The sequence below is a fragment of the Motacilla alba genome, chromosome 6 (genome assembly GCF_015832195.1).
Source record: "Motacilla alba alba isolate MOTALB_02 chromosome 6, Motacilla_alba_V1.0_pri, whole genome shotgun sequence".
Classification (NCBI taxonomy): domain Eukaryota; kingdom Metazoa; phylum Chordata; class Aves; order Passeriformes; family Motacillidae; genus Motacilla; species Motacilla alba.
The window spans coordinates 5,983,727-6,086,171 of record NC_052021.1 but is presented as its reverse complement, the minus strand read 5'-3'; the positions used below and the strand labels follow the sequence as shown (position 1 = coordinate 6,086,171).

At 41.8% G+C, this 102,445-nt stretch overlaps 4 protein-coding genes and 1 long non-coding RNA gene across 9 annotated transcripts; 3 read left to right on the top strand and 2 right to left on the bottom strand.

The window, feature by feature from the left end:
- Positions 1-10,915: 10,915 nt before the first annotated feature.
- REEP3 (receptor accessory protein 3) lies at positions 10,916-47,606 on the top strand. Its single transcript, XM_038140533.1, has 8 exons — positions 10,916-11,034; positions 27,246-27,318; positions 30,955-31,031; positions 31,512-31,632; positions 32,934-33,047; positions 40,218-40,365; positions 42,777-42,928; positions 43,682-47,606. Exons 1-8 carry the CDS (start codon positions 10,916-10,918, stop codon positions 43,736-43,738), a joined length of 861 nt encoding a protein of 286 aa, XP_037996461.1. The 3' UTR covers positions 43,739-47,606.
- An 8,057-nt stretch (positions 47,607-55,663) lies between these two features.
- Positions 55,664-63,269, bottom strand: TFAM (transcription factor A, mitochondrial). The gene is made up of 6 exons (XM_038140532.1): positions 62,976-63,269; positions 61,754-61,824; positions 59,856-60,005; positions 58,421-58,516; positions 57,538-57,594; positions 55,664-56,560 (listed from the first exon to the last, which is right to left on the bottom strand). The coding sequence occupies exons 1-6, from the start codon at positions 63,256-63,258 to the stop codon at positions 56,342-56,344; spliced, it is 876 nt and encodes a 291-aa protein (XP_037996460.1). The 5' UTR covers positions 63,259-63,269; the 3' UTR covers positions 55,664-56,341.
- Positions 63,270-63,503: 234 nt separating this feature from the next.
- Positions 63,504-71,626, top strand: LOC119702440. The gene is made up of 2 exons (XR_005257354.1): positions 63,504-64,207; positions 71,263-71,626. It is a non-coding gene; the product is annotated as an uncharacterized LOC119702440 (long non-coding RNA).
- On the bottom strand, positions 65,368-79,716 carry UBE2D1 (ubiquitin conjugating enzyme E2 D1). Of its 2 annotated transcripts, none has more exons than XM_038140547.1 (7): positions 79,580-79,716; positions 71,697-71,760; positions 71,574-71,605; positions 70,541-70,618; positions 70,192-70,297; positions 67,905-67,998; positions 65,368-66,247 (listed from the first exon to the last, which is right to left on the bottom strand). In XM_038140547.1, exons 1-7 carry the CDS (start codon positions 79,601-79,603, stop codon positions 66,202-66,204), a joined length of 444 nt encoding a protein of 147 aa, XP_037996475.1. In that variant the 5' UTR covers positions 79,604-79,716; the 3' UTR covers positions 65,368-66,201. The 2 variants fall into 2 exon arrangements, with proteins under 2 accessions (XP_037996475.1, XP_037996476.1); XM_038140548.1 differs by lacking the exon at positions 79,580-79,716 and adding an exon at positions 75,310-75,817.
- A 1,108-nt stretch (positions 79,717-80,824) lies between these two features.
- CISD1 (CDGSH iron sulfur domain 1) lies at positions 80,825-94,340 on the top strand. Of its 4 annotated transcripts, none has more exons than XM_038140552.1 (4): positions 80,825-81,001; positions 86,652-86,857; positions 91,477-91,594; positions 93,490-94,340. In XM_038140552.1, the coding sequence occupies exons 1-3, from the start codon at positions 80,971-80,973 to the stop codon at positions 91,564-91,566; spliced, it is 327 nt and encodes a 108-aa protein (XP_037996480.1). In that variant the 5' UTR covers positions 80,825-80,970; the 3' UTR covers positions 91,567-91,594; positions 93,490-94,340. The 4 variants fall into 4 exon arrangements, with proteins under 4 accessions (XP_037996480.1, XP_037996479.1, XP_037996478.1 ...); XM_038140550.1 differs by lacking the exon at positions 80,825-81,001 and adding an exon at positions 85,728-85,919; XM_038140551.1 differs by lacking the exon at positions 93,490-94,340 and having other exon boundaries at positions 80,831-81,001; positions 91,477-93,437.
- Positions 94,341-102,445: the final 8,105 nt, after the last annotated feature.

The window sequence follows — 102,445 nt, the reverse complement described above, 5'->3', positions numbered from 1 at the left end:
ACAAACCTACATAAGCATAGAGATGAGAAGGAACTTGCATGTCTTCTTGGATTTAAGAGCAGTAGATTGTGTTTGGCTGTTGCTGTGTCATTTAATTGAATGAGAAGGTTGTCTTGGAGTCATGAACTAGCTGGGGCTGGAAGGAACCTCTGGACATTGTCTAGTCTGACCCCTCCCTGCTCAGAGCAGGGCTACCTACAGCAGGCTCCTTGGGGCCATGTCCAGCCAAGCTTTAAATATTTCTTCAAGACTGGAGACATGAGTCTCCCTGTGCAATCTATCATAGTGGAAAAAGTATTTTCTTAAGTTCAAATGGAATTTCCTGTATTTCAGCCTGTGCTCATTGCCTCTTGCCCTTTCCCTGGGCACCACTGTGAAAAGGTGGCTCCTCTATTTTGTCTTTGAAAAAAGATTCCAGCAGCCATTTGCATAAATGGCAGCTATTTATTTTATATAAATTCCAGCTATTTATATAAATAACACCCTGATTAGTACCAAGTACTAATTCATTATTGATTCATTATTCATTATTGATTTTGTGGCACCAAAGGAATCCAATTCTCTGTCCTCCCTCTCCCTAAGTTACCTTCCACAGATTCCCAACCTAGAAGTGCTGGGACATGCTTCCTACATTTGTATCCTTGCTGTTGCTCCTGTGGTGCCTACTGGAAAAGGTAGAAGCAGAAATCGGCTCTTCTTGCCCAGTTGGCTGAAGTTCAGCCAGCAGAAAATGTTTGTCTTCAGGAAGTAAACTCTGAATGCAAGCACCAGCTACTCTAGGGTACCAACCAGGGAGATGTTTTTCTTACTGAGGTAAGTCCCAATTGCAGGTAAAATTTAGAAAAGCATGTACTCTGTAGCTGAAGCACCACTGACAGTAAACATGACTGAACTGGGAAAAACAATTTTGGAAGGGATTAGTGGAGAAAGATGTGCTTAGTCCAGTAGTTGCACGTATCTGCATTGCTGTTGTTCCCGGGGTAACTGATGCTCTATCACATATTGTATTATTTTCCTGTTGTATGTGACTTTTGAACATGAAGCTTCTATTCAGAGAAATTAGTATTTTTGAATTTTTATCTATACAGAAACTTATCTGGTCCCGTCTCATTCTATTTTGTAGGATGATATGCAGGAATACAAAGGAATAATCTACGTTAGCACGTGCAGATTTTTAATATTAAAAAATGCTCATAATAACCTGCTGAAGAAATTTTAGTAAGGTATGTGCAGGTGGTTCCATGCGCTATGAACACAGCGTACAGGTCTGCAGAAGACCTGCCTCCTTTCAGTGAGTGGTCTGACATGGGCTTGCTTTTGCTGTTGAGTCCTAAACCAAAAACCTACTGGGTCCCAGCAGGAGTACTGTGCCACCCTTTCTATGTTTAGATACTGATCCTACTTTCAGAGTATGAGACCAAAGTACTTCTTATCTTAAATATTAGAAGTAGCTTAAGTGAGGCAAAATTAAAGGTGAAATTAAACAAACTGAAGATACACCTTCTTCTCTTGGGGCTCTATTCCCCCCCTCCCTTTCTTCTTTTCACTTTTCATCAAAATGATGTTCCCAGAACTTTGTTTTGGTTTTACGAAGTTGCAGCAGCAGGTACCTGTAAATATTCATTATTTGACCATATCTTAAAAAGATGACCCCAAATTACAAGACATCAAGTTGCAATTGTAATTGTAATGAGATTACGCAGAATATTGCCCAGCATGGTCCGGTCTGTATTTAAAAGCACAGCATTAACATGGACTTGAGAAAAGGCCATCAAGCCATGTCTGATGGCTCTGTAATACCAGTGGTTATTTACCTGAAGCGGACTTGACTGCACACAGCACTGACATGATTCAGAAAGGTCAAGGTCCAAGGCAGGTGATGAGCCAGCCTGCATGGCTGGGCTGGGGAGAGATGTTCCCTTTCCAGGAGGAGGCCTTAAATGACTCTTATTAAATCTGTAATTTGTGACTCTCATATGCCCAAATGTAATGCAAATCCACTGTCTTTCTTGTTTGCAATTAATGTCAATGGAAAGATGAAATGGAAGTTCAAGGAAATGGTTGCAATAAGCACCACCTCAGAGCCTTGTGTTGACTCCAATTTTCTTGCATCATAAACTGCTTGAAGTCCTCTAAGTTACAACCCAGCAAAGTGACACTTGTGTTTCATGTTGCTTAAGTTAATTTTCTGTAGACAAAAAAGGGGTCTGAAAGCACATGCTTGATCACTGCTGAACTGATTGATCACTGAACTAATTGATACAAGAGAAATTTAGTGGTGCTCACAGTTGTGATGCAGCTCATCTTCAGGGAAATAAAGTGAGGGAAGGCATTCATGTCTTCCTTCCAGCATTTGCATGAGCTACAGGACTTGTTCCATACTAAGGATGGTGAAACTTGAGTACTTGTTTTATGCTTATGAACCCAGTGGATCAACCATAAACATTAAAGCCACTCAAAACCATAAAGGTGACTTTGTTTTTTAATTCAGCTGTCAACAATTGGTGCTCATTTAATTGAGGAGCATCCATCATTTGTATAATTTGTGGTCCTAAGTATTCCAGAGATCGGCTGCTGAAGTTCCTGAATTTTAGGTTGCACTTCAGTTTTGTCAGGGCTTTTTTAATTCAGGTTTCATGTATCTTGATGGATTAATTTCCAAAATGTGTGGGAGAGGATGAAAAAATCGTATGTGGAAGAACTGTGTCTGTACATTAATACTGTGTGAAAGGAAGCCAAAACAAAGCAGCTATTGATTCTCATTTTTGAGTTGCTGGAGAGTGCCTTTTGTGTAAATTTTGATGTCTAACAGTTATTTCTAGCAAATTCTGGGAGACAAGGGGTATGCAAAAAAGGTGAAGCTCAGATTTGTCTAGACAGAGTGTGTTTGACATGGGGAGGATGATTTTTTCCTAGCCTCCTGCAGGCTACCAGCTCAGAGCAGCTACAGACACAGTGCATTTATGCCTGTTAAACCAGAAGTTCTGCCTATTGTTTTTCCTGCCTTCATCACTTTCTGCTGCTGTAGTCCAACTATGCTACACCAGGCTATTAAACATTCAGCATGCAGAATGTCTAGACAGGCTGAAAGACTGTCTGTGCTCCTTTTCTCAGAGTCAACTTTCCCCAGAACTAAAAGGCTAGCTGGAAAGCAAAGGTGGCAGAGTTCTGAGTATGAGAGGCACTTCAGGCTGCCTTCTGAGTGCGTAGTAATACACCCTGATAGGGATTTCTGGCAGTGCACAAAATCCATGAGCAAACCTCCTGCTCCTCCCCAGAGAGGCTTCAAACCTTTGACAATTACTGCTAATGTATTAAACAGCTTGCACTCGTATTCCAAGGATACCAGACTACACAGAAATGTATTCTGTTGGCTGGCAATGTTCTACTCAAATAACACAGGAGAAAACTCAAGGGTGACTTCCTTGCCACAGAAGATGGGAAACATCTTTTTGAGGCAGAAACAAATGGTTCCTGTGTAGGGACCTGTGGATCAAGAGAGACATTTTGCTGTGTATATCTGCTGGTTTTGGCAATGTTGAACAAGAAAGCAAACGGAAGTGCCAACTTATTTTTTTGCTATGCAATCTTTATTTTCTTCAGCGCTGACTTGAGTCACTCTGTACAGCAAGAAGCAAGTACTTGTTTCTTGCAGGGTGGAAAGGAATGCTGCCTCTAGAAGCTTTGCAAATTGAAAGTTAGACACCATATAAGGGCTGTTGATCCTGTTTTGCTGTTGATCTACTGCACACTCTGTATGATTGTGATATACACTATAGAAACATGCTTTGATTTTGCACCTCAGGACAAGCCTGGGAGGCTTTTTCAAAGGTGGGGAGGAAGGGAGGGCAGTCAGCTGGCACAGCAGGAGTTGTGCTTGCAGTAGTGAGGAGACAGGGGTGCTCCTATCCAGCCATGCCTTTGGGGTCCATCCCGTTTCCTCTTCGCCTGAAGAATCTTGGGAAACCTTATGCTAACTCTCTTAACTTCCAGTAAGGGAGAACAGCATCTTAGTGGAAGTGTTCAATAACCTGAGCTCTGAAAGGAAAGTAGTTTTTCCTGTGTTAGGTGAGCCCTCCAAAAACAGACATCAACAAAACATTCAGACCGGTAGCCAGGAGTTTGAGAAGCAGCATGCAAGGCAGGTGCCTGGATCAGAGGACAAACAACTGAATATGAGCACCCAAGAACATTCTGTTTTGTCTATTAATGAGAACAGAAGAGGGTGGCAGATTTATTATCTTATGCCACTTGAACAGAAAGTTTGTAAAGGGAACAGAAATCTGGTTACAAAGTTCAGTATATGAAAATGCTGGGAAAATTTGGGGTTAGAGCTAGAAATCTACCATAAGGCGTTTAGGGACTTAAAAAAAAAAAAATCAAAGAAACTTGCAGTTTAATTTATCAAGAGACTGAAATGTGACTTATGCATGCATTAATCCTTGTGGAGACCTAATAAGTGAGAAAGACATCTTTAATCTATCATTTAAAGCATAGCAGGAAGCTGAACTGGAAACTAAAGGCAAATTCAAAATTTAAAAGCATGGGCCTAGTTTTCCAGAGGAAAAAAAAATTAAAAAAATTCAATGTTCTGATGCCTTCAAATCAATATCCTTTGTCAGCAGCACTGCTTCTAGGAAACAAAGGTTATCTGACATGACACATGAATTAATGATTCTGTGTCTTGGGTTTAAGTTGGATGAAATGATTTGATATTCCCTTCCAGTTTTAAAATCTAGAGAGACCTTTTAGGGGAGAATGCAGAGAGATGACATTTCTTGGGGGAAAAGGAACCCAAATAATGAGAAGACAGAAAGCATAGCTCCAAGGGAAAACCAAATCAGGATGTTGTTTGATAAAACAGCTTCCTTAAATGCTGGTCAGCAGTTCTGAGTAGACCTGTCTTGGAATGGGAAAGCAAGGCAGAGTGGGGTCAGCTGGCTAAAGGCTTACTTGGGGTTGTACACAGGAATTGCCATCCTGCCTCACAGCAGAGGCTCCCCTGAGTATCTGTCCCAGCTAATCATGCTGTGCTGCCCTGAGAGTGTGGGAAAGAAGCAAAGGGAAACCTGATAGCCCAGTGTCCTTTGCTGGCAGCCTTTTGAGTTGCTGGATAATGTACGAGGTAGTCCTTCAGCTCTTGCTGCTGATTATTCTCCTCTTAAACTCTGTGTATGGGTTTGGGCTTTGCATTTCAAGAAAGTTTGGTTAGAAAAGGAATCAAAAGGACAAAAAATATCCCATAAGGAATTCTTTATTCAAAGGAAGATTTGATACATAAGTATTTGGTTTAATTTTTTAAGTTGCTGCAGAGGAAATTAACACTTTTCCTTCCATACTTGGGGGAGGCAGGATAAAAAGTGCTGAATACTCCTTGACTCAGCTTAACTTTGATACAAGGAATAGCTTCCCAGTAGGATAATGACGGACTAGTAAACATAGTTAAGAAAAGGCATGTGATTGCTGTTGAAAGGCTTCAGGAACAAATGACATGGGGTGATCCTTGTTTTCTTGTGCAGCAGAAAAATTTGGGGTACTTTCTGTTTCTAAGATGTGTTTTTTCCACCTCTTTTGGGCTGGTGGCAATGTTGAACAAGCACTGTTTAGCTGGAGACTATGACATTCTGCAAATAGATGTTGTGCTGAACACCATTGTAAGTGTTGCCAAAGAAGGTGTATCTCCTCTTCATTTTAAGTTAAATCCATCAGCTGGTTCAAAAGGCAATCATTGTTCCCTGATAAAATGCAGCTGGTGTGCACATGAGCTTAGTCAGCAGACTATAAAATAACATAAGCTTTCCACAGGGATCAGAAACATCAAAAGCAGAAGGTGTGTTTAGAAACAATCTCCAACAGATTGCTATCATTATTAAATGTGATGCATCACAAGTAGTGATGGAATATAGCTGAGATTATACTACCCAGACAGGAAGGAATAGCATGGCTTTGGTATCTGTCTCTGTATACAGAGTTCAAATTCCAAAGACTGGATCATCAGATGCCAGACTATGTGCAGCTCATCATTTAAAAAGGGTCTGCTCTCGTGAGGGAGGTGCGTATCTACTGAAACAGTCAGGTGCAGCTTTTGAACAAGTTAACAGCTTCAATGCCACTCCACTTGGGAACATGGGAGAAATAACTATCCACTGGACTGCCCCAGTGGGACGCACTGGTATGGTTACACTTACCCACAGGGGAATGTTTGAAGCTCCACATGCAACACATGGCAGACATTTCTGTCTACAGCTTACCAACACAGAAGCAGGGAAGTGACAGGTACAGCAGAGTGGCTTTGTGAGAGCCTCCTGGGCTGGGAACGAGCTCCTCTGTTGTTTAGCTTGCCCTTGTGGGGGCCACATTTTATATGCTTTCAACTGCAAATGGAAGCAATAAGGTAGGATGGACATATGACTGCTGCCAGGAGAAAGGCTCAGATGGAGCTGTTCTGAACTTTCCCCTTCCGCTTTAGATCACATTTCCCTTAAGGAAAAAAAAAATCCTAATGGGTTGCTTTTATGTTTCTGGTAAGAAAGAACTGGAGGCACTTAACCCATTGCAACCCATTAAAAATTGATAAAACCAATCAGCAGTTGCGTGATAAACCTTTTCACAGCATGGTAAATTTTCTTTAAAATAGTAAGTAGAGTACCCTTTTAATATTTGTACTTATAAGATTAATTGGATTCTGTCTGAATTGACTGCTGCAGTCAAAACAGGCTGGTTTGGCTTTATGTTGACAGGGCTGTTTTGAATTGCTTTCAGTGCTCTGTCTCAGCCTTATCTGCTTTTCCTGACCTACAACTCACGGAATTAACAGTGCTAGACACCATTCTTTCATAGTCTTGAAAAAAAGTCTCTGGGCCTGCTGCATTTGCTAACTCCTCTGCTTGCAAGGATTCCCCTCTACTACACAGTGCAGTCATCCTACAACTCTAGCTAGATGCCTTTTTAATTTCAAATTCTATTTTGCTTAAAATTCAGTACTAACTGGAATTGTCAGGGCTCTGAAAGTCAGGAAACTGCCATCAAGAAATGCCTTAAAGCATGAATTTCACATCATGTTGAAGTTTGTGTGTTTTCAGGTTTTGCACTTGCAGGTGTATCTGTGAACATGAGGGAAAGAAATTATTCAAAACCTAAGGTTTCTACTTATTCATATTGAAGTGAGAGCTTTAATAGGGTTGTCAGACTGTAACAAAGCTGAGAACGATAGTGGTTAAACCTACCAAATGAAAAAAAAAGGTAGAAACATCAATTCAAAACTTTGTTTTTTCATTAAGTTGGGCGCTTTACATTCCTAATTTGGAATGTTTATAAATTTCACACAAACATTTCTGAAAGAAATAAACTTATGGCCTGTTAGCATTCTGTCTGTGTGCTGGAATAAAAAAAAAACTTAAAACACCAATATTAGACACCAACTGGCTCTGCCATGTTCCTCAGCAAGATGCTGTGCCGGGAGGCTGAAATACGTGTGAGCAAGAAGTGGCACATCCAGAATTCCGAGCAAAAGCTGCAGCTGCTTTGATTTCCTAAAACATCCATAGCATTGCCCAACACTCACTTTCAAATTAAAGCCCATTAGGGCAGAAGGGCTTTTTATCTAGAGATCAGAGCTTACCTTTGCTGTTGCTTCATGCATAGGAAAGGTAATGAAGAGTTAAATACTTGAAGGTAGCATAAACTATACATTTCAACCATATTAGTTAATAATCAGTTATGGTAATAATATCAGCTTAGAGTGGTGTCAGAAATAGTCATCTTCACCCATTCTGTACTGCTGTTTTAACAGATAAACTGGCATAATCTGTTCTGTGTTCTGATCCCAACATTACAAACATATGTGGTATGATTCAGGACTGAAAGAAATCTCTATTTTTTTCAAATCATTCTAGATTTGAGGCTCATCTAGGAGAGATGAATATAAAGCAGTGAAGCCATGAAAAAACCCATCCCTGTGATTAACCTGTGTGATGCAAGCGGTGCTGTCTTTGGAGAGCATATCCTTGTAATGCAGGGAACCGAATCCCTCTGTCACAGGCCAGCTTGTGTCTTCCTAAATGTTGCTCATTCACGGATTGCACAGCTGCAATGTAATTGAAATGTTTGTTTACCTGCAAAAGAGGTGAAAGCTAAACATTGATGTTTGTATACGTACATTGTATTGCATCAGAGAAGTTAGCTGGCCTTTACAAATGATTTTCCAACCACTGTTAACACTATTTAAAGCAACTTTTAACTATATGAAGTGTCTTTTGGAAGGGGTGTTAAAAATATCCCATAATGAGATACCTGTAAGCCTCCTCCTTAGACAGAAATAGACAGACATATGAGTAAGACACGCCAGGTTTGCCTAAGTACATGGCATGGATTTAATTGCTGTGCTGCTCCCTGTGTTTCTGCCATGCAGGAGCATGGATTAGCATTACGTGTGACCTGGAATACAGGGAAGTTCATGGGGCATCCCTGTGCCTGTCTGCTGAGGGCTCAGCAACCACCACCCAGCTTGTTGCACTGAATTAAGTCTCGAAACATTCTGTGAAATTAATTGTAATTTTCTGAGCTAGATAAATTACTCTTAGGAGCCATGTGCCTTTACCCTTTTAAAAAAATGTCTCTTTAAATGTAAATTTAGCTTTCCAACAGAGACGGTATCACCATGGTAACAAACACAAGAACACAAGAAAAATAAATGTCTCTTAGAGGAAAACCACTTTTTATTTTGTGTAAACATATTCCACATAAAATAAATTATGCAGCTACGGAATTATTGTATATACAATCTGAGACAGTAAAAGAGAGTGTAAGTCTTTTCCTGGAATGGTTCTCTGAGCTAGTACCAAACATAATTGCTTGCAGTAAAGAAATGTATTGTATACTTAATTTCATATGCTGTGAACTGGGGCTCTCATCTTTCAGTTTGCTCTAAATGGACTGGAATGCTACAAACTTCAGTGGAGCGTCAGGCAGGCAGCAGGAGTTTACAGAACTGGAGCCTAAAATGTAATCTCTGCCAGGTAATTTATATTACAAATGCTCTGCTGTGTGAATTTCCTCTGCCCAGTCTACCACTGGAGAGGTTTGTTATTCAGAGAGCACAGGAAAAAAAGCAGTGGTTCGGATTTCTCCCTTCATTGAATGAAAGGAAGAATGCTTTCAGGTTAGGCCTGTTTCAAAAATAAGATTGATGAGTGCTGTACTTCAAATTGTTCACAAACAAATTCCTCTCTACCTCTCCCTGCATCAGTAACCCCCTACAAAGGTCAGTGTGAGGAGACACCCAAGATGGGCAGTATCATTGTTTGCAAGAATTTCTGCATGGTTAAAAATAATTTCTTTTTACGTTGTCTGCTTTTTCATTTCAGGTTTCCAATTTCACAGTATACAACTATAACAGTTTTCAAACACTGTCTTTGTTGAAACATTCCACAATTGTTTATTTACCCTCTTTCTTTCCCTCCTTTTGGCTGTGTGTGGTGTGTTTGAAGGCTGCAGGGGAATGAAGATGCCCATGGCTGGGTTTTAGTGGTGAGAGGAGGAGAATTCTGGTGGAACAAAAACCATCCTGCATTTACCTGGCACCTCTAATCTGAATAAGACAGTAGCTTACACAGATTAAGCTCTTTATTCTTTCTGTATGGCAGGCAGGGAAACTGTATTATCTGCACTTCAAGATATATTAAAGAACGAATTCCTTCTAGAGAGTCTGACACTGACTTTGGCATGTCATTTACTGTGAGAGGCAGCAGGAATGGTGCTGAAACTGTAATCTTCTCTTTCCCTACCTTAGCTCTGAGTGGCATGTTCAGTAGCATCGACATCTATCACTTTGGATACTGCTCCATTACACTTCTTGAAATCAGAAGAGTAAAACGGAATGTTTTCAGCGATGGCTTGGGCAGGACTTCATACAACCTAGTCTTCTGAGAAAAGATAAAGCAGTCAGTTTCAGGAAAACATTGTTCTTTTATGTGTGCAAACAGTTCAGCAGGAAGTGTAAAACTAATATGCAGAGATGGATTAACTAAGGTTTCAGGAAGCAATCAGCTTCTCCTGCATGTCTCAGTCTGCCAGACCATGACCTTGGCAAGAGTACCTGGACTGGGTTACACTGTGGATTGTCTTGCTTGCTGTCGGGCCTTGGGCAGCAGCTGGTAAAAGAGATGTGTAATGAAAGAAACAAAAGTAACAAGGCAGACAAGCACTAATCCTTCCATGTGTATCTTCCCGGTCATCTGCATTTATGGATTAACCGCACGTAGCAGCCTGTGTGGCCCACCTAAGGACGTGACCTTAAAGAGTCTTTGGTTCTGAGTGCTTGTCAGCAAGCATAGAGGAGAAGCACCTTCTCGTAGCGCTGCAGGGGGTGCAGGAGCCCAGCAGCGGGCTGGCCCCGCACTCTGCTCAAGGCAGGGCTCCAGCCGGTGTCCCGGGGTGACACAGCGGCCTTAGCCAAGCCCTGCAGCGCACGAGTGGCTCGGCACGCTCCGGGGCAGCAGGCCAAGCTGAGGCGACTTCAATATACCACACGGATGTTTCGGCTTACAAAACATCCTCTACAGCATTGCGAGCGCATGGGCAAAGACCAAGGCAAGGGGCGAGCATCCCACAACTCTTATTGCTAGAGTTGGTCACCGGGTTTCAAATAGAGGCGGTGAGACGGGGAGAAAGGTGCCTTACTGCAATCTTAACGACTTTTATCTGTTTCTTTCTCTTCCGGGCGCTCTGCAAAGGCTGTATCCGTGTGGCGGTCTAGGATGGACGCCGCTGCAGCTCAGACGGGTCCTGGATGAAGAGGCAGGAGCAGACAGACGCCTTGCCCCGGCTGCCGGCCGCGATCCCCTCACGGCCCGCCGCGCTCCGCCGCCGCCCCGCCCGCGCGGCCGCAGGGCGCAGGCGCGCAGCCCCCGGGCCAATGGGGCGGGCGGGGCGGGGCGCGGCAGCGCTGCGGCCATTGCGGCCCGGCCGGCTGAGGGGACGCGTCGCTGCCGCCGCCGCCGCGATGGTGTCCTGGATGATCTCCCGAGCGGTCGTGTGAGTGCCGGGCTGGGGCTGCGGGAGGCGGCTTATTTCCCGGGGTGGGGGTGGTCCCGATGAGCGGCGGGCGAGGGGCGGCGTCCCTTTTCTCCTTCCCCCAGCCTCCTGAGCCGGGTGCTCTGCGCTCCCCGCTCCCCTTGGGGGTCTGTGTGCCTCAGAGTTCCTGTGCGCCCAGAAACTCCCGCAAGACCAGCACCGGGGCTATGGTTGCCCATAATGTGTGTCTGCTGCTCTCAGTGCATGTTTCCCGGGGCTGCGGAGCCAGCCAACTCGCGCTGCTTGTGCCTGTCACGCACAAATTGCAGCCGTTGCTTGTAAATTGATCCAAAGTAACCTATAAAATCTCGTAACTTTCCCTTTTTAACTTATAGCAGAGTTGAGAGGACTGGAAGAATGCGTGCGCGTGTGAGATGGCGGTCTGAGTGTAGGTTATCAGCTGAAGAGATAGATTGGCAGTGTTGTTGTGTACTGCACTTCATAAACTCGAGTTGTTGAAAGCCAAAGAGGCAAGCATTCTCAGGAGAGGCTTCCTGTTACCTGTTGTGTAAGTTCTGCTTGAGAAAGAGTGAACTGCAGTGACACCTCTGATTTCTTTCATAGGCATTGTACTGTTCCTTCCTGAAACGATGAGTTGTTGTGTTAATTTTGAATTATAGTCCCTCATAAAGGTTGAGTAATATTTGGGTAGCAGAGTCTTCCTCATGCTCCTTGCTGGACAGCAAGGGTAGTGACTCCGGGGTCCCCAGTGCTTATTTGGGTCGTTTGAGCTGAGCTTTGCTCTGTGTGATTTTTTGCCAGGCAAATGAAGTGAATCTGCTCACAAAGCAGTCTAGCAAACATCCGAATTAGCATAAAGTATGTAGCAGCAGTGCGTGACCCACTGCAGGGTATAAGAGGATTGTCCTGTTTTGTTGGTGACAGATATCCCCCTTAAGCTGTCTGGTGTAATTTCATCTGAAAACTTGGTCAGGTTTTCTCATACTTTCTCATACTGCCACGTATATTTTCCTGCTGCAGTCCAGCCACCTAGATAAGGAGCGGTCCTTCTCCCTCTTCCTGCCGTCCCTGAGACTTGTCACATAATTGCAACTTGCAAAGTAGAACATCACGTTCCAGAATTGGCAGAGGACGACAGAGGTTTGGAAGAGAGTCTGTGGGAGGAATTGCTGTTGGTGCACTTTGCCCGTGTGGTCTTCCCATAGGCTTTACACGGTGCTGTAGGCAAGAGGCATACTCTTGCTTTTCTGTACATCAGATGGAGCTGCTCAACCTGTTTCTGCTTTATTACATAAGAGCACCAACCAGAGAATTCTCATTTTTACTACTTAGACTGTGTTGGTTTGGAGGGAAATGGCAGCAATGCTGAGTACCTTCATTTCTGATGACCAGATTCTTCTGGAGTTATTTGGGTTTTCCCCTCTGAATTCCTAAGGCTTGTATTTGCATAAGTTCAAGTCCTCTACGAGCCTAACCCAATAGCACGGGGAATGAGGAGAACAGCTACTGTTCTCCACAGATTTATTGCAAAAGGCAATAAAGGATAATGTCCTGTGCAGTTCTGTGGAGTTTGGTTTCCTTGTTTCCATTGGTCACTCATCTGTGTGCCCTAATTATTTTTGCTAAAAAGGGAGTCCTAAATATTATAAATAAGTCGTTTCTACCTTCTTGTGTCCTTGTTTCCTAGATGTGGGATTTAAATAGTTTGCCAGTGTTCAATTTCTCAGGAAGGTGAAAATGTTCAATGAGAACTTGGACAGCTTTGAGATTATTGTTTAACTTTGCTAATAAAGCAAAATTCTTGTGGAAACAGAAGGTGAGCAGTAGCACAGAAGTAGATGTGGTATGACATGAGAGGTATTAATTTCAATAGTATTGAGAATGTCCTCCTTGTCCTGTTTTCTCAGTGTCCATTATCTTCCTTGTTTTGATCTGTTTTCCTCTGGTTTCTTCCCAGCTGTACCTATTTCAGTGACTTTGAGTCTCTGAATCATGTGTTTGGAGATTGGAAGGTGTGTCCTATCTTTCCCGTAGAAGCCATAAGAAACAGATTTTTAAATACTGTGTAGCTGTGAAGACCTGAGGCTCTTTCTTATGTACCATTTGGATTCTGGTGTGGTGACTTCTGGTGCATAAGTCCATAGCAGCCTGTCATCTTGACTGGTGATGGAAAGGAGCAGCAGTTTTTCTCTCTGTGGCAGAGCTCTCCACTCCTGACTGACCTCTTATGTTTCAGGGCCAAAAGAGCAGCAAAAATATTAATTTGTAGGTGTGTCGCAGTGCCCTCTGCTGACTTCTGACACGGTGGGCTTGTCCTGACATGTGTGTCCCAAGCAAACTGCCTTCTGATTCAGTTTGAGACTTTGCAATTTGGAATTCATTAACTCCACTAAAATACTTTGGTTAATGCTCTAAGGACCTAGGGAATGGAGCTAGTAGGGAATTTGAATTCTTAATTGCGTGTGAATTGTCTGGAGGAGTCATGCTCGGGAAACAGGGAGTGGTTCAAATTCGCTGTTTCACATAATAATCTTCAGCAGAACTTTGTTTTAATGAAATCTTTTCCCTTTGCTCCATCAATGCTATTATTCTTGAGTATTTAAACTTGTCAAATACTTTGTATTAATTGCGTGTCTTTACGTCAAGAAGCAGAAGACTTGAGGTGCACAATTAAAAAACATCTTTCCATTTTCCAATTCTGTGTCAGTTGGGTGCTGTTGTAGTAAGTATAGCTTGTTATTATTTCTAAAACACACTGGCTGTTGCAACAATTTTTGGAATGTTTACTGCGGGGTTTTTCCTTTTTTTCACGTAACAAAGCCAACAAAAAGATAAATTATTTCATTCAGAGTCTCAGAAAACTTCTCAGAGTGGCACATCTTGTTCTTAGTCTTTAATGGTGGAAATAATTTTTTAGATTTGTGACTGCCCATCTTGTTAACTTCAAATAGAGCTTGTGCCTGACTTTTCATCCGCTTGGATTGCTCATTCTTCTCATTTGTAAGGTCTGAGTGCTTGTGTACACATCAGTTGCTGAGACAGTATTTAATAGTAAACACACTGAGTACTTGTCAGTCACAGCCTGGTATGGATGAGATCAGACCATCCTCTTGTGCCAAGCAAAGATGTGAAAGCATCCTAAATACAAAGTAGATGGCCATTTTGTTCTTGCAATCTGTTAAAGCAGACTGTCTGCTGTAATCTGTTAACTTTTTCCCTCCTCACTTCAAAATGAAAGTTCCCCCATCTGTGGTGCTTTGCAGAACGCTCTCTCCCTTCATGTTTAAGTGCATGGTTTGTTTCCAGTTAAGTAGGTCAGCAGTCATGAATGTTGGAAGGAAAAGTTGCGGTGCTCCACAGAAGGATGTTTTTGTGCTGGGTACTAGTAGTTAGCTTTCTGTTTGCTTGTATTTGTAATGTCTGTCTTCTCCACCCTAAGCTTAGAGCCTTGCAAATGTTCCTTGAATCTGATATTAGATTATACTAAGTGCTTTAAGCTGGACAAAGACTGTCTGGGGGACACAGGCGGTGACCTGAAGCTAGGTAGTAGTATTAGTCTCTTTCAGCCTTTGCTGCTTTACAGATTGCTGCTGTTTCTTTAATGGCATTATCTTACCCTACTTTTGTTGCTTCTGTTGTTGTTTGACATTTCCAGATGTCCAGCTGCCCCTAAAATGACTGTATATCTGAGAATGGGTGGCTGAAGCCATAGCTTCAATGTTGATTGTATTCTTGTCAGGAATACCTGGCTTAGCATGTAGATCATATTTCATGTAACTGTCTATGCTTTGGCAATAAACCTAGATCGTGTCTTGTTCTTGGAATACATTTTTTTTTTTAATTAAAAGCATAAACTACAAAAATATTTACCTCTTGTTTGCTAATCAACATGCTGTCAAACATGTCTTGGAGTGATCACAGCGCATAGGATGGAGTCAAGTAACACTAACACCATGTGTGTGGAAGGAGTAGCTACAGCTTAACAGCCTGGGCACAAGAGCCATTTGTGGCAGAGTTTCTGTGACTGTTTGTAGCCTGCTCTCTGGCACAGTGGTTGCAGCTGAAGTGTGAAGGATGTTGACTGCTGTTGGATGCTGAATTTCTGACGGTATTCTTCAGTTTACAGGCCTATAAATTACTGCTGCACCTGTGGGGAAAAAAAGAGTTGCTGTCATAGTGAGTGAGATGTGCTGCAATGTCTGTCTCATCACAGAACTGGAATGAATCAGTGACTGTATCAGTTATCCTTGGCATTTCATTGCTAAATAGATCTCACTGCCCTTTTGCTGGGAGTGGCTATCCTGTCCTTCATCCTCTCCTCATTCACTTTCCATAGGATCCAAACTCTGTGACCACTGTGTGAATCTGATTGTTTTGTCAACTAGAAAGAAAATTAGTGTTGATAGAAGTTGATCTTTTGTAAGTTGCAATGAACTTCAGCAGCTCACGCTGCTGTTGTGTAGTTGCTAGGTAAGTGCTGTGTTGAGAATGAAAGGTTGCAGGACAAAACCAGCATTATTTTAGGCTTTAGGGTATGGTTAAAGCGTGCTCTGAACCTGCATTCTTTGCTTTCACATTGCTGCTTATTCTTTCTTCTCATGAATCTAGTTCCAGTAATAACAGTGCAGCTGTTCTTAATCAAACAAGGTGTCAGATTTTTTAAAGGGTTTTCAGTTTCATGGGTTGAAATCTGTAAGCATATGTAAGTCTAGGGATTAAGTGTATTGTCCTGACAGTGTGAAAGTTTAAAATCATTTGCATAATTAAGCAGTGAAATCATCAGAACTCTTCTCTCCAATAGTTTGGCTTCTCTGTGAGGTAATCCTAATATATACAATGAGAAGTTTCTGCTCACTCGTGTATGACTTGTAACCCCTCTTAAGTTAGAACAATGCAAAATTTCTATCTCTGACAGCTTGTGAGAAAGAAGTGTCCCTACTGCTTGTCTGGCACGCCTTGCCTTTCATCAACATTTGCTCTGCAGCCTAGCTGCTCTTTTCCCTTCCTTGTTTACAGGGTGGTGTGAGTGCAGAGCCCGCCTGCCTGGGGCAGGCAGCTGGACTGAGGCTTGCTCAAAACACACGGAGCACGTCTAGAGGTGTCCTGTGGAGTGTGACATTCTTGCTTCATGGTCTTGGCATGTAGCGTGTTACAAAATGTGCTGAACCCCACACGTGTGTCCTCTGCATTGTAGATAAAGAAATACCAAGAACTGCATGATCTGGCACAAAAGGATGTTTCTAATTAAAACAACCAAACTCCACTCTCGCAGTGTTCCACAAACCCATGTCTGCTTTGAGCCAGCACGTTGTAGGCTATTGAGCACTTCTGCACCTGGACAGAACAGCTTGTCTTTCCTAGGTTTGTACTGGGAGGCAGCTCCCTGTATGCTTGTGTAAGGCTGAGGAAGATCCTGAGCCAAATTCTGATTTAAAAAAAAAAAAAAAAAGTTGCTTTGGCTCAATAATTTTAATATTTGATAGAAATCATCTCCAAAATGCGTGTAAAAACATGTCTGGCAAAGCCCTCTGTTCCAGTGTTCCATGTGCAAAGGAGGTTTCTCTGAGCTTTTTGGTCCTTTTTATTCTGCTTTTGAAATTCCAAGATTTTGAAACCTGTGAAAGTACTAGGTTTATGTAGAAGAAAATATTACATCTGCCAACAGTACAAATTCCTCTTGTATTGTCAAGACCTGCCAGACTAGATGGTAACAATTTACTCCAGGACGAATGAGATGAGGTGTGGAGGGTCTAGGCAGAAAAGGTGATTGCAGGTTTTTTGCTGACCAGTATGATTTCAAGCACGACTGGCCTCAGTGGCACAGAACAACCAATCTGACAAGAAGGTTTTTTTATATGAGGGAAATAAAACACCCCACAGAGGCTATCTCTGCACTAAGCTTCTTGTCAGCCATCTCTGTTGCTTTACTGCTCGGTTTATCACTGACAAAATAGTAGGGCGTTACTTCTATTTCTCTTGTGTTTCCTAGCAGTCTGCAAGCATCAACATGGAGGTGGGTTTAACTAGATGAATGTTTGCCCTGTGTTTATCATCTTTGGAACATTACTCATGCATCCCGAAGACAGTTGGAGCTTGTGTTTGATGTTGAAAACTAGGTGCAGTTTATTTCAAAAGCCTGCAACCTGGCTTTAAGTGCAAGGATTTCCCAAGCAGGATTTTTCCTGATAGGAGAAGCCTGACATAATGCTGTACTTTTTTGTGTTAAAGCTGTTGGAACTTCCAGTGCTCAAACGGGAAAATCAGAAAACAGTTTGTGCTTGTGCCTTCCTACCACTGTCTGGTTTTGTTATTTCCTCCCCCCACCCTGTTTTGTAACTCATTGATCAAAATTGGAAAGGAGAGTCAGGAAGATGGTCACTAGCTTAAAGAGATCCTGATTAGTTTTTAAGTGTGGTAACATTACCTTAAACTAATACAAAAACCCCAAAGAATTATCTGCTAAAATATTTTTTTTCCCCCAGATTAGGATTTTGTTCTGGAAGGCATCATTGCCTTCATAGATGTCTAAAGGCACGTCTAGGATTACTCAGTTGCAGTGTATTTAGTATTAGAATGTTTTAGAAGCTGACCTATTCAAAATTTTCAGCTTATGATTCACTTGGAAGACACTATATCCACAGAAACATAAAATATATGTTTTACATGACTGCTTTGGCAGTCGTTAATTTGCTGTAGTTGCAATGTAAGCAGTGTTGGTTTTACTATTCTACTTACAGAACTTTGAGGGCTAGTTTTTCTTGCCTAAAAGTTACCCTTGAATGGCTGAGACAAAATGAAATTTACATTTGTATTGAGAGCATAATGTGAATTGGGCAAATTATCTTACATTTGCATTTGGAAAATAACATTTCTGCAAAGGCACACATTTCTTTTGTATCTTCTGTTTTCTTAGCCCATTTACATATAACCAGTGGAACATGACTGTGTTAACAGAATTCTTCTCTCAGAAATTTTTTTTTTGTTAATCAGCATAGTGTGCTTTATTTGTTTTTGACAGCAAACCCTCAAACCTAACCCTTAAACTAATTAATGCACGAGTCTAAAAAAAAACCCCGTAAATTACTTGGGTTCAAAAGGGAGGATATTAAGATTCTTTTAGCACTGTATTTTTGTTACTAATTGAACTGCATGAATAAGGTTGATAGAGATTCTGCTTGTCAGCCTTAACTTGGTGTCCAGCAGAATCTTCAGGGTTCTCTATGTACCAGGTATAATTGAGGAAACACGTTACTTGGGAATCACAAGTCCAGATGCTGCTTCAACAGCATCTGCCAAATACAAAGTTCATAGAAGCCTTTTCCTGTGTGCAATGGAAAGGCTCATTCTTTGAATGCTCTAAGAGGCTTCAGAAGTACATTTCTGGCTTATAAGATTAACAGAATTGTTTGGAAATCAAGGACCTTTCGGCAAAAAATTAAAATGTCCGTAACTTTGGATGATTAAAAACTAAACCACCAGCTGTCTGGGGTAGAGATAAGACATGCTTGCTTTCACTTCGAGAGTTGGTGTTATATGGTTCCACTTACCGCTTGGCTCAGATTGAGGTATTTTTGTAGCATTTTTTTGGGAGAGGCAGGACATTGAGGCTGGTCTCTGATGACACCCTTGGGTTCAAGAATGTGTAATGATTAAGTAGGACCTTTCTGAGCCTTTGGGTTATGAAGTTCACTTTTCTCTCTGGAGACACCCAGACAGATTAATATTCCCCACAGTGTGACCTATAGCAGCGTGGACACTTTTTTTTTTTAAATGCTACCCATATGAATGGGTGGTTACATGCAGTGTGGTTTGCCTTACACTAACAGACGGCTCAAAAATAAAATGTGGATTCCCTTGGAAAAAGCAGAAGTAATTTTTATTTGGGACTACTCCTATTTTAAATGCTAGCTCCCTACCCTATAGCCAGTTATTTTGATGGTGATTAATATTTCCAAAAATAGAGAAGATACTCTTAGAACAGCAAACAATGACTGTGGATTTTAACTTGTGAAATTAGCTCAAGTCTCTAGCAGACTTGATGTAGAGTGAAAACCAAAGCTGAAAAGGTAAGAATCCAAGTGGAAATCCATTTTTTTTGACTATGGCATTTGGAGGTGGTAGAGGGAATGAGCCTAGGCCATAAGTGATGGCCAAGCCTGGAAAAGGAGCTCCAGTGGATTAGCTAGCTTTGAAGCCACTTGTCAAAGCTGAATAAAGCTTTAGATTTGAAAAATAGTTGAGCATGGGCATGACTTCAGAGTCTTGAGAGAATCTAAACTCAGTTTCCTCTAATATTGGAGATAATATTAAAGTACTGATTTCCTGAACCTACAGTTTAAGGATGGGGTTCAAGCATCAAGAAACTTTCTCCTTAGGCAGCCGCTGAGACAATAGAGAAAATAAACACTTTATTGCAAAGATTTGTTCCCATGTCCTGCAGTTGAGACTTATGTCTGTCGTGTGTGATTATACATGGTCTTCCCATTGTGTCTTCTATAGCTGGATGAAGGTGATATAACTCAGGGTAAATATGCCCAAAATAACTTCAATAAATAAAAAGCTGGCCTTGAATCCTTTTGGGCAATCAAATTTTTTGTTCTTCCCACAGCAGCAAAAGAAATTACTGCCACTTAAAATAGTGAGTTATCTTGTCTTGGGACTTGCATACCTTAAATGAGTGAGGCTGCTTTAAAAATTAAGTACAGTTGCTGTAATGAGAATGTATTCTGCTGGGCTTTTTTGACTTTTATTCTAGGGTGATGTTCATGTACTTTTGGCAGAGTTTTTTTTTAGTTTACCATCACCTGCAGAACTTCTGTCACTTAATTAGTATTGCTGCTCTTCAGCTGTGCTGCGTTACTGCTCCTGTTCCAAATTTGTGCTGGATAAAATATTATCTTTGTATGCAAATCTGATTGTTCCCTGGCCGTTTCACCAGGACTGAGACCTCTGAGGCTTCCAAGAGCTGAAGCTTTAAGACTGTTAAACATGTTTTAAAATGTGCAGGACTTGGCAGTACCAAGATGAGTCTTTGCTTTGTTTTCTTTATGCTAGCTTTGGTTCTCCAAACATCCATCTAACTTTCCTTGCTTCAAAATGTGGCACAGAGCAGAGAAACCTTTGAGAAGAAGTGGCTGCTGGCTTGACACAAGTTACTGAAGTTACTGTACTGAACAATTCTCCAATATACCATATAGATTGCAATGGAAGGTGTTTTAAAGTGTCTTCTGGATTCTTCTCCTTGATATGAAGGTTGTCATGTTCTTACAGAGAAATAAAGACCTAAACATTTGTAGAAGCTTCCAACATAATTTTGAAGGCACTAGGCACAAAACGAAGTAGTATAAATAAGAGAGCTGGTAGTTTTTAAAATTAAATTTATGGAAGCCAAGAAACTACCAAGTGTATTTGTAACTTTAAACCTCATAACAAAACGAAACACTTCATTCTAGATCTGTAATGTTCCTGTTAATCTTGTTCAGCACATCATCTGCATTGAATTACCCGTGTCTTTTAGGAGCTCTCAGAAGCATCCTAAATGGAGAGGATCGTGTTGCTCATGAAAACTGCATGTGTAGGTAGTAGTACCTCCAAGAGCAGTAAGTGTGAAGAACTTTCTCCAAAGCAGGGAAGCTCATAAGTGTGTTTCTCTGTCATCTGTCAATTACCTTTATTATGTAAACTCTTGATGTGACAGTTTCTTTGAACATGCATGTAGGTATCAGCTTTCATCGTTACACTTATAATTAAGACTACAATTTTTAAAACCTTGTTTACCTGCTTTATGAAATAAGTTTATTCGTGCATATACTAAATGAAAATAGAAATTATCTCGTGAAAACTAGGCTTGGTTTGATGTTTTTTAAAAAATGAAAAATAGCAAATTAGTCAATTTGTTTCTTCTGACATCTTTAATCTAGCTGTCAGTCCCTGCCAGATTGTTAGAAGAAAAGCACAGTTCAGTACAAGGACACATCTTTTTCTTTGATCAAAGTCATGTGCAAGGCTGTCTTAAAAGCTGAGAAGTCCCTATAATTGTTCCTAATTGTTGGCTATTTCTCAGTGTTCAGTTGTGCTCCTGCCTGATACCACAGCTGGCTGACATGGGGCCACAAATGCTTTGCTTCCAGTGGTAAGAAGTCTTAGCAACAGGGAAATCAGAGATGATTTCATGTATTTGAAGAAAATTACTTACTTGAGATTTAAGTAAGTGTGAGCAGCTTTGAAAATGAATACTTCTCCAGCAGGGATGAAATTTTGCTATTGAGTTTGAGGTAAGAGGTGGGAGATTTAAGTTCTCTTGCAAGGGTTGTTCTATGTTTGAAGGCATTCAATGTTTGCTCTTTATCTCGAGGAAGTGCTGCAGCTGGTCTGGTTGCAGTTCCTCGTGTGAGTGCTTGGAAGGTGTGAGCTCACCTGGGTGCCTGCCCGTGGTGAAGGCTGTAAACAGGAAGGAGTGCCGGCATGGGCAGGGCGCTATTACAGCAGGAGTCAAACATGTATCATGAAAGCAAGGGGTGAATAGGTGGGCATGCACAGAAGTGACTAAGGGTTTTATAACAATTTCTATTTGCCTTCCACTACTAGCTTTTTGGAATTTTCTGTACAGCTGGGTTTGTTGGACCTTTTGACTGTGTTTTGAGCAGGATTTGTTATCTGTTTGGCATTTTTTGTTGGTTTTTTATGACATGGTGATGGTATCTCCAGATTTATGCCCTTCTGTTAAAATATACCTAGGCTATCCAGCAGCACAAGAAAAAACTGCTCAGTTGTGGACACAAGTTTTGGCACTGTCTCCAGGCACAGGTGCAGATTCTTTGAGTTAGAATGATACCCAAATGGCTTCTCCTCAAGTACTTCTGCCCTGTACAGGATCTATGTGTGAACAGGAGGTGAGTTGATTCACAGGTTTTGTGTACCAGTAATGCCCTGTCAACTCGTGAGAAGGGTGACTGGGAGAACTATGTTAAAACTCTGATGCAACGTGACCATGTGAAAGAGTTTCCAGGCTGACTCATTGGAGAGGGTAGCCTGGATTTTGCTTCAGGAGTTGTTTTTTAGCTGTCCCTTGCTCCAGACTGCCCCCCCCTTGAGGGGGCTGTTAGAGCCCATAAGTACATCAGCACTTGCACACACACTCCGGTGCAGAACATCCCTTACAGAAGAGAATTTTTTCTAATTTTTTGTTGTGCTCTTTTTAGACTTCTTGCAAGGTTCAGACAGGGATATCTCCATGTGGAGACAACTTGAAGGGTTATCTGGCAACCCTAATTAGGGGTAGATCAATGATTAGTCCATAAACATGAGTGGATAGGGTACTTGTAACCTAGAGCTCTGCATTGGAAGAAAGGCTTAATTGTACCCTATCAGACTGCTTGCAATTGTTATACTTGGGACCCATTAAATAAAAGTTCCTGGCATAGAAAAGTCCCACGTTTTTGAGGAATCAGTAGGGATGTCACTTTTCCTGTTAAAATTCTAGGGTGGTTTCTGACTGTTTGAGTAATTGCCTTACTATTGGTTATGCTGTGCTTTGGAAGAATCTGGCAGTTGCTTTGGAGAATTCCAGCTTTCTAAGTTGGAAAGTTAATAGCTGCCTTGCTCTGTTCAAGAATGTGCTTTATTCAGGTCTGTCAGTGCTTCTGGGTATATTCTTTAACTGTTAAGGCATTTCTGTTCTCTGGCTTTTATATTCTGGTCATGAGAATGCTATGAAGATTTTAACAGACCTGTTTCTGATTGCATTCCTGCATTTTGGTAACTGCAATCTGCTAAAGGAGTTGCTGAATTTAAAGTTCACTACTGTTGGCAGACATGTTCTTTTAATAGGATTTACATGATTTTCCCTGCTCCTTGCCCAAGGCAGGGCGGTTGGAAGAACCTTGAGGGATTCAGGAGCTGATCCTTGTGCTGCCCTGTCCCTGTAGCAGCCTGGTCAAAGTGTAGTTTTTGTAGTTACTAGAATATGTAGTGTTTTACTGTAGATTGTGTGGTTATTGTGTATCTGAATAGCAGAATGGAAGTAAACTCTGTCAGGTGCTGGACAGAATGACTTTGTTTAGTGTAGTGCTTTTCAAAAACGTCCAGGACAAAAATGCCAGGGCAAGCTTTTGTTTGTCTGGACATGTGAACTGTAGCTGGTTGCTGGCTTAGTCTAGAAGTCAGTACCTAGCTGTAACACTCAGGGGGAGGGGTAGGGCATGATTTGAGAGTCTTGCTTTTTTGGCAGCGTGTTGTGTTTGTGTGTCAAGGTTTTACTCGTATTTCTCATTTTCCTGCTCTGATTTGATTTGTAATCGATTAACAATCAAACTACCCAAACCGGGTTGGCAATTGCCCATGACAGGAACTGGTGAGTGATCTCTGTCCTTATCTCCCCACAGCCTTTGACCTTTTTGTTGTATTTTCTCTCCCCTGCCCAGCTGACGAGAGGAGTGACAAAATGGCTTTGGTGGGCACCTGGTGTCCACCTGGTGTTGGGTCAACCCAACACATGCAGGGTTTTTGGTTTTTCCCCCTGAATAGGATTCTTCCACGTACTCCTTGTGCCTTATTTCAAGCTTGAGAGTGCCACAGAGGTGCATAGCTGGTCAAACTTAATCCATAACTATAGCCTCATCGCTTGGTAGCCAAAACAAAAGGAGAGCAAAGTCCAAACCGCTGATCTTTGATGGGAGTGGCTTGGAAGTATATGGGCAGTCTAAGCAAAAATGCTTCTGCTTTTCCAGTGTGTGCTGACTGAAATCCCATTGGTAAGGCATATGGCTCTATTTGCCTTTTTTACAGCCAAGAACAGCCAGCCAAAGATTCAAGCGTTGTTCTTTAGATTTTTATTCTGCTGTTTAGTTTTCATTAGCAGACTTCTTTCAGATGAAATCTTGCTTAGGCTGAACTTGCTAACCATATGTGGAATAGTAATTATAGTTCATCCAGAAGGAAAACTCTATTACCACCACCAGACCATGTTTCTGCATAGATAGTACAGTGTCATCTACATTACTTCTGGTATTTCCTTGTTGTCTGACCAGCTCTTAGAAAAAACTTGGGGATGTTTATGACAGGAATGGAAGCCGCTCCTAATGTAACTGGGAAACATTTAGTATTGAGAAGGGGAACTGGGCATGGTCAGCAAAGCAAGGCAGTGTATCAGGTGCATGGTTTTGTGGAGGCATGGACGATTCTTTTATTCTCCAGCCTGCCACTCAGGGGTGCAGGTACATATTCCTGCTGTAGATGGACACAGTGTCTGGCTCTGTATCAATCTGTGGAGATCCTCAGCCTTTAAGTGAGTGGACAAATGGATGTCATGTCTACTACAAAATTTTTAGGCAAAGGGAATTCAGTGAATGGTGCTGTCTCCAAAGCATTTCATACTAAAAGAGTTTCCTGGATTGCTTTAACTGTTAGGTAAGGAACAGAGAGTGTTCCCTTTTTGCGTTTTGCAGGAACGAAAGAATAAAGTGTCAAACACTATTCCATGCTTTGGGCAATACTTAGACAATATGAACAGACTGACCCCCTAAATGCATTGTTGTTAATGCCGTAGTGTTTGAGGAGTCTGGATGCAAATAGTACTTTTGAGTGGCTTTTATTTGTGTCTTAGTTTCTTTTCTTTTTAGTATTTTTTTTTTAGAACTGTGGCTTTAGAGTTGTTTACTGTCCAGGTGTAATATGTTCAGTGCCAGAGCAACATGTATACAGATGACTGATATTTCAGTTTTCAGTCAGATGCAAACTTGGTTGCTTTGCTCCATAAATGAGCCTTCCAAGCAATTATTCACTTTGAAGCTATTAAAACTGTAACACCATAGATTTTGTGGTAATAAAGGCAGTAGGTTGGGTTTTTTAAAAATACAGCTATATGGATATGCAAATTCATTGTTTTATTCAGATTTAAAGGCTCTTTGATACTTTTTTCTTTGTATTTTTATTTTAATCTCCTAATATATTTGAGAAACATTTCTCTTTACATGAGCAAAATGTTTGTAGAGGAGGTGTCTGTACCAAAAATGGAATGCTGTGGTAGCTACTGAGTCCAGCTAAAACCTGAAATAGCTGGGCTTACAACTGGCAGTGAAATTACATTGGTAAGCAGGATTATCCATGTATCTACTAATAATATAAAGTTAATGACGTCACACTCAGCTGAAATCTGTTCCCATCTGTGGAAACTGCCTTTGTTTTTGTCTGCTCCATTCGTGCAGTGTGCTGATACTCAGTGTGAAACGCAAACCACACTTTGAAAAATAACACTCGAGCTTTTCAGTTTGAAAAGCCATAGAATAATTGGGAACATCCTTAAAGCAGTTGTACGGTTTCTGTAGAACTATCAGAGGATGGATGGGCTTCTCATGTGTAGCAGTAGGTGTTGCTGACATCTTGGAGCTCTTTGGAGGTGTGGACCCAAAGAGGAAAAGGATGAGAACATGTGGGGGTTTTGTAGCCATCAGTGCCCAGGCTTCCTGCTGTTCCTGCCTCAGTCAGCTGCAGTGATCTCTTTTGCCAATGTAGTGATCCATCGTGCATAGATGGAAGGTAAAAGGGAATTTGCTGGCCTTCAACTCACTGTTGACAAGCTGGCTTTTGGCCTGTAAAATTGCCTGGTAGGTTTTAACTCAAGTCAGAGGAGTTTGCCTGTGTGAAGAAGATCGTGGTGCCAGAGCTGGCAGCAGCATCGTGCCACACTTTCAATGTCAGCTCTGGCTGTAAGGAGATAAAAAATTTATGGTACTGGTTCCTCTTATTACTGGCTAAATGTGCTGATGTTTTGTTTTAATCCTATCTACCCACTTCTAGTGAATGAACAGAAGTTTTTCTAGCACTTCCACTTTACAGCAGTATTGAAAGCACTAGTAAATTATTATATATTGGTGTATGTTTAATAAAATAGTAACAATATTATAGAATAATATAATAATGATATGTTGTGTTAACCACTGCACTCTGTAGTTTTAAAGTGATTTCTAGAAAAATTCTTTAAAAGAAAATGTGGTTACTAAAATAGGTATTTTTTAAACTCCTAATTTGTCTAGTATTGAGTAACAGATTTCTCTAGATGGGAAAAACTAGCTACCTATCTTGTGTTTCATATGCTAGTGTTCTTATTTAACTTGAGGTCATCTTTAGTTTTATGATAGCCTTACTGCAGTAAGATTTCTGCTTAAGATCAGTTGTTTCTGAAGAAGTGTTCTTAAAATTCTGTTTTGTCCCAGTTCATGTTTATAGCAGCTTGAGAGTGATATGTTCAGAGGATAAATTGCTATTTAAATTTAAAAATACTTTTTTTTTTTTCCTTATAGAAGTGATGCTACCTGACAGTAGAGTGAGTGGAAAGGTGTAGCTGAAAAATCTGTAAGGTGAAAGACTCAGGCTGTTTCCCTTTCATATGCTTCATTGCAAGGCACATGAGCAGGCTACTAATAGTTATTTAAATAACTTTGGAGTGCTGTTTTTAGAATTAGAGAGAGGTGCATAGATTACCAGTAAGTTGGTAGTGGTTATGTTGTTCAGGAACCTCTTCTGTATCTTCTCTTTGAACAAATCATTTCCACCCTTATAAAGTCTATTTTATGGGTTAAAGGATGAACAAAGGCTTTTCTTATCTCTGATACTTAAGGGAAGGTGAGAGACATTAGAGCTGGTGTGTTACTGAACAGAGTTTTCCACAGGGACAAAAATCAATTCAATTAATTCCCGCTTTTCCTCCATTTCTGAATATTGCTGTTGCAGAGTTCTAGCAAAAGGAGATGAAGTTTTGCAAGTCAGCGTTGTCTTAAAATTCTTTTGGAAAGAAACTTCTGATAATCTGATAAAAGGAGATGATTGTGATTAACTACTGATAGGTTCAGAGGCCTTTCAAGTGTGATAGCACTGCCAGCACTGTCTTCTGATGTGGACAGGCTACAGGACTGGCTTTACTTGTAAAAGAACCAGAACAACTGGTTTTACATTACCTATTAGAAACAGCCTTACAAAACACTTTGTTGTCTTTAGGGCATACACCCTTTTCTGTTCATGTTGTTCTAGTTTTGCCTATCATGGAACTTCCTCCAAGGAACATATAACACTGATTTTTTTTTAATTTTTTTTTTTTTAATGCTAGAGAGCAGGATTTTTTATTTTAGTTGGCTGCATTGTTCTACTGATGTATTGTCACTGTTTTGTCATATACTGTGTAACAGATCCTGAAGGCTCTTTCTGCTTTCCAATAGGCTGGTGTTTGGGATGCTGTACCCTGCATACTACTCATACAAAGCTGTGAAGACAAAAAATGTGAAGGAATATGTAAGTCTCATTCCTTTTAATTGTTTAATTACACGCCTCTGCTGATAGAGATCTGTGACATTTTCATTGTGTAATAAATCATGTGAAAGCTTGAATTGACTGCCTTACTGTTAGATACAACACCTGTGGGACCCTAGTGGTAACGCTCTGATTTTGTTTGGAGGGCTAAAGTTGAGGTATCTCATACTTTACATAGTTTTATGCTGAAACATGTTAAACACACTATGCTGTATATAGGTTTTTTTTAAAGAGTATTTTTAATGTAAACCTTGAAGTCTTGGTTTCTATTTCAGCAAAGTACAAGAAATAATGCACTTTTAGGCAGGGGTAGAATGAAAGTTTCCTAATTCTGCCAACACCTCAAGTATAAATATTGACAAACTGATTCACAGTGACCACTAGAAGAGCAGCAGCAGCTTAATATCATTGTATGGAGCTCAGTAGGGGACTCAGAATCTACCTGACAAAAGGTTAGTTCTTGTTAATCTATTTTTCCTAAAAGAGGAGAAAAAATGTAACCAGGGAAGGAAAAAACTTGGTTAAGGTGGTGTGGAGGAAAGAACCAGAACAGACAGAAGAGAGAGGTGGAGAAAAACGCAATTATAGTTACTTCAGTTTTTAATTAAGCTATTAAATTATTGACTTGTCACTGTGAGCAATGATGATAATCATGAGAATGTTAACCAGTTGCAGTCACAAGGAGCTTTAGTCACTGTGCTGCTTCCCTGTTTTAAGAGACAGCCTGGCTTGATTTCAGCAAACAACCTGTCCTGAATCCTGGCTTTAACTTGGCTGCTGACTCAGGGCGGGGTCAGGGCCATCAGTTACTCTGAACTTGGCAGCAGGAGCTGTGACCTAGGGCTGTTGTCTGATGTGTGATGTCTCCACTTTGTACCTGGTTGTAGTTGTAGACTGTGGTAGCTGTTGTTCCTCCCCTTGAATGTCTTAATTTAGTCTGATCACCCTATCAAGGCCTCAAACGGCATCATATTTGTACTTCTTATTTCTGTGTACGAGCTGATGGGAGCTTATTTGTGAGATAGAGCTGGTGCCTGCCAGAGCTAAACTCATGGGAGAAAAAAAATCACCAAAACTAAGAGGAGAATTTTCTCTGTCTCATGCTCGTATTACTCTGTCAGAAAAGTCCATAATGCAAAGAATTTATAATCTGCTTTTCCTCCCTGCTTCTTCAAAACTGATTCACTGGCTAAGTAGGGCATAGCAGTTTCCAACCAAAATAAAGGAAATCACTCTAAGAGGTTACCATTGCCTCTTGCACTGTGTTTTCTAGAAAAAGAGAAGTAATATTTTAGAATGCTGAGATATTTTTCTCACCTCAGTTGTCCAGTTAGCCATGACCTGTCTTTCTTGGGCATCCTTACACAGGATCCCTGCTAGTAGGGCCTGGAGTTATATTTTTTTTCAGTTCTTTTAGTGTAAACCTGTGGTCTTTGAACTGTCTCAGAACTTGCAGTCACATACAAAATATTCATGGGACCAAGATGAGTAAGAGCCATCTCAGTGACTTTTTCATTAGCAAGGCATGACAGTGATTCATCAGTGAATTATCACTCCATTGCTGGTTGGGTTCACTGTCCAGATAGGTCTTAGGGATGATCCATGGCTGTCATTTTCCCAGCTGGGTCATTTTCTTTCACAGGAAAGGGTTTAGATTTAAGTGCAGCTTTCCAAATGGCACAGGTCTGCTGCCATTCACATTATGGCCCAAGCACAACTTCCTTTCCAGGGTTTTGTGTGGCTCAGGAGCCATCTATGTTGCTGAATTGATAAGAGCTTTGTAACAGTAAAATATTTTACCCAGCCACTACTTCCTCCACTAAAAATCAACCGAAAAAAAAAAAAAAAGAACAGACATCTTGACTTCTTGTGTAGGTCATGATGCAGTAAATTGGTCAAAGATTATTTCTGGGGGAAAAAATGTTGAGCTGACGATGGTAATTTAAAAGACTTATGGAATTCAGTGCTAAAAATTAGAATCTGCTTTTGAGGAGATTTATTTGTTCTTGTAATTACCCTGGTTTAATGGAGTTGACTAAGATATTTGAGGCCTCTTTTTTTCACTGTATTGCACCAAAGTACTTGAAATAAGCATCTGAAATGTAGTTTATAAGTCTGAACAGACTAGCCTTTTCAAATCCTGGCTTCAAAATCCTAACCTGAAAGAATGTGCTTCAGACAGAGCCAACAAAGATGAGCTTAACACTTGGATGCTGGGAAAAAAAACCCCTCAATGAAACAAATGTGTAATCACTCTTTTAACGTGAAAAATAAAACTCAATCAAAGCTTCTGTTACTTGAAGTAGAGGACAGTGTTCTGGGTGGTGTGAAATCTGACCTCCCATTTTTCATGTCCTTTTTTCCTGTTTCCCTGGTATGAAAACCCCTCTGAGTCACTCAGGTTCATTTGTCAAGGATACTTGTGGTACCTACTGCATTAGTTGTACTAGAATATTATTTGTGTTTTATAGGATCTTTGCCCAGTCCTCAGCAGGACTCCTGGCAGATCTCATGTGCCCTTCTGCAGGGCTTTTGTCACTGTTCCTAGCAGCCCAGGAGAAATTCCATTTCCACTGTTGTTCTTGATTGGGTAAATAGGTGTTGATTAAAGAAAAAACAGCCTGGATAAGTCATTTTGGGGAAAAATACAGTCTTGTGTGGCATCTTAAAAATTGCATTGCATTATGCTTAAGTTGATGGGGCAAGGTTGGATTTAATTTTGTTTTCATTCAGGTGTTGACTCAGGTTCATGGAAGGGTCACCAGTCTAAATGTCACATGGCCTGTCAGCAGTGACTTCAGCTGTTGTGTACATTTGTCTTCGTTTATTCAAGCCTAAAATATCTAAATCCTCTGAGAGACTGAAGTGAAGAATGTTATCACATGACTGAGTTTCTTTTCAAATTGAAGCACAGAAAAGCATTTAAGATAAATGGGTCTCAGGTTCTGACAGAGGAAGTGCTTTTAAACTATAATACACATCCATGAAATAGGCAGCAGTGTATCATTAGGTTTTGAGTAGTTATTTAAATCCACTTCAAAAAAGATTGTTTTAAAAGTGAAGATTAAATCTGAGCCACATCCTCTGTGGGAAGGTGTGTGTGTATATATATCCTCCCTTCGAAAGAGAGTACCATGAATTTAGGGCTCAAACTAGTCTCTAACAATTGTGGTGGTTTTGTTTTATTCTTTGCTTGTTTGGTTTTTTTGTTGTTTTTGTTTGGTTTGTTTTTAAATGGTTTTGTGTTGTTGCAGTTTTGTTTTTTTTTTTTTTTTCTAGGAATTTAAAGAGCATGTGGATGTTCAGTTTGAACAAATAACCAGTGGTGGTTTGCAGTGACCCATTTTGGAAATACAGTGCATTTGGCATCTGATAGCTTAGGGAAGACAAATGCATGGGAGCTATTTCTGTAGTATTTGTTCTGAAAGATGTAATCAGCTTAGGCAACCAAATTTGAGCAAATGCTCAAGAAAAATGAGTGAGTCTCTGAACTGTTATAAAACAAGCTACTGTTGAATGTCTTGCTTTGACAACTCTGAACAAACTGTACAGTGTATAGTATATTATGTGCAAAGGTGAAATCCAAGCTCTTAGTGAAGGTGGTATTTTGATTTCCAGGTTCGCTGGATGATGTACTGGATTGTGTTTGCTCTTTATACAGTGACTGAAACAATAACTGACCTAACAGTCTCTTGGTAAGACCCTGCCTTTTATGAACTCTAGAGGAAACTATGTGTGTTTCTGATGGTTTTTGATTTGTACTGATTTATTTTGTATAAAGAAGTTGTGTTTGAGGAATAGCCCTTTTTACAGGAAAATATCTTGGTGCATAGATGAACTGCATCTGTTTTCAGGTTTGCTGTACACTGTCACTTGAAGTAGGGACTATAACATCTCCAGCTTCACTGTAGAACTGAACAGGGGAATGGAACTCTTAAAAGGATGGCCTAGAATTTCATCTAGAATAAAGTATATTATCTGTTGTCATTTCTTAAATGACAGTAGCCCATAAATCCATAACTCATTTAATTTTTGTCTAGTGTAACTTCTTGTCTTTGAATAATCCTATATGCTAATAGAATTGTGGTTTTTTTAAACTCTCTTCATAATGACTAATTACTGTGCATTTTCTTACTGCAGTTGTTGATTTTGTGCAACCTTTAACTTGTCTGTAGGTTTCCACTGTACTATGAACTGAAGATAGCTTTTGTTATCTGGCTTCTTTCCCCATATACTAGAGGGGCAAGTTTAATCTACAGAAAATTCCTCCACCCACTGCTTTCTTCTAAAGAAAGGGTAAGAAATTACTTCTCAGATTTTTAATGCCTAATATGGAAACACCATATGCTGAAATAAAAGCTGTTGCTAGATACACTATAAAAGCAGAGCAGCTTGTTACTGTCTTGCCTGGCAGCATGAATTTGGACTAGCAGAGGCAAGTGCACATGACTGTCCATGTCTGTGCTTCTGTTCAACTTGTCTCAGCAGACAAGGTCCTGCTTCCTCCTGCCGTGAGAGCTTGGTGTTCCCTGCTCTGCTTGAGGCACTCAGGATCCCAGTGCAGTGGAAGTGATGCAGCTTGACTTTCTGCTGCCAACACGTGTGCAGTACTCTCTGCACAGAAGTATCAACGCAGCTTTACTAAAAGCTGTTAATGTTACCAGTTTTTTCTAGCATAAACTAGTAATAACACTTCTCAGAATGACTGACATCGATGACTTTTTTTTGGTTTGCAAACTGACAAGATAAGAGGAGAGACTTGTTACTGAGTTTTAAGATCAGTCTGCAACAGTAAATACCCAAACATAAAAACAGCTAGAAGACGGTTAGCTTTAGTCCAAGTATGCCAGGGACACAGCTCTGCTTAGCTCTTTTTCAGCATCTTGTTTGGATGTGTGGAAAGAGCAATTAGCAAAGGTGTGAAGACAAGCACTGAGAAACCTCACACTACAGAAAATAGCATTTCTAAAGGTCACTTCATAAGGCTAGACTTGGCCTTTATTAGGCAAAGCAAGTAGCTGACAAGATTGCCGCTGATAGGAACAGTAAGGTCATCTTGACCTTCTGAAGGTTGTGCTAGAAACGATTTGCAACTTTGTAAGGTGAGGGGATACTTCCCTGTAGTCTGCAAACTGCTGGGGAGTAGCTTACAGACTTTTATGTTCAACTCCAGGCATTTACCAGAGCTGGAGATAAATGCCATGACTGATTGTCCTTGGTACTTAACTGTTTCAAAGCTGTGGCTTTGGAAGTTCTTTGTAAGTGGGCTCTACCTTTCCAGGGAGCTCATGTTAGATGATGTTATTTCTTGAAAAGCTTCTGTCCCGCAAGTTAAGCTTACTCTCTGTAAGGAGCTTGTTGCAATGTTTCTGAGCTGTACAAAAGTGATCTACTTTACCTTCTTGTTTGACCACATATCATCCTTTTTTTAAATGAGAGAATTGTAATGAGCAAAACATCTGAATACAAACATATCCCATTAAATATTTTCTTAAATATTTCTTCTGTCTTCCTTTACTGATGGAAAAATAATACTGTGGAGTAATTTTGCTCTCTTATGAACAGCCTTCTAAAATTTAAATATGTTTTGCTTTTAGGAGATTGATGAATACATTGTCCAAGCCAAAGAAAGAGGCTATGAGACCATGGTGAATTTTGGAAGGCAAGGATTGAATTTGGCAGCAACTGCTGCAGTGACAGCAGCTGTAAAGGTAAGTTTCTGCTTGCATTAATTGCTTTGGAGTTTGATCTAGAACAGTGCAGTGGTACTGAGGATCTATCACTCTTACGTAAAAAAGGTAAATTCTGCAAGTGTACTGAAAACCTGGGACACAATTAAAGGCTTGCAGCCCTGTCCTCCTCACACTATGTTTGTTGGTTTGTTTGTTGAAGATGGCTTGCAGTTATTTCTGGGATGATCAGATCAGTTTACTCTAATTCAAAAGGTACCATTCAGTTTTCTGTGCAGGCTTTTAATAAAGATGATCATTGTTTCTTTTCTGTCTCTGTTGTGCTTTCTTGTTGATAAACAAACTTTTTAAAGGATTTCTGGCTTTTCTGCTGTTTTTCTCCAATCAACCTGAGGTAATGCCACAAATGAATTAAGGCATGAAAGACTACTACCATGGTTAAAAATTCTCTTGACACAATTAACCTGTTTGCAACTTGTTGGGTGAATTATTAAATTAATATACTAAGCATAAGCCTGCCTACTGGTGTTTAGCATACACTTGCTTTGTCATGTGTTTTCCATTAAATTATGGAGAAATCTGCTGTTTTTCCCAGATTACCTTCCTACAAAAACTCATCACATTCAGTATTTCAGAGAGCTCTCGGTTTAGGAGGACAAAATACTAGTTTATATGTAAGATTCTAAGCAATTTGTGCACCACTGAAAGGAATATACTTCAGACAATGTGTATCCTACCTAATAGTAATTTAAACCAAACCAAAAAACAAAACAAACAAACCAACCAAAAAACAAACCAAACCAAAAACCCCACCAAAAAAAGAAAATAAAAAAGGTGTATATCCAAGTGAAATCACGGGTTTAAGGCAATCAGGATTAATTTCTTCCTGGAATAAATGGAGGCATTGTGCTCATAGTAACAGCACCGAAAACCTGAACATTGTCAGTAGATAACAGAAGACAGTGTAGAGATCCCTGGCTGTCAAAGCTGAGTATGTACAGCTGACATTTAGCTTAAATGTCTGGACTGCTATGTGAACTTCCTGCATTATAAATAAAAGACATTCCTAAAACCTACATTTTCACATACTACCTCAAAAAGCTTTGGAAAAGTAGTCATGCATATCTTGTTTGTTCATTTTCTCTCTTTTTAAAGATACATGTGGGTGGTAGCATTATAACTTTTTGTTTTTAAATATGGTCATAATGAGCCTAAAATACTGAGAAAGTGATTAAATTTGATCACTGTAGGGGTTTTATTGTTATTCAAATTCTTAATATTGCCTTAAGACATGAAATAATTTAGAATGCAATAAAGTGCACCTCCAAAGGAATGAAAGTATCCAAAATGAAAATAGGTTATTTAAATAAACCAAATAAACCCAACAAACAAACACCCAAAGTGCTCTACCAGGAGAAAAAGTTTAATTGCTAAATGCTAAAATGCAAATTCTTTGTATTACAAATTTATTACAATAAGCACCTGTAAATATCTTTATGCTTTGTGTGTGCTCCTTATGTTTGGCTGTGGTTGGATATTTCCTTGTTAATTTTTAGGGTGTGACAGTAATATTGTAAAATAAGTAACCACCAGTATCTCCTCCCACTTTCTTCTGAAATAATGAATAACTTTTTCTGAAATGTCTGTGTTTAGATTTCATTGCTATTCAGCTGTGACTGGCAAGATGCCTGCTCCATTTGTTAAAACTTGTTAAACATGCTCATGAATATTTGTACGGAATTAGTTCAGTGCAGATCAGATGCTTGGGAAAAACAACCACCACAATACCGTAGGCCTAAAATAGGCATGATTTTTAAACAGTATGAAAGAGGAGACTCGCTGACAAAAATCTTTATTTTGGCACGTTAAGCCTCTTGGGTTTGTCATTCCAAAATGCTGAGCGTGCCTGCTCCATGCAAGCAAATGGACACAATGCATGTGTTCTTGATTTTGTTCCCTGTTTTTCAAGAGCTGACTGCTGCCTCCAGCAGGTGAAAAGATTATCCCTTCACCAGGAGCTGGTCAAGCATGCTATAGGATTTCAGGAACAGAACTGTAGTAGTGGGATCAGTCTTGATGGGAAAGAGGGCACATTGTCATCACTGTTTTTTTCCCCTTTTTTTAAATAGAGCACACATGCTTATTCTGACATAGCAGATCTCAAATTGGGAGAGGGGGAGAGGCTAAACATGCGTGCAAGGTTAAACCTATGTCAAAAGACACTAAAATGTCCAAGAAAACTGCTTATGCTGCCTTTAGGAGGGTGTTAAAAGTGGCTTGAAAACTTGCTGAAATAGTTTGAACATCAAATGTGGGAGAGAATGATTTTCTTCAAGGGTTGTCAAAGGAATAGAGAATTACCATTAAAAGGCTTCTTGGCTCTGTTAGGGAGGTTGGAGCAGCCAGCCAGGTCAGTCTACTGAAATTTGACATAGATTTAAAGCTGCTCCCTTAAAGTTAAATTTAAATGTATTTGGCAGGAGTAGTGGCTTATAGCTTACATTCTCATACTGATATTTTTAGCTGGTAGTAGTTAGCCACTGTTCATATAAAATGTAGTGTTTTCAAAACCTGCTAAATAGCATACATCAGCAAAATAAATTGTGTTAAATTAGCATGCCAGAAAACAAATCTTTGTAAAATCCTGATTGTGGGAGATTTAGAGATGAAAGATAGTATGTGTTAATTTTTTCTTTATACTGAACAAAATTTTTATTAGTAAAAGAATCAGAAACAGGATGCCTCAATAGCTCAGTGGTTTATGGAATCTGGGGAAGTTATATCCACAACACTTAAGTTCCAATGATATATCTCATACTTTGATGTATCTGCTTTTGAGGCCTTCTGAGATGATGGTTACCTCTCTGTTTCAATTTCTGCCAATCCACAAATTCAGATTTCTTGAGCTGCTAGTGAAAACTGGTGTCTTTATCACTGTGAGCAGGGGGACTGCTACTTCAGCTGTGAAATACTCTGTCCCTCTTTATGAGGTCACACCAATAATGTTAATTTGTAAAGTGGTGGTGATAATGTATTTTGAGGGCTGTGTTTTCTGAATGCCTGCTGGGCATCCTGAATCTGCTGCCTTTTTGCTGATTATTATTCTCCTGGCCTTGCTCACCCTTCCCCTTATCCCCACTCAGGGCATGGCAGAGGAAGGAGCTATCTTGCAGCCAGCTGTGGCACACAGCCAGTATCACTCTGGGGAGCAGTACTGCTTTCATCCTCCTCCCTGCTGGGGCTGCCTGGCATGCTGCAGAGGTCATTCACGGGACAGCAGTCCCTGGCCAGGCTGAGAGGGAACAGGAGTCATTCCCTGTCAGCTTGGATGGGATCAGGGAGAGAACAGCTGAGAATGTGGCTGCTGCATGCTGCCCAGTCCATTGGGAACTTGTCCAAGGAAGGCAGGCAGCTCCAGTCAGTGATCCTGGCCACTGAGGGGTGCAAGTCCCATTGAACAGCAGAGAGTCCCCGAGGCAGACATTGTGGTGTTTGTTTACAGCAGCTTCCCTGGAGACCATAAAAGTACATGCTCAATAACAGAATAGAAAATGGTGTTTCATGTATGGGGGTCAGCTGATGAGACTGCATACTAATAGCTTACTAGAGGCTGAGTAGTCTTGAAAGGAGACCCTTAAATGGGCTATATTTATTTTAAAGAATTGATTTAGAAACATATTACGACTTTAATTGGTGTTTCACATTGATCGCTGCTAATGAATGTGGGCTCCAAAAAATGTTTAGTATGTTTCAGGAAATGCTATTGAATAATGAAGAAAAATCATTCTTTAAGACTTGCATTTTGTTTAAGACGACACGCAGACTTCACAGTTCATCTCTCTTCAGTGTTTGCCTACATAGAAATTGTAGTGCTGAAGTTATGTGATTTATTTTCTTTTTCCCTGGCACTGTCATTGTAAATGTATGTGTCTCAATCTTTTGGATGTAATTTAGTTACCAGCCTCTGGGCTGAGTGCAGCCTGGTGTATTCCTTCCTTACTGGCAGGGGCTGTTGATGTAATGGGCCACCAGTGGTAACTGCTCTGCCATCTTCTCCTGAGCAGCATCTTGGGGTGTGTGTATCTGGGGAGAGGTGATGGCTGCTGCCACGTCCATGGCATGGGAGTGGAAGCAGGAGCTCCTCTTCAGCTCCACCTACAACTGAATTACTTGGCTTTTAGGGCAAACATGTTGCTTTCAAGCTGTAACTCTTTGACCTTTCAAACAAAATAATAAAGCTCTTAAAGCATTATTATTCTAAATGTGAATGTTGCTCTCACATTTCCTGCTGTAAAGGGTATTTAATCTCACATTTCCTGCACTAGGAAGGAATTTAATATTTTTCAGCCAGACTTTCATCCTGAGCTGATGGTAATCCAGATCTACACAGAATGCTTTGTTTCAGCAAAATGCAATGAACTGCTGCTTTTGGGCATGGGGGTGGGAGAATCTTCTTAAGTCTTAAATCCAGTGTGAGCACAGTGATATGCACACTCCCACAGAACACCTTGAAATTTGTCCTTCAGTCTATGCAGTGGAGTTAAAGTAGAAATCAATCTTGATTTGGCTAGACTGGGTGTTCCCAGGGCTGGGATAGGGACTGGGGGCGCTGTAGGGAGTAGCTGCCCAGGATTAGGATAATGTGTGATGGGGACTGTCCAGCACAGCAGTGGTTTTGCAGCTCCCATTCCTACTGTGACTCTCGGGCATGTGTGTGCTGCATCTTTATTTGTGTATATATCCTTTCAAACTTCTCAGTGTTTTCTGTGTGTTACTTGAGTAAAACTTTCCATCTTGGCAAGTAGTTTTGGAATGAAGGGCCCATTGTATAAATCCCTTACGTCCTCCCTGAATGAGGCAGTGCTCCACAGGAGCTCCAGCTCAACCGTGCAGTTTGGTTAGGGGCACAATGTTATTTTATGGCACATACTTGACTTTTTTTTCCTCCTTTGAAAAACAAAATTCTGTATCCAAAAGCTGCACTGGAAAACAGGGCTGAATGTTCCTAGCTTGGATCTAGTCCTCTATTTACAGTGGAATAAGAAATACAGGCTTGTAATGTGGATTCTTGATATGTTAGTTGTTATAGCTTAATTGCATTATTCTATACAATTTCCAAATGTCTTTTTGGTAGTATATCACATGGTGAATGAACTTGCTGGGCAACTGTTAAACAGCGTGTCTTTCTGTGCTTCTGCTGCTGGCCAAAACCAGCTTCTGACACTATTTTAAGTAGTCTCTGTTCACTCTTGGTGAGTGGAATTGTGCTGGATTTGTATGGATTCTGCTGAGAACCGACTAGGTCCGTTTTACATACTCACCAGTGTTCAGTGACTGGGACTTGAGTCCTGTTCAGCCTCTTTAAGCTCTGGACACAGACTGATGAACAGTCTTGTATGTTGTAGCAGAGTAATGTATTTGCTGTAAGCTCTTACTTGTCAAAAGAAGCAGATCTTCCTGCAGTTCTCCATGGCCTAGCAGCTGATAAAGTTCTCGGGCATAACTGGTTCCCGATGTAGTTTATTTGAAATGCTTTTCTGTGCAAGAAGTGGAGTAGTGGCAGGGCAGGGTTTTTCCTGCCTTAGGAGGAACTTTAGGAGACTGCCTCAAATGAGCCATTTTGGGGAATGAATTTGATTTCAGGATTCCTGCAGTCTTTAATACAGACACTGAGTGTTCATAGTGCATTTTAACTCAAAGGCAAGCTGCACTTCAGTTTTTTAGAACTGAGTCGTCCTACAAGTATGTAGGAAGAGATAGAATAAGTTAAGGCTTCTACTTCTCTCACAAGAAACCTTTTCTTTGTTATTGATTGGTGACAATGTATGAATGGTGGGGTAAGAATTAGAATAGGTTTGTCGTGCTTCAGTAGCACACTGTCCACTGTCTTAATTTTATATGCTGTACTAATAACTAGTCATTAGAAAATTAATATTAGATTTCAGCCACTTTTCCCCCTGCCCTTTGATACCCACACAAACGTAAGGAGATTTAATTCAACTGTCTCTTCACTTTACATGGCTATTTTTAACGTGGACTAATTCAGTGTCTGGTCTACCAATTGCAAAAACAGTTGTTGTCATGAGAGTGGGAACAAATGGCTGTGGCCAGCAGTGCCAGAATTGCCTTCTGCTGGTGCTGTTGCAGGGAAAGGTGTATGGAATGGTGTCTGCTCCTGCTAGCTAAGTGCTGGTCAAATGAAGAATTTTACTTAAAAGCTTCATTTGTAAGAATGAAACAAAGTCTTTAACACTTGCTTGAAGTGGAATTCATGCATGGGCTTGTCAACCTTTCCCTGAAATGGTTATTGTTTGCCTTATGCCAGAGATGGAAGAATTAAATGTTATTTTAACATGACTTTGAGTACTTTTTCTCGTGGTCTTATTCTTTTAGTTGCTTATACAATAAATTAATCTTTAATGCTTTAATAGTAGCATCATCTGATGTAAGATGAAAGAGCTGCTGGATGACCTTTCTTTACAACAGGGAAATTTCCATATGTTCCATATGGAAAAAAAGTGAGGACAATTGGAGAAGGAATACTTGATGTTCATATGTGATTAACTATTCCCCTGTGCAGCATTAGATTTTGGGTTGGTATTCTGTCAGTAAAGCTATATTAGTGAGAGGACCTGCTAGCCTGGAGTCCAGGCAGGACCTCTTTGGTTTGTGGTTTCAAGTTTCTGTCAACTGGAGCTGCTTTTATAGTGCTGCCAGTTTCTCAGTTATTTGAGTTAATGTTACAGAGTGCATTTTTAACACTTTCCTCCTCAACCTTATTCAGATTTGTGGAGGATAAAATATAAAGAAACAGAAAACTATCTTCAACCATACTCTTTAAAGTGGAAGTGTTACTGTCATGCTACCTTGAACTGCTGTGTTTGAAGTGAACATTCCTGATGTGCGTTTCTTTTAAACACTTACCCTCAGTCTTTATTTGCTCAGATTAAAGGAGTGAAACGCAGCATTTGTAATTAAGCTGCCAGTTTGTGTAACTTTATCATCTGGGAGCAACGCACAGTTAAACGTGGGTAAAAGCAATACCTAAATGAAACGTAAAGCAACTGCATGTGTATGTTCAATGGGTTTTGTTGTGCAGCAAGGAAGCATGAGCTTAAACATCTTAACCCAAGCTGAGCAGCAAAGTTAAACCTCTGCCTGGTTTCTAAAGATACTGTTGTTGTATTTCAGAGCCAAGGTGCAATAACTGAGAAACTGAGAAGTTTCAGTATGCATGATTTGACTACTATACAAGGAGATGAGCCTGTTGGACAGAGACCTTATCAGACATTGCCAGAAGCTAAAAAGAAAACCAGAGCCTCTACAAGTGAATCCTCAGGTGTGTATGTTTTTTTCTTCCCTACCTAAAAGAACAATTCACCCAAAGCAAAAGTGGAAGAGCAGAAATACATTCACCCCATTTCTAAATGGAAAAGGCCTCAAAGAATTCCAGTACACTTAAACAGAATGCCCTCAAGCAAAGTAAATTATGACAGTTAAGAAATCCTTCCTGAATTACTTTCTTCTCACATCCACTCTCAGTGTAATCATACTGTATTCATTACTCCTGTCCTTGCCAATTGGCAACAAGAATTTATTACCAAAGTGAAACTTAATTGGAAGTCAAACGTTACGTGATTAAGTGGAGTTTCTGTGACAAATGTACAAGAAGTTAAATGTGAAAACATATGGAAGCTTGGTAAATAGAAGAGAAAATGAATAGAAATTAATTCACCAGGCTTGTAGTAATAGATCAAAATATAAAATTGTATATGGTGATAGGAATAATAAAGGCATCAAGTTTTCGGATGATGTGTGGTGACCAATATATGGTTTTGTTCAGAGATACTATTGTTTCATTATTTTACATGTGCTCTTATTGTCATGATCACTTTGCTCTTGAGCTTGTAATGCTTGAAGGAAGATTTTGCTGAAAGTCTGGTAACTACACCTTTTTAAATGGCAAGGCTATGATGTAAAGGAGCTGATATTTCCCACAAAAGAAGTAGGTCTGGGCTATTCATTTTCACCTAAGCCTGTCACTCCTTCTTATCTTTCCGTTTTGGGGAGGAGTAGTGTTTGTGGGGTCCCAGGAATTCCAGGAATAGAGTGGTAGCCCATGATGTTTCTAAGGAGTAGATGGCCAGCTGAAGAGACCTCAGCTGAATTGCACATTGTTTCCAGAAGGTATCCTGTGCAGGGCAGTGTGAACTGGAGCTTCTGGCTGGAGAGAAAGCCAAGAATTCATGAAGAGCTGCACTAGAGATGATGTCACTGCAGCTGTTGTGCAGGGTCTGTTCCTCAGTAAGAGCATTACTTACCTAGCTGAAATAGCTTGAAAACGCTCTGAATTTAATTTTTTTAAAAAATGCTTCAGTTTATACTATATAAATGATCACTGATTGTGAGATTCAATCTCAAATGTCAAAAAGATTTCTTATAGCTAGTTGAATTTAATTAATTGTTTCTGCTCCTGGTCTGATACCTGGCATATACCTCTCATGTTTTGTTTGAATTTTCTGCAGCGTTAGGAACTTAAAAAAGACCAAAAGTACACATAGATTTAGGAACACTGTGTAGCAATATTCTGCTGTGCTTAGCAGGATCTTATTTTTTGTGGTCTGAGCTGGGAGTTCTCTGCAAATTGGTTGAAAAGGCCTAGTTGTAGGACATGGATCATAGGTTGGTGCTGAGCTGGCATTGAAAAAGGGAGTGCTGTGAAAAAGGTTGATGGGATGCTGATGCATCACGTGTTACAGAGATAAGAGGTATTGGTGTCACTGCAAACACTGCTAGTCTGAAACAGAGGAACAGATGTGATCAAAATCTTTTGTGTTGAAAAAGATGAATTGAAACTCTACTGGAAGCAGAGATGTGTTGCCTCTAAAATGGCAGAAGAGAACGACAGAATGTCTGCCTCAAGTAGCTCTGGAATGGATTATTTGATTCTAATTTCTAGGGAAAAAAACATTGAGGAAAAAAATCAGCTAAGCCTAAATAAAACATTGGCCTAAGATGAAATGTACACAGGTCATTAATAAAGTTTGCTTTGGAGCCCAAAAGGTGTTCCTGAGTGTTACAGCCTGTAGATTCTGGGATAAAAGGAGAGCGTGGCAGAGGAAGGAACCAGAGTGGATTTGGGAGCTTTGTGATGGGTCTGTGATGGGGATTCGGGGCTGTTGGACCCCAAGGAGCTTTTGGGGTGTGTTTTTAAGCAGTTTGTGCCCTCTAGTGTAAGTCTTAGGTAATGATCGTGGTCCTGGTTTTGCAGGATGTTAAAAACCCTTAACAGTACTTGGGTGTGTTACCGATCTGAAAGGAGCTTTGGTGTTAAAAATGCAGGAGGATGAGATTATGAAGAAGGATCCTATGAATGAGAGTCATGGAATGGTTTGTGTTAGAAGGGGCCTTTAAAGGTTCATGTAAGTGTAACCTCCCTCTCATGTGGATTACATCCAAAAATCTTAAGTACTTCTTAAGATGACCACTGAGGTTTTTGCAGTTCAGTGCAAAGCAAAAGATGTCAGCAGACTTGTGGTTTCAGTTTTGACAACTGAAGAATCACTGCATTTCATACCTGTGGAACCAAGTGGCAGGATTAGAAGTACCAAACTCATGGCAGAGTCGATGTTTCTGTTTTGAAATGAGTGCTTCATTTAAAAGGATAAATCACGTGTGGTAAAGGTGAAAATCACAGCTTTCTTAGAAATCAAAACGTTGCAGCTATTTTTTTAAATAATTTTTTTAAAGGTTACAAAACTGCGCTGGAAAAAAATCCTGGAGATGATAAAACAGATGAAGAGATGGAGGGAACACATTCAGAGGATGAAATGTTTGCTCAGAGAGGCCTTCGGAGAACTCAGAGTATGAAATCTGTGAAAACTATTAAAGGCCGTAAAGAGGCAAGTATAGTCCTGCTTAATTGAGTTTGTTTCTTCAGTGTATATTGGCATTTTTCATAGTGCAGAAATTGATTTTTATTTTTAATCTTGGAGAAGTTGTCAACAATAACTGGGTTCTGAAATGCTAAATGGGCAAGGAAGTATGTGATAACAGTATCTAAGTTTGGAGCTTTTGTGGTTTGCAATGTTTAGGGGAAATCCATGGATGACATGAACTAAGCAAGGAGCAAGGGAGAGGAGATGAAACAGACTCTGTGCTTGCAATGCTAATTCTGGCACCACCGAGCCCAGTTTCAGGAACTGCTTTCCTTGGAAGGGTTATGGATAGGAATTCTACCATCTGCATGTTGTGCACACTTAAACATCTCCTGTTTAACAGAGAAAGAATATTCGGAATTTTTTAGTTCCCATAGACACACAGACGGACTCTGTGATGTACAAAGAGAAGATCCTAGTTAGCATTCAATGCACTTTATATGTGCATGCATCACAAAATTTAAAGACACTTCAGGATAAATCTCTGTGGAGTCTCATAGCAGCTTTTGGGTCATTGCAGGAAAACAGATGTTACTTATTCTTCTTGTGCAGTTCTGTTGAAGCTTTGTTATTCAGTCATAGGCAGATTATCCTAGTGAAACTGGGGTGACCAAAGCACATTGAAAGACATTTGCAAAATAAAAGTAGTGGGCAGATGAATCATATTTCTGCTTGGTGTGACTCAACTCCTTGTTATAATTTTATTTTTCCCCTCAGATACGATATGGATCACTGAAATACAGAGTAAAGAAGAGACCTGCTGTATACTTCTAAGTGTACTGCACAATGCCTGCAAGAGAAACTGCTGTACTATAATAACTTGAATTCAAGTGTTAAAGATCTGTGTCCAATTCCTAAAATGAGTCTGTATGAACAGATTTGGTAGGACTTGTTTCTGTGAACCCAAATGATCAGATAAAGTATTACTCTGTTTTTCTATAATTGTTTAGATTTAAATCTGGACAAGTTACAGCATGAATTTCAGCACTCCTTAAATAGGAGTTAAATGAGGAACAGGAAATACTCTTTTGCCAGAGGTATTGAACACATTGAAATAATTACAACTCCAGTTGAATTAGCAGAAGATGTAAGTATCTAGAACTTGTGAGAATTGAACCCTAGTGTCCCCAAGTTTACATTGAAAGACAGATATACTTGAAATATTTTTTCTGAACTGCAATTCCTGAAAAGGCCTTTGTGTAATTTTTAAATGTACAGTTTAAAGGACAGTAGATGATGGTGGGAAAGAAAAAGGAAAGGTGAGGTAGGTAGGACACATCCTTAACATCATCATCTTGCATCATATTGCCAAGCTTAGCAAACTGGGGGTACATATAGCACTTTATGCAAAACTGTATAGTTTTGCACACTCTTAATGATTTACAACTGCACATGTCATTTTACTGACTTGCTAGATAGGTTAGAGTTACATTTTGAATGCCAGCAATTCTTGTATTTTATGATCTTTTTAAAATGTATCTTGATTCCTTAAGTACACTTTAGGATGCTGTAGATATTTGCTACTAACAATATTATCAGGTGCCTTTCTATGTATTATAGGGCTGTGTGGGTTTTGTCTGTGTGTGTGGCTTTTTGGGAGGGTTTTGGGTTTTTTTTTGTTTTGTTTGTGGGATTGTTTTGTTTGTGTCTGTCTTCCTCCATCTAAAGAGATGTAACATGACTTAAGTCAGTTTTTGGTTAAAATTGTGGTTAAGTAAAATTTGTAGCAATTCCAGTGATACGCCTCAGGGATCTGATCAGCCCATGAGCTGTGTGTTAAAGTCATGCTGCCATAAAGGTATGTATGATAGCTTAGTCAGGCCCTGGGTTAGTTTTGCTCTACATTGCTTTAAGAACAAATATATTTATATACATAAATGTACTTCAGAACATGTATATTTCATACCATATGTGGATTCTAAAACGGCCTGTGTAGTACTTTTTTTTTATTGCTGAAGTTATTACTAAAATATTTGCATATAAATAGCCTTTTCTAAAAGTCTAGTTGATTTAGTCAGTCATTTTATAACCTAGAGTCCCATGGCATATCTGCACAGAGATTAATTTTGAAATGTCTTTCAACGCAGTGACTTGTCAAAATTACTTTTTTAGGTCACCTTTGGTACTGTTTTCTGCAGTTCTGAGTATCAGGCTGGTTTTAGTTTGCTGTGTGACTGTTTCTACTGTGGATTCAGGGAGAAACCACCCACTTTTTGCAGCTAGTACTTCATTATGTATCTTTGGGACAGACCTTGTTACTTCCCTCAAAGAGGAAATGGCACGGATTCCTCTTATCCTGGGATCTCTGACTTCAATCCTTAGGCCTTTCCCCAGGTATTGACAGTCATCTGCAAGTCTCCAGCAGAGATTTAAAATATATTCCTGAGGCTTGGGCCTGCTGCAGTTCTTTTTCTGTTACAGCCATAGCAATTCCCTGCTGGTCTGCAGCATAGCCTGGCATTCAGAGCAGTCTTCTGCACATTTCAGCCAGGGTTTGAATTCTGTGGGCACAAATGCAGCTGCTCTGTGTTGGTGTTGTTCCTCCCTGGCTGTGGGAAGTGTCTGCAAGCCCTGTGCAAAGCTGTGCTCAAATACAGCAGCACTTCAGCATCTCTGAGGAACCTCAGTGCTTTAGGGAGCAGTCCCAGCAGGCCACGTGTGATTAAAAGGCTAAAACCTGTAATACTTAACTGAGAAACACAGTTTGATACCAGAAGACAGGAAGGCTGCTCTCTCCCAAATGTGCAAAAATCCCATCCCCTGACCAAAACTGTACCTTGTTATCCAGCTTTGCACAGGAGCTGTGGGCAAGGAGTGATCACAAAAGCAACCTCCCCGAGAGCATGGGACTTCTGCCCCAGGAAGTTTGTGCTTCTCCCCTGTTTCCCTGAGGCTTGTCTGTGTGTTAAGGTGATAAGACACTAAGGAACCCTAAGTTCGTGTATTTGCATCTCACCCCTCTCTGAATAGTAGACTAACCTGGGCCTGGGATGGAATCTCTTAACTCTTACTGCAGAGTTGAGCACTTGCTGACACACTTTGCTGTAACTAATCATGCTTGTGTTACCAGCAAGCATGGCAAAAAAACGATCATCTTTGTACAACTCATAATCCTGCATGAAGGAGTAGAGTAAGCCATTTTTTCAGAATTACAGTTCCTGTTACAGGTTCATGTAGATCCTGTTGTGGGGGTTGTGTTTTTAACACATTTCTAGGGCTAGAGATCATTGAAGTGTTTCAGGGTCTACCACTCTCCTGTCAGGAAGTTGCTCGATGTGTCTCTATGTACCTGAGGCTGTAACTTCTGGCAGACTTAACTTGCTAACTCAGTAGTGATAAAGGCTAAAAAAATCCTCCTCTTCCTGGAACTTGCATGGAATTAGGGAAGCTGGCAGTATTATTCCTATTCATTACTGTTTGCATATAAATGCACTTCTGTTCTTTCAGGTAACTCTCTTACATGATCAAACCTTCAGTGTTTTCCTAGCTGTTTTCTTCAGTCTAATAGCCAACTATAAAATTATTTTCTTGCCAGCCTGATTTTGATCTTTGAATTCATCCTCAAACTGGTTCACTGGATTATCTTCATTTTTTCTTCTTCGTGTTCATTGTTAGGTGATGCTTGTCAGGCACAATGGCATGATTAGCTTTCATCCCAGTGCTACATAGTCCTCTCTCCTTGTTGAATTTAGTTTACTTTGGTTTTGAAACACTACAGTCTTTTAACTTTGGTTACAGGGAATTTTCAAACTTTTTTTGCCTTAGCAACTGCAGAAGTCATCTGTCTAGCTCTTGCCAGGAAACTTCTTGAAAAAAAATGTTAAAAATCCATGTTCAGCATTCTTTTTGGATTTGGAATGTAAAATGTAGTTGATGTCAAATTATCTAATCTTCTGAACAAAGGGTTTCCTGAGAACTGACTGACTGCCACCAACAGGACTGCTAATTTGACTGTAGTCAAACAAAGACTTGGCGTTTAAAAGTGCTTTGAAAGAGAGTATGTATTTCTGTTTAAATTATATCAAGGTTTCAAGCCTTTCCAAAATACATCTGAACTGACTCAGCTCTCTTAACAAGAGCCTGCTGTACTTGTTAAAATACCCAGTCTGAGATGAGGATTAAATTGGTGGCCTCAGCTGCAAATGAGCTTAGGCTGGACTTTGATTGCAATGTAATTGCCAATATTGCTAATTCCTTTGGTGTGTGAAAGTAACTGAATAATATCCAACATACATTTTGCAAACTAGAATGAATTTTAAAATAGAAGATAACTTGGTAAAAGAGAATGGTGAAGTAAATGCTGGACACGTTCAATATGCTGTTCATGACAAAAATGTGTTTTATATTTGGTGTTGCTTTTATAAATGAGAAGGTGGTATTTTTAAGTACTTTTTCTACAAAAATGTATGTGCAAAGGCAATACTTTAACATTTTTCAAGAACTTGTGTTTTTAAATGCTACAAACCAGAGAATATACATTTGGACTGACAATAGTAGCTTTACAAAAATGCAATGTAAGCTTTAATTTTTATATTGTAATAATAACTTGCTGTCAACTTGTTTACATATTTGTAGGATGGAAACTTCATTATGCATTGACTTATCTTGATGCTATCTTTAATAAATGCTGCTTTGAGCAAGATGCAGTGGATATTTTATTACCTGGATTACTATTATCAAACTAGTCACTGTGTAATCTGTATTCTGTTACTTATTGTAATGGTTCAAGCACCAAAAACAACCTAGCTGAACTTAGGAGAGACTTGAAAAACTCTTTAAAGCATGACTAAGCTGCCCTTGAGGTTCTGCCGTGAAGTCTGAAATGAAATGTACCCTGCTAAAGGCAACTTGAACACGCTCTAGTGTCACCTGGTTTGATTAGATGTACGGTTCAGAGTAAATGAAAATTAAAATGTTCAGTGTCCCAAAAGAGTGTAACTTCCTGGGGAGCTGCTGGACATCAATGTGATTTTGTTTTGTATTCCCTTGTCAGAGTTCTTCTGATAATCTAGAGGAGGAGATGCATAGATGAATTCGGCCCTTTCCATTTTCAAACCTCCTTTTGAGTCATCTGTTAACACCCCTACCAAAACCCAAGCAAAATCCTCAGTAACCACATTTTCTGGGCCTTGTTTGCAAGGCTTCCTGGCTTACTTCCTCAAATAAAAGAATTTCTTGATATGGCTAACTGAGGGGAAAGATTTAAAAGACAATAGCAATAAATAGGTTTTAAGCACGATGAAAATCCATCCCAGAAGCACAGACTGACTCTTAAGGGACCTTGCAGTGATTCAGTTTCTGATGTCAGAAAAGTTCATGCAGTACAAGCACCCTGCCAAGAAATTGTGACTGTCAGAAAGCAATGCTGACTTTTTTCCTTTATTTCTTCAGCTGACATTTAGCAGGTAGTGGGAGCACTCCTGAAAGTGGGCTAAAAGCTGCCTTCCTGCTTTTTAACGTGATGCTGGTAAGACCCTCTCAGGGAATAATCTGATTATTCAAAACTAGTGGTGGTATGTACATCTTAGGTTAAAATGTTAACTTTTCAGCAGCAGCAATGGTGACAGGTTTTTGAGGGGGTTTTGTTGTTGTTGTTGTTTGGTATTTTGGTTTTGGTGGTTTTTTAAGTTCTGAGGCATTGTGTATTTTCCCCACTAGTATGGGATAAAAAATTCGGCAATATGAGGGGAAATCTAATACATACTGTAAAGTCAGTAGACTTCCAAAATTATTTTCCTCCTTTCTGTAGATGTATTCAGAGTGAGAGCCTGTCTTGTGTCTGCCTGCCTTTGCCAACGTTCAGCAACAGATTGCTGTGTTTGCCTTAGGATGGGAATTATGAAAGCAGCTGGAGCAGAGACTACAAGGAATTCAGAACATGGGATTTCAGAGCTGTCTGCTAATGCACAGTGACTACATGGATGGGGAAGCTAAGAAATTATTTAGAAAGTTCATTTTTTCCAGGCTGTAGCAGTTCCAAGGTAAGCAGCACTTTGACCCTCTCTTAGCTTTTTCTGTGTACCACGCTCACTGTGTTGTGTGGCACTCACTGCTTCCTCAGGGAGCTGCACCACCCCAGCCAATCTTTCTACTAATTTTAGTAAAAATGAACTAAGAATACTGAGGGAAAGTCATCCTACCTTACTGCCTTAAACAATAGAATTTCTTTATATGGCTGAGGAGAAAGACTTTTTAAAAAAGCCCCAAAGCAAACCTAGAACCCTGTATAAAATCAGTGTGATTGTAAACAATTGTAATGCTAGGAAAAATGCAGCCATAACCATGTGTGTTAGTCTTGAAGGAACTGTACCAAGGGCCACCATTTTTGCAGGTTTAATTAATGATGGGTAATGTCTCTATTCTTGCTAACTTGAAGGGAGTTTCTTATGCTCTTCATAGGATGGGGAGCTTTTATGTGTTACTCTGCAATCCCCTGGGTGCAGAGAGCATTTATAGTAGTTCAGATTGATCACTGAATTGGCAGGACAGTCTCCTGGCCTTTACCGAAGGCTGCTGAGCAAAATAAATCTTTGGTAGAGGCCTGCAATTATCTAGCCTAGATTAAATCTTGATAAAAAGCAATGCTTCTCTTAAAATCGAGGCCATGACAGAAGGAAAGCTGCTCCCTTGTGATTGTTCAAATCACAATTGAACAACTGCCAAGCTGTTCTGCTCTTCTCTGGGGTGTCTCTTGCAGCTCCCCTTTGAGTGCTTGTTGGCTGGAGAGATGTGGCTGGATCCCCATGTGTCCTGCCTGGACCAGCCTCCTCTCTTGGCAGCCCCTTCTCTCCTTGGCAACATTTTTGTTGGCAAGCCACAGTGAATTTTGAAGAATATTTAACCAGCTCCCTTTTTGCAAATAAAGTAGATAGCTGCATTCTTTCAGAAGTTATATTCTTCACAGATCACTATATCAGACTTGCTAAAATACAAACATGCAGCCACTAACCAGCAAAAGTACCAGTTTGTAAAAGCAATCTTTTCTTTTGTTCTGCCCTGCAAAGGCTGCTTCTGTAGAGTTTATTTCCTTTATTTTGTTGATGGAGATTAAACTTAATGGAACTTTAATATTCTCAGTTCTGTTCTGGTTTTGCAGGGAGTGTTCTCATAAAAACTCCAGAGTGGCTCTTAACGTTCTGCTTTGGGAGCTAATTGCTGAACAAGCTGTCTGTGTGCCTTGCCCCGTTGGGAAATAGTATTTTTAATGCACTCTCAGTTAATTTTCTTCTCTTTGATGATTTGTGATTGTGCTGCCTCAGTTTAGATTTTGGATGAGGTAGAAAATATATTTTATAAAGAAACCTATAATTTATTTGTAATTTTTTTTTTATTATGAATGCATGTGCACAATAAGATACTGAAATGCCAGTGAGTAGCCCGTAACTAGTTCTGAGCATTTTCATGAACCAAGACATTTTGCTGTAATCCTTTTCTGGTTCTCTTCAGGAGTTCAACGTGTGTGTGGTGAGGGAAGGCACCAGGGATCACTATTGTTCAGAAAGCACAGCAGTACCTCTCTAAGTACTGCAGTAGTGAATGTGCATTGTACTTCTTAATGAAGACATTTTAATTCCTGCTCACTGAAATAACAGTGCTGGTTCAGTGGTGAAATAGCTGTGCTTTTCACAGGTCTTTGTTTTAATAGCCCAAGATTAGCTGCCTTGCCAAAGCTGGGGAATTGGGGTGCAGCTAATGCTGCTTATCACGTGGGACAATTTTAATTTGTTACAATGAAATTTCCAGGAGGAGACATGTTAGAATCTGTTATGGAGGAATGAATATGACTGCTGTTGGCTTACCTATCAAACTTTGAATAAAACTTTAATGGGAAATAAAACAAGAAGTGGGAAATAAGAGAATAATTTTGATATTTTTATTATTGGAGGAAGGGCATACTTTTAATAAGATTTTTTTTTTTTAGTAGTGGTACCTAATTGAACAAGAAGCCTACAAAGTAAGCCTTGCCATCATCATTCTTGTTTTTTGCTGGAATGCTCATTGGAAATATCACATTTGGCCCTTTGTCAGATAAACTGGGCAGGAAAGCAGTGTATATCTCAGGTAGGATTGTTAAAAGGTTTTTCTTAAGTATTCTACATGGAAAACTTCTCTTTCTTGCCTGCCCCTGGGCCACCCTGCTCAAACGCCGCTGATGTCAATGACCTGTATGAGCATTTCACTGGGAGTGGAGCAGCACTGAAAGTGGTTAGTGGCAGTGTGCTGAGCAGCTCAGAGGCCATGGAGGATTAGTGGGAGGTGAAAAAACCTGGTTTTGCCATGGCTGTCTCTATTGGAGCATGGTATTCCACACATTACCTATCTATATTGTTCAAATAAAAAATATTTTGCTTTTTTTTTCAGGGGGTAGGGGAGACCACTTTACCTAAGCATCTTCAGGACTGGGTTACTCCTGTCCTGGTGTTTTGTTTTCCAGCTGTGTTTGCAAACAAAGGATCTTGTTAAATGAGAATGCTGTCTCAAGGAAATGCCAGGAGTCTTCTTCTTCCTCCTCCTCCTTTCTTTGTAAGTGGTTCACATGCACTATAATGATAAGAAAAAATATGCAGTAATTAAGTTACTTTTCCTTATCATTGCTTGAGTGAGTGGCAAAAATGAGGATGACATTTTTCTGTATGGGTTTGTGAACCCAGCAAGATTAAAATTATATTGTGCAGGAAGAAGGAGTGTTAAATGAAGCAGCAAGTCAGGGTTACCCAAAAGACAAGCTTGTGTTTCTGAATGCTGTTACAGCTGTGGTGGCCAGCTGTGTGCCAGCTGCCCAAGGAAACTTGATTACAAATCTGCTTGGGGAAGGGAAGGAAAGCCTGCCAGAGGCTGTGAGCTGGAGCATCTGCCAGTAGCCCTGCCTCTTGCCAAGGCAGGGCTTCAGCACTCCAGAACTTCTGGAAGTCATCCTGGAGGGATTTTAGAGATTCTTTCCATGAGATGCATGCAAAGGGAAATAAGTGGGAGCACTTGGAATTACCTTTTTAGCATGTTCTGCTGTGTATCTGCTTGCTTTTGAGGTTCCTTGTGCCTGTTCCTAGTGCTGGGTGCTCCTGGTTAAAATTCTTACATGGCACTATCATAGTAATGATTATAAACTCCTTCAGTGTGTAAGGAATTAAGTGCTAGCTTTGTCTGGCCTGTGTTCTCAGAGAATGTTCTTTTTATTTTGAAAGTTACACACCTCGTATGTTCCTGATGACTAGTTAAAGCTGCAGAAGAAATAAAAGAATTAGTGTTGTAGGCTCCCTGCACATTTATGCATTAATGGGTCTGGCACACAGCCCCCATTGAACAAAGCCCTTCTGATGTAGTTTTTTTAGATAGATCTGCTCTTGAAAGAAGTTCTGTTAAAGACTACACTACAATACCCACCTCTCTTCCTGTAGTCAGAGAATACAAAGCCTGAGGGTATCATAAAGAAGTTCTGCATTATATACTTTCCTCTATGGTGTTCTGTTTCTGATGAAGTAGAATTACTTCCCCAAATGCTAAAAATACTGGGATCTTTCGAAGTAATGAAGGTTTAGTTGGTAGGATGTATAATCTCTGTTAAGAGTGCCAGAGACAATAAATGTTCAGTTCAAAATATCCCATTCCTTATTTTATAGCTCATATAAAAGCTGCAACAGGGGGAAATAGTTGACAAATATTCATCTCTGGGGAATGGAAGTGTGGTAAAATAGGCCATGAGTGAAGCCACACAAGCACCATGCTTGTGAGCAGTGTTCCAGGCTGCAAGAGGAGCGTGGCTGCCCCACACTTGCTTGCCCAACTCACGTTAGCAGTCAGAAGGAGCAAGTTCAGCAAGAGCTGCTTGTGCTGCTACCCATTCCCCTTCCAGCCCCCTGTGGAAAAAATTGCACTCACCTCTAGGAGTGGAGATGTAGAGAACACATCTCGATGGGTGTGGTTGTGATATTTTGTGAAAATCCCTTTGCTAGGATTTTCTTCTCCTGAGAAGCTGAAGGGCCTCAGCTTCAAGTGTAAACAATTTGTTATCTGCTGCTGTGGGATGCAGCAGGTGCTTCCTCGATTGGTCAGTGTGGGATGTTTCTACTTGGTGGCCAATCCAGGAGGCAGCAGCTCTCGGACTCTCTGGGAGTCACAGAACTTTGTTATTCATTCCTTTCTATTCCTGTCTCGCCTTCTGATGAATCTTTCTCTCTGTTCTTTGTAGTATAGTTATAGTGTGGTTTTTTTAATGTAATATATATCATAATATAATAAGCCAGCCTTCTGAAATGGAGTCAAGATCTCTCCTTCCTTTCAGCAAGTCCTGACTGCCCAGAAGACCCACAGTAATAGATGGGTGATGCAGCAGGGAGGGGAAGCACAGAGAGAAGCAGGGAGTTTGTGTGATTTACATGTGGCAAGGGGAAGGTGCAGCCCAACATTGGCTTTGACTTGTACAGCCTGTTCGATGGGGCAGCTGCTCACTGTTTGCAGCCCAACCATGAGAGTTAAAAATGAGCCCCTTCCTATATGCTAGAAGGAAAGTGAGTATTCCAAATATGCTGTGTGCAATTTCAATGGTGCTGGAAGAAATGGCTGCCTTAGGAACCTCTTCTGTCCTGACATTTCCCTCTTCGTGAGGTACAGCTGCTTGGACTGTGGACCATGTTGAAGCTGTGTGAAAATAATTGCACTGGAAATCCGGTTTTACAGGGTAGAGGGAAGGTCAGCAAATGTGTTTTTTCCTGGCACAGATGGAATTGCTTCACTCTGACGATGGACTCTGCCACCTTGAGAATGTGAGGATGCTCTATATATTGTTGAGCAGGAATGTGTGGATCACTAATGTGATTTGTCTGGTTTACAGACTGCAAAGGGGCTAGGAAGGCCAGAAAAGGCTTTTTGCTCTGGAACTTTTTCTTTGGGAGTAGTTGCTGGACGTTAGCTGCTGCAAGAGGGAAAGCACGGATCTCCAGGGAGTTTGATGGAGTTCAGTGGGTTTGTGTTACGTGTTGCGTACAGAAAGGGTTCTAAAAGGAAGAGGCCATGCTGGAATTGCCTTTTCTTTTGCAGCCTATAAAATGCAAAGCCAGCATTGTGTCTCCAGGAGCTCTGCCCTGAACTGCTCCCACCGGAGCGGGGCCCGGCCGGCAAGCGCTCGGCTTTGTCCTGGCAGTGTCAGCGCTCACCAGAACACCCCACGGTGGCGCTGCCGACGCGCAAAGCAAGGACACGCAGCGAGCCGCCTGGAAACCGGCCCGGGACAGAGCCAAGGGGGAAACGTCCCTGCTCTCAAATCAGCTGTGCCGGGACAAAACGATTTCCCAGTCTGCCCCTTCCTAGTGCACAGCCTTCTCTGCACCACACTCAAAGAGCAACACCAACTCTTTGCCCTAACAAAGCTTTTCGCTCTTACAGAGTCTGGCCACGACATCTGGCAAAACCAGAGCCTACTGAGAAAGCTTTTGCTGCCTACAACTCAATTGCACCCATCGATTTACCAGGTCACACCCTGCTATCAGCACTTCCCTTCTCAGCTCCAGGTACCATCCTAAGCCCTCAGTCTCCCAGCGTCAGGATCCAAACAGAATGGCACCAGGGACTGCTCACACTGAAGGTCCCAGGAAAAAAAGCTCAGCAGAAGCACCTGGGTCTGATGGCACGCTTCTCATCCAGCAGGGGCCAGGGTTTGGCCACAGCCCAGGCCTCAGCTGGGAGGATTTCCCCTAAAATATCCTACAAGCACGCCTATTCACGTCAGTTGTGCAAATTTTCTTAGAATACCTACACAAGGTTACGTGAAAGTTTCTAAAGCAGCCAGTTTGGTGTGAAACAGCTGGCAGAAGTGTCTCAGTCATGTAATTTTAGCTAAATAATACTGATGGTGTCAGTCACATAATGCCCAGCTTTCATCTTGTAAGTCAGCTCTGGCTGAGGCCTGAGCATCAGCACATCTGAGTCGCTTGGTTTGTTCAGCCTGGAAAACTGGAGATTGGAGGGGAGACCTCATTGAGGTCTTCAGTATCCTCTTGAGGGGCACTGGAGGGGCAGGATCTGATCTGTCCACTCTCACAAGCAGTAACAAGGCCCAGGGGACTGCCTGGAGCTGTGTCAAGGAGGATTAGGCTGGGTATCAGGAGAAGGTTCTTACCCCAAAGGCTCTCCAGGGCAGTGGTCACAGTACCAAGCCAGTATTGAAAAAGTGTTTGGACAACACTCAGACACAGGGGGGATTCCTGGGGTGTCCTCTACAGGGCCAGCCAGGAGTTGCACTTCATGATCCTGATGGGTCCTTCAGCTCGGGATAGTCTCTGATTCTGCGTGCACGGAATGATTGTCTCAAGCTGGTTTGCACTGGCACACAGAGCTTGTCTGTCATTGCTTCCAATTTATTTCTGCAGTCAACCCCAGGGCACGGACAGACTGATCAAACACAGAGGCTTTGAGGAAAATGCCCTTTTTTAGGGGACAGTGTCCAAGGCCAGGCTGGATGGGGCCCTGAGCAACCTGGCTTAGTGAGTGGCATCCCTTCCTCTGGGAGGGATGTGGGAACCATCTGATCTTGAAGGACCCTTCCAACCAAAGCCTTCCTGGAATTCCATGATTACTCTGTGGCTCACTCAGAACAGATGAGCTCCACTAAACACTGAAAAAGGCAGCCTGCATTCCAAAAACAGATTGCTCAAAATACCTATGAGACTTAAAGATGGAGAAACCTCAGGAAAGAAACCAACCACCTCTTCAAAATAGCTGTATTTATTACACCAAAACTCAAACAGTTCACATACTTCTTTTCCTTCTAGGTCATCCCAAATGTGACAACAGCAAGACAAAAATGTTTGTACGTATCCAAACAAAACTACAAAATCAAAGTCCAATAAAGGTACAAAACACATGGTCTTTAAATGCAACAGAAATGGCATACACAGATTAACAGGTACAAAAAGACAGATGCATAAAATAAAAGCTAGCATTTTGTGTTTCTTGTGCCTGATGAAATGTAGAACATCTCACTAGCAATAACATGGAGGGAATAAAACACAGCAGTGTTAACTCTGATTTCAGCTCTTATTTACAGAATTTTGATGGTAACATTGCAGAATATTCTTTCTTTCATAAAGAATATTTTTTATTTTTTCATTAAAAAATACCTTATAAAAGCTGGGTATGATCAACCGTTACTGGAGAGCACTGCTGCTGTCAGTGGGTATCAGTATTCACAGCTTGATTAATTGCTACTCTACAGTTCAGGCTACACCTGCAGTGATTGTTTCAGTCACTTCTGAGAGACAGTAACTCCTCTCTTACCTGATCACCTTTCCCAAGGGCCCTTCACGGGTTTCCCACATTTCAGTGCTAATGCTGACTGCAGCATGAACACAGCAGGACAGAAATAAGACAACCACAGGGGATGTTTTATTCTTCAGATTTTTTCAATTTTGCCTTTTTTCCACTTGAGGAAGCTTTGGCTTTGGCTGTTTCAGTTTGCTTTGCAGTTTCAGCAGGTTTCTTTTTTAACCTTTGCTTTTTGGCACGCACCAGGTCTTCACGTCCCAGCTCAATCATTTTTGCTTCCCATGATTTCATTTCATTCTCATACCGAACCTTGTCGTCCTCAGCAAGCTGCAAGTATGGCTGTAAGAAAATAAGGTATCAAGAAGTTACAGCAAGGGCTTTCTCTGCAAAACTGCCACTTAGAACAACTCCTGTGCAGTGAACAGCCCAGGCATTTGCTTTCTACCCCAGCTAATTGAAAAAAATAACCAAAAAAAAATCAAACTTGCAGAAAAATACAAAGCTTTAGCACTAAATTGCAGTTATGTCAGCAGCTGGCCATTCCCAAAGAGGAAATGTATCCAATTCTGCTACTAACAGTTAAGGCTTTTTTATGTGAGCACTAGTTTGAGACAGCTAGACTAAGTGAGGCACAGGAATAGATATTGGAATTATTTCAAATTCTTTTTCTACAGTGAGAACATGAACCTAGGGTATGTTCTAAGCACACACTAAAAGCCACCTGGAAGAAGGGCATTCAGGAGGAAGGGCAGCAGGGTACAGAATGCCTGAAAATGTCAAGGTTTAGTTTAGATTTCAGTACAGCACCCCTCCACTTCTTATTTGCCCATCTACAGGTTCATAGTTCAATACACTCAGAAAGCTGGCAGATAATTATCCCCCAGACAACCAAAGTTAATAAATTACCCTGTGCACACACTTGTGGGTTTCTGTTATTTTCCCTTGTAAGAAGTGCTTCCATGAGCAGCAAATTCTTATGCTGGTGTTTAAAGATATTATGGATGATTATAAAAAAAATCAAATTGTTGCACATTATTCCACCTGCTTTTCTAGATGTTGTTTAGCATCCACATTAAGGCACACCCAGCTTCCATCCTATCCCACTGACTCACATTTCAACAACACTATGAACTAAATGGTCACTACTGGAATAAAGGTAATGACAATCTTTTTCGAGACGCATGAAGACCTTGGAGTATTTTTCTCAGTGTTATAATCTGAGCAATTGATTTCAAGATTTTGTACGAATATATCAATTTGAACTCAAGTTTTTAATTCTGATTAGATCAGAGCCTCATTCAAGTCCTCTGACATACCTGCTTTTGGGAAGCAGACATTTTTTGCCACGTATCAAAGAGTTTCTTCAGCTTTGCCTAGGGGATACAGAACATGCAATACACGAGTTATTTTAGGACCAGAGTGACTTCAGGGAGCTACAGATAAATATTGCACGAGCCAAAGTCAAGCATAAACCAATGCAAAAAAGCACAAAAGCTTGCTTCCCCTTCCCCTTGCCACCCTTTTAATGTAGGTAAGTAAGAAACTATATGGTTCGAATCAAGCTTCTGGGCATCATCTGAGCCACATTCACAGTGCAGGCCTCAGCTGACTGGAGAAACCTGCCTTGTACACGGAAAACTGAGGAACAAACTATGTCCACCATCCTGATTTTCCCTTTCACCACTGCTAAATGTGTAGGGTGAGGAACACACGAGGCACACAGGGTGTGCCTGCAGCACCTCAAGTGCTACAATCCACCCCAAAGCACAGTTCAGTGCAGAACTCGTGAGTTTGCTGAGGATCTCTTGTATTTCCATAACGCCAGCTGAACTGCAGGAGGTACAATAAACTGCTACTGCCAGAACAGGAGCAACCACCAGAGCTCTTTGAAAAACTCTATTTCTACATCAAAACAAAGGGAACAATAATTCTCTCCTCACAAAAGGAACAGATAAAGTCTGTAACACTGAAGTGCAAAAAACAGCACAAATGTTTCAAGTGTGTATACCTAGACAGAACTTTTTTTTTTACAGGCCTTGCTAGCAGTATAGCCAGATGGCCACAGCTTAAAAAAAACAACCTAAGCAATGCAGCATCCAGTGAACTACTGAACAGTATCTCTGAAAATGACAGACTCTAAACTAGATTTTTTCTGAATACAATGGATATATTTTAGAAAAAGAATCTTTCCTGGCTTACCACAGGTGAATTTCCTTCACTTTCTTGAAAATTTTCTGACAGGAAGATGTTAAAGCCGCTACGAGCTCTTTTAGGTTTTCCAAGGAGATTCAATTCCTTTAAAAACAACAAGAGAAGTTACTCCATCTACCAAGCAAGCATTTGTTCCAAAACCAAACTCAGTGTTGATCTTTATATTTTATGCAAAAATCAAACACAAATTCTTTGGTGTTTTATTCTGTAATCTGGACTGTATGTGAAGATGCTCTTAGTGCTTTTCAAGACTAATGTTAAACTACAAAAAGCTAACAACCTGAGTTTTCACAAGTTGTTGAAAAAGCATTTAAAACTGATTCTTACTTCAGCTAAGTCTTCCAGAAACCAGAGAGTGCTACTAAATTCAACTCTGTAAGGAAGTCATGATGACAGATTTTCTATTATTCTTCAGTAAGGTTTCAGTTCTGGTGTGAAATACTGCCTGTGTGTGGAGAAGAGGGCACACACTTGTCTGTGGGAGCTGAGGGGGTGGAAGAGAACTGCGTTTCTGCTATCAGAGTGCTTTGCCTAAAGGATGATGGCTGGAGAATGAAAGTACAGCAAGTTATAGATGCAATTACAGTTCCTGTTTTCTCCAGTCCTGACATTCCCACTGGAGCCCAGGTGCTCTAAGTTAACATCTGCTTAGGTATTACATATGCCAACTGAATTCCTTGTGGTGCCATACTCTAAAAGGATCAGCACAATCATTAAGATTACAAACTCCCTCTAAGTAGGGGTCTTTTAAACCAAACTTGTTTTGCTTTTGCCAATGAGGGCAATGTCACAGTTTAATTCACAGAAATAAACAAACAATATGTAACCCCTTTGATCTTTGCAGACCATAATATTGTGCTGTTACAGATGGTTTTGTCTCTGAGGATTTATACATAAACCAGCCAAAAAGGAATAGGGAAGACGGTCCCTATGAATATGCTAGTAAAGGACACAAACAGATGTCACAGCAGCAGCTACACAGTGGCAGAGCCCAAAAAAGCAAGGTACAAAGGCTACTTCAAACAGCTGCTACCTTGTAGGGCACAATGAGGCAACAGATACAAGGTCTCTGTGAAAAGCCATTTCTGGATGGCTTCCCACCAGAAGAAAGTGTTGCTAGTCCAAATGTCTTTTAGTGCCTATGCTTTCTCTGGTAGCTCTAGAAATGGAGAAGCTACCTCTAAGCACAGAGATCCATGCTAGCTCTATGCTCTTCAAGCATGGCAAAGCCACTAAACTAGTTGCTAACACCAGTAATTATCTCAGTCCATGGCATTTTGGGGGGTTTGTGTATGTTGGGTGGTTCTTTCTATCCTGACTTGCTTTAGTATTTCTAAAACATGCTTCAACTCTGCTTTGTATACTAGACAAACAGACTTCAGGTGCCTTGAGAGAAAAGAAACCTGAACTTCAGAATACTTACTCTTTTTGCCCTGATTGATCTTCTCTTAGCCAGCTGTTTTCTCCTTTCCTCTTTCAGAGCCGCAGCCTGGGCTGGAGTCAGCTGGGCTTTATAAGCAGCCATCTGCTCTCCGTATCTTTTCCAGTCTGTCTTCTTTGCTTCCTCGTAAACCTACAGCACAAACCACCAGCAGCCTTGAAGTTCAGCTAGATGCTTTCAGTCAGAAGCACTAGACAAGCTAACACTTCTAACCTAGGAGCACAAAGATTACAGACTGAAAATCTCACACCAGAACATCACATTTTCATCTGTTTGATTTCCCTGTCCACATTTAGGAGAAGGGAAAGGTACACAGAGAGAGAAGTCCAAAAGGGATGTGAGAGCACCTCAAGTCTACTAAATATCTCCTTTAGGAAATGGAATTTAGCTCCTAACTGCCTCTAACTGCTAACTGCAGTCAAGGAAGAATAATCATTACTTGGCTATAAATGGCATTTAAATCCATCAGCAAGTCCTAGAGCTGCTTTACGTTGTCCCTTGAAAGTGCCACTCGGAGAAACTTCACTGCTTACGACTTAATATGATGACTCTGTAAGAAATTTACATGAAGCAAAAGAAGTTGGTCCCTTCATCAAAAATATCTGAGGTTTCACCTCCCTTATACGTGAGAGCAGAACAACTTTACAAAACTTGCATTGTGCATGTAATGGAATACTGCCATTCAAAAAGGAGAAAATCGGTTTGCAGCTCACAGCCACATGGAGGGAGAGCTGTGTGTGTCATTTCTCTGGCAACAGATTAAAACTGAGCCAAGGTCACATCCAAGTACAAATAGCAAAGTGTCCTCCTGTGCTGGGTTTGCACAGCCAGATTCTGGTGGCCAGGGGGGTACAGGGATGGCTCCTGTGAGAAGCCTGATGGAGCCAAGGCCAGCCAGCTCCAAGTGGCACCTGCTATTGGCCATCAGCGACAGTGGTGGCACCTCGGGGGTAACAGAGTTAGGAAGGTGAGAAAGAAAACTGCACAACTTCAGCCAGAGAAAGGAGGCAGACTGTGTCAGAAGAACACTTCCACTGATCCTAAGGTCAGGGAAGGAGAGGCAGGAGATACTCCAGGCACCAGAGCTTCCCCTTCAGCCTGGGGTGCAGCCCATGGGGAGGCAGCTGTGCCCCTGCAGCCCAGGGGGGAGCAGAGATCACCTGCAGCCCTGGGGGAGACCCCACGGGAGCAGGGCCATGCCCAAAGGGGACTGTGACCCCGTGTGAAGCCTGTTCCTGAAGGACACGTGCTGGAGCAGCTCCTGAAGAACTGCAGCCCATGGGAAAGACTCACACTGTGAGCAGTTCATGGAGGCTGTCCCCTGAGGAAGGGAGCCCAAGTTCTCTCACACATGATGCACTGAGCTCAGCCCCCATTCCCTGTGCTCCTGCACTGCTGTCAGGAGGAAGCAGAGAAACTGGGAGTGATGCTGAGCCTGGGGAGAGTAGGAGGAAAGGTGTCTTAGGATAGGAGTTTTTATTTCTCATTATCCTTCTCTGATTTCCCCAAGTGCAGTTTGTTCTGCCCTGACAGTAGCGGGTGAGGGACCTCTCCCTGCTTTATTCAGACCCACAAATGTTTTGCTGTATTTTCTCTCCCCTGCCCAGCTGAGGAGAGCAGCTGAGAGTGGCTTTGGTGGGCACCTGGCATTCAGCCAGGGTCACCCCACCACACCTCCCCTGAGTTACTCAAAGCTCCCAATTCTCCCAGTTGTTTTGATGTCTGAACCTTTGTACACACATGCTTTTCCAAGCCCATTAAAAACATACCAACTAACCAAAAAAACCGCACCAGAGTGAATAAAAAAACAAGACACCAAACCAAATAAAACCCCACCACCTGCAGAGTTCCAAGTACTCAGGGAAAGGATACAACCTTACCTGTTTCTGTGATGCTGGTAACTCCTTCCACGCACCTGCCAATTTTTTAATCAGTTCCGTGTTGCTCGCTCCTGTATGTTACAAGAGAAAGCCGGGAAATGAAGATCAACATTGTATCTTTAGTAAGCTTCTTCAGCTTTTCCCAGGTGTCACCGTCCTGTACAAATGCATTTTTGTCCTTTCATAAAACGAACTCACCGTGGCAGTTAAATGGCACTGGGGATGGGGAGGAGTCACTGCTCACCTGGACACAGCACGCAGTAATAAACTGAAGCACCATTTCAAGGCAGCTGTTATTACTCTACAACAATTTCATAGTTTTGCTTTTCCAGCTGGATCCTTTTCTACACAATGCAAGATGGGCTGAATTTGGAGGGGGGAGCAGGGAAGAAACCAAAAGCAAAGTTTCCAGTTCTATATGAGAGTGTGGAACGCTTTAACAGGTGAGCTAAACAGGGTATCAAATGGTTTTCCCGACTTAAATCTTCCTCAGGATTTGCCCAATATGACCATAGGTCTTCAAACATTTTTACCTTTAACAGTATTTCAAACCCAGCTTTTTCTATCCTGCAGCTCTCTGGCAAGAGCCACTGCATTGCCTGTAAGTGAAGTTTTTGATAGCACATCAAACATATTCGCAGGAAACCCTTTTCCTCTAAATGCACTTACTTTTGCTCCTATATACAGTGCAATATATGCAATACAAAATATATGCAATCCAGTACCTGCAATTTTTCAATTGCTAAGCCTCAAAATAAAATCACACACCGCTCATAACATCAGCAAAAATGGACTTCAAATCCATAGAGTCAAAAATAATTGATAATCATAACTCACTGCTCACATCTACTACCTAGGCGAGGTATTTCATCAAGCATTTTTAAAGTTACATGCTCATGTTCATTTTTTTGACTTATGAAGGAAGCATGGAAGAGCGAGCGGACACGTGCGGGTAACGAGCACGACCATGCTGGATTCCCCTGGGGAGCGGCACGGATGAACAGACGGGCTGGGTCCCGGAGATCACGATTTTATCTGGTTCCCGAGGCTCGGCTTTACAAAGGGATGGCTGTCCGGCTGTCCGGCTGTCCGGCTGTCCGGCTGCTCCGCCTCACCCCGCTCCGGGGGCCGCAGGCCACGGCCCCGCTCCGGGGGCGGCGGCAGCGGAGCCCCGGCTCCCAACAGCACCAACCGCGGGCTCGCCTCCCCTCCAACCTCGTACCTGGGTTTTTCTCCCTGAAGGCCGGGCGGTTGTCCATCACGAAGCGAAAATAGGCGGTGAGAGGCCGCTTCGGGCGCTGACTCCAGCCGGTGCCCCGAGACAGGCAGCGCTCCGCCGCGCCCCCGGCCCTGCACACGAGGGCACCGTCGAGGAGGGTCCCCGCGCCCCGCTCGCGCAGCCCCGCTCCCGTCCCGCACCGGAGGAGCCGCCGCCCGCCCGCGGCCGCGACCAGGCCCAGGCCCAGCCCCGCGGCCCGGCCCAGCAAGGCCGCTGCCGCCGCCATGCCGGCCCGCCGCGCCTGCGCGCCTGCGCGCGCCACCCTGCGGCGGCGGCGTGAGGGGCGGGGCCAGCAAGGCCCCACACGGCGACACCGGCACCGGGCGACACCGGCACACGGCGACACCGGCACCGGGCGACACCGGCACCGGGTGAACCTTGGCACCAGGCGACAGTGGCACCAGGCGACACCGGCAAGAGGTGAACCTTGGCACCGGGTGACACCGGCACCGGGTGACCCCGCGGCCCCGAAGGTTGCGCAGCGCGGGCGGGCTCGCTGTGCGCGCCCACCGGAGCAGGCAGAGGCAGAAACGGCACCGGAGATGAGAACCCAGCCGGGCAGCAAGCACCCGCTCTGAGGGGAGCTGAGCCCAAAACCAAGGCCCGCGGCTTCGCTGTTCCCTTGGCAATGGCGAGCTTTGGGCGCAGCTGTGTCTGACACAGCAGCAGCCACTGCTCCCACCAGCTCTCGGGGAAAAAGGAAGATTCACTTTCTTTTTTGGTTTTTTGTGGTTTTTTTGGTTTGTTTTTTTTTTTTTTTTTTCCCCCATCGTAGTAAACAGCACAGAATAAAGTAAGCTTTCCAGCCCTGGAAATAGGATTTGTATAGAAAGCATTAACCGAGGAGCTCTGAAGGTGCAGCAGTGGAGGTGTCTCTCTCCACAGATCGAACCCGGCCACTTCATAGCATGGGTGAAGTTTTACAGAATGTATTTATCAGTTCAGTCTGATCATTTCAAAAGCAGAAAAGCTGAACTGCTTGGAGTAGCGTAAGAATCAAAGACTTAGCTTCACACCTCTCAACCAGCATGATCATAAGACAAGTTCCTTTTTCACTATTTACATATGCTTGATCTGTCCTACAGATGGGCGTTGGTTGGTTTGGAATCCTCCTGCTGGTTTCAGACTGTGGTGGAAAGCCATTCATGCATGGCACAAAGCAGAAACATTACCAGGTAAAGTATGAATGTTTTCAAACTATCCCTAACACAAACTGATAAACCACAAGAAACCAAGGCACACTTCTGATTTCACACAGTTCTGTACAGATATTCCAAAAATGTAAATAACTTTTAGTACAAAGAGATTGCTATTTTACCTAGAAAAAATAAAAACTGAACATATTCTGATGGTCCGTTTCTACAATCATTTGAGCAAGTATAAATGATGTCTTTGCCTTCCTAGCTACATTGCCCTAGTTCAAATATAAGGAAGCACTCAGTAACAAAAACAAATCCTTTTATTCAGCTTGCAAAATGTAGTGAACAGGGATATTTTAAGATTATTAGAACCAATCTCAATCAAGCTGCTGTTTCAAATGTCACCATTACATCACAGATAAAACTGGCACAGAGATGACATTTTCCCCTATGTGACCAGCCTAAGGTGAATAAATCAGGAAAGAGGAAGTTAATATCCCACTGGTAGGAATAAAAGCTCCGACTGTGTAACCCATACTCCAGATTGATGCATATTCAAATAAAAAACAACAATCAAAAAAACCACAAACAACCAAACCCAAATCATATGTATCTGTCATGTTAAAAATGTATTTTATGATGACAAATTTCCCAACTGAAAATCATTTTTATTTCACGTACAAGATTCAAAGAAAAACATTTTGTCACCTTTTTTTTTTTTATTTTCAAGTATCGAAAAAGAACGAATGGTAGGAAATCAAGAGTTTTTCTGCTTTTGATCTATGTTTTGAGAACAGATTGCCCCTCTCCAGCACTACTGGTTTTTCACATGCATAGTCTGAAGCAACTCAAGTGCAAGTTAATGGAACAGTTACTTTCAAGTGTGAGTTTACTGTAACGTTCTGGTATTGCAAATACTCCACCTTCCAGACCCTTGTGATATCTCCTCTCTAGATGAACACTGCTGTGGCAAGGCATTAACCTATTTGAAATCCTCTGTCCAACCACGGGCTAAATCCACCAGGCTAGAACTAGCACAAAAATTCACTTAGAGCCCAGTTCTGAGCAGTTCATGAAGCATGGCTTTATTGGACACCGCCTACAGCACACATACACGCTGCTGGCAGTTCTGTTAGAATGTTTCAACAAGTACTTTAAGGATATGCATGAGTTAAGATTAAAAAAAAATAGCCAAGGAAAGTAGAAAATGTATTTTATTTATATGGAAAAGGCTACATCTGGATTGGTAAAAGGTCTGTGATAGTATGATGTTGCCCACACATCACAGATCAGTTGTGATTAGCAACAAAATAGTTACGTATCTTTCTACATACCAGTGCAATTAGTTCACATTGCAATAAAATTAAGTCAAGTATGCAACAGAATCAAAACCAAGTGTTTCTCCATAATCAGCATACAAAGATTTACAGTGCAAAGATCATTGTAGGTTTTCAGAAGTCTGCAGTCAGTCTTCAGAATATTCCAATGGGTGAGATACTTCAATTATTTTCACTATTAGCAGTTGTATCTTGTCAATACTGTGCACAAGCAAGTCTAAACTGAAATGACTTACATTGTAAATAAAATAGTCTATACAGTAAAAAAATACAAATTATATAAGAGAACTAACAAAAAGAAACTTGAACACACTTATGAAACAGACAACGTACTTCAATGACACACATACAGTATTCATCACATGAGAACAGCTACTTTTTCCAGCAAAAATAGTTTCATTGATTTACAACTGAATTATAGGTCTTGTAGTCTGAAGATGCAGGTGTCCAACTCTTAAAAACTATAATAAATGTCTTCTGCAAAGCATACAAAGAGGATAAATATTCTTATCAAAGTCATAAGGTTATTTTTGGAAGTTTGTTCTCTCTTGCTCCAGAAACACACTTACATGGGTGAAAAAAAATTCAAGGGGCGTCACATTGAAACCATAAACTGTGCTCCAATTCCTTCTAATTTTGAAAAAAGCCTAGAATTTACAGTACTCTGTGGTATATGAAAATGTCTTCAAAAGTTTACATTGCATATTTCTGAGTCCATTCTCTCGCATGTCTGTTGTATCTGTACGTGCAGAAAGAAGGCATTACAGTGAAGAGCTGTTAGTGATGCATTGACAATGGCCACCCATTTACTTAACACAGGCGTTACTGAGCTTCTCACCTCTGAGCAAAGAGCACTAAAACAGTCTAAAAGCCAAGAAGCACACACCCACTACACGTTCAGCTTCTAAAGTTATGTACCAGAGCTGCCAGACTCAAACCCAGCTGCACAGGTTTGCATGAAATTGTGCAGCCTTCATTTGTATTTCATCACTGGTTCCCTTATTTGCACCTTAACAGGAATTTGTTGTCAATTACTCCTAAAGGCATATGCTAGTAAGAGTCTAACAAAGTTTACATATTTTACTTCCACAGAATTCAGTATAATTAACTGGGATTTTATTCTCCCTTCTGCACTGCCAGCTGCATTTCAGAACTTAAAAAGAGAATTTTCTGAAAAGCATTTTTTACTGGGTTTTAAGTCTTGGGTCTTTTCCTTCTGGTATGAAGCTGATTATCTTATAATTCCATAATCCCAAGGGTAAGTGTCCTTAGAGAGTTGATAGTTTCCACTCTGGTCCTTACATTTGCTACATTCTACTTCAGACTGGATTCACTTTCTTGAGTCAACCAGAGAAAAATGCTGACAAGTTTTTACCTCTTAAGATCAGTATAGCAACTCATTTACTAATTGGTTTTTTTTCTTAAGAATATGCTACCATACAAGTCTTTGGATTTTAACTTATAATAAAATACTCAGGGGTAACCAGCCATATCTTTCATTTCCTAAATCCAAGGTAAAACAAAAAAATATAAATTAATAAGTGATCATTTTAAGAAGATAAAGCTACAGTCAAGACTACAGATTTTCTCACTTCCCCTAGCAATGATTAAATTTTGAGATTTGGAGATAGAAAACCATCCCTCATTCACTTCCTTCACAAACAGGAGGCACAACAGCTGAAATCACTAATAAGTAAGTAGGTGGAAAAAAAGTTGAGCCTCAAATGGGGAGAAGCTGATGCACAACATCCTCGATTTGAACACTGTCTACTTTGCAGAATGAGCTACAGCATTCAGGCACTTCAGAAGTTACATGATTTGACTGTTCCAGACATTGAACTGTGAGAAAAAGGCCTTTTTAATAATTCTTAGTCTGGGCAGAGAAGTACTAGACCATGGCTGTCCATGTAACTTCTCCATCACTCCTTTGCTGTCTACTGCTCAAGGTACAAGCAATACTCAGATCTTCCTGAATCTGGGACATGTGTTGAGCCACAGGCCCCTGCATACACTGCAGGAAGTCTTCAGTGGCTCAACACTGAAAAATAGGCACCAAATAACTCAGCCAGTTAAAGAGAAGGTCAAAAATTCTTCTGTACAGGTTTTACAACCAGAGGATTGCAGTAGTGACAAATAACTCGTATTTGGGAAAGCAATTTTCATGCAATAAATCTGTTACACAAAAGCACGAAGGTTTTATGTAATTAAGTACAAAAAAATTAGTTCCCAACAGCTGTGTGTGCCTACAGTTTTCTACCTGCCATAGCTGTTCTCAGTATTTAAAGAGCTAATCTGTGGAAATCTAGGAAAAGAGTATTGCTAAAGTTAAAACTGAAGGTGCACAGCAGATAGCCATCTGCAAGTACCACACACACAATTAGGAATGTTATACTCACTTTTCCTTGTCTGACTTGTAGATCTGTGCAATATCTGGTACTAAAGGATCATCTGGATTAGGATCACAAAGTAAGGAGCATATGGACAATAAAACTAAATAAAAGAGACACTAGATTAAACAAGTTAGTTTGCTTTATTTCTACAATCCTTTAATATATTTCAGTATACTGAAGGAGGTGGTAGGAGGGTTTAGGAAAAAGAATGCATATCACTATTAAGCTGTCATTTAACAGTTCTGTCCAGAAATGTTTGTACAGCATCATTTTTCTAGGGCCTAAGTAAACAGCTGACACAAGCCCAGGGAATTTGCAGCCATGAACCTGTACCTTTTGCAGTGATCCATCTCCCACATCCTAGCCTAGGAATGTTACCCAACTACAGACTACAGTTACATACAGATATTGCTCAAACTAAGCTTTCCTCCTCCAGTTAAGGTAACTAATATTACAAATATTACACTGCCGTGTAGTACTCTACTTGTGCGTATCCTTTTCCACTTCTGTGCTGACAGTTATTCTCTCAACCATAAGAACATTTTACCTAAGTGTGACTTCCATTTTGGGAAATACTTGATCAGCATTAAATCATTAAATACAGGTATTCACTTATCATTTCATATTAATTTCCTGGTATTGAACCAAGGAGGTTTCATTTTTTTTTGCCTAACAGTTTCAGGCAATTTCTATTTTTATGGTCAGAGCTAATATGGATACAAGAGTGCACAGTTAAATAATTCTAATTATGTCGTGAAAGGGAACTTCATGCTGCCATAAGAATCAGCTTAGAATACCTTTTTCCCCCCTGCTTTATCTTGTTATCCAAGAGCTCACACCTGTTTTCAGGAGTAGAAAGTTCAGCCACTTCAATACTGACTTGTTTTAAGTGCCAGTAATATCAGAAAATCAGGTTAGACTACACGGTCACACAGATGGTCAGAGGGGCTGTAATATGCTGCAAACTTTTGATTCATTCAAACAAAGACTAGAAAGGAGAAACTTCCCTGAGTCACTGAGCTAATTCCCAGTTTATGAAATACATAATATCTGAACATGAGACCAGCAGACTGCTCCACTTTATAACCTAAGAAGTGCTCAGCAAGTAAAGAGATAGAAAAATGCTGAAGATGTAAAAGTTTTATGGCTTTTCAGTTGTAGATGCCAAGTGTTAAACCTAAGTGCCAATTTTCATTTGCTTAATAACTAGATAATTTTTGAATAGCTATAAAACAACTCATTTATGTGGACAAAAATAACACCAATTACACAGAAGAGTAATTAATGTCTTTAGGAATGACTTCAGGAAACAGAATATTAGACTTAGATATATATGGCTTGTGGATTACTGCACAGGCCTGGAAGCAAGAGGAGTTGTTTTTCCAAGGAGGTACAGCAACTGGACTTGCACAGAGCAATTTCCATTGGACAAAGACCCACAATTTGTTCTCTGCTTGTACACCCAGTGCAATGACACTTGGGCACATAGCTCCCAAGCACATGAGATGTGATACGGCTCCTTGACCTTTGGAGTCACATGAGAAATTTCTGTAATATGACTAAGTGTGCCCTAGCAATTTGAAGATGGGTGAGGAGAAAAAACAGCACCCACATTTTAAGCAGCTTTTTAAGCGACACAAAACGCCTGCTGCAGCAAAAGAACTGCTTAACTGTTAACTCAATGTTCCAGAAATCTACAGTGTTCAAGTTCTGAGAAAGCTTAACTACAGGATGAGAATATTTTAATAAAACTTCTACTGATGACTGTGAAAGGAGCTACATTTTGAAATACTCATCTTACAAAGGAATGCAAACCAGAACAAATTACCTCATTTTTCAAGGAAGTGTAATTAAGACCTTAGTCCACACAAGGATGCTCAGGCAGCCCAAAGAGTCATCAACAGGCAATCACGTAAGCTCACACAACATCAGTATCAGGGTTTCCTATTTACTTCCAAGTTGTGATTTTCAAGCCCTGCTCATCAGTTTCTGCTCCTTTCAGCATGCACAGTCAGCCATCACATTTCAGGCTAAGTGTACATTATTATCTCACCCAACTTGGTTTAGAATATTTCTTTGCTGTGCACGCATTTTTTTTTGTAATGTGACACTCCCAATAAACTGCACAAGATCTTGGATCATAATAAGAATTCCAATGGAATTTGCCTCTTCTTAAACATGCAGGATAAATGAGTTCCTGCTGCTTACCTTTAAGACAGTGCAATAATACACAAAAAAGTGCCATGGCAGTGTATGCAGCTTCACACATGCATTATCAAATCAGTGAGTTTACCTTTAGAAACAGTCAGAGCTGGTGACCATTGTGATCTCAAGATATCAAGACAAATACTCCCATTACTGTTTATGTTTGGGTGATATATTTTTGTTGTAAAAGCAATCTGTAATAAAAATAAATAAAAACCAAATAATATCAGATGAGGGTTATTACATTTATTTGTAATCCTTAACATCATCCTTTCCAGTCATATCTGATCTGCCAACACAATTTTTTGACAGTCTTATCTGCATCCATTAAGAACATGTATACTATGGCTCACCTTTCTGGTTTAACTTCCAAAATTAAGCCTCAAAGAATAAACTTTGACCTAAAAACTTTCTTTTCCTTAAAAGAAAGGACTTACCTTTGGTGGTTTGAAAGGATAGTCTGTTGGGAAGTGTACTGTGAGAAAGAATACTCCCCCTTGATATGCACTATCAGGCTGAGAAAAAAAACAAAAGAGATAAAACAGATTAATATAGTTCAGCTGTTTTGGAGCTTTCCTTCTCCTAGAGAAAATCTATTATTTTCCCAGTACGTAGCTCACTATGGGCCATGAACTGGGAAGGCACAGAGGGAACTGAACCCTCCCACTGGCCTGCAGAGTTACAGCAGAGCCAAGTGTGGCTACTCCTGCAGCAGCACAACACAGTTACCCAGCACTGCCCTTCTGGGGAGAAAAAGAGAGGGAGCTCAGTCGCTTCACTGCACTGAAGGGAATACAAAAACCAGAGCAGGCCCTCCAAGTCCTGACTCTGTGCAAGACCACAGCTGCTCTGATCTTCCTCCGTTCTTAAGCTACAAACATACTTACCCTAAGAAGTGGCTTCTCTTTGCAGGTGCAAAGAGTGGGATTTTCCAATATAATTAATTTCATTGTGATATCAGGAAGTTTTAAAACACACAACATCTTTGTGACCTGCACAAATCTGTGCACATGCGTTTGGTTAGAAACGTGTGCACAGGTTTACGTCCAGGTCGCACATTATCAAATAAAATAAGCTCCATCTAAAAGCCCTCTGCAACTCCACTCTTGTTTAGTTACCAACTTCAATATTAGATTTCACCCACTCTTCCTCCTTTCAGATGGATGAATCTTCCAGAATTGATCATCTACGAGAAGCAAGCTCTTTGCTTTGCAGCCCATATCACCAACTCAAACACAAACAGCTGACTAATGAAGCACCTCTAACTTCCTGAAGAGGAGGGGTTTTTGAGGAGCTACAGAAAGCAACTGGTACCAGACTAATAAGAACAACAACGTCACCCTCAAGTTTTAAGGTATTCACAGCTCAGCTGAATGTGGCTGCTGTGTTTACAGAAACCCAAAAGAGTCCTTCCGTAACAAAAAGAGAAGCAAGATCTTACATTTTAAGGGGCACGATTCCTATACTTACAGGTCCCATAATAGTTGCTTGCCAATGAAACACTGAAAGGCAAAAAAAAAAAACAACAAAAATTAGAGATTTTCTGAGCTTTTCCAGAACTGAAATGTACTGAATGTTCTAGGAAGAGCTTACAGTCATCTCCAACAGGTCCAGCAGAACAGTGGGCTGGTGGATCTCGCTGCAGATCACTTAGCTCCTGCAAGAAACACAGAAGTATTTCAAAGACGTGAAAATCCACACCACTTGGCAGCATCCCTTCAAAAGTGGGAACACAAACGAATTTTATTAAACCCGTGGGCATTTTTTGTGGTATTTTGATAAAACAGTCAACACTTGAAATGTCCATTGAAACTGAAAAAGTTTGTTTAGCTAGACAGCCTGCAGCTAACACTGTGCTAGAAATTAATATCTGAAAGAATTTTAGAGTTGCAACCAAGTTCATAGTGAGTTCAGCCTTGAAGGAGACAAAACAAATAAGAAAGGTTTCTTGATTAGTCTGTAAACTCACAGTTCAATTTAGTTAGGTGCTAATCTGATCATTCCCTCAGCTTTTGATTTTACAAAAGGTTCTGTATTGTCCTAGTCTATGGACATCAGCTGAGCTAAACTGGCTCATAAAATGTTTGCAGCCTGCCTGGAGATGATGTATGAACATAATGTAAAGGGTCCTAACTAAATTGGAAGCTAAAGGAAAAATATTAGCTCTACACCTTATGTACCCTGATTCAATTCCCTGCATGCTTGCTTTTTTTTTTTTTTTTAAACGACTACTAAAAAACTCCCAAGTTGAAACTTAAGCACTCAGAGGAGCTTCTGATGGCCAACTGATTTATTTCTCTTGCAGGAGTCCACACAGTCCCAAATAATTTTAAATTGTTATGTGATTTCACAAAACCAGCACTGTTTTTCATCTGATTTATCATCACTATTTCAAACAAGGCAGGCAGTAATGTTAGTTCATTTTCCTCATTTAATTCAACACACTCCTTTTGATGTCTGAACTTTTACTGTACTAAGGAAAACTTTTTCCAATTCTAAGCTGATAGAAACTGTGCTGTAGGAACTTTAATGACTACATGCAAGTACTTCCTTTGAAATAAATTAAAAAGTGTGTGTTTCTGAGTAACTCAATTCCTTACTCAAAACACACACATTTATGTTGACAATAGACATAAGCAGGTCTGTGAGTTTACCTTAATGAGCAACACCAGAAACATTTCTACTCAAAATACATTGTCAAGGCAACTACTCACAAAATCAAGGTTTAAATTGGAGCTGAGTTTAACTCAAATGCAGAATTGGTGTATTTTGTGTGATCAGGCCTTACACATAATTTGAAGGGTTAAAAAATTGCATTTCTCAACTGCTGTGATGTATTGTTCCATTTATGACATCCAGTAAATATTTCAACTCAATTTACCGTGGACCTGACACCTAAATTCAGCCAGACTTACAGCTCCACTCCTGGCCCTGAAATCAAAGAAAAGCACTGCACCATATCTTACTACTGCTCTGAAGTGACTTCTCACAATCTTGTGATTTAAAACAGGACAGACACTTTCTCCTATACTGAAATAGCACAGGTTGTCAATTGGCATTTCTGCACTTTATTCTGTTGCTGACACTGTATGGTGATCCAGAAAGAACACTCTGGGCTAGACTTTAACTAATAAAGGCACTTTAGAAATGCAGTTCCTATTTTAATCAGAGGATTCAAATTTCATTTAAGGAGTGATTCAGAGCACTAGCTATTTATGCCAAGCCAGTACACACAGGGAGTCAACAAATCTCAGGTTTCCAGCAGTCACCAGAGACAAACATGACCAGCAGCAGGGCTGTTACAGGCACTGTCCTCTCTAACTTGCAACTCAAGATCCAACCTAACAAGAGAAGATGAAGTCTTGTACAGCACCAAAACAACCCAACCAAAACCAAACAGCTGCACTGCAGCGCCGAAACAGAGAACTCAGACCAACAATCATGCATTTTGCAACAGTCATTATGGACTACTAGATTCAAGGCAGTAACTGGAAAAATATGTAGCTTAAACTTTTCAGAAAGTCTCTGAAGTATATGCAAACATTCCATAAGCACATAGGAACTACCAGTCAACTACGTAGAGTCACAGGTCTGTAACAGTGCTTTTGTTGCTAGATGGATTCATCAAGATCTTTACATACCCCAAAACCACACAAATTTGTTTTCTTTCATATATACACATGTATTTAAGAATGAACAGAACTGGGGAATGCTCCTCGGGTATACACTTCAGTTTGTTCAGGCTAAAAAGGCACGGACATCTGTTCATGATTAGAAAAAAAGGCAAATATTTTTCATCATACATTGACGAGACCCACGACTATAAACCCCTGTTATTAATATTTCCTAACAACAATGAAGAAAAGGTTCTCTTCAATCCACTTCACCAAATGAGAGCAATGTTCACAAATACATTCTGACACCTTCTGCAGCTACGAAACATAAAGCCAGACCAAACTTCAGAATCAGCAGAGCAAATTCAAGCTGCATTTTGCACCCATATGTGAAGCTAATGTGGTTTAAAAATACAAGTGGTAACACGATCCAACAGTATGAACAGTTTGAATCTTCAGATAAAGAAATTCAGATCAAGCTGTGATAAAAAGGAAGAACTATTCAGATTTACATTGTTGATTATGCTGTTTAAGCTTTAGGTTCAAAGCAAGAGCTGTAAGAGTTAGGATTCAAGCTTTCCTACACCTTTTGAAATGCAGCAAGGAGATACTCAGATGTCCCTGAATCAGACTGATACATGGAGAAAAACTTCTTCATGACTTTACATATTCACAAAAGAACGAGAATACAAGAATTCTTTATACAAAGCACAGATGCTCTTTAGAAGAAGGCCAAAACTTTGCTTTGTTAAGGGACAAGGCTGAAGATTCCCAAAGTTTAATGTGCTGAAACCTCATCAAGAAGCACAAGATAACTGCATGTGAGGCACTACAGTCAACACTAGAGATTGCCCTCTAGTTTTAACTTAACTTCAAGTTAAGCAGCTTTGTCCAAGCTTTATGGATTATTAGCATGCAGCTGCATGATGCAGGTCTGGTCTCTTCAAGGGTCTGCACGAACACTTTTATTCACTGGTATAGAAAACGTTGGTGCAAAATGTACATATGCTGACAAACAGGATCTATAGCTCCAAGCAGTGCAGATTCATTTTAAAAAGAGAAAGTCACCACTACAAATTACAGTGTACACTGGTGCAACATCTTTTACGAGAATACACAAACCCGAGGTTCTGTCTGCAAGAGATGCATCAGAAGGATGAGTTATTTCAAGCACTGGTGAATGTGGCAGCATAAAAGCACCTCTCAAGAGCTCCAACACATGCCACACGATCCCAGCAGAGCCAGGATAAACATGCACAGAGAAAAGTACCTAAGCTGGGGACAGTGGTAGGAATAAATCCTCTAATCCTCTCATACAAAACATTTCCGGGTAGAATAAAATACTAATGGTTAACATACTACTGGAGATGGCAAAGCCTCCAAATGATCACCTTCCCATGCTCCCGAACAGCCCTGTAGACAGCATGAAGCAAAAATTCAAGTTTAACAGGTGTAAAAAACAGGCTGTGGTAAGCTATAAACATTGGAGACATTTCTGAATGTGTGGACTAATACCCACAGTCAAAGAATAGTACAGGATGTATTTCATAAAAGTATGAAATTGAAGACTGCAAGGCAAATTTAACACTTACATGCTTGATTAGCATCCAGGCTTTTATCCCACAAAGCTATTGGAACAACATTGGAAAGGATGCTTTGGTGATAAGGAAACAAATGTTCTCAGCATAGAAGTCCTAAACATGTCTTTTTTCAGTCTAAAAAAGATGCAGAAAAAAAGACTGCAGATTATCTGAAGATCAAAATAAACTGCAGACAGGATCACTAAAAGCTATTTTCATTCTCCATACACCACAAAACCACAACCTTTCTCCACACTTTTATTTAAAATATAGATTTATATTTGCCAGTTGTGTTCTTAATTTCTTCCACAAAATGCACTGTGGACCACAGATTTATTTCCTACCCATTCCATGCATACACTGCTGCTTGGAACCATTTGTCATAAAACCCCACAGTGATCATACTTAAGACCAGTTAAAGAATTCTCTGGTTCTTCACAAATTTGGTAAACATAAAGCACATATTTATAATAATGGTTAGTCAGTAATAAATATTCTATTTCCATACATTGGAAATGGTAGTCAGTAATAAATATAATTTATTACTATAATAAATTGTATATACGCTATAATGGTTAGTCAGTAATAAATATTCTATTTCCATACATTGTGCTAATGCAAAAAAAAAAAAAAAAAAAAAAAAAAAAAAAGCTAAAATATGTAGTATCCCAGCAGAGGTTTTGAAAGTAAATTCAAACATTTTATGTTAGAGCCAAAAAGTTTCCTCGTTATGTTAATTACGAGGCTGAAGGTTTAAGGCTGCAGGTTTAAGGTCAAAATCTAAACCACAAATATCATTAATTTTTATTTGAGTCAATTTACAGTAACAAAAGTTATTTTCAACATAACTTTAAGCTAGTATATCCTGTTAGTCTATGCACATATGAAACACATACTGAACCACAGAGACATACAGTTCATTGAAACAACTCAATGTTTGAATGCTTCTATTCTTACTGAGTTGTAGGAGAAAACCAATCAAGCACTATGTATCAGTAAGATAAGAACAACAGCTATTCTTAAAGCAGTGTTCAAATCTATCTCCTCCTTCCTGCTTTCTAAATGTCTGCTAAAATCTCTTGAAGTCCTATTTTTTTATGCCTGAACAAAAGTATCTATGAGACAGCCTGAGCATTAACAAGCACATCAACCTGCCACTAACACTGGAGGAGCACCCAGGTACAGGACTTATGATGAAAACAATCTCAGCTGCAATATGGAACTAACAGGATGGCAAATTAGATATGTGAACCAAGAATTTGGAACAGGAACCCCAGAAGAATGGTTCTGCATAAGACAGATGGGCAGAACTGACACCTACACACTATTTTGCAGAACCTGACAGCCTGAATTATTTTCCACCTTTCACAAAAGTCACGGTATCTCACTTTCCAGAGGTGGCAAGAATAAGGGCTTCTTTGCACAATATTTCTTCTCGACTAAAAAACCTAGACTGTTTGTTTCGCTTTCATCATTTGCAACATCTGGAATTTACAATGCCCACAAAAATGTGTTGTTCTTTCACTGCCCCAAGGAACATCACAGGCAGTGTAACTGAACTTTTCTGACAGTGTAGAAATTCAGTGCCTCTCTCATACAACGGCAAAGCAAAGCACTCACAAGGCAAACGAACACAGGATCCTCAGCTTATGATGAGCAAGAATCCCCCGACCCCAAACTCTCTGAGGAGCTCCGAGATGAGTTTGTCATGGAGACACTGCTGGCAGCTCTGCCTGCAGAGCAGGGCTTCATATCCTCACTGCTCTTCCACCTACAGCGCTAGGACCAACATAGCTCCACGTGCAGCTTCTTCACTGGTTACTCAGTTGCCCATTTTTAAGAAAGCTCTCAAGCACAATCTGTCTTTCTGTGACAAGGGTACAGTCTTGGAAGCCCACATGCTGTCCTCCTTTGAGGAGCCCCTCGAAGACGATCAGCCAAAGGCAGGATGCAATGACACACATCCCAGTGGAAATACGACTTAGAGATCAGAGTCCCAACCATTAAGACAAAAAATACGCTTACTAAACAGGGTTGACATATTATAGCTTTGCTTCCTTCGTAGGTGTTGTCACACTGAACACACAAATTATCAAAATTACTGTGAACAAACACTCAAGCTTGACACCAAAATCCCTTAGCTTCATTTAAGCACAATTCTGAAGCACCCTAAACCCACCAAAGCTTAACTTCAGACAGGATGTCTAGACTGATGAGCTCCCAAGCAATACCACTGTGTTTGCTGACACTGTTTTGTTCTCCAAAGAATTCCTCTAGGCACTCTGTGAAACCACAGCATTTCCTCTACTCCAGACCTTATCCCATCCTTATCCTTCAGGTACAACACAACTATCAACCTTTACAGCCAGGAAAGTAGTTGAGATAAACACACCAACATACAAATGCTTTTCATCTACGATTAAACTTCCATTTCCATGAGTTTTGAGGAAAGTTGTATGTATTACAGTGACATCTATTACAGTGACATGTATTACAGTTTGTCTCTTCAAACTTCTCCACTTCATTTTAACTTCCCATTTGAAACAAACTTATTTCCTTGACATTCCCTTTCCTCTTCTCCTTCTTGAGAGACAGACTGCTAGCCAAATCCCTAGCAGAATTTTTTCTTCTCCTGGAAAGGCAGAAGAGAGTGATGAGGGTAGTTAATGGAAAAAATAAAAAAGAAAACCAGCAGTAGTCATTTCTGCAGCAAACTAGGAGCAAGTGGTAACTAGTTTTGAATTTAATCTCAATTCTTCTTGGAGGTCCTTACCCAGTATCTCTTCATGTTTCAGGTGGAAATTATTGTACAACCAGGAAATGTCATAGCACCTCGCAGCCAGCAGGTTAGAAAGCATTGCTTTATTTTGAAAGAGTAGGAACAGAATTTAGTAAGGCTAACAGAATGAAAGATATTTAGATAGAAAGTCTAACCATCATTTCACATCTATCAAAAGTTCTTAAATGCCACATTAAAGAAAATCGTGGCTTTCCAATGTGCATGAACGTCTCCAAAGCAGAAAGAAAGTTATGCAGAAAACATGATAAAAGTATGAAGATTAATTCTATTCTAGAAGAACTTCACTTGGAAAGCCCCAAACCACCACTCCATCTCAAAACCACCAGATTACCAGACTTTCCCCTTGGTCTGTTTATCTTAGCAGAAAGAAGCTGAACAAGAATTAGAAAGAGATGGCATTCAGAACAATCCTTTTCTTGAAACTAGAGTAAAGAGATGTTCAAGAAGATGCGTGAAATTAAAGTGGCAACAAGAGGCAAACCATTTGTATAATATGAAGAAGCACGACAAAGTTATTGCTAAAGAGAAAACCACTGTAGTAATTTGATATATTGGTCGAATGCAACATTCATGACAAACATGTGACATGAAGGAACAAAACTGTTCTGTAATTGCACTATGTGTAAAGGCATAAGCTTTGCAGCATAAGACAGGACTACCAGCTTCTGCAGAAATCCATCCAAAGTTGGTACCTACTGCAGGGTATCCCAAATCTGCCTACTCTGGGGTTAATCGGTCACTACAGAATCCTATTTCTGCAATACCAATGGCTTCCGACAGCAAACGGGAATCCTGCACGAGAAATACTCGCACCGTCACGTACCCAGGATAGCACCGATGCCGCCCTAAACACGGCACAGCAACAGCAACCAAACACCGCGGGCTCTGTTCCGCGGCCGAGGCACGACCCCCAGCTCCCCTCCGGGGCCGGCCGGTCTGCACCGTACAGCGACCGGCTCAGCCTCGCCAGACAAAAGGAAACCGGCAATTCACCACCTGAACCAGGCCGTTCACACGCACCGGCCCAAAACACTACAACCGGGATACGCTCAGAGGTCACACCAAGAACTATGCCGACAGCGCTTGCGAACGCAGGCAGCAGCCCGAGCACAGCGCGGAGCGGCCGCGCACAAGGGCAGCGGCTGCCGCGGTCCCCCGCTGAGGGCTCCCCACCAGCAGCCCGGCTCTCCCCGCGCCCGCACGCCGCCGTACAGCACCGGCTCGGGCTGCGGGGCCTTCGGGGAGGCAGCGTCCCGAAGCCGTGAGGCGGCCGACGAGAGCCCCCCCCCGTCCATCTCACACCCACTCTTCTTCCCCCGGCTGCCGGCCAGGGAAGGACCAGTCCCTCGCTGCCGCGACACCCCTCGCTGAGCCCGCTGCGGCCGCCGCCCGCAACCCCCGGCAACAAGGGGGCAGCCCCGGAGCCCCCCCCGAGGGCAGGGGGACCCTTCCGCCCCCCTCCCACGGCTCGGCCCCACTCACTTTTTGTATCCGCTTCAGCGCCATGGGAGCGCGCGGCGGAAGCGCGAAGCAGGCGGCGGGAGCGCGGGGCGGGAGCGCGGCCGGGGCGGGGCGGGCGGCGGGAGCGCGCGCCGCGGGGGCGGGGCGCAGTCGCCGTGCCCTTTGTGTCCCGCTGCGCACGCGGAGCCGCGGCCGCGCGCGGGGCTCGCCGGGAAGCGTAGTTCGCCGGCCTGGCGGCGCTGCGCGGGCGCGGAGGTCTCGGCCGGGCCGGTTCCGCCCCTCAGGGCCTGCGGGAGGAAACGGAGTCGGTGTCTAGTGAACGCGGGGGTGCCTGGAGAGGTGAGGAGGAGGAAAGCGACCGTGTGAAGCTTCAGAACTGCATACAAGGAAAAGGTGTGTCATATCCATGACGGTGTGTGAGAGAAGCAGTAGACGTGGGGGTTGAAAAGTCTGTTGAACAGGTCATAGAATCACTTCAGTCGAAAGAGACCTCTAAGGTCGAGTCAGTGCGGAAAAATCACGCAGAGTCCACTGGGGCACACACCCGCAGGGTTTTCTCTCTCAAGGTTTGGGAGGACACAGCCCCTTTTACCCTGAACTCTTCCTTTCCCCATCGGCTGGGGTACTAGGAAGGTACAGCCTTCCCGAACCGCCTAGCACATATTCCCCCCTCGAATATGTAATTTCCCCCCAAAGTTCAGAAACTCAGGGGCCCGTTTGTCTGTGGGCCCAGTGAAACGCAGTGGGCCCATTTGTCTGTTCCAGAGTCAGACTGCCTGGGTTCTGTAACAAACCTGTGGCTTGAAGTTGGTAGAGACATTAAGATACATTAACACCACGCTTGTAAAAACATAAGCACACATCTTTCCTATCAGGTCCAACCATAAACGCAATCCCAGAGTAACGAGTCCTTAATCAGGCATAGAACTTCCATGATACTTTTTTAAGGCGTAGTAATTCTCATATCAATGCCCGAGTTTATGAGGTTCGAGGCGGCTGTCACTCGGTGGATATCACTCTTCAGCTTCACCTTTCCACAGCTGCACAGGAGAGGGCTCACACAGCGGTCTGCCCTGAGCGTTTTGCAGAGCTGTTGGGCGCTGACAGCGCCGCAAGCTGAAGCGAACGGCGGCGCCGCGCCGAGCCAGCGTCCGCCCAGCACGCACAGCGCTGCCCGACGCCCATGTTCCCGCTGCAGAGACCTCCCTCAGAGCCCTGTGCCTGGCGTCAGGCCGGTGACAGCGCTGCTCCGCTCCTCCCTCCTCCTGTACGGAGCCCCATCCCGCACGCCCCGTAACCTCCACCTCTCCTCTGGCCCTCGCCTTGCCGGGATTGCCGGGAGCCTCTGAGGGGCGGCCCCGCGGCCATCTTGGGCAGTGGCGCGTGCGCGGTGCGGAGCGGCAGCCGGAGCCATGGGGCCGGGGCAGAACTGCGCCGTGCGGGGTATGGCTGGCCGGGAGCTGGAGGTGGGAGCTGATCGCAGGGGCGGGGCAGGGCTGGGGGCCCGGGACCGCGACGGCGGGCGGGCAGGACGGGGGGCGCCGCTCGGGGGGCGGCTGCGCCTCTCGCCCCGTCGGACCCCCGGGACAAGATGGCGGGCTGCCCGCCGCCGTCCCCGCGGGATGCGCTGGGTCGGGAGGCGGCCGGTGGGATCCGCGCATCAGTAAAACCCCTGCTGCGGTCAGCCAGGGGGGAACGCCGTGCGGTGGCTCGGCCTGAGGGGTCCCCCGTCCCCCAGTCCCGCCCCACTGCCGTGTGAGGGCCCGGAGCCGCCGAGCTCCGCGGGTGCTTCGGCCCTCGCAGCGGGCTCGGCCGCCCGCCGGGTTTTATCTGCACCGGGGACACACCGTTTCAGACACCGCTGCTTTATTTTTATCGTCCCACCTGTTTGAGTGAAAATTTCGTGAAAACCTGTAAATATCAGAGGTCTTGTGTGGCTCTCAGTGCCCTCAGTGCTGTACAGCAGAGGTAACGGTGACATTTGCGCTGTGCAATGATTGACTTGAACCGTGCCGGAGATAGCGTTGTGTGCTTCAATGCTGTTGCACAACCAAACAGGATGAAAGAGTTGGGCTGGGTGGAGCACAGAATAGGAGGATTAATCACCTAATTTTCTCTAAAAAATGAGCTTTGCGTGCATGACTGGTTTCCACTTGCAAAGCTGCCCATGGTTTATGTCCTTGATTTAGCGGGCAGATGGTTTGGTTTTTGGTTTGTTTTTTTGTTTTTTTTTGAGGGGTGAGGGAGGGTGGAAGCTGCTGATACAGAGGATGGTGGCAAAGACATTAGTCTAAAATGGGCTGTAGTGGTGGAAAGCTGTGCTTATTAAAATAATCAAATCACTGAGGATCACTTGGTAATAGCTTGCATCCAGGTTGCGTTCCCAACGGCAGCTTGCTGTCATTTATAATCTTGCAAGAATTAGAACAGTTCCTAGACACTGGGAATTAAGCAGAAAATCTTTGTGGAGATGGGAGAAGAATATGCTCCTAAACATACTGAAAATATCCTCATTATCTAACAAAAGCATAGGAGCAGCTGACGGCACTAGTTTGGAGGGTGCTCTGTTTGGGAGGAGACAGCATTAGGTTTTTATGATTTCTGGAGGGATTAAACTTGATCAGTGCCTTGAGACTGGCAGGTTACAGTTCCTCCTCCAGCTGGCATGTGTCTCAGGCTGATGAGTATTGAAAATAATTTATTCTCTACTGAAAACTAGACACCAGAAACTTGCCGTATTTTTGTGAGATTTTATTCGTGGTGGTAGCACTTGGGTGAGTTAATTGCTTCTGTGCATGTGTGCCCTTTGGAAGGCAGTGAGTAGCACAGCTAATGCTTTTCGTCTGAGAGTGTGCTTGTTCGCAGGTGTGACCCCACACCAGCCACAGATCTGATCATGGTGACGTGCCTTTTACTGCTTATTGGTGAAATCTAGCAATCTTTTTCCCTTCAGGTGGCCTCTTCACCATACATTTTCAGTTAAATTGAACCTGCCAGTCATAATCTCTTTTTTTTTGTGGATGCTGTGGAGTGGTAGAAGTGGTTTTCTTTTGCTTTACTACTTTACTTTTACTGTTGGACTTTTTGTGTATCCAGTTATCTTGGATGACTCTTCAGTAAGTGAGTGTCGTGTGTTTCTCCGTCATTGGCTTTTATTGTGGGCAGTGGCACTGCTGGACTGTCATGAACAACTCTTGCACAATGCTAGTCTCTTCATTGGCAACAAAATGAGGACAAAAGTGCTTGAAAGTTACAAGCACTTCTGGAGACATAAAATACAGTTTTTCATGTCAGGCGTTATTACTCTGTGACTTTTGAATAACATAAATATTTTCTAAGCAGCAGAGGTTACTTGACTGTTGCCTCTTAGGGCAGCCTTGGGCTAACTTTGTCAGGGTGTAGCTCTCCCCATATTGTTGATTGTTGCTAGAATGTAAATTGATCTGAGTTCTTAACAAGGATCTTGGTGGAGGCAAGACCACTTCATTCTCTTGGTCCACTCCTCAGTGCAGTTGGTAAATGTGTTTTCCTGTGGATAAAGTTACTCAGAGCTTTCTAGCAAATCCAGAAATTCCCTCTGTGGTGTAGATCTGGAAACATCCAGATAACGTTCTAGATTTTAGAGAAAGAAGAGAGGAGAAGCTTTGATCAACATCTCTTTCATTAGGGTATGTCCAGAGAATACAGAAGAGAATAAATCCCTGTGTCTTATTGCCATTCTCGTCTCTGATTTTTTTTGTTTACTTCTGTGCACTGGCTGCTCTCCTGGGGCCTCATTCTTTGAATTTGTTTCCTTCTTTCCATCTCTCTTGCTGTCTCTTCTCTCCTTTGTGTTTTTTTTTTTTTTTTTGTTGGAGTTTTAGCTGAATTTTTTCCATTGTTTAGTGCTTAAAACACAAAACCATTTTTTTCTGCCATGTTACACAGACCTGTTTTGTCTTGTCTTGTAACACTGTGGTTTGGTATTATACCAGAATTGGGAGTTCTTTAATAATAACTCAAAAGTTGCTCCTACTGCTTTTTATTTAAAGAAGAAATTAAAACCCCTTGACGCTCCCCATCAGTGTCACTCTGTTAACAGATGCCTCATGCATGACCTTAGGAGCTTGGCAGCAAACTGTTGAATTGGCACCAGAGGTCTTTTGAAACAGTTCAGAGTATTTAAAAATAAAAGTGTTCTTCTTCCACATGCATTTTATGGTTAACTTAGTTAGAAAGATTAAACGGGTGTTCCAGCTTTTCCAGATCCAAGACAAAACTTACTGCCTCTGAAACCCTGTAGGATGATTTACCAGATAGTTTATTGAATAAATCAAAGTATTTCTTCTAAATTTTCATTGTATTTATTAAGGCAATTCTGGAACTTAAAGAATAAGACTGCTTTAAATGTTTGGATTTAATGCATTGTTGGTAGATAATTTTCCATCCCAAAAGGGGAAAAGTGAAGTGGCTCCAGGGAAGCCACTACCTGAAGAAAGGTAATACAGTAGAAAAGCCATTCCTCTATTGTAAGAAAAAACACCTGAAGCTGTTGCTACAACTTGCCTGTGTGTGTGTGAAGGATGGCTCTGGCCCTTGGGAGAAGAGGTGGAGGATCACTGCAAGATGAGATGACAGTTTAATTCGTGATCTCTGCTTGCTGAGCTGGATCTGATGTGCACAGTTATGGGGGATGGCCCCGGGGATGTCAGAGGGATCTGGGTTGGCTGCAGATGTGCAGAACAGCTCTTCTGAATGTGCCGCTGAATTTTAGTACAGACTTCTCTTGCTTGTAGTGAGTCACAGAAATATTACCAATACTTTTTCCTCTTACGTGCTATGTTGCCTTGGACTTTTGGATAGGTGCAAATAAAGATCAGCTTCCTTAAGGTGCAGTACCTTAAAGGGTGCTTCAGTTACAGGAGCCACCTGTGGCCTTCATTAAAGTCACCCTTCCCCCTTAGATTTCCCAAGGTATATGGTCCCCCTGTGCCCTTATCACTTACTGAAAGGCTGGGTGAAGGTTTGGAGCACAGGCAGTGCAGTGGCAGCAGTTGGGCAATCCTTGCAGTGGCTGCTTCCCCGAAAGCCGTGCAATGAGCAGACCCTCGGATGTGCTTTTGCTGTTGGAGCTGCACTTGGCATTTCCTCGGGGGTCACTCCAAAGCTGTTGGACAGAGCCAGCAGGTCCCTGAGCTTGCTGAGCTCCTCCTCCCAGCCACACCCCAGGACGGGGGTGCTGCTGTAGTTTTCCCTGGGAGAGCTGCTGTCTTGGATTTAAACTGTAGTTGTCCTTTTGTTTAATTTGGGCTGATTAAAGCAGATTTTCATAGAGTCCTTTTTAAAATTTTAATTTCCTCACTTCTTTATCAAAGTTAATGCATTACCCTGGGGAATAAAGGGTGAGAACTCTCTGGATGGATATAAAACACAGCATTCACAACATGGTCTCTAGGGCTTTTATTGTTTTAAGGAGTTGGGGAGCAGGGAAACATGCCTGCCCTAAATTGTTCCATGTTAAAGATGATTTTCTGTATCTTAATATCACCTTACAGGAAAGGTTTGTCATTCATTAGCAGGGGAGGTCTCAGTGTATGTTGGTCTCTTCTGTGTCATTTACTAAGAAAATGAACTCTGAAGGATCTCTGCATCTTTTACTCCTCCAGTAAGACTCTAAAAGAGTGCCTGCCTTCCCAGATCTGACAGGGCTGCAGACACTGTACAGACAGCGGTCTAATTCCACACACTGCTGCAGCCAGACACCCGTGGATCAGTTTGATGCTTATCAGTGTTTTAGCTGAGGAAAGGGCTTGATAAAGATTTTAGGAAAGTCTGTGAGACAGGGACAGAAAACCTTGATACTTTTAGTCCAAGCTCTCAGTGGAAATACAGCAAGTCAGTTGGTCATGGGAAGCAGCAAGAACTAATAAAGGTTTTTGTTTCTTCCTAGACATGGACATAGTGATGTCTCTTGCTCCACAGATGCCATCTAGCCTGGCGTCTTACAAATCCAATTAAAACACAGAAGGACAGGATAGAAATTCCCAACTGGAGACTGTTCTGATTTTATGAAGTTCTGTAAATGTGCTAAAGCTCAAATTCCTGTTTATTTGTCTGTAAACAGAACTTGCAGTACATGCGTATGTAGGAGTGGTGGATAGAAAGCAAAGAAAGAGCAGCCACTTGTTACTCTGAGAGGAAACCACCGGACCTGGTGCTGCAACCTGAACCTTGAGCCAAAGTCCAGCTTATTTTCATGAAGCAGAGAGAAAACAGTAGAGCCACAAAAAAGTAGGAAAACCTCTTGCAGAAATGGACACTGTGCTAAGACAGACTGCAGATATTTTCTCGGGAAAGGGAGGAAATGTGAGGATGAGTTGTGGTAAGAGGATTTTTTAAATGAAAGTTGTCTTGCAGAGATTCAGGACTTACTGTAGTTAAAATAAACATGTGCTCTGATTCTTAAATATAATCTTTTTGGAGCCTTGTTCTTCCTTCTACACTGCAGTAGGGATTTAATCTAAGATGGCTTTTGTTACTGGTGGTAGTATATTTAATAATTTCCCCATTACCAAACAACTGGTTTTAGTTTTTTTAGTTACAAGATGGATTTTATTAAAAGCTACTCAGTGCCCATGCCTTTTTGGGGTTGAAACCTGGTTTTGGGTTGTTGTCAGAAGAACTGACTGTTCTTCTTTAGTGACTTTCTTGCAGCTGAAACAAACACAGGTTTTCTGCTGCTACAGGATGTACTTACTCCTGGTTTAATATGCTGAACTTTGAAACAATGTACTGCTGATATTAATATCAGGGTTTGCGAAGTAGAAGAGTTAAAAACAAAACCAAACTGTGAAAACTCTGCCAGGTTAATTCTCACCCTTGTGTAGAAAGGACGTGGCTGAAGTAGATCTCTGATCAATAGAAAAGAGCATTTTGGCTAGGTGACTGTCAAAGGAAAATACTCTTTTAAGGTAGAGAGTTACTACTACAGAATAAAAAGATCTGTTGGAAAGAGGTGTTGCTGCAAGTATGAAAACATTTACTGCTGAGTAGTTTGAATAGAATGTTTTGGTCAATACCTGACAGTCTCTTGTTTTTTCTTCTTGTATTTTAGTTGAATGGATTGCTGCAGTCTCCGTAGCTGCTGGAGCAGCTGCTGTTGGATATCTAGCTTACAAAACACTTGTTTCTAAAGACAAATGCTCCAAAGCAATGGTGAATCCTCATATCCAGAAGGATAACCCCAAGGTAGTCCATGCCTTTGATATGGAAGATCTGGGAGACAAGGCTGTGTACTGTCGTTGTTGGAGGTCTAAGAAGGTAAGAGAAGAATGAATGGTTCTGGTGTTGTTCGTGTTCAGTGTTCATATTCGGCAAAACTATTTTTAAACTGCTTTATTTAGAGCAAACTAACCTCTTTGCACCTAAATGGTTCTGCACAGAGATGTAGCAATATTCTAATTCAAATAATAATTCTAATAATTCTAATTCTATGTAGAATTATGCACATTCGTTCTGATGCTCAGAGTAAAGCCTGCAGTGCTAATAGTGGACAAAATGTTCCTGTAGCTCTGAAGAAGATATCTTGAAAAGAGAGCAGCTGTCTGCAGCATGATCATGAGTGACAGGTACCATTTTGTGTACTACCTGTGCTGATACTGAGGCTTATCCAAAACTATTGGCCTGTTGGTAGGAGCTCAGGAAACACAGTCTGTGAGGATCTTAAACATCTCTTTGTGGAGAAAGTTGGAAGCTTAGTCAGAAAGTACTTGCTAGTAATACATGGTGTATGCCAGTCCAATCACAGTGGCATACTTTAAGCTTCTATTTTTGAGCAATTTTGAGCTTCTATTTTTGAGCAGTTAAAGGTCTGGCCTAAGTATTGGTCCAGCTTGCTTGCATTTGAAGTTGGGTTGCTTCAGTTGTCTTAAACTAGTGATAACCTAGCCTCTTAATAACAGTACCTCAGATTTAAATCTGCTTTTAGGAGTGTGTGACACCTGAAGTAGCTGGGATGTATATACTTTATCTATAAAGGTAGTTCTGGGATCTGTAATGAGAGAAAGCAGATTGCAGGTTAATCCTGTCCGTTTCCCACTGGTGCACATTTAAAAGCTTTTTGAGGAGGTGCCAGTGTGTGGAGTCTGAAATAATACACACCTTCAGAGCCAGACAACTGCCTTGAAATTTAGCTCTCTGTCCTCCAGGGAGGTGAATACTCAGCTTCTCAAGTCTTAGACATTGGTTTCATCAGGCCAAACTCGGCCATTTCCAGGTGCTGTAACTTCGGGTTCTTGCTGTCGTCAGATCTGACTTCATTACCTTGCAGGTAACTCAGGAGCTTACACATTTGTACCTGAATTGGGTTTTACAGTGTAACACTGCCAAGGATTAAACAGCATTATGATTTGATGCTGAAACAGTCTTGTGGAGGTGTCCTTGTCTTCTTTATTCTGTCTGAAGTCTCAACTGAAAAAACCCTACTTGAAGCCTGGTGTTTGTGCTTTCTGCTTCCTCTTCAGTCTTCTGAACAGAAATGGAAGATAGCTACTGGCTGCATTGCAGCTCCTGCCAATTGTTTCTGTTGTTGGATGTGACCCTTCTTTTGGTGTGCAATAAGAACCTTAAGAAGTACGTTTTGGCATATGTTTAAGGGATATTGTCAGTTTAGGAACATATTGCCCTGCTGAGTTAGAAACCAAGTAGATGAGGCTATAATGAGTGCATTCTTAGAATTCTGATCTGAAAGGTCTTCTAAAGGCATCTAGGAGGTCAGTGGAAATTTTGTAAGGTATTTGCTTCCTTTTACTGCTGTTTAATGATTTTAGTCAACCTGTTCCACCTCAAAGACTGTAGTTTCCAGTTTTGTTGCCTTCCTCTTGCCTTCATGGGCTGACCTTGCAGCATGGGTTGCATAACCTTTAATAGGGTTTGTGTGCTTCTCATATTTGTTTTTGTGAAACAGTAATAAAGTACATCACTCTTACATGCTTGTCATAGTTGGAAGTTGTCAGCTAGCCTTGTCTGGCTTTTACAGTTCTCAAACTGTTTAAATTCTTAATTGGATTGTGTCAGAATTTGGAATGTGTGTGCTTTCAATGCAGGAAATTACTTCAAATACATTAAGTACCTGCCATTTTTTTGTTAAACAGGTGCATCTAAAGGCTAGAAGAAGTGTCCTTTTGTGTCACTCTGTGCACTTCTCCTGAGATTCAGGCTCACCTGTGGCATGAGGCTGTTGGTAGAAGCAGTAGCATTAGGAAGCACAGGATATTTCTGTTGCACTGATGGTGTGCATGCACTTACAGCTGACCCCACATGGTGCTCCTCCTCTGTAGGAATAACAAAGCAGTTGGACTACACCACAGTATTTTAGAGTAACTCTTGAAAAAAGAGCAGTTGTTTTTGTTTGGTTTTTTTTTTTTTTCTGAAAACGTGTACTTAAAAGGCTTTTGTGCTGGCCAAAGTCTTTGTGTTTTAAAAAACCAAACATGGTATATTGAAATACATTTGTCTTGGCGTGTAATTATCTGTTAATAATAAACGGCTGGTTCTTTAAATGACCCTTTTCTATTCAGTGTTGTCCTCTGCAGGCACTTCATAGTTGTCCAGTTTGGTGAAAAAACCCAGTGCTCAAACTTTCCAATGTAGAGGCAAGAGTTTTTTCTTTAAACTGTAATTAAAGTTAGAACACTTGTTTTCTTACTTGTCTTCATTTTTAGGTGTGAGTTGTGGGAGTGGGAAATCTCATTTGCTGTCTTTTTTCAATGACATGCAGCTTCCGTGTCTTCCAGAAAAGTATTAGTCCCCAGGGTTGAGAAATACTGCTGCAGACTATCAGCAGAAATAGTGACAGAGAATCCAAACATGTTCAGTGTCAAGGGAAATCAGCTGAGCTGTCCACATCACTGTACAGTTCCCCTGGGGTTTGAGCTTTGACCACTATTGCTGTTAGCCTCCTTTACTTTTAATCAGGGATGAAGGCATTATGTCAGCCCAATATCCTTCTGTGCAGTATCTGGTCTTCGAGGTGAGTGCTCTGGGAGAGTGGTGTTTGGTTTGGTGTTTGTCCCTGAGAAGCTCAAGTCCAGTGTAGCAGCCCCTGGGAGCCAGTGCTCTGAGACCAGCTGACCAGTGGAATGAATGCAGAGCAGTCGCTGTTGGTAGCTGTTAAAGATGTCTGCATGCTGCCTGAACCTAGGAATCCCACCATTTTTTGTTGCTTGAAAACTTGAAGTGATGATGTTGTAGGTGGACTTTGGGTTGCCTCCTTGGAGCTTGTAAAATGTTAATGTCTGATGGAAGCTGTGTCATTGCATCTGTGAAGACCAGTGGATTGTGGGGTAAATGGGAAAACAACTGGCCCTGGAACATCTGCTGAAAGCTGGTCAATGTCCCAGTAACATACATTCCTGCTCGCTGAGATTTTGTCCAAGTGTCTGTCACTACTTACTTATTCATTGAGTCACAAATGACTGACGGGATGAGAAGGTTTCTCCATGAATCAGCTTACATGAGCATTCTCTGAATTCAAGGGTTCTTTATTCAGAAATACTGCATGCCATTTTTAGCTTAGGTTTTGACATTTCATTACTGTGAAAAGCCAGAAGAAACCCCTATGTAGTTGTGATATTTTATGAAAATCGCTTTGCTAGGATTTTCTTCTCCTGAGAAGCTGAAGGGCCTCAGCTTCAGGTGTAAACAATTTGTTATCTGCTGCTGTGGAATGCAGCAGGTGCTTCCTCGATTGGTCAGTGTGGGATGTTTCTGCTTGGTGGCCAATCCAGGAGGCAGCAGCTCTCAGACTCTCTGGGAGTCACAGAACTTTGTTATTCATTCCTTTCTATTCCTGTCTCGCCTTCTAATAATTCTTTTCTCTCTGTTCTTTGTAGTATAGTTATAGTGTGGTTTTTTTAATGTAATATATATCATAATATAATAAACCAGCCTTGTGAAATGGAGTCAAGATCTCTCCTTCCCTTCACCAAGTCCTGACTGCCCTGAAGACCCACAGTAATACCCCTACACCTCATCTCTCTCCTTCCCTCCCAATACTATCCTACAGACAAGGTGGTGTTGTTTTTAAAGCTCTGTATATTGTTTCACTGTATTGTTTTTTTGCAGTAATTTGAAATCTTTTTTTCTAACGAAGCATCGGTGGTAGGATGTTAATGTTTTTCAAAGGCTGTGACTGAAGCAGGAACATGGAGATCAGTGGAACGTTGAGTACTGACTGTGATGGTACTGCAGGAGAATAGTACTCTTGCAGAGGCAAAAGCTGAGTAATGCCCAACTTTCAGCCCCATTACTTCTAAGCAAACAAAATTGGAACTGAATGCAAAATACTGGTGTGTGATTTCTGTGGTCATCTCCAGAGTTTCCTGTGCAGAGGTTGCATAGCCCTGAAAATGCATCCTTGAGAAGTGATGGGATGCAGCCTCTTACTGCCTCACAGAATGTCTTTCAGCTCTTCCATGTGATAAGAACTTCCCAGGAGCAGTAGTTATCACTTCTCTGGGAGCTGGGCAGTTAGAGCTGGCTAAAGGAGTCCCTGTAATTCTTGCTCTGACCAGCCTGTTCTAGGGTGGGGTTTGTTTGGGGTTTTTTAATGGAACAAATATTTCTTCAAATTACTTTCAACTGATGTGGCTCTTCAGGGCAGCAGTGAGGAAGCATGGGGCAAGGTTGAGAGTAAGATACTCCAGGTAGGTTACAGCTGAAGGTCTGCTTTTTTAGAGCAAGCCTCTTGTCTGCTCTACACTAATAAGGATAAAGCTAGCATTCAGCCAAAACTCAGGGAGAGCTGAGATGCTGACATAAAAGTTGTGGTCTGTGGTTTCAGTGCATTTAATGAGAAGATGCCTAATAAACTTTCGGCCTAGGTTCTCAGTTCTGACTCTGGATATACTTTAAATGTGTTTATTCTTTCTTTTTTTCAGTTCCCACTGTGTGATGGCTCTCACACAAAGCACAACGAGGAAACTGGCGACAACGTTGGGCCTCTGATCATCAAGAGGAAGGAGGCGTAGAGTGGACACTAGAAGCTACAGAATCAATGTCTGACAAATCCTCTGTTCTCTTGTAATTGGGGGGGAAAAATCCACAAATTCTTTGTCATATCACTGAAGACTTCCCAATGTAGTATATGCATCAGGCTTTAGCATGTATATTTTCTCTGGTGCTTGTTGTCTTTCAATCACTACAATGCATAATTTACTAAGTAGTCATGGTTTAAATTTTTTGTCCTGTAAAATGTGTGTACCCTCTCACTGAGTGTGAAACTAAAATGAGGCACAGAATGTACTTCATCAGAAAATAGGTATTAAATTATTTTCAAATACATGTGTATCGAAAGGTAGATAATAAAATCCCGCAGAGGTTCAGAGATGGATAGATATCCATCTAAAAGGCAGTGGCAGGGAAGAAATCACAGTGCCATCTTAATCTCTGATTATGCTGCATTTTCTGCAGGTGTCACATTTGTCCTCTTACACTACAGTGCTGTTTGGCTTCTGTAAAAGAACAAATTCAAATTGCTAGCTATAAACAGACAACAGAAAAGGCTGAAAGTAAGATGGGGCTAGAGGGCAACTTTACCTTAGATTTTACAGCAGCATTGAAACTTGATCCTACTTCCATTTGGTATCAAGAAAACACTATCCAAACTTCAGACCTGTGCTTAGAGTAGGATTAGGGAAATAGTCTCTAGAAATTTCTTAATAGATGAGTGAAATTACACAAAGTGCTCCAAGATTGATGGGCAGGGGGGGTGGCAGGGTCGTTACTGCTGTTAGAGAAAGCCTTAGTTTTACTTGCATTCTTTCAGTGAAGCCAACTTCCCCAGACCACGGGATGCTTCTGTGGGGTGGCTATGCTGATTAATTCCAGAAGCTAAAATAAAAACAAAAACCCCACCTGTCATCACTATCTGCTTCATCGTTGCACTGGCTGGTTCTGGAAAGCTTTTCCCACTCAGAAGGGAGGAGGCATACCTTTCTTAATATGTGGCCTTAGGCTCTATGTGTCTTAACTCCTGCTTCCCTGGGCTGCTAATGTGGTTCAGCTGATTTTACCAAAAAACCCTGGCACGGGTGAAGAAAGGCTTTGAAAAGAGATAGAAACAAGAAGGGAGGGAAGGATGAGACAGAGAGAGCTCTTACCCTCCTTACCCATGGCACTTGTCTTCTTGCTTGGCATGGTAGCATTGATGGCTGTCATGTTGGTTTCCTTAAATAGCTTTGACTTATTAACATGCATGGAAGTACAAAGCAAAACCCAAAGAATGGGGCAGCAGGGGGCAATTTTGTACTAAACCCAGTCCATTAGTGCATCTGTGGCCTGCATAAGATTGAGCTCTGAATGTCCTTCCTAGGACAGAAACTACCTCAGGGCTACATGAAAGGCCTTGTTAGGAAGCTGACATTTTAGCCTGGACCCTTAAGGATTCTTCAGATGATCAGGGCAGGAGAGGTTCTGTTTGTTTTATTTTTTTAGGGGTGGTTGGTACAACTCGTTAAAACTGAAGATGTTTTGCATAGTCTCTGTGCGAGGCTTTCAGAGGCTGAGGTCTTGGCCAACTGGTCTGGATTTGGGCAGAAGGCCCAGAATGTAAAGGAGGAGGCACAGGTAGAGAAAGGTGGAGTGTCAGAGTAAGGGCACTACTGTGCAAGAGACCTCTTGACCTGAAAGAAGTTGCAGTCAAATACGTCAGTTTGTCTTTTCTGTCTGAGTGTAAAGACTTGATATTTTTTACTTTGCTGAGTACTAATGCATATGAAAGTTGTTTTAACCTTAAATTATCAAATACATTTTATCCAAAGCAAAGTAACTTCTGTATTATTAGAATATGACAGTGGATATTTCTGTATTTTTGTCAAATACACATTTGAGCTCATCTTAATCTCAAGGTTGTAAAGTCTGTGTTCTCATGGCTATGCTCTTTCTTTCAATAGAGCTGTACAGTGCTGCTGTAGTCATGAACCTGTGTCTGGAGTGGATTTTCCTTCTGAGACTCCTTTTCCTGTCAACATCAAAGCCTGAAAGCCTGGCTGCTCCTGAAGGAATAGAATTGCAGTGTTAATGGTCTGAGAAATGAAGTCCTGAGGTTTCAGATAAGTCTCCCGAGTCACAAAACTATTTTGTGGAGTTTGCCAATAAAATATTTCCGGGAGTTTGGGCGTCAGGGAAGTGCGCCCTGTGGGAAGTTTTTATTCCTGAGAAGCAGAGTCTCTGTTGATTTACATCCTGGTGACTTGTGTTTTGGAGAAGCGTTGCATTTCTGAATGTTGGTTTGAGTGTTCAGATCTTAATTAGAGGCACATACAGTTCCTGTACTGTACCTTACTTATGCAAGCTGTTCAAATGTGATGATGAGAAGAGCGTCTTGGATTTGAGGAAACAAACTTAACCAAGCAGTCTCAATGAGCATCACAGAGAACACTTCATTTTTTCTCTTAGTACCATAATAGGTACTAAGGTACATAATAGGCACTGCATTCTAATGGGGGGAGTGCTTGACTGTTCCAGTGTTTTCCTGTGTCTTGTTCTTTAGTGCTTTCCTCAAATAATCTCGAGACTATGAAGTGCATTGGTTACATTTTTACCAGTTTTAACCATAAATTTACCACATGATTCAAATGTGCAATTTTGACCTCAGATTGAAACTCCTAATAGAAATCCTTCAAAAATTAAAGCAGAGGAAAAATCCCTGCCACAGAGTAAAACTATTTCTGCTCCTTGTTATTTTCAGCTTGCAAGTGTTTGTTGGGAAGGTCAGGCAATTAAAGTACTAATTCTTGAGTAATTGAGTGTGACTCATTGAAATAGTGTGAATGTCAGGTATTTGAGTGCTTCTGCAGTCAGGATCCTTGAAGGAGAGAGGCTGTCAGTTACAGGTATTTCCTGCAGGTTTCATTGGAGCACTCTTAGTCTGCAGGCTGAGGAGGCGGTGGAGCCAGCAGCCAGCACTGCAGCTCCTCTGGATGGAAACACAGGCCACGTGTTGTGGTTTGATGTGGTTTTGGCCAAATGCCAGGCATCCATCATCAGGCATTCATCCATGAAAGCCATTCACTCACCCTCTCTTGCTCTCAGCTGGGCAGAGGAGAGGGCTCATGAGTTGAGATGGGCTGGGAGAAAACACTCTAAGGGCAAAACAGGTTGAAATTTAAAGGTATAAAGTAAATTTATTATTAACATAATCAGAGGAGGATAATGAGAAGTAAAATAAGCCTTTAAAACATCTTTTTTTTTTTCCCCCAGCCTCTCCCTCCTTCCCATTGACAGTACAGGGAGACAGGGTGTGGGGGTTTTGGTCAGTTTGTCACTGGACATCATCTTCTGTTCGCTCAGGGAGAGGAGTATTCCCTCTGCTATGCTGTGGGATCCCTCCCATGGGAGACAGTTCTCTGTGAATTTCTCTTGTGTGGCTCTAATCTCAGGAGCAGCAGTCTCACCAAAACTGCTGCAACACGAGTCCCTCCCATGGGCAAAGAGTCTTCCCAGAACTGCTGTAATGTGGGTCACCTGTCTGTGGGATGCAGTCCTCTAAGAATAGGCTGCTCTAGTTGGGAAGCAAGGGCCCTCTACCTCTTTTTGGGTCTCCCACTAGATCACAACTTTCTCTGGCATCCACCTGTTTGAGTGTGAGCACTTCTCCCATAGCCTGTTGAGTGGACATCTGCATTCCCCATGGACTTCATGGGCTGCAGGGGACAGCTGCTTCACCGTAATCCTCACCATGGCTTGCAGAGGAATCTCAGCTCTGATGCTTGGAGCACCTCCTCCCTCTTTTTCCAGTGACCTTGGTGCCACCATGTTGTTCTCCCTCGCATGTCCTCACTTCCTCCTCTTCTCTGACTAGAAGAAAAACTTTTGCCTGTACTATTGCCAACAAATTCCACCGATTCAAACATTCTTGCGAGATCCCACAGCGCTGAGAAGTTGATCTCATCCGGGTTCCGTGCTGGACAATGGCTCGCCGTGTTTCCGCTGTCGGCCCCACGGCCGCTGAGTGGGCAGTGGCGGCGGCGCTGGGGCTGTTCAAGGCCTCTCGTCAGGTGGGGCCAGGAAAGAGAGGCCACCACCACCCCTGCCCTCCTGCCATCCCTGCCCTCCTGCCACCCCTGCCCTCCTGCCATCCCTGCCCTTCTGCCCGTGGCGTGGCTTGCTGGGCAGGCAAGGCTCACTGCAGGCCATGCCAAGATGGCAGCAGCTGCAGCACATTGCACGCTGCGCTGGGATAGCCCTGGTAGTGGTGCCTTGCCACCCCTGGAAAAAAAACTATGTGTGTGCTGTTTTGATTTTCTTCTTAAATAGGTCATCACAGAGGCATTTCCAACCTCTCTAATTGGGCCAGCAGCATTTCCATCTTCAGAGCCATCAGATTGGCTTTGTTGGACATGGTGAGTGCTTCTAGCATCTTCTCACAAAACTACTTCTGTGCCCCTCCTCCGCTACCAGAAAACCAGTCTGTGCCAAATCAACACACCTTGCAACAGGGCCTCCATGAGCACTGGTCTAGGGTTTTTCTCCACAGCCACGGATGGAAGGGGTTGCAGCAGCAGTGCTGGCTGGCTGATCCCAGGCAGCTGGAAGTGTTGCATAAATATGTTAGCAGCTAAGCAGCGTTTCATGCCCAGAGCCTCATGCACTTTGAGTCCAGAAGTTGTACCGCCAGTTCCCTGATAGCAAGGCTGCTAAAATTACCATGTTGTTGCTGTTTGGGCCTTGTTCTGGTGCTCTTGGGGTCTGGAAAGCTTACCTTGTGCAATTGTGCAGCAGTTAGACGTGGATTTTCCTTTCAGTGTAATGCAACTAAAGACATGGAAACATGAGTCACTGTTGTATCACAGTCGCTGACATCCAAGAAACAGAAGAACATTTTATAATAGCAGGAAGGATAAGAATGTAGGCACAAAACTAAACATTGGTTTTGCAGAGGAGCCTTGTCAGCTGGCTTCTCCTTAGCCACCCTGGACATGGAAGTCTCATACTAAATCTGGCTTTTGTTTCAACTCCTGAAGCTTCAAGGTTGACAAAACCCACGCTGAGCCCTGACTGGATTAGTGGACAAGCACAACCTTCCCCTGGCCTGTGGGCAGAGAGAGGATGCCCCACACCACTGCTAGGGAGCTGAGTTTGTCAGTGTTCACCATCGCTGTTTCAGCCCAGACAGAACATTTCACACAGGTCTGCACTGACACATACCCAGTCCAGCAGTGTCAGATACCTGTTCCCCCAATTGCTCTCTATATCCAGTTTTTCTGCTGTGGTTTTCCTGCATTGATGAGTGCTTCTTTGTTTTGCACTGTCATAATAATTTTCCTAGAGCCATGATTAATTGAGAATGGATACCTGGGCCTGCTGCTTGAAGTTCTCTGATGCTTGTTTTCTGTAGCTGCTGGGGTGTGTAGTGCATTTCTTGGCAGGATGATTTACAAGCTGCCTAATGCTGAGGCCAATGAAGAGAACAGCTGAATAAAAACTAAATAACATAAAAATAAAACAAATTTGTGAAGAGAAGAAGAGGAAAGGGAAGAAAAAAGATGTGGTGGATGGGAGGAGAGCATAAGCTAGAGAAGATTTACCATCATGTAACAGTACTACATGGGAGCAGAAAGGGATAAATCAAATGACACAATGGTGTGTGGCATTTCATTATATACCCTATTAGAGCCAAGCATTACAAGTATAAAGTGGTGGTTCTATTAGCCAAACCTGTGCTTCTCAGTGTTGAAGAGTTATGTGTTTGAGCAGACATCTCTTACTGGGGTTTTTCTTCCTCAATTGTGTGTGAAATCCCATAGTACTGGATGGAAAGCAACGCACACCAGTGCAGTGGCTCCCTGTAGCAGTCTCCTGTTCCTCCACACCCCACTCTCTAAGCTGTTTAATTAGATGTGCAGTTGTAATAAATAGAAGGAGAATTTACTGGTATGCCCCCAGGAGTCAGTAAAATCACAGTAGGTTTGCAGGACTAGCTAAGCAGGATGCAGTCCACCTTTCCCATATGCAGTCTGGACAAGTAAGAAGAGATTTACCTGGCTTCTCAAGCAACTTCTGTTTCCTTCAGTATATGGAAGCTGCACAGGTCTCACATAAGCATGGATAGATCATGTCTCTTGTTATGTTTTTCCCAGCTAAAGACTCAACCATCCCTCTTTCCTATTTGACATTGCACTGCCCTTAATCCACCCTGCTCTGCATCCTTCTTTGTCACACAGACTGCGATTTTCTTTTGCTGTTTTTGTACGTGTGGCAGAGTCACACCAAAAAAAAAAAAGTGCCTTCTCTTTTGGAGCAGCCTGTGCAAAAAAGCTTCCTGAGCATCCAGAGATGACATCTTTAATGTGTAAAGCATTCAAAAATCAGTGTACTCCAAGGGTCTGCTCAGTAACAGCAATGTTTGTTCTGTTCAGTCAAGTTAGCTGGCAGCAAAATGAATGATAAGGCCACACTGCATAACTTTTCTCAGATACTTTTCTACAGCTGGAAAATATCACCATACATGGGTAAGACGTGTTCAAGATGCACTGTCTGTTCACTGCCAGGGCTCTTGCTCAAGATTCGGGCACCAAAACAATGGCCAGCACAGACTTCACTGCAGTAATTATCAAATTTGATGCTCTTTTCCAACAGTGTGTTCTTGCAGTCTCATTCTTGGCTCTAACAGCTGTGCAGGTTAAATAACTTTTTAAGGGTTATGGCTGTTTTGCAAATAAATTTTGGCAGTAGAATTCCATTTAATAGAACAGACTTTTTAATGCCAGTGGGTTTAATCAATAAACAAGTGTTTAATTTTACTGCAGGTGGAGGCAATCTAAGTCACCTCTAGGAAGAGACAAACTGGCATTTTAAATAAACCTCTTGGCATGTTAATCACCTTAAATCAAGTTCTGGGCTTATCCTAAAGCATTAGGATGTGACTGGTGAAATCCAAATGCTATCATGCATTTGTAAACCCTGAGCAACCCCTGATAGTGATACAGCACTGTACTTGGAAAAAATTCCTGTTTAGGAGGACAAAAGGAGGATCTCTATCTGCATGTAAGCCATGAGACCAGGAGATAGAACCAAGATTTTGATCTAAAGTTTCTGTTTCAGATAGAAGCTCGGCTTCTTTCTCAAGGATGTCAAAGCACACACATCTGTCACTGCTGTTTTCTAGGACTGAAGGCAGCTAAAGCATGCTTCAGCTATTTAGGCTCTCCACAAGTCATGGTTTAATCTTTCACACTGATAGTTAATGGTACGTTCCCATTCTCTGTGAGAGACCAGGCATGGAAGTTGGACTCATGTATATGTCATGCTGAGGCTACACAGAGCAACAAAATTACACCTTTTGTCTTTCCCTCAACACTCTTCCTGCTGCTTCCCAAAAGTTTTGTTGGCTTTTTTTGGCTGCAGGTGCACACTGAGCTGATGATCTCAGGCAACTGTTTACAGCAACTTCAGGCCTCTTTCCTGGGCCATGATGGCCAGTTCCATCATCAGCATCAAAGAGCTTTGGCTTGGATTATTTTCCTCCATGTGTGTTATCCTATGTTTATCTATACTGAAACTCCTATGCCAAGCGTGCCTTTTGTTCAATTTTGTGAGACCCTGCAGGATGTTGTCATTGGCAAGGCATTTGACTGCCCTAAGGAGGTCAGGAATACCTGTAGACCTGGAGATTTTGTGCACTCTCCTTTCTGCAGGTTGTGAATGAAGATGTTGAATAAAACCAGTCTCAGCAAACACTCACTGCTGCCTCTCCTCTCCTCTCCTCTCCTCTCCTCTCCTCTCCTCTCCTCTCCTCTCCTCTCCTCTCCTCTCCTCTCCTCTCCTCTCCTCTCCTCTCCTCTCCTCTCCTCTCCTCTCCTCTCCTCTCCTCTCCTCTCCTCTCCTCTCCTCTCCTCTCCTCTCCTCTCCTCTCCTCTCCTCTCCTCTCCTCTCCTCTCCTCTCCTCTCCCCTCTCTCCTCTCTCAAAGCCCTTTCATTTGCCTCCCAGCCTTAATCTACTCTCAGTTCAAAAATGAACTTTTCCTTCAAATATTTGGCTTGGTTTCTTAATTGATAACCAAGGATAAAATAAAATCCAAGGATTCTGAAGAAGAACTGTTGAAACGAGCTTCTCACTTTTATAGTCCTTGTATCTTTCTAATACAGAACAGACCTCCCAATATTCACAGCTGCAGTTCTGATGGTAGAAGAGGTGATCCACACCTGCCATGAATTAACCTTGCAGTAATTTTTTTAAATGTACCACATTATCACAGAGAGTGTAGGTTGGCTTTTGACAGCATCCCTTTGTTTTCATTCTAGAAAGCCCAAATGGACCAGTTGCCATTTGGGAGGAGAGTAGTGTAAAGAGTTTGCATCCATTTGCCAGGTAAAATATTACTCACTGTGGGACATGATGCCTAGGTGACAAGGCCATAGCTGGGAAAGAAAGCAGGAGAGTACCCTTGAATTTTACAGTATGTTTAGATTTTCCTTCACTTAACAAAAAACAAGACAGGACAGAACTTCTGTGAATTTAACAAAGGATTAAATGCCCTGAGTGATTTTAAGAGGTCACAGTACAGCAATACTTCTGCTTTGAAATGGCAAGAAAAGAGAGCTGCAATGCTGCTACAAGTTCCACGCTGCTGCAAAGGTGTGAGTGGGACAGGCTCCCTGCCTGCAGGAGCCCCACTGCAGATGCTTCTGCCCGTCCAGCAAATAGCTGGTTTGAGTGATGGACGTGTGCTCTCAGGCCCACATGTATGGTCCTCTGTCGCAATCTGTTGGGCTGGCGAGAGCTACGCACTTGCAGCAGCCTGATGCAGGAAGTGGCTCTGTGGGCAGCAGGATCCACATCTCTCACACAGACCTAGCAGAAAGCACTGCTCTGGCAAAAGAGCAGTATTGTTGGTGAGGTATGGAAGAGGTGGCTGTGAACCATGTGGAGGTACAGCGAAAAATCCAGCAGAGTTTGCTGTCAGCATACTTCTGGAGGACTGATATTTTGGCGAAGACCCAGCCCCACTCCTCTGTTTACCTAATGTCCTACACTTCCACTTAAACAGGAGCTTATTTCCTGTTCTAAACTACTGTGTATCTTGTGGTTAGTTGTTAACTAGCATTTGTGTTTGAAAAAAGGCCTTTATTTCAGCAGAAAGTGATTCTTCTGTAATCCTCGCTGAGTTCGGGCAGCTGTGCAATCTGCCCATGACATCCTCTCGCAGCACAAACGCAGTCCTGGCATTTTCTGGGCATCGTTAGTCTGTACATTGTCACCAGACCGAATGAGGTAAGATTGATCTGCAGCAACAGTGGGGAAGAGTAATCCAGAATTCAGTATAATTTTGCCAAATGCATTTTGTCGGGGGAATTGGAGGAGATTCTCAAACAAATGCCCCTCCTTTAGAAGCTGTTCACAGCCCCTTCTGCTTTCTCTTGGAGTGCAGTCACACAGCCTGGAGATGAGAAGTTTCCTCGGGAATCTTGCTGGTAGGTTCAGTTTTCAGTGCAATCTTTTAGAGGATCACACTGTGGAGAAAGGAATTATTTGCCATGTCTGCTATTATCTCTGTTTCACTTGTTTCATTTTAGGAGAAGTTCCCAGAAGCTTAGTGAACTCCATGTGCTGAAGTGTGAGGGTGGAATGAGTGAGTGGAGGATAGTCTCACGTCACTTGATTTCTATATGCATAAATCTGACTAAAGCAAATGTCAGGGAAAAGGAAAGAGTCAGTGTTTGCTTATTTCAATTACTCATGCTTTTGTATTTCTTTTAATGCCCTCCAGGCACACTTCTGTTAGCTGCAAGAGTATCTAGCAGCTCTGCTGAGGACTAGGTGCTTGAATAATCTTTAAATTCCAGGGTTTTTTGCCTTTTAATCCCATTCTTTCTTCCACTGAGATTTTGAGCTCAGGCAGATTGAAGTGTTAGATGGGCACTTACACAACTTTGAAATGCCATCTCTTTTTCTCTCTGTGTTTAGACCCAGATTAGCTGAAGTGCCTCACATCTTTGCAGAGGGAAATACCTTTCTGCAAGGCTCAGGTTGGCATCCAAACCTTGTTGCAGCTACTGCTGTCAAGACTGGGAGCCTTCTCTCTGCCAGACACACACACTTGTGCATTTTTTTCACTGTACACCTCACTAGTTCTTGTGCAAGAGTTGGCCAATCTGTGGTATTTCTCTCCTGTGCCAGCACTCCCCTGGGAAAATTCATCATTGGTGAATCCTCCTATCTTCATCTGGTAGGAGCTTCAGATCAAGATAGGAGCTTATTTTGTACCCATCTGGCTCCTGATCTTTAGGGCTGTACAGTAATGACTGATGAGAAGGGGATATTCAGGAGGAAGAAATGTTTTCTGCCCAGCCTTGTTACTTCAGGAAGGATCTTGCTGAGGTGTAACTCCTGTCTGCACCACCTTATCCAATTAAGTGTAAAACAAACTGTTCCGTGAACAATGAACCAAGAAATTCAGTTTCAACAGATTTATGTTTTGCTCTTTTTTCTCACTCTTCAGGTTTTAATTTTCTCTGTGACCTTCCTGCTCCTTTGATACTCTAATGTCCCCAGTAAATCCCTTAAATTGCCATCACTTCTCCCAGCCACCTGCCACATCTCCACATCTGCCAGCTATGGGATGGGAAGAGGTAGGAAATAGCCAAGCTCATCATATCGAGGTGTCAGTGCCAATTCTTGAATGTGCATCAGGCCATTTTATAAAACCTGGGAAAACAACCTATATCTGCTAAAATTAGCTTTCCTGTCTCTCGCCTTTTTTTTTCCTGCTTCTGTGTCCTACTAATGCTAAACACAACTTGATACTGGCAGATATGACAGCAAAAGTGCAGATTTAATACTCGCAGAGATCTGCTCATTTTATAAGGGATAGAAACAGCAAAAAGAAAAGGCAGTAATTACAGGCT

What these genes read in the sequence shown, in the direction of transcription:
- UBE2D1 (XM_038140547.1), bottom strand. Translation starts at nt 79,603, where the DNA reads ATGGCGCTGAAGCGGATACAAAAA. An exon ending in TGGACCTGTTGGAGATGACT is followed by an intron (nt 71,606 to 71,696) that starts GTAAGCTCTTCC and finishes TTTGCCTTTCAG; the next exon opens with TGTTTCATTGGCAAGCAACT. An exon ending in TACAAGTCAGACAAGGAAAA is followed by an intron (nt 66,248 to 67,904) that starts GTGAGTATAACA and finishes CTGCACGTACAG; the next exon opens with ATACAACAGACATGCGAGAG.
- TFAM (XM_038140532.1), bottom strand. Translation starts at nt 63,258, where the DNA reads ATGGCGGCGGCAGCGGCCTTGCTGGGCCGGGCCGCGGGGCTGGGCCTG. An exon ending in CTTCAGGGAGAAAAACCCAG is followed by an intron (nt 61,825 to 62,975) that starts GTACGAGGTTGG and finishes TGTAACATACAG; the next exon opens with GAGCGAGCAACACGGAACTG. An exon ending in TACCAGCATCACAGAAACAG is followed by an intron (nt 60,006 to 61,753) that starts GTAAGGTTGTAT and finishes TTTGTGCTGTAG; the next exon opens with GTTTACGAGGAAGCAAAGAA.
- REEP3 (XM_038140533.1), top strand. Translation starts at nt 10,916, where the DNA reads ATGGGGCGGGCGGGGCGGGGCGCGGCAGCGCTGCGGCCATTGCGGCCC. An exon ending in CAAAAAATGTGAAGGAATAT is followed by an intron (nt 27,319 to 30,954) that starts GTAAGTCTCATT and finishes TTTGATTTCCAG; the next exon opens with GTTCGCTGGATGATGTACTG. An exon ending in TGCTTTCTTCTAAAGAAAGG is followed by an intron (nt 31,633 to 32,933) that starts GTAAGAAATTAC and finishes TTTTGCTTTTAG; the next exon opens with GAGATTGATGAATACATTGT.
- CISD1 (XM_038140550.1), top strand. Translation starts at nt 85,850, where the DNA reads ATGGACACTGTGCTAAGACAGACTGCAGATATTTTCTCGGGAAAGGGA. An exon ending in AAATGTGAGGATGAGTTGTG is followed by an intron (nt 85,920 to 86,651) that starts GTAAGAGGATTT and finishes CTTGTATTTTAG; the next exon opens with TTGAATGGATTGCTGCAGTC. An exon ending in GTTGTTGGAGGTCTAAGAAG is followed by an intron (nt 86,858 to 91,476) that starts GTAAGAGAAGAA and finishes TCTTTTTTTCAG; the next exon opens with TTCCCACTGTGTGATGGCTC.